This window comes from Cryptomeria japonica, chromosome 3 (assembly GCF_030272615.1).
Source record: "Cryptomeria japonica chromosome 3, Sugi_1.0, whole genome shotgun sequence".
NCBI lineage: Eukaryota > Viridiplantae > Streptophyta > Pinopsida > Cupressales > Cupressaceae > Cryptomeria > Cryptomeria japonica.
The window spans coordinates 864,875,171-865,019,349 of NC_081407.1; the positions used below are offsets into that span (position 1 = coordinate 864,875,171).

Consider the following 144,179-nt stretch of genomic DNA (forward strand, 5'->3'; position numbering starts at 1 on the left):
TCTTCTATAGATCTAGGCTCGTCCACATTAGTATTCAAAGCAAAAAGACATCTCCAATCATCACAAGTTGAATTGGAGGTTCTTCCTTCTCTTTATTAAATTCAGAGCTAGACGAGCTCTCCTCAACTTCTTGTCTGTCTAAGGGTATCAATTCAATGGTTTCGGGTGTGGAATGAAGTTGATTCACATCTTCATGTTTAGTCTATTTTGGTTGAAATGTAACAAAATCAAGTTTAGTTTCTCTAAAAATAACACTTCTACTATGTATCCACTTACGTGCAACAAGGTTCCAAAGCTTCTATCCTTTCACACCATAATTGTATTTGATAAAGATACATATTATAGCCTTGTTGTCCAAATTTATTTGCTTCTCCTTTGACATATGTGCATATGCATCGCAACCAAAAAGTCTAATATGTCTCAATGAAGGCTTATGACATGACCATGCCTCCATCTATAGGCATTTTATCAACAAGAGTTGATGTAGCAAACCTGCTAACTAGGTAGGAAGCAATGGCAATGACTTCAGCCGAAAAAATTTGTTCTAAACCAACACCACTCAACATACTCCTAGCCTTCTCCATTAGCATCCCATTCATTCTTTCTACAACTCCATTTTGTTGCAGAGAATACAGAGTTGTCTTTTGTCTATGAATCCCATAATGTTTATGGGAATCTATCAAAATCATTAGAACATGAGTCACCACCATTATCAATCCTCATACATTTTGTTTTCTTCCTAGTATACAACTCAACCATTGCATTAAATCAACTAAAAACATCAAATTTACTCTTTAGAAAATATACCCATGTCCTTTTTCTATAATTACCAATATGTGAAACATAATATGTGGATTTCGCAAGGGAAGGAACATCTACAAGACCAAACACATTAGAATGAATAAAATCCAACACACCACAAGATTTACATGAACTCTAGTAAAATTGAATGATGTTTTATTTTCCATAAATGCAATGCTCACAAAAAATCAAAATCAAGATTACTTTCATTCAAACCTTCAACAAAGTTTTTATTTTTCAATGTCCTTAGATAGTTTTATCCGATGTTACCAAGCCTTTGGTGCCATAAAATAATCTTCTCTGCATGTAACTTTGATTTAGAAGAAAATGCACCCTTAGGTACCCAAAATCCATGATCACCTACTGAATATAAAACCTTCACCTCTTCCAATGAATTATTCACAAATTTAACTTTCACGTAAGTACTTTAAATTCAATGGCATATGCATCGAGCTTATGTAGTGTGCCAAAGTTGACACCTCTAGCAATCACCATAGCACCTTTAACCATTTTGCATCTTGCATTAGAAAAGACTACTTGCACACCTGCATCTATTAGTTTGCTCATAGGCTATAGATTTTGAGCTAGTCAAAGGACATGCAACACACAACTAATCATTTTTATTCTACCATCAAGAAACCCGATTCTAGCTATACCACGACCAACAATATTTAAATGAGAATCATCAACCAAGTAGACCTTAATTTGATTAAATTCTTCGTATTAAAAAAACCAATCTCTATTGGAAGTCCTATGAAAATATGCACGTGATTCAATTAACCATGCATCATTGCCTGCATGAGTGGCTAATACAATGAATGCATCACCATCTTCCTTCTCAGACTCAAAAAATTATCTAGATTTATTATAATTCAAGAAAATGACTTTGGACTTTTCAGTAGATTTAGATCTCCCCTTAGAATTGGATTTATCATGATTCTCATTCTTTTTGCCTTTTTCCTTGGGTCTTCCCCAAATATTTAGGGCTTCCTTTGAGCTAATAGATACCTTCCTCAACATATCTTCACCAAGAAAGGCACCCACCACATTTTAGACTTCAAAATAACATAAGTACTATTGATAGCCTTACTAAGAGAGTTCAACGAATTTGGCAAAGAACAAAGCAAGATCTGACATTTCTCCTCCTCATCGATATTGATGCCAACAAATGCCAATTGAGTCACTAACATATTGAATGCTTCTAGGTGGTTTGTAATTTTTCCACCCTCTTCCATTCTCAAGGAATATAATTTCTTCCTTGAGAGAATTTGATTCAATAAATATTTGGCTTGATATATCTCACCAAGCTTATTCCATAGCTTCTTTGCAAAGGTCTCTTCATGGACATTGATTAGAATAGAATCTATCAAGCATAATTTGACTAGACCCTTAGCTTTACGTTTCATAACATCATTTTGAGAACCTACCATATGATCTATAGGTCTTGAGACATTTGCATCAACAACATCCCATAGATCTCAATCTGTTAGAAGATCCTTCACCTTCAGCTTCCACATCTCAAAATTACTTCCAGAAAAATTCTCCACATCTATTCTCCCTAATAAACTCGCCATTTGAAAATTATTGCAACAAGATAAAAAAGTATCTTTTGTACAAGCTCCCACTCAAATATGGATTAGTTCAAAAAACCCAACAACCCACAACTAAAACCAAAGGTGATAAGACTTTGATACCACTTGTAAGGAAGTTAAGGTCGAGAAACAACTTCCTACACTAATCTCGAGAGGAGGGAAATGAAAAAACTTTTCAAATCTTTGTAAAAGTGAAGCATAAATTAAACATAAATAACATAATAGCATTTATATCATAACACAATGATCTACGTGGGTAAAACCCTCTCGGGAGAAAAATCCCATACTCTAAAACCCACTCAATATACTATTCAAAAATCAATAACAAATTATAATATACTTGCTGAAAAAGTTTCTCATAGGACTATCACCGACTAGATATTTGGAGGTAACCCGATAGCTAAAAAACTCTTGCACACAACCTCCATCTCACACACCTAATATATAGGAGATACAATACATGAAACCGTTAAACGATATTATAAAACCATGGGCTAAAACCATCCAATAAAGTGGCACCCATCTTATCTCTAATCCAAGATGTCCAATGATGTGTTAAAATACACACCAACACATGTACCTCCCTTTTATAGCTCATCCATGTGTCCAACATGTTTACATTTACCATTTCAGGAGACCCAACTTTTGGAGGCCATAACTTTTGATTGGGTTTTTGATCCACGAACCATATGAAGTGCCACAAAGATCATGACATTTTATATAAATCTATAACCTAATACACCAATAATGGACACTTTTGAGTCAACTCAAAGCCTCTGATGCCTTCAAAATTGTCTTTGAAAATCTTTCACAATTTAGAAAAACGAAAACTTTAATATCTTCAAATTTAGACACAACCTTCCAACAAAAAATTACTAGGATGCTTATCTAGTCAACCTTAAGTGTTGGGAAAAAAAATTAGAGCAATTTATGCTCAAATCAAAACTTACTATAAATAGTATCATTGTGTAAAATGGGTTGCAGGATGTAGGGTTGAGGTATAGGGTTTAGGGTTGATAGTATTGGTAAAGGGTTTAGGGTATAAGATTGATAGTACAAGTATTGGGGTAAATAGGGCCGAGGATATTACTTGGGTTGATACTTCCCTCTATCTCTATCTCTCCCTCTCCATCTCCATCTCTTCTCTCTCTCTCACCTCTCTAGGTCTCTCTCTCTCCCTTTCTTCCTCTCTCCCTGTCCATCTTTTCCTCCCTCGTTACCCCCATATCTATCTCCCTCCCCAACTCTTTATTATCTATCTTCCTATTTTATTCTCTCCATTATTGAGGTCATCACCTCTCCCTCCCATCCTCTCTCTTTCCCATCTCAAGGTTTCTCCCTCCCTCTACACCTATGTACCTTTGCATTCACACGTCATTACCCACCTATCTTTGTCCCCCTCTATCTATCTCACCCCTTGCTCTCCATATAGGTCTCCCAGATCTCTTTCCCCTTTTAGGTCTTTCACCTATCTATTATTCCCCTCTATAGTTCTCTCCCTCCCATTCCACCTCTCTCTCCCTTCCCCCTTACTCCTCTTTCTTTATGAACTATCTCCTTCTCTTCTTTCTCTCCCCTCACCTCTCTATCACCTCCTTCCCTACATCTCTCACTCCATGTCTACCTCTCTATCAATCCATTCTTACTTCTCTCTCACTTTGTTCTTTTGTCTCCATCTCTTCCTCTGCCTCTCCCTCTTCTCTCTCTTACCTCTCTCTCCCCTCTTTAGGTATATCTCTATGTATATTCCTCTCTTTTTATCTCCTGCTCCCTCCTTACCCCCATCTCTCTCTCTCCCTCACCCACTCTCTCTTATCATATCTCCCTCTCTTATTCTCTCCATATATTTGTCCGTCTCCCTCTCTCTCCCCTCTCTGAGTTTCTCCCTCCCTATATTCATCTTTCCCTTTCTAATTCCCACTCCCTCCTTACCCCCATATATATCTCCCTCTTCCACTCCCTCTTATTCTCCCTCTCTCCCCGTCTCTAGGTTTTTTCCTCCCTCCCTCTCCACCTTTCTACCTCAACATATACATCTCATTACCCACTTGTATCTATCTCCCTCTATCTATCTCACCCCTATCTCACGTCATCTAGGTCTTTCACCTCTCTTTCCCCCTCCATCTCTCTTACCTATCTATTCTCTCTCTCTCTCTCTCTCTCTCTCTCTCTCTCTCTCTCTCTCCTCTCTCTCTCTCTCTCTCTCTCTCTCTCTCTCTCTCTCTCTCTCTCTCTCTCTCTCTCTCTCTCTCTCTCTCTCTCTCTCTCTCTCCAGGGTTGTTCCGTTCCCAGGAGTGACCATGCCTCGAAGCCACCGTAGCGGGGACGCCCTTTCAGTCAACCCTTGGACTACCCCCGATCTGTACTTCTCCTCCCTAAAGTTTTTAGTTGTGAGTCCCCTCTCTGTTCTCTCTCTCTCTCTCTCTCTCTCTCTCTCTCTCTCTCTCTCTCTCTCTCTCTCTCTCTCTCTCTCTCTCTCTCTCTCTCTCTCTCTCTCTCTCTCTCTCTCTCTCTCTCTCTCCTCCTTCCCCAGGTCTCTCACTACCTTTGATGGGTCTATCTAATGTCCTAGGTTTTATAGTATGATGTATCCATTTTATACCACTTTCAAGCTATAGTTAAGACTTCTTTATACTTTTAAAGAGTACAATTATTATTAATTATAATATATATACATATGGCATAATGGTATACTTATACTATGTGTTTGATGAATGCTTGGCACTAAATGATTGTGAATAATAGTTTTTGTGTGTGTTATTACTCTATGGTACTGGCGTAGCACAGGAGCATGAAATTCAATGAAGAAAGGGAAAATTTTGTTGCGCTAGTCATCCTTAGTTTAAGGGAGGAAATTCAATGCATGTGCATGTGGGACAACCAAGAGCAGAATTGAGAAAAATAGAAGAAGAAGAAGAGTCTTTATGGAATTTGCCTTCCATCCAATTATACATGTTGTTTGAATCAGCCTATCTTTATGTGCCATCACTTTCCAAAATTATGGGAAGAATTCATTTATGTTTTTTTGTAACCATTTAGTAAAGGAGTTCCTTCTATAGCAAACACTCGTAGTTATTTTTGTTCCTTCCATTGAATAAGTCACATGTCTTTAATATGAGCGACGGGTAGTTAGAAGTTAATGAAGGATAGTTAACATTTAACTTCCTCCTTAGTGTTTAAATAGAAATCTGTTGTCTTATGTAAACAGTTGGTTGATAAGTAAGAGAGAGAAGTTGTTTTGTCATATTGTAGTTTGTTTTGTACTTATTTATTACCAAATATCGAGAGAATGAATAAAATGTCTTGATCTAGATTTCCTACAACTACTTTGGTGTTACTCCACATTTGCGATATGATGAAGAATTGATGAATATTTCAAAAGTAGTATTGTAATATCGTGGGACAGCCATATTACTCAAGTAGGCCACTTGAGGTAACATGAAACTCTCCTTTTCATTTTTAGTTGTCCATTTACATGTATAAGAGGAATATTTCACATTCATTCATAGTTGTTATTACTTTAAGTTGTTGATAATGAAGTTAGTATAGTTGGTAAATTTCGTTGCAACCATCCTTAGCTGCATAGTTGTTTATTTTTAGAGGGATTCATGCACTCACAGACACTATTGTGTTGCTACAGAAGCACCTACAACCACAGCTAGTCAGTTAGTTTTTATTGCTTCAATTCTATCTTTTTGGGGGGGAATGTATTTTCTTTATGCAACACTAGGAACCAGAACCCTTCACAAAAATACAATGCCAATACCATCTTTGAGATACATCCCTGATTGATAATTTAAATGAGCCTCCATTTAAGTCAATCAGTTACCCCTTGAGCACTTCAATCGAGTTGAGTACATGGTAAAATGTTCCAACTAATTGAACATAATGAAGACCAATCATTTTTAGCATCGTTGTCCAGTATGGTGCCAAGGTTAAGGGTTTACGATTTTAGGATTATTTTGGGCATTTGTTTTATTTAAACTCCCACATTTAACATTAGGTATTAGGTCTCTGAATTTGAAATCGAACAAGTGTAGGAAAGACAACTACAAGCTTGGTATTTCCATTGCATGCACCAGTTTAGGGACGTTAGAGGAAAGTTTCTTCCCTACAATAGTCATGTAGGAAACTCGTTAGTTTTAACAGAGGAAGCAAATTTTTTTAAAGCTACAACAAAGATATTAGAATATTCATTTAGTTCTCATGCAAATTTAATATCTCCTTATACCAATCAAGAAGAGCCTACTCGTCCACAAGAAGGACCAATAATGGGTGAGGTTGATGTTGCTATAAAAAATCATGACACACCGGTTACCTTTGCATTCTCGATTTCTAACCAAGAGAGGGATACACAAATAAAGAATATACCTCCCAATGCCCTTCCCAATTTATGTGGCTTGGTCATCGAAGATCCTGATACATTTATGTTTGAGTTTGATGTGTTTTGTAGAAGCTATGATTATGTGACTAATGCTCACTGTCTAAAGCTATTTCCAGCTACAACACTGAGATGGTTCATGTGGCTATGAAGTAATATTGTCACTACTTGGGCAAGCATGAAGGATAAATTATTATAGAAGTATCAAGATTACTGTAGGCATGGAGACACAAGGAAAGAAGACATATTTAGGATGTCTCAAAGGGAGGATGGGCCCCTAGAAGATTACATAGACATATTCCAGTTCTATCTCAATAAATCTAAACAAAATAGACTCACCCTAGACTCTTTTGAAACTTATATTTATTAGGGGTGTGAATGATGAGTGCAGTGATGCTCTCAATCTCATGGGTGGAGGTGACAACACACAAGTGACTTTTGATGATATGCGCAAGATAGAAAGGAATTATTCTAGGTCAACTTTAAGGAAGGACAAAGGTTCTAGGTTGCTTCCTAAGATAGACAAAGGTGTCTCAAGGGTGGAACTAAGAAACCTACTATCCAATATGAAGGAGGATATAATAGGTCATCTTGCAACTTAGACGGACACTCTCTAGCTTAAAAGGAAGCAAGAGGAAGTGGATGTTGCACTTGTGGAATATTGTCCTCGTTATAGACGAAAACGGTCCAACTATAGATGTAAAAAGCTTGTTGCAATCTCAAAAGAGAAGATGGTATGTCCAGACTTCCATGCAGGAGAAGATGGCAATGGACAAGTATTCTACATAGCCCAAAACAAGCATGGTAGCTAAGACAAGGTATGTCGATATCTACCCATTATCCTCTAATCCTTCATTTTCTAGAATTTAGTAGAATATTGTGAATTCAAACTCTCAACCTTGGAATACAATGCAAAATCAACCATGGAAAATTAACTCATCAAATTGGATGCCTCAGTAAAATACTTGGCCACCTTAAACCCAAAATCCTGCTTTAAATTAGTGGAAAAGTCCTCAAATTACACGATCTCAACCATGGCACAAAAATCAACTCTGGCAATAGCATGCTTTACTTCCTAGTGTGTACCCATATCAACAAGCTATAATGCCTCACCAAACTCCACCTTCATCTGTTGCACCTAGACCACCCTATTTGCCTACTCAGATAGCTCCTAATCCTAACAATAAGCCTTCTCGACAAGATTATCCAATTGAGCTAGTGCAGTACCCAACTTATACATTGGAAGTGAGTGACGTGCATTTATGTTTGAGAAATACTCTTACTAGTCTTACTCTGCCACAAATCACCAAAGCATCTAATAATGTGCCAGTTTTAACTAAAGAATCTTTAAGCAAGACTCAACCACCTAAGGAAACCCTTTATAAAGATCCATCTTTTCCTGAGAGATTAGCCATTCAAAAAAGTCCATCTGCAATTGAATTTGATCTCTTATGATAGCCTAAAGATGTGTGTGTGTAAAAATGCCTCTCCTACAAGCCATCAAGGATGTCTCAATTTAAACTAAATCCATTAGGGAATTGTGTCTTAAGAAGCCTAGCAGGAAGAAACAGGACCCCAAGACAATTCAAGTTATTGGACAGTTAGCTGAAAAATATGTTAGGGAACATTGTAGTTCCAAAATATCTAGATCCAAGATGTCTTGTTGTTGACATCAATATAAAGGGAACTCTTATCAAGAATGCTTTAATAGACCTAGGAGCAGTCACCAATGTCATGATCAAGCAAACAATGGATGACTTGCAGCTAAAAACATTATACCTACCCCAACTATGCTACAATTAGTGATGGAAAAATGGAGAGCGAAAAGCAGAAGAGTGCATACGAAAGGCAGAATGGAGATGATGTGGACACGGGAATGCGAAGACCTGCAAAATGGTGAATACTAGAAGTAGATTGGGATAATTCTGAATTTCCATGCGATGAGCAGACAAAATCGGAAGGAGGCGTAGACAATAGTGGAGATAGTTTAATCCATCGTCCTCTTACAAAAAAGGAGAAGTCATCCGGTGGCATTGAAATTGACCTAACCAAAGACATTGATAATGAAAAACTGATCTTTGAACGACATGCAATCATCACAAAAATTGTGGGCCCAAAATTACCAAGGAAAACTATTCATGCCTGGATCGAGGACAACTGGGGGAAGCACATAATGATTAAATTTCTCCCCAAGGGCTTCTTCCTTGTCGTTTTTCCTTAAGAAAAAGAACGAAACCACATTTTGTGTCTCAAAACTAGTTTTTGGACAATCACCCATTGTATATACAACACTGGTCTCCAAATTTTGATCCCACATCACTGGCAGTATATGATAAACCTGTATGGATCCGACTGTACAACGTACCAATCGAATATTGGAACGAGATAAGTTTGGAAAAGATTGGAAGAACCCTTGGAACTTTATTGGAAATTGATGAAGATGTAATTGAGGGAGATCTATATACTTCTGCCAAACTCAAAATCGTAGTAGTGAAGACAATTCCCTCTTCGGTGATGTTACTCTTTGCGAATGGTGAATGGAAACAACAGATAGAAGTGGAAAATGAAATTAGGGCTTGTTCGAGATGTGGAAGTTTACTTCACAATGTCGACAAATGCAAATTATTTGTGAGAAAGGCCTTCAGCCACCCTCCCAGAAAATCAAAACAAGTATGGAAGGAAAAAGAGGAAAATCTAGAATCAGAAACCCTTCTCTTAGATGGCGCTAAATCTGCCAACATTGAATCAAAACAAGTTGCAAGCACAGAGACTCCTGCACAAGACAACCCATTGGATAATAACACTAACAAGAAAATGTTCCCAATTGAAATCCCCACTGTAGAGGTTGCACTGCAAGAATCTGAATCAAAAACATCTGAGTCGGACAATGATGGAGATGAGTTGAATCTGGTAGATCCCAGATGTATCAGTCAGTCTGCTAATACCATCCTTGGAAGAGCGAAAATCACAAGAGGAAGGAAAAGTCATAAGACAGCGAGGGAGCAGAGGGCAAATGAGAAGGGTATTGTAAGTATGTTGAAATTTTTGAATCACACCAAGGGAGGAAAGCCCTCCCTTGGGGGAAGATGAGGATCACTTCATGGAATGTCAAGGGCCTATCGGCCCCTGACAAAAAATGCTTGGTCAAGAGGACCTTGGCAAAGCTTGATTCAGAAGTATACATTCTAAAGGAAACAAAGCTAAGTAAGGATAAGGTGGTTGAGTTCATCAAGTACTGTTTTAAATGGGAAGGCATTTTTTTAGGATTCTAGAGGCGCGACAGGGGGTTTGGGAATCATGTGGAACCCCTCCAAAATTGAAGTACATCCAATAGATTCATTCGATCATTGGATGGCTTGCATCATTGTCTACAAACAATCAAATCTTTCCTATCTGTTATTTAATATTTATGGACCTACCAAAACTGAGGAAAAATTGAAAGTTTGGAATGAAATCACCAACCAAGCTAAGTTGTTGGAAATGGGCAAGGTCATAGCTGTGGGAGACTTCAACGCCCTTTTGGACATTGATGAGAAGGTGGAAGGTCTTCGGAAACCTTCGAAAGTCATGGAGGATTTTAGAGATTTTGTATCTGATTGTAAATTGATCGATATCATTCATAAGAATGGTAAATTCACATGGACTAATAGGAGGCTAAACTTTGCCAATATATCTGAAAGACTAGACCGATTTCTGGTATGCGAGTGGTGGATTAGTTGCAATTACTCATTGGAAACTGAAATTGTTCCCCAAATTGGATCAGATCACCTGCCACTATCCCTATCCATTTCTTAGGACACTCACAACATGAAGAATTACTTCAAATTCTTAAGCATGTGGTGGCAGGATGAGAAGTTTCTTGAAAATCTGAAAGAATGGTGGAAAGAAGGTAACATCTATTTTGGTTCCCCTAGCTTTCAATTTGTTAAAATAATTCAGTTCCTGAAAAATTAAAAAAAGATTGGAACAAGGTGTCCTTCAAAAATGTTTTTGTTGAGAAAAGTAGAATTAAGGATGAGCTAGAAGAAATTGGCAATCAGGTAATGCGATTCAGTATGACCAATGTAGAATTGGAATTGGAGAAAAAACTTAAAACCCAGTATATGGAAATTTTGAAGCGGGAGGAACTGTATTGGAAAGATAAGGCTAGGGAACTTTGGATTGCCGAGGGCGATCTCAATACTAAATTCATTCATGCCTCTTCCAAGGCTAGAAGGATCAACAATAAGATATGTTCGATCAAATATGAGAATGGGATTTTGAAAAACTCGGCCAATGACATCGAGCTAATTGCTCTCAAATACTACATGGATATATTGGGTTGTTCTGAGCAAGATTAGAGTTTGATACCAATGATTGAGGAAGTCATTAACCCTTAGATTTCCAGCTTTGATTGTGATATGTTACTTGCTCCTTATTCTTTGGAGGAAATAAAACTTACCACATTTTCTTTACATCTCCATAAGGCACCCGGACCTGATGACATAACGATAGAGCTTTTTCAAAAATGTTGGGATTTCATGGGCAAGGATATCTGGAATGTGGTTGAGGAATTCTGGAAAAAGCATAAATTTGTGAAAGAGATCAACCACACTATTATCACACTTATTCCCAAAAAACAAGATTGTGACTCCATGTCTGATTTCCGCCCAATATAATTATGCAACACTATCTACAAAATAATCGCCAAGGCCATGGCTGAAAGATTAAAAAAAACTGCTACCAAAACTTGTGTCTGAAAATAAGAATGGTTTTACTCTGGGCCATGAAATTGCGGAAAACATTATTCTAGTATCTAAAGTCATACACTCACTCCATAAAGAAAAACTGAAAGGTATGGTTATCAAACTCGATGTCGCCGAAGCATAGGATAAGGTGATTTGGAAATTTCTTATACAAGTCCTTGCCAGATTTGGTTTCCCTACTAAGTGGCTCGAATGTATAAAATTTTGCATTAGCACTATGAACTTTTCCATTCTTGTCAATGGCAATCTGAATGGGTTTTTTGGTGCCACGAATGGTCTACAACAAGGAGATCCATTATCCCCTTCACTCTTCATTCTTATGACAGAAGTTTTGGGGAGGTTAATTAGAAAAATACATAGTGAAGGCATTTGGCGAGGAATCAAAGTTCATGATCAATTTGAGGCTATTACGCACTCTCAATTTGTAGATGATACAATCATATTTGGAGAGGCCTCCATCTGGGAAGAAATTGGTATCAAGAACACACTGGAGGAATATACAATGACATTGGGACAAGTTATGAATAGAGAGAAGTCTCAGTTGCTCTTCTTTAAAACTAATAAGATGGTTCATATGAGAATTGCACAACACTTGAATATAAAAGTTGTTGAGCTCCCGATCAAATACTTGGGGATTCGAATTGACAAAGGATGTAGACAACCCCAAATTTGGGATGATTTTATAAACACATGCCAGGTAAAATCTGAGAATTGGAAGAATAGGTGGTTGTCCCAAGCGGGCATAATAACCATGATTAAATCAGTTTTATCTGCAATTCCAATATACAATATGTCCTGCTTCAAAATATTGTTCGCTACTGGAAAAAGTCTAAACAATCTGCTCAAGAAATTTGTTTGGGATGGTGCCAAAGACAACAGGAAAATACCACTAATCAACTGGGACACACTGTGCTTAATTAAGGAAGATGGGGGAGCCGGCTTAAGGAAAATGGAGCTTCAAATTCTGCCCTTGGTGCTAAGTGTAGACTACAAAATTCATCTTAAAAAAAGTATTCAATTAGGAGCAAAGGGAAATCACGAATCCCTATCTAATCAAACAATTCTAACAAATAGACAATGAAATAACACAATCAAGCAAAATAGGAACTATAAATGAAATCAATTAAAGACTCTCTATTCCGTGACTGCGTATAACTTCCATTGCTCTTCTCTTCTCTGTGGTATGATGGCTCTCAGATATTGCGTTGGCAACCTGCAAGTGACACAAAGATTCAAAGTTCGTGATTGTTCAGAATGGAAATTGAATGCTCAATTTATAGATTTTTGGAGAAGATTGATTGAAAGGTGGAACAGATTGATCAAGAGGTGGAACTCGGGTGAGCTCACATGCTGATTGATAGTTGAACTGCTGACTTGGAGGTGAAACAAAATAGATTGAATAGATTAATTGAGTTAACTGATTGAGAAAAAGCTAACTGAAAGAAGAAAAAGAATGATTGGAGGAAATAAAGAGGATGACAAAGAGAACTAGAAGATGAAAATAGAGACTGGAGAGATAATGATTTAATTAATTGATTGAATTAATTAATTAATTTAGCATGTGCTTGCATTTACACTTAGATTTTCAATTTAATCTTTGCATGAGATTTTAATTCAAATAATTGAATTCATTTAATTCAATTTAGGATTTGAATATATTTAGAACTTGACTTTGATTTTCAATTTGGTTTTTGAAATCATGCACATGTATTTGAATTTGGAAGAAATTAGAAGAATATGAAATTAAATGAAATTAGAATTTGGGGATTTGGAAATGGAAGAATTAATTAGTTAATTAAATAATTTAAAGAAACTATTTAATTATGCTAGAAATGGAACTTAATTAAATAATAAAGATTATTTAATTTAAATGATTAAATCATAATTAATTAAATAATTAATATTTAATTAATATTTAGAAAGGGGTTGAAGATTAGATGATTAGAGATAGAAATTAAGAATAGAATTATTTAAATAATAAAGATTATTTAAATCGGGGAATTAATCAGAATTAATTAAATAATAAATATTTAATTAACATTAGAAAATGGTAAAAATGATTAAATGATGATAGAAATAGAAAATAGAATAATTAGTAAGATGGTGAGGAAATATGAAACTAGAAGAAATAGTTAATTAAATTAATTAAATGATTAAAGAATTATTTAATCAATTAGAGGAATAATTAGTACATGATCAATGAGACATTTTTAGGTGTCTACATTTGCCCCTCTTTGAGACAATGTCGAAATGATGTTGTTTCAAAGAAAACGAAAAAATTTTTGCCCCAGTATGCCCTGGTGATACTTAGGGTGTAATGCCCCCTCGAGAGATTGTTTGTGCATTAAAGACATGAATGATCTCTCGAAAAAAGAAGAATGTGAGATGAAAGGTAGAAGAATGGTTAGTTGATTAGAGATAGCGATAAGTGATGTGAAGACGATATTGAGATAGAATATGAGAGAATGAAGCTTAGAATGAAATATAATGAAATATGAGAATTAGAAGCAATTGAAGATGATTGAAAATGAGATGATAGAAAATGATTTAGAAAGAGATGATGAGAAAAGAATCAACAAACTAGCAATAAGCAAATGAGATGAAATGAGAATGAAATTGAATGAATCACGAACCCGTGTCATTTATTTATTACGCAATGTATATTCATCACTAAGCCTTATTATTGAACAATGAAGCTTAGCACATCAGGGTATAAGGAACCAAGATGTAAAGATATCTCATTGTAGAAACAAACACGTAGCAGACAAGCAACAAACAAAGAAAAAGATAACGCCCATCATAGCTCCTCTAGTCACTTGTGGACATCCCTGAGTAGCATAGGAACATAATCTGTCGCCAAATGATAAAAGATAAAGACTGACCTAGACAAAATTCAGAAGCTATACTAACCTTGTGCCTTCATTCTCAAATGCTCAATGCAATGGTTGATAATGTCTGATCTCATAAAGTTGCGGACCCTGTTTAAGACTGACCTATCTGATTTCGAGTGTATCCTCTTCTGTTTAAGACAAGATAATGATCACTTTGATATGGATATGATACGATTGATAAGACAGTTTGATCAGTTGATTGCAGATGTCTGACTGGATAGTTGTATCCTTTATTAACTTCGTGAGAAGTGTTTGCTGGATATCTGCTAGGGTATTTGTTTCTTGGGAGACATTTTATTGCAAGTTTTTTCTGATTGATTGATTTTCGATTTTTAGTTATTTTCCAAGAGCTTTTTCGATGTTTTTGCATTATGTAGATTGATATTTGAATGTTTTTGATTGATTTTTTCAGGACATTATGCAAATGTTTTTTGATATTTTTTCAGGATCGTATTTGAATGTTTTTGGATTTTAAGTTTTTCAATATTTTAAGGATTTTTTTTAGGACTTTATCTGTTTTTAGGATTTTTTCAGGACTTTATATGATTTTTAGGATTTTTTCAATTATACCCCCAGTGTGTAGACCTGTATGACATGATGATCTGTAGAATGCATGTGGAGACAAATGAATTTTTGACATGACCTATGTTAATGCAATATGCATGATGAAGATGCATTTCCTATTCGAACAAGGTTGACTGTGTTTATTGTATCATTTGTAATACACCAATTGAAATGGAGGTACAAAACATTTCATAGATAAGCAGTCAATCGATCCCTGAGGCCCTTTGGAGCATTCAACTCAACACACTTAGTGACTAGGATTTACAAATGGAGACGCGAAAAACTTCTCCATTGGTTCTTGAAACTTTGATCTTCATTTTCCCATGTGTGTGCAGATGAGTTAATTCCTGCTCTTGTGTTTACTAAAGATCTTTAACATCCTACATGACTAGCTACCTGGATTATCCCAACTTCAAAAGCATCCCGAATAGAGCCTCGCTGAAAGCAAGCCTTGAGAGCTCCGACAAGGTTATAGACTGTAATTTCTCAAATATTGCTCCATTGCCAGTAGGCGTCCATAGCCCTGATGGAGTTACTTACATGTTCCTATAGTCAATATTTTTATCGCACTCATATGCGTGATATTTCAATTATATAGCATTGCTCTTTTGCCTTGAGATGAATATTTGACATAACATTTTTTCTTTTTATTTTCTTGCCTTGACTTGTAAGTAATGAAAGCTACTCGGGTGTGACAAATACAGTGACGCTGAAGTAGAATTTTAATTTTTTCACTAGTCATATGATCAACTAGGTGTCTAGAATGAATTAGAGATCTTCTTAATATGCTTGAGATGTAGCAATTGATAGATTTTGGGTTAACAAGTCTCAAATAGTGAAATCACTACCCAACAATAAGTAAAGCGCTGTCACAGGGTAATGTTGAAAATGAATGACCTTAGGATCTCAAAGACTTCATGTTCGAATATCTAAGAAAGGCGATGACCCTTGCTTCTCTTAAATGCAAACAGATGATAAACTTGGATAGTTGTCTTGTTTTATTGATGGTGCTATATGTAAATGCAGAAACTATATGCCATGAAATTTGTGAATGTGATATGCTTGGAAAGAAACTATATGTGATGCAGTGCTTTGAATAATATGAGATGCGATGTGGAAAGTAAAACCTAAACTAACCCAACCCTTAGATGTAATATCGTTTAAGGTGCATGTTGTTCATAGGGTCAAAGAGTTTTGTGTAGATAGTTCATTGGCCTTTGTTTGAAGAGTTGGATAAAGATGTCTTTTCCAATAGGATATAAGGACTCAGCTAAGTGCACACGTTCAACATCTCCAATGTTGATTTTATTAGTTTTTGGATTTTGTGGATCATCAGAGGGAAATCTAGCTCTAGACCCCTAAATTTAGCTATAGCCTTATCATTTTTAAAGCAATCCAACCGTGGTAGATTCTCTTGTCCCCGGTCTTTCAAGTGTGGTTGTATGAGGCAAACTGATTCTAGTTCTGAAGTTGTGACATGAGTGGGTGTTATGCTTGTTTTGGTTCCTGCATTAGCATTTGATGATGGCACACATACAATTGTTGACAAGTTGCTTTGTGTAATATGATCTGGATTGGTGATTTTGTTGATAAGGGGTTCATAAACAACTTGTGTTGAGGGATTGGGATCACTAGGAGAAATGGTAAGTTTATTTGAGAGGGAATATTGTGAAGAACATGGAGGATTATGCCATGGAAATGAAGGGATGGAGGGACCTTGATCAGGATTTGGAGAAATAATGGGATCTTGTTTAGGACATGAAGGTGAAGGTATGATTTGATCTTGGTTTGTAAAGGGATTATTAGGGAAGATGGAAGGGATGTCTTGATCTTGCTTAGGAGGTGGATGTTGAATGGGACTTGAAAGGACACTTTGTTCTTGAGATGGAAGGGTTTGATTATGAGTGGACTAGAAAAGAGCGAGGGGATCATCATAAGATTCTTGGTCGGTGGGATCTTGATCAAAAATTTGGTAAGATGGAAGTGGTTGTTCTTGATCTTTATTTGTTTTAGGGCTCATTTCTTCTGATTTTGGATCATCCTCTTGACACAGGGAAGGAGTTTGGAAATGCATCGGAGATTCTTGGAATGTTTCAACATTTTGGCCTGATGAGAAAGGATTTTGAATGAGACCCTCTGAATCATGACTTGAATTAGATTGGATTTGTACGATGGATAACCCTTGGGAGGTTGTGTTATTAGATAGATGTCATGGATTGGTCTTGTGTGATTTCAAAGGATGATGAAAAGGTGGATAGATATGGTTGATTTGGGATTTGGTTGAAAGGGTTTTGATTTTGGTTGAAAGGAGTATGATTTTGGGTGAAAGAGGTTTGATTTTGGTTGAATGAACTTTGATTTGGACTTTGGTTGAAAGGGGTTTGAGTTTGGTTGAAAGAGGTTTGAATGTTGGGTTGGTGTGAATTTTGATTTGGTTTTTGGTTGAATGAGGTTTGATTTTGGTTGAAAGAGGTTTGAATGTTGGGTTTGTGTGAATTTTGATTTGGTCTTTGGTTGAATGGGGTTTGATTTTGGTTGAAAGAGGTTTGAATGTTGGGTTGGTGTGAATTTTTATTTGGACTTTGGTTGAATAGGGTTTGATTTTGGTTGAAAGGGGTTTGAATGTTGGGTTGATGTGAATTTTGATTTGGACTTTGGTTGAATTGGGTTCGATTTTGGTTGAAAGGGGTTTGATTGTTGGGTTGGTATGATTGGTATGACTGATATAGTGTGTTGAAAGAAAAAGAAGGTTTACATGACTCTAATATTGGTTGAACAGAGGTAGGAATGATTTTATTGAAGAATGAAGGTTGGCATGTTTGAACGGTCTCACAAGAAGAAGAAGGATGGTCTGATATTGATCCCCTTGTGGTCATCACTTCTCTCATCATGTTTTCTAACCAGCCTCTATGGTTGTCAGGATTAGCCATGTCTGTCACTTGTTGTTGCAAAGTTTTGATTTGTTGAGATAATATTTCTATGGATGGCAATGGAATAGGAATGGAAGGGATGAATCCTCCACCTTCCCTACGAAATGTATAATTCCAATCCATGATGTTTGCTTGTTTGGTTTGGACCTAGGATCACAACATGTAAGATATTTTCTCCATTTCTCTGAATGTGACAATGTTTGATTGAACTTGACCAACTTGTTTGAGTTGAGGTTGAGTTTGACTGATCCTCTGATTGTGTTTTGGACATTTGGGGTATGTCTTTCTGGGATGATTATGCAAATGATGATGAACTAAGACATACGTATATGAGGATGATAATGAGGACTATATAAGGACTATGCAAGGACTTGGGATGATAATGAAGACTATGCAAGGACTTAGGATGATAATGAGGACTATAACAAGGATGTAAATGAGGACTATGCAAGGACTAAGGATGATAATAGGGACGTAAATGTGTTGGCATTGTGTGAACCGGTATGAGGACATAATGACATTGTATGTTGTCATTGATGTCAATATACTGAAGAGGTGAGAACCGACATATGAGAGAACTGACATAACACTGTGAACCGACATTTGTGCCAAAGTGAAGCGGTGTGCTTGTTCAAGGTGAATCAGCATATGGTTATGGGAACCGACACATGGAAGCATTGTATGACTACCGGTTGGTAGTCTCAACTTCAGGGTTTCTGGTTGAAGTGCTTCAAGCCTGTGTGGCTCAATCGGTGACATTGTGTGATGAGTTAGCATTGTAATGAAGAACAGATCATGTTGCCACGTCAACCTTGTGTTCGTGAAGGATCTTGCATGAAGGAGATTGTTCCTATCTACCTCAGGAATGTGCGAAGTCTGTAAAATGGTGATAACATGTGATGGGTTATCAACCGCCATGAAATCGATGAAAATGGATGATGGAGAATGTCTTGAGATTGGATCAAGACTGTTGCAATTAATGGAGTGTTCTCAACGGTCAGGATTGAACCGTTTGAATTCCTTAACCTAACAGGTTTAGGGTTTAAGGTTTATGCTACCGACCTATCTATTTTCCTATAAGGTCGATGTTGTGTCTCTTTTTGAGGTTGTTGGCAAAAGTTGTGTGTGTGTATCCAAGAGAAGGGATACGTGATTCTTGCCAGACCAAAAAAAGAGAAGTGATACCTGCAGAGTGTAAGTGCAGAAGGTGAAGAGGAGCTTAAGCAGATCTGCATTGGCATTGAGTGTTGTTACCAAATCATTGTAATACTTGTTGATCTCTAACCACCTCAATAGTTGGAAAATCTCTTAACAGGGTAGCCTTAACCGGCTTGCTGTAAATCCTTTAACAAGGTAATTCAAAGCTATTGAGTTCGAAATCCTTTAGCTATTGAGTTCTTGAAATCCTCTAACAAGGTAACCTTTAATAGGGTTTAACCCTTAACTGGGTATTGTAGCCATCCCTTAACCAGGTGATCTTTAACAGGATCGGTTCCTAGCAGAACCTATTGTAATGTCTCTAACCAGACAAGGCTCCTAACAGAGCGGACTTCTAAAGAGTTCAAAAACAGCTTGTGGGTATTCATCCCCACCATGGTTTTTCCCAGTTGGGTTTCCACGTGAAAAATATGTGTATCATGTGTGATGCTTTTATCTTGTGATGCTTTCCTATTGTCTGTCAAGCATATGATGGTTCTATGTTTTATGCCTATCAATAAAACATGTTGAACTAGCTGTTATTATGATCTGATGATAGATTACCTGTTTATGCATAAGGGTGAAATGATAGTGTAGTCTTGAATTGAGTGAAAAGCTAAGTGAGTAACCGGTTAATGCTTGTCTCTGTCATTCTTAGCTTTACCGGTTGCACTTTGTTTCAAATCAGTGTCACTGCTTGCCAGTCATTCGAAGTGTTTGTTGTCAACCGGTTTAGGACTGTATTTTTGTCTGTACTGATTCACCCCCCCCCCCCTCTCAGTACCGGGTTAGTACTATCCTTTCATCATTGAGTTATCAAAACGAGGACTATGCAAGGACTTCCTATGGTCACAAGTGTGTTAAAGCTTTGAGTTTTTACGTTTCAAAAATGGACTTTGTTTTCAGTAGTTTCGTGTGTAGGACAAGTTTTGTGTTTTTGCCAAGTTTGAGAATAATTGTTTGGAGGTAGATATAGCCGACTAACCTGGTTTTCAAACAATCTTAGAGAATTCAGAGATACGTAGGATAGGCCTGAAATAGCTCAAAGAACTGACTCAATACTGGTCTGATACAATGATACATATAAAAGCACATAATACAATCTTAGGTTGGAAAGTGGACACCATTCAATGAGGCCCCCATAGCAAAATACTGAAACAAGACAAACAGATAAAGAGTCTGGCAGCACTGGCTCCACTCCACGGCACACACTTCTCGGACATGTCAGTCTCTCTTACCCCAAAGATCTGAAGATCTTATCACCAAGGTATTTATGTCTCATAAAGTAAGGTACATGAGGGGTATCTATGGGGTACGATCCACACTCCCGAAATCACTGAATGTAGGAGTTTGGGCTACTAAATTGGTTCGTAGTATAAGGTTTCGAGGGGTCTCGATCCAACGACAGATTCTCAGAGCAAGCCACTTAAGACTTTAGTTGAGCTTATCAGTGCAGGGAAGGCCCCCACATATGTCGAATTCACTCAACACTCTAGCCGCCTGACCAGTATATTTATATAGCGGCTCGAAAAACCCGCTCGAGAGTATGCTGGGAGAGATGATATCCCCAACGCATCCCAATTTGAAGTACCTCTATGGGGTGATGAAATCCCCAATCAAAGATACCCCACTCTACATAAAATAAAATAAAATTGAGTGTCGTTGTCACCTCCTTCCTTTCTCCCAAGACCCTGAAGGCGGGTGGAAAGTTAGTTAATGCAACAATAGGTCCACCCCAAACACAATAAAATTTCTTTCCCTTAAGAAAATCAAATGTGATTTAATCTAATGCAATCTAATTCATGTTCATTTTAAAGCCCAAATTGAGGTGTTGAATACACATGTGCATGTCCATTTTAAGCACCGAATTGAAATATGAAGGTATGCATGTCCATTTTAACCATTGTTGATTTTAAGCCCAAATCAAAGTGTTATACATGCATGTCAATTTTAACCAATGTTAATTTTTAGCACCAAACTGAAGTGTTATGCATGCATGTCCTTTTTAACCATTGCTAATTTTAAGCACCAAAAGATGACGTGTTGTACATGCATGTCAATTTTAACCAATGTTAATTTTAAGCACCAAACTAAAGTGTCATGCATGCATGTCCATTTTAAACCCAAAATCCAAAAGTGACTTAACCCTAAAGGATCCTGCAATCAAATTGTCAATGGTATCCAAAATAATCTGGAATGATCAAACCTTCTCTGTAATTTCGCCACACGTTGCAAACAAACAATTACTAAGAGAAATCAAAATAACAACACTAAAAAAAAAGCTTTTATTTTATTTTTATTTTTTTAAGTTTTTAACCCCAAAATAAAATTACAAAGAAGATACCCATGATGAGAGCTTTCCAAAAATGTAAGAATTTTAGAAAAGGACATTAATTTGCACCCTGGAGAGCAGATTTATGGAAAAAAAAGAATTTTCAAAGATATAGTTTTACGTTAATTATTTGACATCAAAATAAAAAATTTAAATAAGATACCCCCTGTGAAATTTCAAGAGCTTTCCAGAAATGTAAGAATTTTAGAAAAATTCTTTGATTTGTGCCCAAAAATCAAAATTTATTAAAAACATTAAAATGATCATATCTCGGTCAAAACAAATCATACAGATCCAAAAAAATTTACTATAGACGTGTCTCGGGATCCTTAACCCGCTGTAAAAGAATCTCACAGAAATTTGTTTATTTGCGCAAAAAATCAAAGATTTATGAAAATAATTGAATCTATCACATCTCACTCAAAAATGATGGTGTAAAGCTGATTTTTTTACTATAGATCCATGAGATGATCATTAACCTGCAGTAAACAAATCATGAATATGTTCGCAATAATGTGGAAGATATGATAAAATCTTTGAACAGCCTGCAATCTTGCCTGGAACCTGATCTGCACAATGTTAATCTTGATTTTTTTTTAATAAAACACCAATTAAGATAAAAAAAACCTCTTAGAATATGAATTTAAAAGATAGGTGTAGCTTGCAAGATCCAATGCCTATACCTGCAGGCATATACAAAATTCCAAATCAGAGTGTTGTTGATTCACGTCAGGTTCACCAAAATGTAGATTGCAAAATTCATCTTTAAAAAAGTATTCAATTAGGAGCAAAGGGAAATCACGAATCCCTATCTAATCAAATAATTCAAACAAACAAACAATGAAATAACACAATCAAGCAAAATAGGAACTATAAACGAAATCAATTAAAGACTCCCTATTCTGTGACTGCGTATAACTTCCATTGCTCTTCTCTTCTCTGTGGTATGATGGCTCTCAGATATTGCGCTGGCAACCTGCAAGTGACACAGAGATTCAAAGTTCGTGATTGTTGAGAATGAAAACTGAATGCTCGATATATAGATTTTTGGAGAAGATTGATTGAAAGGTGGAATAGATTGATCAAGAGGTGGAACTCAGGTGAGCTCACATGCTGATTGATAGTTGAACTGCTGACTTGAGGTGAAACAAAATAGATTGAATAGATTAACTGAGTTAAGAGATTGAGAAAAAGCTAACTGAAAGAAGAAAAAAAAGATTGGAGGAAATGAAGAGGATGACAAAGAGAACTAGAAGATGAAAATAGAGACTGGAGAGATAATGATTTATTTAATTAATTGATTGAATTAATTAATTAATTTAGCATGTGCTTGCATTTAGACTTAGATTTTCAATTTAATCTCTGCGTGAGATTTTAATTCAAATAATTGAATTCATTTAATTCAATATAGTATTTGAATATATTTAGAACTTGACTTTGATTTTCAATTTGGTTTTTGAAATCATGCACATGTATTTGAATTTGGAAGAAATTAGAAGAATATGAAATTAAATGAAATTAGAATTTGGGGATTTGGAAATGGAAGAATTAATTAGTTAATTAAATAATTTAAAGAAACTATTTACTTATGCTAGAAATGGAACTTAATTAAACAATAGAGATTATTTAATTTAAAGGATTAAATCATAATTAATTAAATAATAAATATTTAATTAATATTTAGAAAAGGGTTAATGATTAGATGATTAAAGATATAAATTAAGAATAGAATAATTTTTTTTTATTAAGTATCATAGAATCACAAAGCTCATTTTTTGCTCATTCGAGCATCCACGTTACAAACTTATTAGAAATACTAGCTCCTTTTGAGCACCAAACTAGAAACAACAATTGGAAGACCAAGGGTCACAACTTAGAAATCCACTTTAAACAATGAGACAAATACAACCAATGGAAGACCAAGAGTCACAACTTAGAATTCTACACAAAGGTGTCCCTCATGGGAGTTGAACTTGGGTCTCCACATTGAGAACTCAATGCTTTAACCAACTAAGCTCAACCCATTGGACAAAATAGAATTATTTAAATAATAAAGATTATTTAAATTGAGGAATTAATCAGAATTAATTAAATAATAAATATTTAATTAACATTAGAAAATTGTTAAAATGATTAAATGATGATAGAAATAGAAAATAGAATATTTAGTAAGATGATGAGGAAATATGAAATTAGAAGAAATAGCTAATTAAATTAATTAAATGATTAAATAATTATTTAGTCAATTAGAGGAATAATTAGTACATTATCAATGAGATATTTTTAGGTGTCTACACTAAGCTCTCTTGGAAAATGTGTAAAGAACCTCAAAAACTTTGGGTTAGATTGTTTCGAAAGAAATATCTAGACTTCGACGACCCCAACCGAATTCTCACAGTGGCCAATTCGGGTCGGGGCTCAGCTACATGGAACTTCCTATGGGATTGCAGACACACTATCACTGAGAATATTTCATGGTAGATAGGGAATGGCAAATCCGCAATGTTTTGGAGAGATTCATGGAACAAATTTCCATCTCTCTCTGAAACATTTGAAGATAAGGAGTGGATAAATCTAGTCGAGGATTGCATTGGGCGACATGTATGCAATTATATGAAAAATCATGAGGACACAAATGGTCTCAGAGAATGGAAAAGAATCAATATTGGTAACCCAATATTGTGTGCGAAACTTTGGGAAGTTATAAAAGATAGGAAAATACCAGGCTCTTGAGAAGATGATAGCATATTTTGGTGTGCCTCCAAGTCTGGGGAGTATAGTGTCAAACTTGGATATGAAATGCAAAGACAAAGGGGTACCTGTGATGCATGGCCTCAAAAACTATGTTGGAGTAATAAAGTATTTCCAAAAGCTGGGGCATTCATGTGGATTGCACTACATGGTAGAATCCTCACTGGTGATAGACTTAAAACTATAGGCATCTCGGGTCCCAATTGATGTTTGATGTGTTGTGGAAACGAAGAGACTTCCAACCACTTACTTTTTAGTTGTCCAGTGGCGGAAATTTGTTGGAACTGGTTCCTCGCCTAGATAAATTGGACTACGGCTAAAAAAGAAATGCTCTTGGACTTCCTGCTTTCTTGACCAATCAGATAGAAGTCAAGATGGAGTGATATGTGGATGATTGGTCCATCTACGATTGTTTGGCATATTTGGAAGGACAGAAATAGAAGAATTTTCAAAGAAACATCACTATCAAATATTATGCTGATAGACAAAATAAAAGGTGCAATAGAGGAAGTGATAAATGGTAAGATACTAAATGGCGGCCCTAAAAAATACAATAAATGGGACAGCCAAATGGAAAAGCATTGGTCTCTTAAAAGATTAGATAATTATGCCCCCCCTTTGAAGTCTGTCGATAGAAACTCTGTCAGATGGAAGGCCCCTCCTAAAGATTGGAAAAAACTCAATTTTGATGGAGCTAGTAGAGGGAACCCTAGGGAATCCGGTATTGGTGCCATAATCCAAGATGAACATGGTAATAATATTAGTGGATTGTATGAAGGGATTGGATCTGCAACAAGCAATGAAGCTGAGATCTGAGCTATGGAGGCAGGTTTACGACTTTGTATTCAGCAGAAGATCACTCATGTCATCATCGAAGGAGACTCGTAGATTATTATAAATGGGGTTACCAAGTCAAATTTTCATAACTGGAAACTCAAAATGTGGTTGCCAATAATAATCAATCACCTCAAATCAATCAATAGCTATGAAATAACTCATATGTATAGAGAGGGCAATCAAGTAGCAGACTTTCTAGCAAACCTTGGGATTGAGAGGAATGATGGTCTCGTCTCTTTCAGTCATGTCTCGGCTGCCAATGATATCACAAGATAGGACTATTGTGTTTCCCCACGGTAAGGTATTGGATAACAAACCATCTTTAATCATATTCACACCCGATCTTGGGTTATAGGTGGCAGTGATATATGCCTTTGTAACATGTAGACGAGTACGAATCTGCTTAAAAGAGGCAGGGAGTCTGCGCTTTGATCTCGATATCTAAAATTGACAGCAGATTAGTACATCACATGGATATGTCTTGGCCTGTGCACTTGGGAAGTATTGGATGCGGTTTGGGACACATCTTCACTATGAGATTACTTCAGTTCAGATTTAGAATCTCATGGATTTTGGCAGAATGATGACAATTGGGATCTGGTACATGTTTCTTTCCATGAATACTTGCCAGAGGATATGTTACATAGGGTTGTCTGTGCTGTGGTAGCGAATGGCTCATTTCAGAGATGTTAGTTGTGTCAATTGTAGCAATGTGTTGGGAACACAACTAAGAAATCTATTTGTCACTGAAGACTTCGTATATGATGCTATCAGGGGATTAATTGGCATCGGTCTCAATTTTGAAAGGTATTGGTGTGATGCTACAGTTCTGGAGGCAGCTCTTATGCCCTTGATAGATGTCATAGAATCAGGGGAACGTGTGGTGGAACTTTTTGATGGCTTTGTGGAACCATTCATCGCAGACAATGTGGCTAATGACATCCTAAGCCTAGACGAGGGAACCAAAGTGAGCATATTAAAGGTGTATTTCCAGGTTGAGGATTGCCTGTCCTCAGAACTGGAGGATGCCCCTGAGGAATCTGATGAGGACAGTGGTGGTTCCATGGATAGTGATACCAGGTGGGAGTTGGCCTGGCGGGAAGTGTGGCTGGAGGAGCGCAAGCGACTGAAGGTGTTTGGGGAGGAAACATGGAAAGTGTTCTGGTGCGTGATGTTCAATGGAAACATGACGCCCTTCAAAAACTTGACTGAAGCTACGGAGTGGTGGCTTCCTGAGCGGTCCACCAACAACATCATTAGTATTGGAGAATATGCGGCTCTGATTTACCAAGCATTAAGTGGAAATATGTAATTTGGCTCGGTGGCCTGGGGAATTTTGTTTTCTTTTGTGTGGAATGTCTAGTCATATGATAGTCATGTCTAGCTGGCACAAATGGTGTTTAGCTGGATGCTCGAAAACTTTATGTAATTTTATTTTCAAGTTAATATAGGGCACTATCCCCATAATGATAGTACTTAAAAAAAACAAAAAACTATGCTACAATTAGCAAATAGGTCCACTGTCATGCCATAAGTGATTATCCAATTGACTTTGTGGTACTATAGCCTAAAGTTCGCTCGGGGGGATATCCATTGATCCTAGGAATACCATGGTTGGCCACAACTAATGCATTCATTGGTTGTAGATCTAGAAGCACGACCATATCCACTGGGGATAAAAAAAATATAGTTAATTTTGTATCCCCTAGCTCAACCTTTTGTGGACTCGAAACAAACAATTTGGCCTGGCATGGAAGAAGATGAGAAATGCCCACTTCATAATCTTGTGGTGATAGACAAAATGCCAATGATGGAAACACAGGATGAGAATGTTGTTCTTGCTAAGATTATTTAGAATTCTTATGGATTGGATCCAGGAAAAGAGGAATTATTGTCATGTTTCACTTGTCCAGTTCATAGCTTTGTACAAAATGAGGATTATTTCGAATCATCTGTGATGGCAAGTGCATTACCTAGTGATTGTAACCTAAACATTGTTGGTCTTGGCCTTGCTTCCATCTCATCTTTTGCTACAATCATGGAAATCAGTCCAAGCAAAACACTTAACATCAATAATGAGTTAACAACACATCAAAGAGATCAGTTGTTGTAGATGCTACGAAACCATAGTTTAGCATTTGCATGGGACTATCAGGATATGAAGGGCATTGACTTGGATATCTATATGTAAAAAATTTACATTAATGAAGGGTGCAAACTAGTTAGACAACCACAAAGGCACTTGAATCCAATACTCTAAGAAATAGTAAACGTTGAATTGCAAAAACTTCTGAATGCAAGATTCATTTATCATATCTCGAATAGTGAGTGGGTTTCACCTCTAGTTTTTGTGCCTAAGAAGGGTGGTAAATGGCAAGTGTGTGTTGATTGTAGGGAATTAAATGCTACTACATGCAAGGATCATTTTCCACTTCCCTTCATTGATCAAGTTCTTGATTTATTGGCTGGTAAGAGATAATTTTCTTTTCTTGATGGTTTTAGTGGGTATAATTAGATAAAAAATGCACCTAAAAATCAGGATAAGACCATGTTTACATGTCTTTGGGGAACATATGCTTATTAAGTTCTTCCATTTGTCTTGTGCAATGCAACAACCACTTTTCAAAGAGTAGTTCTAAGCATATTCCCTAATTTTGCACATAACACAATGAAAATCTACATGGATGATTTCACGACTTATGAAAATACCTATACTGAAGCATTGGGACATCTTTCCCTTAGCCATGAGAAGTGTTTCGTGATAATGGAAGAAGGAATTGTATTGGGATACTTTATCTCTGCCAATGGGATTCAAGTTGACCTAGCCAAAATCTCTATAATCTAGAGTTGCCAATTTCCCAGAATCAAAGGAGTGTCAGAAGCTTTCTTGGTCATGCTGGATACTACAAGCATTTTTTCAAAGATTTCAGCAAGATATCTTCACCACTGTATGCTCTTCTTATAAAAGAATCAAAATTAAATTGGACCCCTAGTTTTTAGATAGCATTTGATGCACTCAAGTCTTCCCTTACTCAAGCACTAGTGTTAAGAGGACCTGATTGGAATTTATCTTTCCACATTCATACTAATGCATCTAATTTAGCAATAGGTGTATTCTTGGGACATAAAGAAAGTAATATTGAATATGCCATTTATTGTGTTAGTAAAAACCTTCGAGGTGCTTCAAAGATAACTATACAATGACATAGAAAGAAATGCTTGATGTTATCTATGCAATCAATAAGTTCAGGCATTACATCATAGGCTACTCTATTTTCATCCATACTAGTCATGCAACCATTCGATATCTAATAAATAAACCAATAGTTTTTGTTAAACTTGTAAGGTGGTTGCTTTTACTTTAGTAGTTTGATGTAACTATAGTTGATAAACAAGGGAAGGCTAACATTGTCGCAGATTTTCTTCCAAGGCTACCTAATAGCACAAAAGACCATGGAGTGGTAAATGACTCATTCCCTGATGAACATATATTTACTTTATCAATATAATCACCTTGGTATGTAGATATTGCCAACTATCCAGTGGCTAGAAGAACACCCCCATATTTCTCTCATAGGGAGAAAAGACGACTAATACATCGTAGTTTTTCCTACTCCTAGATAGCTAGATACTTATTCCACACCGAGTCTGATAATGTAACGAGGAGATGCCTAAGAGAGGATGAAACGTATGAAATTCCTAGGACCTATCATGATGAGTCTTGTGGTGGACACTTTGTTGCTAAGAGCACAACTATAAAGATACTTAATTCAAGCTATTATTGACCCACTATACATAAGGATGTAGTTCAATACGTTAGACGATGCAACAATTGTCAAAGGATGGGCAGACCTACAAGGAGTGATGAGATGCCCCTACATCTACATATCTCACTAGCACCATTTGATAAATGGGACCTGGATTTTATCAGGCATATTGAGCTAGCATTAAATAGTAAGTTATATACATATTGGTTTGTACTGACTACTTAACTAAAAGGGTTGAAGTGAAAGCTCTTAGGAATGCTAGAGATGTCAAAGTAGCACATTTTTTGTATGAAGAAATATTTTGCAGATATGGGGTGCCTAGAGAATTGGTTACAGACCGAGGATCGCAATTCACCTATGATATAATTTCCAAATTAATTAAAGAATATGAAATATAGTATAGGAAGACCACTCCCTATCATCCACATGAAAATAGTCAGATGGAGGTTACTAACTAATAGGGAGTTGAAAGGAATTCTAATAAAGATAGTGCAAGTACATAGGAGAGATTGGGCAACCAAACTCTCAGAAGCAGTATAGGCATATCAGATCACTTGGAAATCAAGTATAGGGTTTACACCCTGTGAGTTGGTTTATGGTACAAAAGCACTCATTACTATTGATTTTAAATATAAAACTCTAAGAACAACTATGGAACTTGGGATGCATCTTGGTCAAGCACAACAAGATAGATTGCATCAACTCAATGCACTAGATGAGATGAGTTTAGATGCCCTACAACACACTGAATTGGTATAGAAACAATGGATAAAGTGGCATGATCAGTATATAAAAACAAAGGTATTCAATGAGGGTGATTGGGCCCTATCATATGACTCACAATACAAGGATGTCAAAGGTAAATTACAAACACATCAAGGCTTGGACCTTTTGAAATCCAAAAAGTTTACCCTAATGGTGTTGTTCAATTGATCACCATTGATCCCGTTAGGTTTAAATTGATGGTCAATGGACATAAAATATATTTATACAAGAAATCTTTAGATAAAGAAGAGTTCATGTAGGCTCTTCACCAACAATTTACAACACCCAATTCTCCCACTCAACTGGATTTTCCATCACCTACCACTCCACCATTTCCATCCGCCTCAAATCATGCATCATCTTCCACACCATCCATCCCATCAATAACAAAGGATCATTCTCAATCTACTGATGAACCATCTGGTTTACCCATAACCATTCTCTCTGCATAAAAATTTCTCCATCTCACATGCACACACAACACTCATTTCTTTAAATTCACTTTTTGCTTTTTTGTTGTTGTTACAACAAGATGATAATGATACATTATTCTATTGCAATGGGACCTAATTCTATTTTGTAGTGGGACCTAATTCATTTTTGTAGAACATGTAACCTTTGCATGAAACCCATCTTGCATGCAATCATTACAATTGTACTGGAACCATCTCACTATTTTTTCATTCAAAATTCAAAATTGTTGCCTTCTCTCACATCATTCACATGCATCATAATTACACATCCATTTGCATGTGTCTTGCAATATTATAGGTATGCACTGCATCAACCAAATATTCACTTTATTTAGTGTATCTTAAAGTGTATCATTTCACACATTCTATATTTATTTCATAATGCCATTATTGTATATTACTTATAATTCTTCACATGGAGGACACATGGGAGTTCAAGTTGGGGGGGGGGGGTGTAATATTTGATGTGATTGTCATGTCATGGCTATCCTTGTTATGTCATTTTTATTTACACTTTGTCATGTTATCATCTTGGAAGTATTGATTGCAATTATTGTTTGGTGTGGCTTGTTATAACGCAACAAGTGATATGACTAGTCACACGAGTTTAATTTCTTGAAAGAAGGTGTTATCATCCATTAAAATAGAACTAAGTATCAGTTTAGTATACACTTGCTTTTATTATAAGTCATTTAGTCATTTCTAGGAAGTTATTTGCAAATTTTCCCAAAATTTGCAGTCATTTTTAGTCTTGAAGAACAATCTTGAGAAGTGGAAGTGGACAAAATTGTTAGTAATTGATGCCAAAGGGCAAAATATTTATGATCTTCTCTACAAGTATTCATTGTAATCATTGTTTCCAGTTAAAGGAAACAATGGGAAGTGATCCAATTCGATGGGAGCCAACGAACCATAACTTGTTACTCCATTATACGGATTCTCTTATGTTCTTTGAGCAAGCAGGGTGGATTCATTATTGTTTATGCTTTCCTGAGTTTAATGAATAAATGACAAAAGAATTTTCTGCTACACTGATAAATGATGAAGCAATGGTTAAGGAGTTAAGAGTTGATGCTTCTGAAGCTGCAATTGCAAAAGAGAGCAGTTTACCAAGAACAAGGGAAAAATTTCCAATTTCCCCTGATCCTAGGTCAACAAGGGCTAGATTTGCCTTTCTAAATGAAGTTTTTTCCAACCACTTCACAAGGTATGACACATTGTCTCTTCTTAAATTATGACAAAAATTTTTGCTTCCTGTCATACAATATTTCACTCATGACCATAAACATTCTATGTTGTATACTGTACATTTTAAGTTGTTAAGCCATTTAAGGCATAATAGATTGGTGAATGTTCCCAATTATTTGCATCATATGCTTAATGTTATGTCAGTGAAATATAAGTAAAAGAGGAAAACCACCTCTTTATCACATTCTTGTTTGGTGGTGTTGTTGATAAAAAGGAGTTTGTCCTCATAATTTATGTGACATGGGAGAAATTTAGAGAATATGACAATATTCATAATAGACTGTTAAGGAATGTTCCAAAACCTACGAAAGAGGAATAACAACAAGACACTAGGGTAGAGACTAAAACCCTAGTTGGAGAACCCTTTGGGGTTGCAATTGGGATTGCGAATAATTCTTCTTTTGATGACTCTAACATTGAGCCACAAATAATTTTGGAACAAGGAAATATTGACAACAATGAACCAGACAACCCACCTCCAGCAACGCAGGAAGTGCATGCAACATCACAAGGAATAGAACCCTCACCATCAAAATAGAAAAACTCTATGAAGAAAAGGAAAGAACCTGCCTCTTCTTCCATCCTCGGGCAAAAGAAGAAACGTATTGCATGAATCAAGGAGGAACGCTTTAATGCAAGGTAAAAAGGAGTGAAGCAATCTCAGAAGACATCCTCAGAGGAGAAGGGAAAGAAGGAGAAGGAGGGTATAGAGGACTTGCAAATAAAGAAGAAAACAACAAAAGAATGCAGGCCTTAAAAAATTAAGAAACAACCTTGACCACAAAAAAAGGCTAAAGCTATTAAGGTTGAACAAAGCTCTCGAAGGCAGTCTACTCGCCTTCAAGAGAAAAAGTCCTTAGCAAAACCCCAAGCTTATCAAAATTTTGGGCCAACACACGAAATGACACAACAACAACCCACCACCCAATGATATCAACTACACCCACAATTTCAACAAGTGGAACAAGAATATGTACCTTAATATCAACAACAGATGCCACAAGTTTCTAGATTTCAACATCAAATAACTCAAGCAAGGGCACAACAACAAATACCAGTAGCATTGTTGTAAAAACTTGGGGGATAAAAACATAGTCCTTTACCAACAATACAAGTCCACCAACCATTCCAACAAACAACACAACTCCCCAATTTCACAGGTAATTATGCAAACAAGTCAACTCCTACCAAGATCACATACAATTACATAACCAACTTTGCTTATGATCGCACCACATGTAATATCCTCCTATGTACATCAAACACACCATCAAGGGTGTCTCAAACAAATGCAAGTGTAGTTATAAACACGTCACCCTTTGCACATCAACTAAACATGGTCAATGTGTCACCTATCACGCAACAAGGTCAATCAACTACTACCCTACAATATGCAAATATCAAAGTGATATCACAAATATAATCACCCAAACAATGAAAAAAATGCCAACCTACATTTCTTTACATTTTGCTTCAACAACTAGGGCGCACGCAAGAGATTATTTCAAAAGATGATCATTTGTCCATGTCTAGCAATGACTCATCTTCCCATAAAAAAATTGACACTCAAGTAGCATCCATATCTCCCACCATTTTCACATCTCCTAAAGTTTCATAAGAACAATCCACGCTATCTCCATCAAATGACACATCCAAATATGTAACTTCCCAAGGGATGCCCATTGTAGGTTTCCAAGCTAATCCAATTTATGATGCAAATCCCTTCCATGCTTCATAAATGTAAGACCAAATCACACCATATGCTCCCATTCCAAAGAGTCTCGTGCAAAGTCCATCACACTCGTGTCAAAACATTGATTCCTTTTAAGAATCCCCACGCATATTCAAAATTATACCCCATGTCAAGAGAATAATCCAAATAATAAAGAAATAAGTCCTAAAATAGATCAAGATCAAGCTTTCCCATTGCATCCAACATTTGACTAAGATCTTATTTCCTTTGATGATCCCACTATCCATGAACATCCTATCCAAGGTGATCCCCTTTTGCCTTAAGAACACATTGTCTTTCCAAGTGTTGTTGACACTCCACTTCCTAATCAAGATCATGAAGTTCCTTCCATCTTTCTTAATGATTCCATTCAAAATCAAGAGCAAGTCACCCTTAAAATGGAGTCCAATGATCCCTTTCTGAGTCAAGATCAAAGTATCTGTTAACCTTCAAATACCTATCAAGATCCTTCCATCCTTTCATCCCCATGTCTTAATCCTCCATGTCCCTCACAAGATTCCATCTCCCTTGATGAACCTATCAATCCTCCTTGTTCCCCTCATGATCCCAACACCTATGCGCAAGTTGTTCGTGAACCCCCTACATATCAAATGGGTTCTTCCACCTATATCTAATCCAATTTACTCCATGGGCTTATCATTTCTTTCATACCATATCCCCCTGAAAATAGACTTGCATCTTGTTTCAAAAATAAAGAGTACCCCATTGGTAAAAAGATTTATCAAAGCACGTGTTATCAAGGCAAAAGGTTAGGCCTACATAAACAAAACATTTTAGAACCCCTCTATATCAAAGAAAATCTTGATGGTCATGACCTTTGCTACATAGCTCACTCCCAAGATATTGACAACTCTGCTAAATCCCACATCCATCTATCTGAATTCTAAACATACACATTCCTCGTCCTCCAAATCTATTTTGGGTCCTCATATCCCAAACTAAAACCCTTCATCCCTTCCATTGATATTAGTTCCATGCAATATTCCATCCACTAGCTCACAATACATATATCTTGTCATAGATCAAGATCGTGAAAGACACAAATCTCTGAGAACCTTACCACCATCTACTTACATCAACCCATCCAAAATACCTTCATATCATTCCTATTCATTCATAAATCCCATTCCCTTTGGAATAAATTTGGATGATAAACATAAAATCCATAAGTCCAACAATCCACATTTATTTAAGGATCAACATGTTGCATCTAATCGACATGTGAAAAATAACGAAGCATGATATGATCCAAAAAGAAAAAGAAATATCCAGAACGCCACAAAGACCCATTGCAAAAAATAAGGGAAATTCAAAATCTATATGGGTTCCTAAGTCACTTGTATAAGCAATGTGTTCCAAGGAACCACAAAAGAAAGGGATATCAAAAACTATGTGGATTTCCAAGCAGATCCTGAAAGCACAGTATCCCAAAGAAAAATCAAAATTGGCATCCAAAATTGCTATCCCTCCTTCTAAATTCCTTCAATCTTTCAAATCCATTTTGCGTCCTTATGTCCCAAAATCCATATTCCCTCATCTATCCAAATCACAAAATTCAAAATTCACTTTTCCTCCATTTTCCTCTACTCATGCACAAGTTTTCCAACATGCCATCCATTATCAAACACCTCTTTTCCATTCTTCCATCCCTCTTATCCAATCCTTTGCATAAATGCCTATACCATTTCATCCAATATTCCATTCCATTATACTATCAATGTCTTTGAGCATACCTTCATAGCCATCGTCTATTGCAACACATGTTTTAAGGGTACCATCTAAACAACAAATATGCCTGATTCCTTCCTCTACGTCCTATCATCGATCCTCTATCTTCTTAAAAGGTATAGAACAAAACAAAAATTGAAAAATGATATTGAAAAAAAGTACAAAACAAATGAAAAGGGATCCTAAAAAAAATAGTAAAGATAAATAATTCATCTACTGGTGAAAACCTAGAAAACGAGCACCTTGGGCAAGTACCATGATGAAAACCTGGCAAACATGTGTCATGTGTAATCCTTCACCTTCTTGTATTCCATACTTGGGAGTAGGTTCCTTTCATTTTATCCTAGCTCATCCTATCCATCACATCCTTCATCATCCTTTGTCCTTCATGTCCTATATTCTTATTTGCATCCATATTCCCCTTTTCCATCTTTGATCTTGACAAGGCTAAGGATCTTCCTAAGCATTTCATGTCCTATCTGCTCCACCTTGTCCACATCCCTTTTGTCCATATTGGTTCCATTATCATACCCTCATCCTATTCATATCCCTTGTCCATTTTTTATTTTTCTTATCATATCCAAAGCCTCTTGTTATCCCCCTTATCCACCCTTGATCTTGATATAGAATAAGGATGAAAAGTGTAAAAAGTACATTGGTTACAAAAAAAAAACCTCTTGACACGTCCCTTCATATGGACTTCGTACCATTCAGTGCACCATGCTATCATCTTATCTTGTCATGTCCAATCCCTTATCTCAATGAGAACACATTATCCCATCATCGGATAGTCCTTGACAATCAAAGCAACTTCAATGCCATCATACGCTTCCCTTATTTTGTCTCTATCCATTACACTTTTATCAGTATATTCATCTATCCATAATATCCCTCCCTTGCTAAACAATGGGGGTAATTTTCTAAACGTGATCAATTGATGGATTCCTTCTCACCACGAGATTAGAACAATCCTTAAACATGGCAAAATGTCTTGAAAAAAAAACAAAAAAAAATAGCAAAATGTCTTGAACAATTTTTACAAAAACATAGGCAAATATTCTGAAAAAAATCCTAAAAACCGAATAATGTCGTAAAAAATACCCAAAACATCCAAATATCGATACTAATAAAATCTCCAAAAACATTCGAAAAAAAATCAAAATCCAATTTAAAATAAATAAATAAATAAAATCCAAAAACAACCATCATTCTTTCATCATTAAACTTGTCCTTTGCAACAAACATATATTTGAGTAGACATAGAAGGAAAACTCATAACACTGCGCTTATCAAATCACATATCAACAGACAAACTATCAATCAAATCAATATGTCAGACAAATCAACATCTCGCATCTATCAATCATTCAACCTATCAACTTGTCCTTTATCTGACTATCACGTGTCTTATACAGGGTGTGGTATATACTTGAAATCAGACAATGTCCCTCTTACACGAGGTACTTCATTCCTAAAAGCAGAAGTATGCAGGATTGAATAGCTGCCTTTGCAATTTCATCCTCCATTGCTGCTACATCCAATACCTCGTTGGAATGGGTAGCATGTGATAAGTATGGATGAATAAAATGACTCTTGGGAACATATCGTTAGAGACAGGGGATTCTACCTCCACAAGACATTAGAAGTGACTCAAACAATTGATTTTAGGCTCGGTGTCTTAAGCAAAAATAGTTAGGAGTTGTGTTACTCGAGGACAAGTAAATGATAAATTTGGGGGGTATGATGAGTCTATCTAATGTCCTAGGCTTTATGGTATGATGTCTTCAATTTATATCGCATTCAGGCTATAGTTAATACTTCTTTATACTTTTAAAGACTGCAATTACTGTTAATTATAATTTATATGCATATGGCATAATGGTATACATATTAAATGTGTTTAATGAATGCATGGCACCAAATGATTATGAATAATGGTTTTTGTGTGTGTTATTACTCTCTAGTACTGATGTGGCACAACAACATGAACTTGAATGAAGAAAGGGACAATTTTGTCGTGCCAGTCATAATTAGTTTAAGGAAATTCAATACACATGCACGTGGGACAACCAGGAGCAGAATCGAGCAAAGTAAAAGAAGAAGAGTCTTTATGAACTTTGTCTTCTATCCAATTACATGTGTTGTTTGAATCATTCTATCTTTATGTGTCATCTCTTCTAGACAGATGGGAAGAATTCATTTATGTTATGTTGTAACTATTTAACGAAGGAGTTCCTTCTATAGTAAATTCTCGTAGTCAATTTGGTTCCTTTTGTTAAATAAGTCACCCGAGTCTTTGATATGAGCAATAGATAGTTGGAAGTTAATTAAGGATAGTTAATATTTAACTTCCTCTTCAATGTTTATATAGAGATCTGCTATCTTATGTAAATAGTTGGTTAATAAGTAAGAGAGAGGAATTATTTAGTCAGTTTCTAGTTTATTTTGTACTTAGTTATTACCAAATATCGAGAGACTGAATAAAATATTTTGATCTAGATTTTTTGTAACTACTTTGGTGTTACTCTACATTTGCGATATGATGAATAATTGATGAATGTTTCAAAAGTGGTATTGTAATCTTGTGGGAGGACCACATTACTTAAGCGGGCCACTTGATGTGGAACTCTCCTTTTCATTTTTAGTTGTTCATTTACATGTATAAGAGGAATAATTCACATCCATTCATAGTTGTTACTACTTTAAGTTGTTGATAATGAAGTTACTATAGTTGGTTAATTTGGTTTCAACCATCCTTAGTTGCATAGTTGTTTAGTTTTAGGAGGATTCCTACACCTGCAACCACTACCGTGTTGCTACAAAAGCACCCATAGCCACTATTGGTCAGTTAGTTTCTATTGCTTCTATTTTGTCTTTTTGGGGGGGAATGTGTTTTGTTTATAAAACACTAGTGTAGACACTAAAAAATGGTCAACTCGTGTCTCCTACTTTTAACATATCGCACACATAGTCTTCATTCACCTAATTTTCCCAATTTCTCCCAATTCTTCCTATTTTGACCAAAATTGACTTAATTTGACCTAATTAAGGTCTTCGAACATCAGTTTGACTCATTTGCCCTTTTAGGTTTAATTAATTAAATCCCCATTTTCATTAATTATTCCCTAATCTTTTAATCTTTCATCATAAAACCTCTACCCTTTTCATATTAATTATTTAATTAATTTTGATTCATCCCCTTTATTAAATGATTTTAATTATTTAATTAAAGGCTCATTTCTAATGCCTTATAAATTATTTAAATTATTCAATTAGCTAATTATGTCATCGAAATTAAATAAATATCTTTATTTATTTAATTTTGCGTTATCTTCTCATATGAGGATAATATCTGCTTTTTTCAAATTTTAATTAAAAATATCCTCCTAATTTTAAAAAATGGCAATTATATCTTGGGATTTTATCTTTGATTTTCAAAAGTCCTCATTTTTGGAAATATCTCATTACATCTTAATTTTAAATTTGAAAATGAGGTTTGCATCCTCAAAAAATTTGCTTTTTGCTTTTTCTTCACTTTGTCATTCATCTCCTTCATCCTTCCTTGAATGGCAACTTCGTCATGCGTTCAATCTGGTCCATCCACCCGATCAAAAATCTTTCCAATCCTGCTTGTTTGTCGAGTCTCCAGTCCTCTGTAAATTGAGGCCTCTCCTTCAATCAATTCATCCACTTTTCGAGTAATTTCATTATGTCCAATTGTCTAAGGATCTAATTTCATAGCAATTTCAACATCCCCTCGTTATGTTTTTTAAGATAAGATGATCACAAATTTATGACATTATTTGTTAGTTACACAACAACTTCTTTGAGAATAAATTTCATAATAGGCAACATTTTGATAAATATGTTGGACCAAACTTTAGCTCTACTACTTTCTTTTCAATCAAGTCATAAATTTTTATTTTTTTATGTTTGGATCAAGAATGAGACGCGTGATTTGTTGTTAGCTTGATAGTGTTTTGATTAGCATAAAATATAATAGCTATACAATCTTGTGATTCTTGTGTTTCTTCAAATAGTATTTTAAGTCAAAAAGCTTCTTGAGGTGCTACTAATGAACCATATATTCAACTTCAAAGGATGATAGTGACACTATAATATTGCCTACATAATAAGAATCTACCAACGATAATCACGGTTCTACACAAAACTCTATTGCCCCATACCCCATTATTATCAACATGAGAATTTTACATTTCATAACCTCCGTTCTACTAACGATAATTACACGAAGACTCTTAGGCCGTGTGCTAGACTTATAGAGAATTTTAATTCTAAATAAAAAAAAAACTAATGAAATCCCTATTGTCCTTAATTTGTTTTACAATCTAAAAGGAGGGTAATAATGGCAAGTGTTACAATAATGTTCCAAGTAAAATAGACATTGTTTTCAACATACCCTCATAATGTTTATTTAGATAAGATGATAATATATTTATGACATTATTTGTTAGTTATATAGAAACTTCTTTGAGAACAAGTTTCATAACAGACAATATTTTGATAAATATGTTGGACCAAACTTCAACTCAAGTCATAAAAAAAGAAGTATTTTATGTTTGGATCAATAATGAGATGCGTGATTTGTTGTTAGCTCAACAATGTTTTAATTATCATAAAATATAATAGGTGGACAATCTTGTGATTGTTATGTTTCTTCAAATAGTATTCTAAGTCAAAATGCTTCTTGAGATGCTATTAATGAACTGTTGTATTCAGCTCCAAAGGATGATAGTGACACTGTAATATCGCCTACAAAATAAGAATATAATGACGATAATCACTGTTCTACGCAGAATTCTACTACCCCATACCCTATTATTATCAACATGAGCATTCTACATTTCATACCCTCCATTCTATTGACGATAATTATAAAAAAAATACATGAAGATTTTGAGGCTGTGTGCTAGATTTATAGAGAATTTCAATTCTAAATAAAAAAATAGTGAAATGCCTATTGTCCTTAATCTATTTTACAATCTAATAGGAGGGTAATAATGGTAAGTGTTACAAGAATATTCTAGATAAAATAAGCATTGAATTGAGCATCCCCTCATAATGTTTATTTAGATAAGATGATCATAGATTTATGACAAATTATTTGTTAGTTTTTTATTAAGGAAAAACAGGTTTTAAGGGACCCGAAACCCACTTACATATCAAAAAGAAAAGCATTAGAGAAGCAAAAAAGGACAGAACAAAGAAATAAAGGTAGCAAAAGATCAGCACAAAAGACAACAGTTAGAGAAAAGTACAGTAAAAGACCAACGAGATACTGGCACACCTAAAACAAAACTAAAACATCTAGGTGAAAATCTTTATGGTCTCCTTAGCATCCTTGACAAGCATCATCATTGCATTTGCTGCCTCTTTAAGGTCTTTGCTTTCCTACACCTGTTGATTACCTTTGGTCTTCAACTCCAACTCTTTAGCATTTTGCCTAGTTTTGCATCTGGAAGAATGTTGGACAGAGCTAGAACCCGACTCATCATAAACAATCACAGTATCTTTGTTTTGCTTATCCTTCTCCAGGCAGGCAACCAATGCATTCATATTTGGGGAAGTCACCTTCATCATGGCCAAGCTATGCTCCATGATTTTCCTCAGAGCACTCTCGGTTTTTTTAACCCTATTGTTTATCAGTTCATAATCGGACTCGCCCTTTTCTTTGAGAGTACTCACCACATCCTCCAGGTGCTTCACATCTCCCTTTATGATCTCACCCTCCGACCAGTCAGGAATTTCTTTTTCATCCCCTGCTTCACTATTATCCTCAAAGTTTTCCTCTTTTCCTTTATCATTAACATCCTTAACCACATTATCAATTTTGAGCTCTAGCTCTCTCTATTTTTTCTGAATGTTGGTAAAACTAACCAGATGTTGAAGAACAAAGAAGCTGGAATCAAAAACCAAGGTAATTATCTTGTTTTTCAAGTAGCTATTTAAAACATGCAAATTAACACAATACTTAATATGATAAGGTCTTTCACACCTATACTCATTAATGTGACGCCTGAGATAGGTCATCATCTGACAATCTGCCTCACTCCAAACTTCGTCATTGAAGTCCGAACCAAAAAGGGTAATGATGAGATTAATATGTACCATTGATCCTATCATAAAATAATTTCTCTTGAACTTTGTTCTTACATGATGACTCTCCGATATAATTAGCATCTTTCGCTAAAATGACCCCCTCACTAGCTAACAAATCAGCTACCCTATTACCTTCCCTAAAGGTATGGGTAATAACCACACTATCACAAGAATCTAACATTTTTTTTGCCTTATCAATGATATTTTAGATATTCCAAGAAGGGGAACTAATACCTTTAATAAGCTGAATTATATTAAGGGAATCCCCCTCTAGCCAATTTTTTTTTAAATTGAAACCCTGAGCAAGATGAAGACATTTTAACATTGCCAGAGCTTTTGCAACATGGCTGTTTTGAATTCCAAAGGGAGAAGGGAGAAGCAATCGCAACAACACAAAATCAATGAGAATTTTTGATAACACCTTCCCCACCAACATTACTCAGATTTCCTTTAGCTGCACCATCAAAGTTCACCTTCACCCAATCATGAGGAGGGAACCTCCAAACCACATTATCTCTTCCACTCTTCAGATCATACTTCCAAACCTTATTCAATAATTTCCATTCTGTAAGAATCCTTTTATCATTATGATTCGTATCAATATAACTACACTGCTTGTTGCTTTTGTGAATGGTGTTGATGTTTTCTTTAATAGCCCTACAAATATTTTCAAAGAACACTTAGTCTCCCTAAAAATTCTATTGTTTCTCTCCTTCCAAATATGCCAACAGGTCATAGGAAGAAGAAAGGACCAAAGGGTCTTTATGATGGGAAGGTTGGTAGGGAAAATCCAATGCCAAAGGACTTCCTTAAAACTATTCTACATAACCCAATCAACTTTCCATTGCATCCACACTTTACACCAGATTTCCTAGGTAAAAGAACAGTGAATAAACAAATGATCCACAAACTCAGCCTCTTTCTGACATAACTAACACCTATTAGGGATCATAAATCCTCTTCTGACAAGGTTATCAATAGTGAGAATCTTGTTATGAGTGGCAAGCCAGAAAAACATATTAACTTTAGGAATGAGGAATCTATTCCAAACTTTAGTCCATATAGGGCTATAAGCTTGAGTTGATATCTTTTTGTAAGCAGAAGCAATAGTAAAAGTACCCCTAGGATTACTCTTCCATCTGAGTCTTTGCTGACAGAAAAGGACAGCAAATCATGTTGGAGAGAAGAGAATCCAACATAAACAACATAAAGTCTAACCCATTTATTCTCCTCCCAATAATTACAGACCATAGAACCAAACCTCCTTTTACAATCCTCAATGATATGGTTGCAATCTTCGTTAAAAAGAGGCTCACCTTTGATCTAGACATCCTCCCAAAATATGATTTTGTTACCTTTGCCAAGGACCCAACCAACTCCAACTTTAGCAACTTTAATATATTTTATCATACTATTCCAAATAAAAGATCCAGTAGGGATATCTTCGGAATAGAGAAGGGAATAAATGGGTTGATTACAGATGTATTTGTAAAACCACACTCTACTCCAATCTCTCTTAATACCATAGGCCCTCCAAACCTGTTTGGCTAACAAAGCTCTATTGAAAGGTTTAAGGGATTTGATACCTAACCCCCACTACTTTTAGGACCACAAACTTTATCCCAAGCAACCAAAGCAATCCTTTTATTATCTTCCACACTAGACCAAATAAATCTTTTTCTGAATTCTTTCTAACGCTTCTGCAAATTTGACTGGTATACTAAACAAACTAAGAGCATAAACAAGGTAGATTCTGAAGGGTAGCTTGAAGAAGCTGGAGCTTACTAGCCTGCAAAAACATAGAGCCTTTCCATCCAGCCAATTTTTTGTTGAACTTATCCATCAAAGAATTCCAAAAAGAGTTTGGAGGAGCCAAACCAAGAGGGAGGCCCAAATAAGTAGAGGGGAGTAGCTCAACCTTACAGCCAATTATGTTAGCAATCCTCTGCTACCTCAACAAGGGAATGTTGAAGAAGTAAATAGCAGATTTCTCCTAGTTAACCTGCTGGCCAGTAGCAATGGAATAAGAGCTGAGAGCATTTTTGAAGGCAAAAGCTTCACTCACAGAAGAGTATCCCAATAATATAGTATCATCAACAAACTGTTGATGAGTGCAGAAGAAATTAGCTGAAGAGGGTTGCAATCCTTTGATGATCCTTTTCTCCTTCAACTTTTGAATCAATCTACTCAAACATTCTGCCAAAATAGTGAAAAGAATGGGCGAGATAGGATCTCCTTTCCTGAGACCCCTTGAAGACTTAAAAATTCTGGAAGGAGATCCATTAACAAGAATAGAAAAATTTGGCATACATATCAGCTCTCTAGTGATTTTGATAACCTTCTCATCAAATCCAAAGGCTTCCATGATCCTAAAAAGAACCTGCTATTCAACCCTATCATAGGCTTTTGCCAAATCCATCTTTATGAGGAATCCTTCTTTGTTTGCAACATTAAGAGAATGGATGGCAACCACCATTCTCTTTGTTTGCAGCATTAAGAGAATGGATGCACAAGAATTATAGAGTCCAAATTTTGCCTACCCGGGACAAATCCTTTTTGCCCCTCGGAGATAACAAGAGGAAGAACAACCAACAATCTAGAAGTCAAGAATTTTGAGATTATCTTATAAAAATAATTGCATAGACTTATTGGCCTAAACTTACCCATTGAATCAACTCCAACCACCTTAGGAATTAGAGTGATGAAGGTAGAGTTGATTTCTTTAAGAATTCTTCTGGAACCAAAGAATTCTTTGATAACATTGACCACATCAGCCCCAACAATGTGCCAATATTCCTGAAAGAAAAATATGGGGAAGCCATTCGGGCCCGGTGCCTTATCCCCTTGGAAGGAGAAAACAACTCTTTTAATTTCATCAACTGAGGGGATGGCAGATAAAATCTATTCTGATTAGGTCCAATAATCTTAGGAATATTTTCAACCAGACCTTGTTGCTTAACAAGGTCAAGTTCCTTGCTACCAGTCAAAAGGTTAGAGAAGAACCTTACAGCTTCATCAACTATATCATCATCTTTGACAAGAGTTTTATCATTAACAATCAATCTAGAAATTCTAATTGTCGCTTTATGCTTCATTGATGTCATATGAAATAATTTAGTATTTTTATCACCAGCCTCTAACCAAATTGCCCTGGATCTCTGCCTCCAGTAAATTTCTTCTCTTGAAATAGTGTTGTGTAATTTGGCTAGAACCTCATCTTCTTTAGTCTTGGGGACATTCTTATAACCATGTTTCTAAATAGAATTTTGAGTCTGTTCTAATTCCTCCTTGAGCTTCCTCTTAGATTTAAAAATATCCCCAAAAACCTTTTTATTCCAAACCTTCATGTTATCTTTCATGTTTCTTAACTTTTTTGCAACTTTGAACATGGCAAAACCATCCACAGTTATATTCCACCAATTGGAAATGGAAGCTTCCAAGGAAGGGTGTGAGATCCACATTTTTTCAAACCGGAAGGGAAAGCAACGTTTTTGCTTAATAGAATCAACAACAAAAGAAATAGGATAATGGTTTGATCCAATTCTGTTAATAACAGATAGAGAGCATCTATACTTAAGGACCCAGTCAGGAGTAACAAGAGATCTATCAAGCCTTACCTAAATAATTTCTCCTCCATCCCTTCGATTAGACCAAGTGTAGGAAGCTCCAGAAAGGTCAACGTCAATGAGGGCATTGGCATTGATAAAGTCCATAAGATCAATCCTGCTATCCAGTTGAGCTTGGGTCCCACCAAAATTTTCAATTTTCTGCAGAGGAGTGTTGAAATCTCCCATCAAAAACCAACTATCTTGGGTAAAAGTCCTTCTTTTTTGCTAGATTTTGTCCCAAAACTTGCTCTGAGCAGCTTTAGAGTTGGGAGCATAAATGTTGGTAACCACCCTGTCCTGTCCTTCAACAATGCATTTGACTCGCTTAAAAATGATATTACCATCTTCATCAATCAGGTCTTAGTTTTCTTATTCCAAAATATGGCAACCCCACCAGACGCTCCATTAGAACTATTGCCACACACACCCCCAAGTTTAAAAATTTTAATTTTTCTACTTTTTCCTTACTCATTTTAGTTTCCTAAACTAGGATAATGTTCGGCTTATGATCTCTGATAAAATTCTTGAGCACATCCTGCTTATGGAGACCATTTAGGCCTCTAATGTTCCAAGAGATTACCTTCATTTGGAAACTTGGGAGTAGGATACCTGAATGGTTCACTACCTTCCATCAACTATATTTTGTTTGCTCTCCTGGTCCCTGTGCCACTTCATAGTTTTGCGCCCCTGTGGAGATTTGGAAAGTCCAATATCCGCCTTAGATCTGGTTCTAGTTTTAACCCCATTAGTACACCCTATTTTCTTGTTTTTATTTTTTTCCACTTCTATTAACTCTTCATCTTCTTCATTTTTATATGCAGACTTCTTACTATTCCAAGGTTCTCCTTTTCTTTGAGATGAGGTGGGCGAATCGGTCCCAAAGTTTTGGAATAGAGAGTTAAGGTTAACCTGGGGTGATCTAAACTAGGTCTTTTCTTCAAAGATTACATATGGAGCTTCAGAGTCCTTTGAATGCACTTTATTACATTCATGTTCTGTTTCTTTTGGAATCTCATATTGTGATTCATTTGTGTCTCCAATCTCACCGTCTTCAAGAATTTATTCTATAATTACATTTTCTTCTTCTTGAATCTGTAAAGCTTCAAAGCCATTGCTTGTTTTAACTTCAAATACATTCTCTTCATCCTTTTTGATTTCCTTTCGAGGAATCTCCTTGGAAGGACTAGCTTTCCTTTCATCCCTTGTTATATCTTTTGAGTTACTAGGGAATCCAGTTCCTCCTTCCGATCTACCCTCCTCATTTTTGTTCAGCTTCTCTTTCCAGATCTGTTTAACCTAATTATTGTTCTTCTGAGCATTCTTTGGGTTACTAGGACAAGCCTTTGCCCAATGTCCAGATTTCTTACATGAAAAGCACATGAAAGGGAGGGATTCAAACTCTATGACTTGTTCCCACTTACCTAGCTTGGAATTTATTTTGATAGAGCTAGGAAGGTCTGTGTTCTGTGAGATATTAATGCATATCCTCGCATACACCAGTCTCTTTCGCGTTGTTGTCATAGAATTTATAGCCACAAGCTCCCCAAAGCATTTAGCAATGCCTGAAAACACGTCCTCCAACCAAAATTCAAGTGACAAACCAAGGAGCCATACCCAAACCGGAGCATATTCATTGAGTTCCATTTTTGGAGACCATTTTCTTAAAGATAAAGAAGACTTCCCAAGCATCCAGGGTCCTCCGCTCAGAGCCATTTCCAAGTCTTCACCACAAAAGAAGGTAAAGACAAAAAAAACCTTGACAGGGCTAAAACATCAACCTGTCCTTTCAACCTCCATTTTCTCTTCGCAAAAGACCTAACAACTTCAATATTAGGTCTGGGTCCAACAAATTTCTCCACAAAAGAAAATGCCATAAGAGAAATACTGTGATCTATGACCACGTCTGGTACAACAATAGCTAATATGCTTACCTTTCTATCAGGAATATCTTCCATAGAGGGAAAGGTAGATTTACCAGTAGGCTTGTTTGCAAAGAAACTGTTCCAGGATTTGACCACCTTGTCTCCAACCGTCTTTTCCAACTCCGTGTTCAAGATCTCGTGACCCGACTTTGTAGAATATTCAGTATTTTTAAAGTCAAGAGGAGGGTCCTGATTCTGTGGGTCCCCATCCTTTTGACCATCCTCATCATACCTCGTAGATCCCAAAGAGACAAGTTGTCCTTGAGCTACAGAGGCTGCAAAACCAGAGGAAAAACCAACCGCGCATTTCCCTCCATTCGCAAAATTCAAATTTCCCTCCATTCCTTCTCACGTACTTTTGAATTAATTATTTGTTAGTTATATAGCAACTTCTTTGAGAATAAATTTCACAATAGGCAATGTTTTGATAAATATGTTGGACCAAACTTCAGCTCTAATTTCTTTTCAATCAAGTCATAAAAAAATGATGTATTTTGTGTTTGGGTAAAAAATGAGACGCGTGATTTGTTCTTATCTTGATGGTATTTTGATTATCATAAAATATATTAGTTGGAAAATCTTGTGATTGTTGTGTTTCTTCAAATAGTGTTCTAAGTTAAAATGCTTCGTAAGATTCTATTAACGAAGCATTGTATTCAACTTCAAAGGATGATAGTGACATAATAAGAATCTATTAATGATAATCACTGAACTCTACACAAAATTCTACTACATGATACCTCTTTATTATCAACATGAGAATTCTACATTTCATACCCTCCATTCTACTAACAATAATTACAAAAAAATACATGAAGAGTTTGAGGCCGTGTGCCATATTTATAGAGAATTTCAATTCTAAATTAAAAAAACTAGTGAAATGCTTATTGTCCTTAATTTGTTTTATAATCTAAAAGGAGTGTAATAATGGTAAGTGTTACAAGAATGTTCTACATAAAATAAACATAGTTTTCAACATCCCCTCATAATGTTTATTTAGATAAGATGATCACAAATTTATGACATTATTTGTTAGTTATATAGCGACTTCTTTCAGAACAAATTTCATAATAGGCAATGTGTTGATAAATATGTTGGACCAAACTTCAAATCTACTACTTTCTTTTAAATCAAGTCATAAAAAAAAGTGATGTGTTTTATGTTTGGATCAAGAGTGAGACACGTTATTTGTTGTTAGCTTGACAGTGTTTTGATTATCATAAAATATAATAGTTGGACAATCTTGTGATTGTTGTGTTTCTTCAAATAGCATTCTAAGTCAAAATGCTTCTTGAGATGCAATTAATGAACCACTGTATTCAGCTTCAAAGGATGACAGTGACATTGTAATATCGCCTACATAATAAGAATCTACTAACAATAATCACAGTTCAACATAAATTTTTGCTACCCCATACCCCATTATTATCAACATGAACATTCTAGATTTCATACCCTCCATTCTATTGATGATAATTACAAAAAAAACAAAAAACAAATATATGAATAGTTTGAGGCCATGTGCCATATTTACAGTGAGTTTCAATTCTAAATTAAAAAACTAGTGAAATGCCTATTGTCCTTAATATGTTTTACAATCTAAAAGGAGGGTAGTAATGGTGAGTATTACAAGAATGTTATAGATAAAATAAGCATCATTTTCAACATCCCCTCGTAATGTTTATTTAGATAAGATGGTCATAGATTTATGACATTATTTGTTACTTTATATAACAACTTCTTTGAGAACAAATTTCATAATAAGCAATGTTTTGATAAATATGTTGGACCAAACTTCAACGCCACAACTTTCTTTTCAATCAAGTCATAAAAAAAAGTGATGTATTTTATGTTTGGATCAAGAATGAGATGCGTGATTTGTTGTTAGCTTGATAATATTTTGATTATCATAAAATATAATAGTTGGACAATCTTGTGATTGATGTGTTTCTTCAAATAGTATTCTAAGTCGAAATGCTTCTTGAGATCCTATTAATGAACCATTGTATTCAGCTTCAAAGGATGATAGTGACATCGTAATATCGTGTACATAATAAGAATCTACTGACGATAAACATTGTTCTACACAAAAGTCTACTACCCCATACCCTATTATTATCAACATGAGCATTCTTCATTTCATAGTCTCTATTTTACTGACAATAATTATAAAAAAAATGCATGAAGAGTTTAGGGCCTTGTGCTAGATTTACAGAGAATTTAAATTCTAAATCAAAAAACTAGTGAAATGTATATTGTCCTTAATTTCTCTTGCAATCTAAAAGGAAGGTAATAGTGGTAAGTGATACAAGAATGTTCCGGATAAAATAAACATTGTTCTCAACATCCCCTCATAATGTTTGTTTAGATAAGATGATCATAGAATTATGACATTATTTGTTAGTTATATAGCAACTTCTTTGAAAACAAATTTCATAACAGACAATGTTTTTACAAATATGTTGGACCAAACTTCAACTCTGCTACTTTCTTTTCAATCAAGTCATAAAAAAAAGTGATGTATTTTATGTTTCCAGGATCAAAAATGAGACGTGTGATTTGTTGTTAGCTTGATAGTGTTTTGATTATCATAAAATATAATAGCTGGAAAATCTTGTGATTGATGTGTTTCTTCAAATAGTATTCTAAGTCAAAATGCTTCTTGAGATGCTATTAATGAACCATTGTATTCAACTTCAAAGGATGATAGTGACACTATAATGTCACCTATATAATAATAATCTATTGATGATAATCATTGTTCTACACAAAATTCTACTACCCCATACACCATTATTATCAACATGAGCATTGTACATTTCATACCCTCAGTTCTACTAACGATAATCACAAAAAAACATACATGAAGAGTTTGAGGCCATGAGCCAGATTTATAGAGAATTTCAAGTCTAAATAAAAAACTAGTGAAATACCTATTGTCCTTAATTTGTTTTACAATGTAAAAGGAGGGTAATACTTGTAAGTGTTACAAGAATGTTCCAAATAAAATAAACATTGTTTTCAATATCCCCTCATAATGTTTATTTAGATAAGATGATCACAGATTTATGACATTATTTGTTAGTTATATAGTAACTTTTTTTAGAACACATTTCATAATAGGCAATGTTTTGATAAATATGTTGGACCAAACTTCAACTCTGCTACTTTATTTTCATTCAAGTCACCCCTCTTTAATGTAATTGGTCCCTAAGTGATGTATTCAACTTCAAAGGATGATAGTGACACTGTAATATCGCTTACATAATAAGAATCTACTAACAATAATCAATGTTCTACACAAAATTTTGCTACCCCATACCCTATTATTATCAAGATGAGCATTCTACAATTCATACCCTCCATTCTACTGATGATAATTACGAAAAAACTATATGAAGAGTTTGAGGTTGTGTGCCAGATTTATAGAGAATTTCAATCTTAAATAAAAAAACTAGTGAAATGCCTGTTGTCCTTAATTTGTTTTACAGTCTAAAAAGAGGGTAACAATGGTAAGTATTACAAGAATGTTCCAGATAAAATAAAAATTGTTTTCAACATCCCCTTGTAATGTTTATTTAGAAAAGATGATCACAAATTTATGATATTATTTGTTAGTGATATAGCAACTTCCTTGAGAACAAATTTCATAATAGGCAATGTTTTGATAGACATGTTTGACCAAACTTCAAATCTACTACTTTCTTTTCAATCAAGTCATGAAAAAAGTGATGGATTTTATTTTTGGATCAAGAATGAGATGTGTGATTTGTTGCTAGCTTGATAGTGTTTTGATTATCATAAAATATAATAGCAGGACAATCTTGTGAATCTTGTGCTTCTTCAAAGAGTATTCTAAGTCAAAATGTTTCTTGAGATGCCATTAATGAACCATCGTATTCAACTTCAAAGGATGATAATGACACTATAATATCGCCTACATAATAAAAATTTATTACCCTACTGAATAAAGGGGTTTTTATTTTGTATTTGTATTCAATTCCAAGTTGATATGTACGTTGAATGTATTTTATTATTTTTTAGTTGCTTTTTAATATTCAATGTGTGGATTTTCCATGTACTTGTATACAATGTCAGATAAATATGCAATATGCTGAATATTGATATCACATAAATGTGAGCATTGTTTCTCTATTCATGGCATGGTGTTTGGAGTTCGGTGCAAAGGAGGACACACTATGGATTATGTATGCAACAATGAAGGGAGAATTGTGTCACGACCTAGAAGCACTAATTGTTATTTCCATACCAAGGGAGGGTTAAAAAGCACTAGGTGGAGATTGGTTCCATGTGGTAGAATACACCCCTCCTCGGAGGCCTTTCCTACTATGGATTGCAGGGCGTGACAAAGAAGATCAAAGAGAAGAGGCACAACTAAGGTGGACATGTGTGAAGGAATACATCAGTGACTGGGAGAAAGAAAAAGCAGCAAGGGTGCGGTCTAAACAAACTTTGATGAGGAAGTGGCTCAAGTTTAGCAAAGGAGATTACTGGGGGGAGCAAGCAAGGAAGAATCAAAAAACAAATTAAGGACAATAGACATTTCACTAGTTTTTTTTATATATATAATTGAAATTCTCTATAAATCTAGCACACAACCTCAAATTCTTCATGTATTTTTTTGTAATTATTGTTAATATAATGGTAAAAAAAAAGTAGCAAGGGTGAGGTCTAAACAAACTCTGATGAGGAAGTGGCTCAATTTAGCAAAGGAGATTACTGGGGGGAGTAGGCAAGGAAGACTCGAAAAACAAATTAAGGACAATAGGCATTTCACTAGTTTTTTAATTTAGAATTCAAATTCTCTGTAAATCTTGCACACGGCCTCAAACTCTTCATGTACTTTTTTGTAATTATCATTAGTAGAATGGGTGTATGAAATGTAGAATGCTCATGTTGATAATAATGGGGTATGGGGTAGTAGAATTTTGCATCGAACAGTGATTATAGACATAACAGTTTACTATATATTTTTTGAATTATAAATATATAAGAAAACTCGCATTTCATCAATAATATATATATATATATATATATATATATATATATATATATATATATTTCCAAAATAGGTAGCACATGTAGTTTATGTGTGTTGTAGTAAATAAAATAATTTAAAGTAAAATAAAATAGTTCCAAATTTTTTAGATAGATGTATTTAAGATATTGATACTACTTAATGTCTACAGGTATTTACAATGGCAGAAGGTGAAGGATAATGGTGTGGTTGTATTAACAAAAAATATATTTTACCTTAAACTTGATGGCCATTTACATGTAAAAATATTAATATTAAATGATAAACATAATATTTTTATAACATGAAGTAACTTTTAAGTAAACAAAATAGTTTCAAATTGATATATCTCTATATTTTTATAATTAACATTGCTACGTGTTTTTAGATAATATATATAAAATACCTATATCGGTTATTAATTATGTGAAGAGGCATAACTATGGTGACAACAAGGGGAAGAGCGTAACAACATGAGTGTGTCAACAAAAACTACAACACAACAGACATATGTTTTAAAAAGTTAAAACTATAAAATAATTTTATGTAAATAAAATAAATAACTTTTCAAATAAAAGTGCAAAAAATAAAATAAACTAAAACAATTTTTGAAAGGTTTGAATTCTGAAACATTTATAATAAGTAAATAAAAACAATTCTTCAAATGAGGCATCGGATTTGATAACCACCCCTACTTGTTATATATGTCAATTTGATCACTTAAATATCTTTCATTTAATGTCTAAAAATAAATAAAAACTATCAAAAAACTATTTAATCCGTGAAGAATTTTATGTGAGATCTTCTATATTAAAATATTTTTATCAATTTTATTAATCATACATATTAAATATGATAAAAATAAAAAATATCATTGAAAGTAACATCAAATAATTTACTTTAAAATATATTATTGTGTGTAATTTTAATTAACTAAGTTTCTTTTATATAAATCATAATTAAGTTGACTAATAATTTATTTACTATTTTCATATTTACAAATCTCATAAATGCATGTATCAGTTTGAAATTATTTTATTCAAATATGATTTAGTTGACTTTATTTTACAAATTTATTTATTTATTGGTCGGTGTCCGCTTTTGACTAGAGCTTGGAACTAGTGGGGGTCACGTTGGGGGACCCCCTCCCCGTGGTTACAATTTTTATCTGAGATATTCACACCTCCTTAATTTGTCTCATGTTGCATCCTCTCATATATCCACCTCCGACTAAGTCTCCTATCACCACCATCAACCTTTGTACTGCCTTCAAGCGTTGTCGCCTCCACCTCCCTCCCTTGTTTACTCCACCCTCTCACCATTTTTCCACCTACCTCCATCGTCGCCTCCTCCATCCTCTGTCTTTCACCTCTTCTCTCCACCATCTCACCTCCTCCTTCAAACACCCTCCTACCTCAACGCCTGCCACCACCTATCTCCTCCATCCACTGTATGGAATCTCCTTTTATCTCTGCCGCTACCAACCTTCGTACAAACTCCTTTCTCCATGTTCTGCACACCAATCTGCCATCGATCCATCTTTGACAAAGCATCCACGTAGCTCAACAATGTCCACCATGGCATGTAGGGCCCACACTTGCAAACTTCACCATGCACAATATCTCCAAGCACCCACACAATAATCGATCCTGGGTCGTTGTATCCACACAGCTTATAGCTTGCCGATGCATTGTATAAATCTTAAATACATCTATCTAAAAACACATTTAAATACCAATTTTAACCTTTTTTTTAATTAAAAGTTATCTTGTTTGAGTTTAATTGTTTGTTTTATTTTAGAATATTTTTGCTTGTAAGGGGTAAAAATATTCTCCAAAGATAATATTTAATAATTTTTTAAAAGAATTTGTCATTGAAAAAAATAGCATTTGGAAGATCAAAATTTAGAACACATTATCAACTAATAAATTCAAAGATAAACGAGAGTCTACATTTTTTAAATAGCATACAATCATGTGATCACATCACATGAAATAATGTACATGCAATGATAAATGCAAAGTGCATGTTAGTATAGATACAATCCAACATACAAGTTTATATGAAATTTGTTAGGATATTGTATGACTTCAAATTGTATCATATGTCTTTAAAGAATATTATATGCCTTTATTTCATATATCTTTAAAACATGCCTTTGATTAAAGTGTGAAGAACAAAGAACTCTCACTTGATGCTTTATTGAATAATGCATTTACATATTTATAAATCTACTAAACTCAACGATCTTCATCGGTAAAGAGTTTGACAACACATTAAAATTGTTGACAGTGAACTATAACTAATATAGAACTAATTGGAATTGTTTGACAAGTAACTAAGAGACAACATACAACAAATTGGGGCTCTCTACTATATTTGATGACATAGATATGTATACTTTAGTTATGATATATATTATCTATCATTCCCCCTTAATGAATATCTAAAATTTGATAGACAAAAAACAACAAAAAATACATTGTGCAAAATTTATTCTTTGAAAATAGTTCTCGGACCAATAAGACTTCTTCAAATTTCTCCCTATTATAGTCATCTATCTTTAATCTAAGTTCCCAACATCATTGGATATCATTTGCATATGGAGTGTCTCATCACTGTTGTAAAGGTGTGATACCAAACTTCTAGATTTCATATCACCTTTGAACTATTAGACATTAATCCTCACATGCATATTTCATAACCCCAATGAGGCATGCCTTTTTTGTCCACAACCACCTTGGACTATTGAGAATTTATTTATTTAAGACTAACAAAGGACAGAAACTTAGAATTATAATATTTACATCAGTTTGCTTTGCAATAACTCTTCCAACGTTAACCCCCAAGACTTCGCCTTCTTGTCACTCTATTCGGCTTGTTGTATGGCGATTCCACAAACCTGTCCTCTCCTTTTGTGATGAATGAAATGAACCATATTAGAGAGCCTGTCCACAACTATGCATATATAATCATTGCCCCTTTGAGTTTGAGACAAATCCAAAACAAAATCCATGTGTACAGAATCCCACAGTCTAGATGAAACTTGTAATGGTTGATACAGACCAACATTTTGTATCCTTCCTTTTGCATGTTGACAAACTCTACATCTTTCTACACACTTCCTAACACATGTTTGCATCTTTGGCCAATAGTAATGCCCATGTTCAACTGCAAATAAATTTTATCCTGCCCACGATGTCCAGCTAGGTTGCCATAACGAGTCTTCTTCAATAAATTGTCTGTCGTGGATCATCTAGGTATGCACAGTTTGGTTCCTTTGAACAGCAAACTTTCATAGATAATAAAATCAATCCAAGGACCTCTATCACAGGTGATAGGACTACTGCACACTTCATATGCATCTTTGAAATTTGCATCATCTACATACAACTCTTTTAAACTGTCAAATCCCACACTGTTAGCTTGATTTTCATGTAACAACGAGTTCCTTCTACTTAAAGAATCAACAACCTTATTTGTTTGTCCACTCTTATGCTTCAATATAAAATTAAGCTTTGGAGATACTCTATCCATTTAGCATGCTTTTGATTCAATTTATGTTGGTTGTTTATAAATTGCAAAGCATGATTATCTATGTAAACAATGAACTCCTTAGGAAGTAAGTAATGTCTCCATTTCTTCAATGATTGAACCGATGCATAAAACTCAAGATCATAGGCTGAATATTTCTTCTTATCATCATTCAAATTTTCACTAAAATATGCCACTAATTTACCTTCTTGACTCAGAACAACCCCTATTGCCAATCCACTGCTATCACAGTCAACTTAAAAGACTATGGAAATCAAGAAATGTAAGTTTAGGTTGCTCACTCAAATTTTGTTTAAGAAATCTAAAACTTCTTTCAGCCTCTAATGTCCATTCAAATTGCTTATTAGACCCCTTAATTGTTTCAAGCATGGGTGCAACTACATGACTAGTTTTTTAAGGAACTTCCCGTAGAAACTAGCGAGACCATTAAAATTTCATACCTCGAATGCACTCTTTGGTGTTGGCCAATCAATAATGACTTGGACCTTTTCCTTGCCCATCTTCAATCAATCCTTACCCGCTATAAAGCCCAAATAGATCAGCCTAGTCTTCAACAACACACATTTCTTCATTTTAATTTGCAACTTCTCCTTATGCAAACTTGCCATCACCATCCTCAAATTTGCTCCAAATGCTCTTCCTTTGACTTACTAAACACCAAAATATCATCAAGATACATAATGACTAACTTTCCTATGAATGGTTTTAAAACCTCATTCATAAGCCCCATGAAAGTACTAGGGGCACTAGAAAGCCCAAAGGGCATAGCCATCAATTAATAGAGTCCATCATTAGTTTTAAAAGCTATTTTCCTCTCATCTCTAGGTCTGATCCTAATCTAATGATAACCACTTTTCAGATCTATCTTTGAAAAATACATTGAGCTACTCGAACAATCCATCAAATATTTATCCTTGGAATTAGAAATTTATATATAATATTTATCCTTTCTTAGGAACTAGAACTGTACGAATAACACATGGGCTAAGACTCTCCCTTATCAACCCCTTCTCGAGCAACTATTTTACTTGCTTTATAATCTCCCCATTCTCCTTGGGAGTCAATCCATATGCAACCTTGTTTGGAAGGCTAGGCCTTGGAATCAAATCCATATGATGGCTAATGCTTCTCATAGGAGACAACTCATCGGGCAACTCTTTTGTAACAATGTATTTATGCTCCTCTAAGATCTCTTGTGACTCCTTAGGTAATTCATCCAACTTTGTTGATGTAAGAACAATCTTGGGATTGGATACCAAAATATATCCCTTCTATTCATCCTTCACGGTGTGTAAAAACTCCTTCCCACTCACCGACATTATTGTATTATTGTTGCTGATATTGTTGTCCTCTTCTTGTTCTTGCATGGGCAACAAGATATGTCTGATACCATCCTTCTCAAAAGTGTAGGTGTTATCTCTTCCATTATGTACCATTTTCCTGACAAATTTCCAAGGTCTACCAAGCAAGACATGACATACATCCATGGGCATAACATCACATAACACACTATCCTTATAGATACCAATACAAAATTCAACACTTGAGCTTGTTCATCTACTAATAATTGATGTCCTTTATGTAGCCAAGAAACTCTATTAAGGAGAAGGATGTTTAGTTTTCTTAAGGCCTGACTTATCTACCATCTTTGTGGCCACAAGATTATCCATACTACCACTAATAATGATTAAATTGTAGCACTTACCTTTTTCCTTACACTGGGTTTTGAATAGAGCTCTTGTTTGAATTGGTTCTTGACTTTCCTTGGGTGCCTTCAACAATACTCGTTTGTACAACAATGACTCTCTCAATTCCAATTCTCTGTTATGATGGACAGGTGACCCCACACTCTCTTGGTCTACTTTCACAATTTGATTGCTCCTTTTGAACTTTGTATGCCCTCCTTGTGAAGATTCAAGACATTCCCAACTTTTGTGGCCAACATTTTGATTACACTTGAGACATTTACTAGTAAATCCTCTGCCCCTTCCTTGAAAACCACCTCTTCCATACGATCTTCCTTCCTTGTTTTGATAACCTCCTCTTTTAGTATTGGTTTTTTCACTGGAACTACCAATCCCCTCTTCTTGATGATGTTGTTGTCCTCTTCCTCTCTTTCTTTCTTACTGGTTCTGCTTCCTCAATAGTTTCTCTTACGCTATTCACTTATTGCTTTTGGATTCAATTGTGTGTGCAAATTTTTGTCATCGAAGTTTTGAATCATACTTCGTGATTCATTATTAGGATGAACAAGAATTCTAAGGAGATGGAAGATAATGAGATATAGATCTGAGGATTTGTAAACAAAGATGGAGGGTAGGAAAGGGCACTGAGAACAAGGAAGACAAATAATAGTTTCTCTTATGCCTCGATGGCAAATTGATAAGCCTCTTCAATAGTTTTTGAGGATACATGAATCGACTCATCTTGCAAACTATACTTCAATCCATTCAAATACCTTGCTACTTTCTCCATGACATCTTCACTATGTCCTGAGCGAATCAAGAACTTGTAAAACTCTACGGTATAATATTTTACCAACATATCCTTTTTGTTTTAGGTTTTAAAATCTTTTGAAAAGATTAGTTTGATAGTCTCCTGGAAGTAACATAACCTTCAACTTCACAACTATTTGATCCCAAGAAGCAATTTTCTCCTTATTCTTCTTTCGTCTTTCTGATTGAACTTAATTCCACCACATAGAAACATGGCCTTTGAGTCTGGTACATGCAAACTTGACCTTCCTTTCTTCTAAAACTCCTTCATATTCAAAATATTTGTTAAGGTCATTGATACAATCAATGAGTTTTTTACCATTCAAACTTCTAGAATATGTAGGGACCTCAATTTTTGGTTTGACTCCCACATTCAATACTATTCTCAACAATTTATCTTCAAACCCCTTTGGTTCAGCAAAAACATCTTCATCAACAACCTAAGGTTCCTCTTCATCTTTAACCTTACTAACATCATCGACTGTTATTCCTCTTCGTTGGGCTTGTTCCATGGCATCCATCCTTGCTGCCAGGTTTTGCAACATCTCCATAACTCCTTCTTCATGCCCTCTTCAACCTCCTCCTCTAACACCTCCTCTTCTCATTCTTCTCAGTGGCATTCTGGCCACACCTCAATCACCAATCACTTATTGCTATAATACCAATATGATGACAACCTTTATGACTAACAGAGGATAGGAACTTTGAATGACAATACTCCCATCAGACTGCTCTGCAATAACTCTTCCATCGTCGACCCCAAAGACTCCATCTTCTTCCACACTCCAATAGGCTTGTTGTATGTCAATTCCATAAACTCGTCCTTTACATTTACGATGGTCAAACCCCTCTATACTGCATTCCTCTTCTTTTTATCATCGACTCTATAACTAATCGATTATGCTTGGTCTTAGATCAATTATGATTGGTCTATAACTGCCAACCAACCAGTTTAGGAACCAATTGTTTTCCTTCCTGCTTGTGTGGAGATAAGAAGTCTATTATGTGCTCCACCAAGGTTAAAATCACACTTATTATGGAGAGTGAGTGCTCACAACCAAGAGAAACTAATTAACTTCAAACCAAAATTAAAAGCTTGCTTACATAACAAATAAAACACAATAGAAAGATAAACCATAATTAGAAAGAGCAATGCTTCCGCATCACAATTTATGCATTGATCATTTGACATTTCCCAAAGAAAAAATATTCCACAAAGTTTCAATGCATGCACAAATAAGAATTGAAACAACACACAAAACATTCACAATTTATGCATTGATCATTTGACATTTCCCAAAGAAAAAATATTCCACAAAGTTTCAATGCATGCACAAATAAGAATTGAAACAACACACAAAACATTCACTTTGTAAGTTGCAACCTCTCATCTACAACTTCTTCCTTGCTTATTCCTACAATATTAAGAGTCTCCTCAAACACATGATATAGACAAACTTTAACAAATTAAGTATCTTCATGTGGATCTACGCTTCCACTACAATCTTCTCCTCAACTAATAAAATACAGTGCTCATTGCTGCTCAAGTTCTAGTACCATGGATGAAATAGAAGATAGGGAGTAGTGTTGATCAAAGGAATACAAATATGACTTAGAACATGAATAAAATAGAGGAGCATGATTGTTCTAATACCAAATTAAAGTTTGAAGAACACGAAACTCACACTTGATGCTTTGTTAATTAACACATTTATATATTTATAGATCTAGCAAACTCAACAATCTTCCTATTGAACTAGTAAAGAATTTAACATGTTGAAACTGTTAACAAAAAACTATAATTGATATACAATTAATGGAGTTGTTTGATATACAATCAACAAAGTTGTTTGACAAGTGAGAGACAATGGACAATGAATTGGGACTCTTGGCCATATTTGATGACACTTACATTAATATAATTCACTTATGAATTATATTTATTAAAGAAAGTAACTATATGAATTATGAAGTATCTATCACATATAGTTCTTGTTCTGATTTCTCCTTACTTGACAATCACATAACGCCAACTTATAACAATCAACAAATTGATTTTTTCCTTGCTAATGCAATAGTTATGTAACTAATATGATTATCACATTCTCACTAACAAAAGATAGATGATATTTCACAAGTTTTTTATTTAAATTCTTGTTATATCAATTAAATAATGGAATATCCTTGCATGTATATATATAATTATATAAACAATTATAATTTGGAAAAAAATGATAACTATTATTACTAATAAATATAATTTTAAATTTTTTTTTTAAAGTTTTTAAATTCTTATTAAAAATATTTAAAAAATTACAAATAATTATATTTTGTCTTAATTTTTTAATTAGATATATATTTTTAAAATAAATATTATAAAATAATATATATTAATAGAAAATAATAATAAATATTAAATGCAAAAATCTTAAATTTACAATCACAATTCATTACATAAAAAATGTTATAATAATTTTATTAAAAATATTATAGAGATAAAGATAAAAATAATTATATTTAAAAAATATTCTAAATCAATACATAATTTTATAATGTAATAATATGTATGTATTTTATATTTTATAAAAATGATACATTAACAAAATTATAATTAAAAAAAATCACACAAAACATCAAATTCCAATTAACTTTAACTTTTATAAATAAATAATCTTTCAATAAATTTATTTTAATTTTTTTTTTGAATAAAGGCGTAAAAACTTTATTAAATATTACAAACAAGCATTACATAAGAAGCCTAGAGTCACCGAGATCCAACAAAGAACTACAAGCAAATAAAGTCATCAACCAACTTCAAAACTATCCATCCTATGCAAATCATGATAGTAATCCTGGGAAAGATGCCCCCAACCCTCAACTTTCCAATCATCATCATGTTCCTAAGCCCACTTAGCCAAACAATCAGCCGCTCTGTTCCATTCTCGAGGAATGTGGATGAAGACACCATCTCCATCATGACACTAATCAACAAAATCTGGTGAACAATCCCTTCTAGCTGCCAATTAATCCCAACCATCTTCAGCTCAATTAGTAGATTAACAATAATCTGCGAGTCCGATTCGCATATAGCCTTACGCCACCACAACGCATAAGCTTGCTCCAGGACATAGAGAATTGCTAATCCCTCCATATAATTATTAGCCTGTTGTCCTTTATGCACTGAAAAGAAGAAAACCACATCCCCCAAACGGTCTCTACCAACACCTCCAATCCCAACAGGACCCAGATTACCACGCGAGGAGCCATCTGTGTTGATCTTTATGAAATCATCTTGGGGTGGCAACCATCTTCCCACCCTTTCAACCTTCTTCATAGCACGTCCGCCTCTCCCGACACAAGCAGAAACATGAGACAACACCTGCAAACCCATCCTACTCACAATTTCAGCCTCTCTTCTATCTAGAGGAAAATTCACCTCACATTTAGCTTCCACCGTCTCCTGGTTCCTATTATTCTATACCACACTTGCTGAACTATCAGCGCGACTTCCCAAAAAATCCTCCGGTTCCTCTTTAGCCAGATTTGCCGAAGTATGAAAATGGGACATATGTGCCACACAATCTGGAAAAAAGAGGACAAAGTAAGAGGCTTACCCATACTGCTCAAAAAATCCACCAAAGAATCTGCACGAATACAGAGATGTTTCCACACCCCCATCAGAAATGCCAGATCTAATTTATTTTAAAATTATAAATATTATATAAAAATATACTAAACTAAATTAAAATTGTATAATACAAGCTAAAAATTTAAAAACAGTCCCGAGACCATCAAATTCGAGGTTTAAACTATAGTTATTATTATTTTTACTTATAGAAATGGGAAATGTTTTTTAAATTGACACATCACCAGATTCGCCAGGCGCCTGCCAAAATAGCGGGAAATGGGACACGAAGCTTGTAATGCACGCTCGCTTCCACGCAAACATCTACTGCAATTCAAGGATATCAAAATTCACCCCGCCAAAATTCGCCGCCAGATAAATTTCGTTGGAATTCAATTTCTGTGCCAAAATCGCCGGCCTACAAAGAAACCTGCAAATTTAAAACCCTAATTTTCATCTGTTTGGATCCGAGATCAGGCAAGTTAAGCAAACAAGAGAAGATATAGGTCAATGGAGATATTGAGCGCAGATACGTGCGTTCGTATAGAAACAGAAAACAAGGAAAGAATAATATATGTAAAGGGCAGCTGGTCACCCTCCTCTTTCATTCTCAAGATAACAGACGGTCTTCATGCTTGGATTTGCTCTGGTAACTAAACCTTTTTCTTCTTCTTCACTCAGCATTCGATTTTCTTATGCTAATTATGGCAGATCACTTGCCTATGCTTTTATAAATAAATCACCAATAATTTGTGCTCCCAGTTGCCTCGAAATCGTTATTAGCCACTTACTCTGTTAATCATGTAGAGTCCGAACAAGTTTTTCTTCAGGCTGTAAAATCCTATTTTTCTTTTCTTCTTTTAATTGGCAAACGAGGACATTATCAGTCCAATTTTATTTATTTATTTTCTTTAAATTGGTGAATGAGGGACATCACCGTGTGCCTAGGTTAATTAGGATTCTTTCTGAAAAGTTTTGGCCATTTCTAAAGATACATAAAATGACATTTGCCGAAGCTTACAAAACACCTGTAAAAATCTCATGTGATGCCTTGAATATTATCTATTAAATTGGAAAAGTCTTTGAAATGTGTTTACCAAGTCTAAAGAAACACAACAAAAATCAAATTTGCCAAGCACTTACAAAACAATTACTGTTACTTCTATGTTTTACCTTATATATTACCACATGATCATATTTATTTATTAAATTTTGACATGGGAAATGATTAACCCCCCAAAAATTTCCTTGTTCAATCTATATTTGAGTTTTGATTCGTTCGCTAACTTACAGGCATAGAATTGGAATCGCTAATGCTAACTCAATTATATGGAATGCTTATGGTTAGAAACATTAGAAAAGAAAGTCATTATATAATATCTGATGAAATTGGGGACAAAAACATTGTAGTCAGCAGATGAAATATCTGTTTCAGAATGTGGTTACTGTTGAATTTATGGTGCTCGATTAACCACAGACACTGATTTGCCCTCCCAGCCATCTCCCCTGAGCACTGCTTATTCTTAATATAGCAGATTGTGTGTTATATTTCTATCTCATTCAAGAGAGAAGATTAATCTTCCTTTAGGCCTTTTGTGGTGCTCCTTCACCAAGGGATGCCACTCTTCCAAGTGGCACCAATTATAATATTATTAATATAATATAATAATTATTATATTAATATATAATATAATAATTATACAATATAATTATATTATCACATAATAATAATATTATCACAATAAATATAATATAATTATATTATCACAATAATAATATAATAATTATATTATCAATTTTAATTACTATATTATCAATAATTATCAATATAATTATTATATCACAACCTTTATATTGTCTATGTCGGCCTAAAGGAATCCGACCATAGCATCAACATTCCCTCTAAGCTGATTAGGCCGATTAGACCACTTACATATTTGTCTTCCTCAGGCTGGAAGTGATGTCCAACGCTGCCAATCTTCAACAGTTACACATTGCACAGCTCTGCCTTGTACCTGCCAATGGCAACATGCTTCAAAGTCTATCCCGGTGCATTTAAATAACAGCAACACTATCTTTTTTTCTTTGGTGTATTCCTGTTCCTCCAATCAAACACATTTACACAACCCCAAAATGAAACTCTCTTACAGTTTTTACCTACTCTCGTCATTGTGGCATCTAGTCTCTGCAAGGGCGAACATATCTATGCCTCATATAAATGTCCATGGGAAGTAGCTTTAAGCTACAGTCTACATGACTATTTGATTTGAAATATCTCTTTTTTGGTGTTTGGAGCAGGTGCAGAGCAAATTGTGGCCGATCGTGCAAGCCAATGGGACCAGTCTGCTTCAGAGTATCTGGCAGATGCACAAAAGCATCTTACTCACCAGCAGCCAGGCTCGGTATATTCTTTTAAGTCTGCTGGAAATGGTGACATGAGGGTAAGTGATTTTTCCTTTTTCTTACTCATTTTCCCTCTCTCCTTCTAAGCTCAAGACCTTTATACTTATGTGATCACAATTATAAGCTAATGTCAAGGTTTACAGTTGGGAGCATGGATGCTGCATTTGTGGTTTATTAATCATCCTAGAAGTATTGCAAAGCAGGAAAACACATAAAATAAACATGAAAGGCAAATTTGTTTCTAGCAAATGGTCACTTGTTAAATTTTTATCTATCACAATTTCCACGAATCTTCCATCTCCTGGACTATGGATTCACAAGGAAGAATTTTAAATTCTGATTTATGATTCATCTAACATGGAATATTTTGGATTAAAACCAACTGGTTTGATGTCGAAGAAGGTAAAAGCAGTTGTAAACACATTCCTATTGTCCAAGTATAACAATTCAATCATAATCTATAATACAGGAACATGAACCCCCAAACTGAAGAGTAAGAGTTGAATTTTTTATATTGCATAATAGTGAACAAAAATGTTACAAAATAAAGCCAGAAAAGCCAAGGACAAGCTACCGAACCAACTAGTACAGACTCCAAAAAACAATTTTGGCTGGTGTCATGTTCCCTCATTTTTCTGATTATATACCAAGTATATAAAAACAAAAGCATCTTATTCACATTATTTACAAGTATTATGAAATTTAGTGTTTATTTACTAACTATCTTCTAATTAACCTAATGGGAGGGAGGTGTTTAGTAATGGGTATCCTAAGGGCCGTGACTTTTCAAGGAGTCACCGCCACTACAAACGCTTTCCAATAGATGTGACCCTCCACTACGAAGGTGGAGAGGAATAAAGGGAAAGCTCGGGCAAAATGAAAAGACACAGAAAAAAATAAAGAGTTTGAAACTGTGCTTCAGCAAACACAGTCAGCCACTTGTCTTTATTCTGGTATGGATCTCTGTACTCATACTCTCTTGCACTTATGGGTTTTCTCTGATTAATAATATTGCTTGTCTCCACAATAATACGAACTCCAGTATGAATTAACCCTGCAATAATTGTATTAGTTTTGAGAACAAGTAACCGGTTCACTCTGTAATTCGTTGCTGTAGAAATCAATCCACTAATAATGATATTAAAATCTGTATACTGATGGACATCAAATTCTCTGACTGGTAAATAATAATAAATTGGAAAATCTACAGTAAACTGAGCAATGCATCATATTTGATAGTAATGGATAACTGTATACTGGCAACTGACTGATAAATAATCAGAATATTGATTAGGACATGAATACTGAAAACAATATGTTTATTAATAATAATCTGTACAAGGGCACCCTACATGATGGGGGGAACTGCTGTATAAGGGCACCCTATATGATAGGGGGAACTGCTGTACAAAGGCATCCTATATGGATACATTGAGTAGGGGGAATTGCTGTATTAAGGCACCCTACATGGTTACATTCAGTAGGGGGAACTGTTAAAGACACCCTACCAAATCTTGCACTATAGTTCACCACCATAATTCATGATTTTTACTCTATTAATGTTACAAGAATCCCTCTTTATGTTACACATAGCTAATTCTATATATATATAGTCGCTCATATGATCATTCCTTAATGTAATTTGTAGTATCTTCTGACTTTATTTTTGTAGGTCATTTGACAACAGCAGAGGCTAAGGTACCTTCTCTCAACCCCTGTACTAAGAATTGAGATCCTTAACTAGGATATTTTAAACCAATTTACTAGGGGACATTACAAGTGGTATCAGAACATGTTCCTGCTAGCCTAAGGGAATTAGTTGATGCAATTGAGTCAGTGAACCTTAAGGGCCCTAAAAAGAGAAAGGAAAAAACCACAATAGCCATGGAACATGAGTTTAGGGTCTTCATGGAGCAAACCCCCAGGCCCTACAAAATATAACAGCAACCAAGGTAATCTCAGGCCAAACCAAAGAAATGAAAGGGAAAGATCTCCAAATCAATTAGAAAATGGTGACAGGACAACCCAAGAATCTACCCATGGAGCAAATATACCCCCTTTACTAATTAGGGAAGAACCAACCAGAGATGGTGAAGGAATTCATGTCCCTAGTATAAGGGAACTTGCTGGAGAATATGCAAGGTTAGACCCTGAGATTAAAAGTAGTATCCCCTTCTCTGAGTTTTGTGCAGCCGACTCAAGGAGAAACTATAGAAAGAGGAGGCCACAACCTAACAGGGAAGTACAAAATAAGGTGGGAAAAATGACCATTCCCAACTTCGATGGGTCTGGAAAAATCTCAGCTCATTCATGGATCCAAAAATTAGAGACCTACCTCACCCTTTGCCCTATGATAGAGAAGGATGCTATCACATTTGCCATACTGCACTTAGAAGGTACAACGCATGAATGGTGGCATCATGGCCTAGTCACCCAAGATCACAAAGACATAAAAACATATCATGGCTTCAAACAAAAACTCATTAAAAGATTTGATCAGCTGCACCCCCAAAAGTATTTTAAAGATCTTGCTAGAATTAGACAAAGAGGGACCATAAAGGAATACATATCTGAATTCCAAAGATTGGCTGTCATGTTTCCAGGGATATCTGAAGAAAGATTGGTCTACCTATTCGTAGAGGGGTTGGCTGATACAACCTGAGGGCTGGTAAGTACATTGGACCCCTCTACTCTCCAAGAAGCAATTTGCAAGGCTAATTGGTTGGAGGCTGCCCGAACCTAGGGAAGGGATCCCCCCAAAAAGGCAACAGCAAGGGATAAACATTCTTATGACAAGAATGACCACAAGAAGACCTTCAACCCACGCAATGAATGAGAAGAACTAAAAAAGAAAGGTCTGTTTTGATTGCAAGCAGAAATGGAAGAGGGAACAAATGTGAAAGCCCAAGTTATGTTATAGATGTAATGATGAATGGGGACTAGGACATGAATGCAAAAGAAAGAAGCCAAGAAAGAATAGCACATGTTTCAAATGCGGAGAGAAGTGGGAACCAGGGCATAATTGTGTAAAAAGAGGCCAAGCTCATTACATTGAAACCATACCCAATGAAGACAAAGAGCCTCCTAGTAAGAAGGCAAAATACCATAAAGAAGATGAGGAGGAAGGGACATTGGCATCCATTTCAAGGGCAACAAAACACTGCCCTTTTAGGATCCGAGGAGTAATCAAAGGGAAGAAGGTGATGGTCTTGATAGACAATGGAGCCACACACTACTTCATAGATGAGGGTTTAGCCAAGAGGTTGGGGCTGGAAACACAAGAGTTCACAGGATTTAAGGCAGGTCTAGCTGATGGATTCACAACTCCATGCACCAGGAAAATCCCTAAACTTAACATCTCCCTAGGGAAGCATGAAATTAAGGAGAAATTCTATACGGTAAAACTAGGAGACATATTTAATTTTGGGCATCCCTTGGTTGGATTCACTAGGAGATATTAACATAAACTTTTCAAAGCAAGAATTGCATTTTGAGAACAATGGGGAGAAGATGGTGTTGCGAGGACTCTCCGATGGATCTCCTAGGGTAATTTCAGCAAAGAAATTTGAGGAAGATCCTTAGTCATAATCAAGCAGAGTGGGTAGTCCAATGCCTAATCTTGGACAAAGCCACTTCCAAGGGGAAAGAAGTCCACATAGATATCCAACCATTGCTAAGAAAATACAAAAAGGTTATTGATAATACTCCCCCAGGTCTCCCCCCCAAAAGAGGGTTTGAACATTCCATTGAACTAGAGGAAGGGACAAAGCCAGTGGTTACCACATCCTACTATCATCCACACAAATATAAGGAGAAAATCGAAAAAACTATAAAAGAATTATTGGAGATGGGACACATCCAGCCAAGTTGTAGCCCATTCGCTTCATCCGCGGTAGTTTCTAAGAAAAAAAAAAGGTACGATGAGGATGTGCATTGACTACAGGGCACTGAATAAGAAGACAATAAAGAATAATTACCCCATTCCTCGAACTGATGAACTCCTCGATGAACTTCATGGAGTAGTCTACTTCTTTAAAATAGACTTAAGATCTAGATACCACCAAATCCAGCTAAGGGAGGAAGATATACCAAAAACAACTTTTAGATGCCATTATGGGCACTTTGAATTTCTTGTTTTACCATTTGGCTTGACAAATGCCCTCGCTACCTTCCAATCTTGTATGAACCACATCTTCAGGGGTCAATTGAGAAAGTTTTTGCTAGTTTTCTTTGATGACATCCCGATCTATAGTAGGACATGGGGGAATCATTTGAAGCACATAGATGAAGTTTTAGAGACACTTGAGCAAAATTCCTTATATGCAAAATTATCAAATTGTGAATTTGGTATGGAAGAAATCTTGTATCTAGGACATAAGATTAGTGCACAAGGAGTAAAGAGTAGATGAGGAAAAAATTGAGGCCATCAGGAGTTGGCCAAAACCTAGAACTCTTACTTACCTTCGAAGGTTTTTGGGGCTTTGCAGCTACTATAGGAGGTTTGTAAAAGGATTTTCAAAACTAACAATCCCACTCACCGATCTCACGAAAAAAGGAGCCTTTACATGGAATGAAGGGGCCCAAGCAGTATTTGAGAAACTCAAGGAGGTTATGAGCTCTTGCCTTGTTCTAGCCATACTAGACTGTTCTTCACCTTTTGAATTATATTGTGATGCCTTGGGGGAAGGTATTGGGGCTATGTTGATGCAAAATAAACACCCCATAGCAAACTTAAGGAATAAAAAAGGATATTTTCCATTTATGACAGAGATGCTGACAATAATGCATGCCCTAGCAAAATTCAGGCAATACTTAATTAGTGGGAGGTTCATTGTTAAAACCAATCACAACAACTTAAGATTTTTCTTAAGTCAAAGGGACTTAAATGACAGGCAACAAAAGTGGGTGAGTAAGCTGCAAGCATATGACTTTGATATTGAATATATGAAAGGCAAGAATAACATCACAGTAGATGCTCTATCTCGAAGACCCCATCATAATGCAATAACTACAATGTCAATTGATTGGAGAACATCCATACTCACTGAATATGCTAAAGATACGTTCTCAAGTGATCTAATTGAAGGAAAGATACAGGATGAAAATTATTGAATTGTGGATGACCTCATCCTCTATAAAGATTGAGTGTACATTGCACTAGGATCTAAGGTAAAGAAGTAGATCTTAAAAAACTATCATAATAATCCATTGACGTGTCATCGAGGATACTACAAAACCTACGAATAGATTAGAGAGAGGCTCTCATGGGAAGGCCTCAAGGGGGATGTGCTAACATATGTTAAGGAATGTGTGATGTGTCAGAGGAACAAAGATGAGCATACTTTTCTAGCAAGATTACTTCAGCCATTACCAATTCCCAACCAAAAATGGGAAAGCATATCCATGGACTTTATAACCGGATTGCCCAAAGTACAAGGGAAAAATTGTGTTTATGTGGTAGTTGATCGATTGACAAAATATGCACACTTCATAGCTATTTCCACATAATTCAAAGCACCCCAACTAGCTGGGATCTTCCTTAAAGAAGTCTTTAGATTACATGGATTACCGCGTAACATTGTGAGTGATCGGGACAACTGTTTCCTTAGTCTCTTTTGGCAAGAACTTTTTAGGCTAGCTGGAACAAAATTAATTCTCAGTACGAGTTACCACCCACAAACAGATGGACAAATTGAAATAGTTAACAAATGGTTGGAAGGATACCTACGGAATTATGTTATAGGACAGCAAAATGCATGGGTCAAGTGGCTTCATTTAGGAGAATACTGTTATAATAATACTCATTATATTTCTATAGGGATGAGTCCTTTCAAGGCTTTGTATGGATACACCGCAACATCATTTGGAGATTTGATTCATTCAGAGAGCCAAGTTCCAAGAGCCAGAGACTTCATACAAGAAAGCATGGATATAATGAATGAGCTTAGGGATAACCTTCTCCAAGCCCAAAATCAGCAAAAGGTATATGTGTTTAAAAAGAGAACAAAACGGACTTTTGAAGCCGGAGACATGGTCTTCCGGAGGCTACAACCTTACAAGCAGTCATCATTCAAAACCGGTGGGGCAGAAAAACTTAAGCCCCGTTTCTATGGGCCATATAAAGTAATAAGGAAAATACTTTCAACTAAATTATCAAGTACGCCCTTAAGGCCTCCCACACTCGTATTAGGTACATCTAGGTATGGGTTCGCGAGGGGGTATGCTTGGGTATGTACCCAGGCATTTGGGTACTCCTAGGGTACGTACTCGATATACTTGGACATACCCAGATGTACCCAAAGGTGTTGAGTGCCAAAAAGTAACAAAAAAAGACAGTTTTTGACTTTTTTTTTTGCATCCGAAAACCCTAAAATGCCCCTAAAAGCATCATTTCGCCCAATACAAAGATCATTTTGCTCTCTTCACTCTCTCTTTTCTCATTTTCTCTAATTTTTTTTTTGCCCCCTCTATCATTGGTTTTTTTTTCACATTTAACACTTTGTGCAACTTATTATTGCTGCCCCTCAAACCCATTAGAGTCCTCACTCAGAAATTCCCACTAGTTATTGGGTTCTCTTGTCATATAAGAAATTTGATTACAGTGAGGGGGTCTGGGAGTGGAGACGACTTGGACAACTAAAATCATCACTTTTAAAATGCCAATTGATAAAGATAAATATTAAATATTTAACCATCAATTGGCATTTAATATTTATCTTTATCACTACCATTTTGGCATTTAGCTTTTATCAATGATGAACAATGAACCACAGGGAAGCATTCCCCCCCCTCCCCTGCCCCCAAACCCTTGCGTTTCTGAGACGAGGACATCTCTGGGACAGGGGGATGGGGACCTGTTGTGACCATTTCACACATCGCCCCATTAGAATGGGGACCCCCTCTTTTGCTTTTGGTTTTTTTTTTCTTTGCTTGTTTTTCTCTCTGCTTTTAGGATTTTGAGTGGTTGGGTGGTCTGATTGAGCTGGCTGGACTAAGGCTAAACCTTGGAAACTCATTTTGGGTTTCTTTCAAGCTAAGTCTAGTCGAATTTTGGAAGATCGTTAATCGTCTGCCTGAAGATTCAAGATTGCCAGAATGAAACGTGCCTTTCAGGAGAGTCAAATTGGTTAGGTCAGGGGCAGGATGAATAGGTCTTAGGTCAGGTCTAGATTGAAGGACGGTTTTTTTGGGTAAGATCCTGTTTGTTTCTGAGTCTGAGTCAGCTAAGCATGGTCAGTGAAGAAAGGAAGTTGATTTGGTTAAGTTAAGTGAAGAATGAAATGAATCAAGGGCCTGAAAATGTCAAATTCGCTCCTGACCCTTCCAGAGGGTCCAGGGCGAAATTCTTTGTAGACTGGATTTCCTTCACAATTTTGACTAAGTTTTGACATGTTTGAGGATGGATTTATGTGTTCCTGCCTAAGGATGAATTTGACCAATTTTGGAGAGCCAGATGATGCCTGAAATATAAGTTTCGCTCCTAACCCTTCCAGAGGGTCCAGGGCGAATTTCATTCTAAACACAATTTCTTGCCTTGAGTAAACTTGCAATCCGGTTCCTGGCCTTGAAAATGATCTGACCTTGCCTTGTGAAATGGTTTGAAACTTAAAAATTGAGCAATTTGGCCTGGAATTATAAGTTTCGCTCTTGACCCTTCCAGAGGGTCCAGGGTGAAAATTTTATTTAAGCTTGTTTTGTCATTAACTTTGGCTAAATTGTGATGTGCAGGCCATCTTGGAGGAAAGATTGGACGTCACTTGATACATTTGAAGATTTGGAAGAATGCAAAATGATGAATTTTGGACAAGGAAGGCAAATTCGCTCCCGACCCTTCCAGAGGGTCCTGAGCGAAATTTTGAATATCTCTTATCTTGCAATAAAAAAGGTCAAGTTTTGGGCATGAGTGAAACAAGGACAACTCCCTTTACCCTCCCGAGAAAGTTTCAACTTGAAAAGATGAAGGATCTCGCCTAAAACCTAAATTTCGCTCCTGACCCTCCCAGAGGGCCCAGGGCGAAAATCTTAGTAGAGGACTTTTTTTGCTCAGTTTGGGCGAATTGGAGTATCAAAGGCATGGTGAAAGGTGGAGAGAACATGATGAGACCCCTAGGCACATTTGAAGATGAAAGAATGAAGGAGTTTTGCCCAGGAAAGGCAATTTCGGTCCTGACCCTTCCAGAGGGTCCAGAGCGAAATTCCATGTAGACATATTTTTTATCTTTTCTTGGACATGAAATCCTATTCATAGCACAGTACAAGATGAAATCTTACTTAGCCAGGAAGTTTCAAGGTGAAAAGTGAAAGATTTTGTTCAAAGTTGCAAAATTCGCTCTTGACCCTTCCAGGGGGTCCAGAGCGAAATTCTTAAAAACACCTTTCTCTTGCGAGATTAAAACCTTTTTTGTGATTGGAGTGGATGTGAAGAAGTATGTTTTATCCTTTGAAGATAATTTGGATCGCCAACAAGAAGCAACCAAGCCCAAAAAAGGAAATTCGCTCCTGACCCTTGCAAAGGGCCCAGGGCGAAAATCCTAAAACCTATCTTTTCTTCAAAGTTTGAGCAAAGCTAAGCCTAGAAATGGAGTTTAAACAATGTTTTAATTGCCTTGAAGTGAAGAGGGATTGTTGAGAGTGAAAGTTTTGAAGCCAATTATGAAATTCGCTCCTGACCCTTCCAGAGGGTCCAGAGCGAAATTTCCAAGTTCTCCCCTTTTCTTTCAAATTCAAGACAAAATCTTGCTATTCATAACTTAAATGGGAGAAGGACATAATATTTTGTGCCTTAGAGGTGATTTGAAGTTAAAAGAATGAAAGAATGTGCCCAAAAACTCAAAAATCGCTTCTGACCCTTCTAGAGGGCCCAAGGCAAAAATCATAAAATCAACCTATTTCTTTTGAAGTTTTGCTAAGGCAAGGATGCACTAAGGTTGAAATAACCTTTAAGACCATGATGAGTAATGGTTTGCTTCAAAAACTTGATGATTCTAGGCCAGGAAAGAAAAATCGCTCCTGACCCTTCCAGGGGGCCCAGGGTGAAAATTTGAAAACCCCTATTATATCTTGTGCAAACAAGACAAACTTGGGTGGAATGGATAAAGATGAACATTGCCTAGTGATGAGTGAAGGATTCAACGAAAGATGATGAAGGAATTAGCCTAAGGAGGAAAAATCGCTCCTGACCCTTCTAGAGGGTCCAGGGTGAAAAACTCTAAAATCACACTTTTCCTCCTAAGTTCAATAAAACTAAGTCTGGAATGCAATGAAAAGGCCTATTTGGGATACCTTGAAGAGGTCTCAAACTTTGAAAAAATGTAAATTTTGAGTCCAATTAAGAATTTTGCTCCTGACCCTTCCAGAGGGTCCAGAGCAAAATTCCCCTAAAAGCACTATTTCCTTCAAAATTTTGATGAAATAACTCAGTGATGCAAGGAAATGGACCCTGGAGATTGCATTGGGAGAGTTTTATGATCAAGCCAAGGTGGATTATGACCTAGAATGAGAAAATCGCTCCTGACCCTTCCAGAGGGCCCAAGGCGAAATCCACATTTCCACCTGAATTCCTCATGCGAAATACCAAAATTTGAAATGCAAGACTTTAATTGGATTTGAATTCACCCTCCAGGAGATTTTAGAGTCAAGGTATGAGATATCCAGGACTAAATCGAAAAATCGCTCCTGACCCTTCTAGAGGGTCCAGGGCGAAATTATTAAGCAATCTTCATTAGGCCTTGATCAAACGTTGATATTCTCCAAATCACCAAAATTGCTAAATTCGAAACATTTGGGAGGATTAAATTAAATTCGCATTAATTAAAGGCATTTTTAATTTAATAAATTAATTTTTAGGCCTTGAAATAATCAAAAATTTACCTTGGAGGCACTAAAATTAATTTTTAAAATTAAAAAATACACATGAGCGCTCAAAGACATTATTTTGCCTTTATAGGCAAGTCGGCCACCTTTTTTTTAAGGAGTTTTATTTATTTTTTCCCCCTTTTGCCAAGTCGGCCTTGGAGGAAAGAGGGTGAGTGCTCTATATAATAGGGGAGTATTGCTTCAAGTTTCAAATCATTCATTCATCCCTTCTAAAGTGCGAAATTGAGGAGCGAAATCCAGCAGATTGGAGGTGAAATTTTGCTAAGTGTGGAGGCTAAAGAGGGTGAAGCTCTTTGAAGGCTAATGGAGGCGTAATTCATCCAAGGGAGGACTATAATCTAAACCTTGTCCATCAAAATCCAGTCTTCTTTCATCATTTTCAAAGATTTTTTTAGTTGAGTGCTCAAGAGAAGGTATGGGGAATCATCTTGATGTCCTTATTCAAGACTTGTTTTCATAGCAATTTTTCGGAAAGTGTCTAAATCTTATTTTTGTTGATTAATTAATTAGGAAATGAAGAATTCTAGATCTATCACGAAATTTCTTAATTAATATCTTGAATCTTCCCTTTGAAGAGTCTCAATTTCTATACTTTAAGATATAATGCTTAAGGATTAATTTTGAAATTTTTGTTAGGCATCAAATGGCGATTCCCAAGGCCGGAGGATCTACAAGTCGTCAGGCTCTCATCAAAGAGGATCAGAAGAGTGACGAATTGGAGACCAGGATCGTGTCCAAGTGGAGTAATATCGAAGACACCAACTTGGGAAACTTCCATGTGAAGAAGTTTCGAGAGGTCCCCTACATTGGCAAGCCATCACCTATTGCAAGGAAGATAATCGAGAGTGGTATCATCAAGGTGGCAGGTTTCCCTCCCGCAATCAAGTGTCATGAGCTGATGATCGAGTGTGCCCGCCACTATGACTCACAATCAAGGACGATCGTAACCAAAGATGGGAACATCTTAGCTTACCTTTCAGAGGAAGCTATAAGTGAAGCTCTTCATCTTCCAAACCATAAGGATATGATTTACAAAAGCTTAGAAGGAGCCAGGTCGATCTATGAAGATGATCCTGAGACTTGTCTGAATCTCATCAATAAGAATTGGTTGCTCAAGAGTTGGCCTCGCCTGAACAAGATTCCCAATACACCACATAGGATCGACTTCTAGGAGGAATACAGGGATCTGATAACTTTGCTCAATCGAGTTACAGGGGCTCCTCAAGCCTTCTTCTTCGAAAAATGGATGTTCTTCTTCATTCAAATGATAGTCCAAGGAAAAGGAATGCTTCATTGGGCCAGAATTATTAGCAATTGTCTGGACGTGCAGTTGAGAAGGCTAAGACCCACCAAATCATTCCACATGAGCTCATATGTTATATATGCCTTAATCAGGAGTTTCGAGTATGCAGGGCTACCTCACAGAGGAGTGATCGGAAGAGGACTCGGAGAAATGAGGGTTTGTGATTCTTATGTTCATCTGCATCATCCGCTTAGAAGTGACTACAAGTTAGTCAATGACACCTTCACGATGAACATTACCAGGATATCGCAAGGTGGGATTCACAATCGTCTGTCTCTGGATGCACAGGACCTTGTGAAGAAGTATGGCGCTTGGTTCATCCAGTTTCAAAAGTTCACATACATCAGAGCTCACGGGTGTCCTTCTCCACCTTACATGTTGCCAAGATACCCAACAGACAGGATAGTATTATTTGAGGTGACTAGACAGTTGGCAGCTTATGCGAAGGCATCCAGACACAAGCATGGAAATGGAATTCCCATGCCCATCATACTCGGGAATTCAGTTGAAGTGTGTCCTAACACTCAAGCCTCGGAAGATGCAGAGAAGGAATTATCTTTATACTCATTCTCATTCTTTGCCTCGCGGGAGAATTTTGATTCTCATGGTTATATGGAGGAGACAGTCGGCAGGAAGTACAAGCATGAGTTTCAGGTAGAGGACTTTTTGATGAATCTCCCAGGTGATTTGGAGGTTAAGAGAAAGATGCATTCCCGGCTACCCTTAGATCTCATCAGGAAATGCAAAGTTTATAGAGTAGGCAATCAAGCCCAAGATAATGGTAGATACCTCCAGTCATCTTATGAGAAAGAGGACAAGGAAGTGAAAATAGATTGGAATGAGCCCGAGGTTTTAGACCTAAGAGCTTTGATGGCTCCCGTTTTATCATGCACTCGCAGATGGGTGGATGTACAACATCAGAAGTTGAAAGAGTAGAATGTATCAATGACTTTCACTTTGGAGGCAAGACCAGAGGAAGGAGAAGCAAGCGTGAGTGAGAATACTTCTCATTCCAAAGGCTCAAAGAGGAAAGAAAGACCTGAGAAAAGGGAATCCACCAGGAAGAAGCAGAAAATAAACCCTGATCACCCACCAAGCACATCTTCTCGACATGAAAAGAAGGCAAATCAAGGAGAAGATCAGGGGAAGATGGTATATGAAATTGATGAATCTATGGAATCCATGGTACAAAATGACAAGCAAGAAAAGGGACAGACACCTCAGCAGTCGACGAGTCAATCTCCCCAAGTTGATGCTAATGAGCTACATGAAGAGAAGAATGATGATGAAGGGACATCTCCTTTTTGAGAGGATAGACCACTGCTTAAAGAAATACAAGGGAAACAAGATCCGCCATTCCGGATTGGTTAAAAGAGAGACTGACAAGGGTAGTTGTGATTGAAGAGGAAGAAGATGTATTTGATTTGGAAAGCCTTATAGGAAACTCTCAAGAGGTAATGGAAAAGAAGAAGGCCACAAGGATGTCCAAGATAATTAGAGATGAGACAGGATCCAGGAAATTGCAAGTAGCTACACCAGTGGTGGACAAATATGAGGGTGAGATTCTTGCAGATGAGTATGACTTAGAAACATTTGAGCTTGGTCCACTTACCTCCAAACAAGCAATGGAAGAAGCAAGCAACCGATTCATTTGAAGCACTTAAAGACAAACTTAAAGAAGAAATGGAAAAAAATAAGAAGCTTGAGAGAGAGGTCAGTGCTTGGAGAAGCTATTTTAGTCATCTCAATCAGCCCTTGAGATGTCAGGATCCAGCAGTATCCCCTTTACAGGCACTCCCTCTTGAATCAGTAGGCGAGGCAGAAAGGGTAAAGAGTTTGGTTCAGCTTATGAGCTCTTGGATTGATAAATCCCACACGGTAGCTATTGAATTTGCAACAAGAATGATGAAGACAGTTCATCGAGCTATCCAGGTCCTTGAGATTATCCATAATCTAATGATAACTGTAGCTGCATTCACTTGTAATGTCCCCTTCTCAGTGATGTGCATTCAGTGGTCCATTGGCCTATTCCGAAGACTCGTAGGCTATTTGGAAAGGAGAATTAGGGTTTCCTATTTTCTAGGAGGATTCTTTGGTGTTTTCAGGGCGTTTATGCGGGAGTTTGACAGTTTGGATTCTGGATTCCTTCTGGGTTTTCAGAGAGCTTCAAGATGGTTCGACATGCATCTGCATCGGGTGACTTTTTCCTAACTTACTATTTTTAGTAAGTGCGACGACTGCTCAAAATGTGGTTAAAATCACTTTGGAAACACTTACTATTTTTAGCAGTATGCTATTTTTAGTAAGTACTATTTTTAGCAGTTCTATTTTTAGCAAGATGTCAGCTGGCCTGTTCAGATGGCTATTTCTGGCAGGTCAGTTTGAGCAGTTGGTCTTCCAGCATTTTTTGGTGCTATTCTTGGCAAGGATTCTGCAGCTCAGCTCAGATGACTATTTTTGGTAGTTCAGTTCAGAGCCCCAACTCAGTTCAGTTTTGGTGATTTCCAGCACTTCAGTCTTCTGCTCAATTTGGCAATAATCAATATTTGAGGAGAAGGTATTTTAATATATTAATACCTTAGGCATGAGGTATTAATATTTGATTATTTTATGGATGGACGACTTAGGAAGGGAGAAAATATTAATTTTATCCTAAGTCTATTTGGGCGAAATTTGCATAGGACTTCAAGGGGGTCGTCATGGTGTTAATAAGTAAATTATAACTCAAGGCAAATGGGCGATTTTCTAAGTATATTGCCTTGGTAATATTTTTTATTTGGAAGTCATAGTTGGGCGCCCACTTTACACTTTATTTTATGACACTTATATTTATTTAAAAAGGGCGAACTTGTGCAAGGAAATGAAATGAAATGCAATGCTAAATGTAGATGAAATGGAATGGCATTTGGTTTGGGCGTATTTGGAGTGCATTTGAATTTGAATTTGGTTGGCAAAAAGTTATAAATAAGTGACTTGGGCTCCCATTTGCACTATCTTGAAAATCTGTAATGTTATGTTGCTGGATTGGCGACAGAACTTGAGGCTTCAGAGTGCGTCTCCCTAGTGCTACCCGGTTTCGTACTTGAAATACAGTACCTAGCTGTGCCTTGTATTCTTCTACATTCTCAGAGTTTTGCCATAGACATCTTGGTGTTGAAGTGATCCTGGAACTTGCTGGTTTTGCCTGTGGCTGAAGCACATTTTTGCTCACACCTCTCTGCTGGAGCGATTGACAGTTATGGGTATCATTCCTATCTTCCTTCCCAGCACTGGCAATAAACTTTGTAAGTTTATAGCATGTTTGTTTGAGTTTTAAATTTATTATGCTAAATCGAAATCTCTAGGCTAGGCGTGGGTTTTCTGCCTTGCATTGGGATGCGTGCAAATTAAATAAGGGTCTTTTTGGGGTGTTGTTTTGATTGGTTACCATTGCATATGATGTACGGTGGGTTTGGGACTGGTTTGAGCTGATTTGGATGTAAAATGAGGGAGTTATGAATATTTTGGCATTTCTCTAGGCTGCTGGTCTGTGTTTCCAGCCTGCAGATTGGTTGTAACAGAAATTTATATCTTTATTGTAGAAATCTGCATTACTCTCCTTCTATCATTTCTATTATTGTAAGGTTAGGTAGTAGTACTACTAACCAATTCTATCTTTGTAATTCTCATCCCGCTGAATAAGTGGAAGAGGTTGGCTTGCCGCTTGATATGCAACAAATTTGTAATTTTTAGTCCTCCCGCTGAATAAGTGGTCGAGTGATAAGTTCAATGCTTTGGTCCTCTCACTGAAATATGCGGTAGAGTGATTGTTTAATACAATGTCCTCTCGCTGAAATACGCGGTAGAGTGATTGAACTTCAATTTCTTGTAATTTTCCCTTGGTCGGTTTACCGCCAAGATGTTCAGTTTCTATCCTGCTGGATAAGCAGAAGGGGCTGGCTTGCCGCCCATGCATTGTAATTTTCAGTTTGTTTATTGATGCTGACGATCCCCCGAACACCGTATGCTCTCACCCTCCCAGTCTGGGCTCTTGGTGAACAAAAGGTGGAAGGGTTCCCTTTCAGTTGTTTTGCTTATTCCTCTAACCTTAACGGGTTATTTGTTGTGGGTGAATTGTTATTGGCCTGAAAATCAAAAAAAAAGTTAGTGGGATATTACATCACTCACACTAGAGATGTTATCATTCCTGTGTTACAAGTGATAAGACAAACACCAAGACGGATTCTGGCACAAGAAAAGATAATGGATGGAGGAACCCATAATCTCCTACAGTGGTCAGCTCTGCTCCAGATGAAAGAGGTCCTTTTTGAAGACATCAACACCAGATGCAGTCAAGTTGAAGGTATCATTCATCCAATTCAAGACAAGGTGTTTGAAGTGTTATGTACCATTCTTGGCAGGCGGATCGAGATTGAGATAGATGTGGACATCCAAGAGTTGGAGGAGAGAGTCAAGGTTATCTTTTGCAAAGAGGAGAACATCATCACAGATAAGCAACGAGATCAGATGTACACTACTATGTTCTTGATTGAGAAGACCAAAGAACTTGAACTGGGATGGGAGACAACTCTTCTCATTGCTTTTGATCAAGTCCTTCACTTGGAAGAACGAATGAAGAATCTTTCTGAGATTCCCATTGTTGAGATCGAGAGAGCTGTGTCCAGATTCGTTGAATATGCTAAGAAAGAGCATAGGAAAGGGAACAAAATTCTAGATGAAAAAGTTGTTATAGGATGATGTGGCGGCTTAATTCCTATTGGTCTATGTTTCCTCGATATTTGTGCCAATTAATTATTGGCTATGCATTTAATGATGTTTATCTAAATGGGGACCTTTTTGTAACAAACCCTAATTAGGGTTTAGGTGTCAAAATCTCAGCTGTTGATCTTCTTTCGATTTGGGCCATTCATTGTATTTGAGGATGCTATATATACCCTCACTCATTTTCATTTAGGGAGTTAGAAGTTAGAAAAAAGGAGAGAGAGCTTAGAGAGAAAAAGTAATTGTGTAGCAAGCTTGAGTAGTGAAGAAAGAATTTTGAACAATTGTTGTCTATTTGGCTTTGAGATCAATAAAATATTGAAGTTATGGTGTTTTATTGCAATACTTGTAGCTATCTTTATGATTGTTTATTTTCTTGAATCACTCTCAGTTGAAGTAGTATTTAAGTTTAAGTTTGAAGGACTAAGTGTTGTGCTTGATCTTTGGTGAGATTCACGTTCCAAACCACTAGCTTCTTACTGATTGTAAGGACGCCTTGTGTGGTCAACTGGAAATATTGAGATTGCTTAAAAAATTCAATCATTTTTGGAAGTATTGATATGTATCTCTATGATAGTATCCATATCCTTAATGATTTGAAAGTTACTGAATCACCTTAGAAGATCGCATCAATTCCAGTAGAGTTGTAATTTCTTGGCGATACTGAAATTGGTAGAATCTTACCAAGTTTAGCCTTCATTGAGTCATTCTTAGGATTAGATTGGCATTCCTTCCTTGAAACCCTTATCCTTTTGACATTTTTTTTGAAAATCTGTTAGTGTTAGGAAAATCCTGTTCCTGTAGTCGAAAAAGAGTAACACGGACAAGCTTTCTCTGAAAGTACGTAAGGCCCCTTGAAGAAACAGCATATACAACGACCACTGGTGCTTATCCATATGTAGAGATCCTGCAACGAAGAACCTTGGAGTTGCCTCGACTGATCCTTCGGCGAGATCTTCAGCAGTCGGGAAACTTTGTTCAAGAGAGGATAAGGTACCTTTAGGTATTTTATTCTGTGTTTGGTCGTGTACAAAAGACACATCAACAGGACCAAGCGTTCCTCGCTGCCCCACCATCGCCATTGAGATGTCTGGAGACCCCAGGGACGTCTTGGGACTCCTATGAGTCTCTTGGCTGTTTTTGGGATACCTAGGAGTCTCCCATAGCCCCCAATTAGAAATTCGAACCCTAAGCAAAAATGGTGGAAAACTTGTTAAAATGGCATCCTTGTCTTCAAGCCAGTCTCATTCTCTTCATCAGATATATATATGAAATATAACATTTAAGTATAAAATGTGACTTATACTTTAAGTTATATTTCATGTATATATTGGCAAGATGTTTGAGAGTGGTTTCAGATCTCTAGGAGTTATACTACAAATTCTAGGTTTTAGAAGATTTAAAAATTTAGTTAAATTTCAGTAATCAGCAATCTCCTATCAACATTCTTTCACTCTCTCTATCTCACCCTCTTTGTCTCCCTTGAACTCTAGGCCTATGTCTCTACCTATCACTCTTCCTCTATACCCTCTCTCTACCTCTCTATCTCACTCTATTCTCTTTGCCCCAAGATCTAGACCTATCTCTACATCTCTCTCTCTTACCCATACCTTTGCTAGGGGTGCTACCCTAAACCTCTTTTTGGTGTTGCCCCCAAACCCCCATCAAGCTATAATTCTAAGCAAGTAATAAGCCAATGATGAATCATGATCATAAATCATATTTTTCGATATAATAGAAATCTCCAATTGGACAATTTCATTTGTCAAATTTTATTTAGTATCTAAGAAATCTTAGTATTTAGTATCTGTAATTTTGCTATTTTACTAATTTGCCAAAGTTTCATTTGAAATATAATTCTTATACAACTTTTCATAACTAGTTTTTCAAGTACTATATGTATATCAGCACCGCCCCCCCTGCCACCCCCTACCGCTGTCCCCAAATTTAGGCCCTTTGTCTTCCTGTCCCCAAAACCAATTTCCATGTCCCCACGTCCCCTTGTCCCTAATGGCCATGGAACACTGATGATGAGGTATCATACTATCAATTGTATCTAGTTTTACAATTCTGTATATTTTTTAATTTTTTTTGTGTATATATATATATACACACACGTACCCAATGGCAAAAAAATTGCCTGTGCCGGCATACCTGGTTCTCATACTCTTACTGGCAACTTAGTGGAAATCATACAGGAAAAAGCAAACTCACGGATACATTTTTAGATGTTGAAGACATAGAAACAGATATGCATTCTTAGAATGTTACATATATTTATTACAGAAAAAATAGAATAAAAAGGCAAACAAGCATACAGGTGTGTATGAAAGCACAATTTTTTCATAATTGAAATTGGAGAAAAGAACACACTAATATAGAGAGATACATAACTAGAAACGAACATATTATTTACCCTGGAAATTGAGAGAGAAAAAGGAACCCACACATATTTAGAGTTTGCAAAATCAGATAAACCTAATGTAGCAAACACTGAATATAGGTAGTGCATACAGATTCACAGCACTAAGTTTCTACCAGTGTTGAGAAAGTGGGAAAACTGCAGGCACTTATGCATGGAATTAGAAAAATGCATATTTATTAATGAATCTTCTGGAGCAGCTGCTCTAATAAGAACTCTGAGTTTCTTGCCTATATTTTGGGTTGAGTGCTATTGAGAAATCTGCTGCATTCTATAAAATTACATATTTTTCTCTTAAAAGCTTACATGGAAAAATAATAAAATATTAATTCCTTTTTGGTTCCTTCTCCACCTTCCAATCAAAGAGGTTAGATGCCTTAGGATAATGATGACTTTAGAAATGGATTATGTAACATTTGTTAACAACCTTAGTGCACTGATTAGCCGTTAGGCTATTTTATGGGAGGAACTCCCATCAGAAATGTCTGATGTCTCACACCAGAATTTATCCTGGCACCGGATTTCGATGACAATTAATATTTCTGTTTTTTGTAGTTGTATTTTTGCTACGGTCGCTGTCAAACCAAAACGAAAACAGTAAAGGGAGTTGATTTCACGCAACTCTGAAAAGGTGCCAGCGCATTAAGGGATAGATAAGCAGAACCCAATATTATGGCATGGGCGGCATCAAAAGCAATACCACTGATAATTAAATTGCTGTATGCTAAATCTCCCGATCAGCAAATTTCATGAGGGCAAGAAAAATCCGCATTAATGTGCGATAGATGTTTTGCCAACCCAAACTCTGTTTGGTGGATGCTAGCGTACCCAGCTCATGTGGCATTAATTTTAATCTCATCTGCTATGCAAGGTAGCAAAGACATTCAGACTGGGTTCCATGCCTTCCATACATTCTCATTTTTACACAGGTTGAGAGAATGCTTGCAAAAGTCCGGGGGGAGACACCATTCTCATGACTCTCTCTCTAGGCATGAAAACTGTTGTGGTTGTTTCATCCTCTGAAATGGCAAAGGAGATCTTCAAAACCCGCGACCAATACTTTGCAAGACAGACTCCGATAGAAGCTGCAAAGGTTCTTTCTCATCACGAATCTTCAATAGTGTTTGCTCAGTATGGATATTACTGGCAGAAAGTGAGGCGAATTGTCTCCACAAAGCTCTTCACTCCCACCAGACTCCAAGCGCGGCAATATCTGAGTAAAGTGAGGCGAATTGTCTCCACAAACCTCTTCACTCCCACTAGATTCCAAGCGCGGCAATATCTGAGTAGAGATCAAGTCTCTCACACAATGTGGACGGTTTTCAAGCAAAGGGGAAAAAGTTTGAATATTGCACATTTGGTGTTATACGAGGGTCTCAATCTCATGAGCAACACCATCTTTAGCAAGAACTTGTTCGATCCCAACAATCCAGAGCCTGCATAATTGAGGGACTCTTGCTGAATTGGTGAAGTTGGGTAGAAAACTTAACTTAGCCGACTTTTATCCATTTCTAACATTGGTGGATCCTCAGGGTATTGTTGTGACGTTTTCACACATCGCCCCATTGCAAATGGGGACCCATGTTTTTTGCTCGTTTTCGCTTTGCTTTTTAGGGTTTTGGTTTGAATCCAGTCGGTTTTGGGAGCTTTTTGAATTTCCTTTTCTAGAATGCAAATTTTGAATGAAATGAATTCGCCAGAATGGTCTATTTTCAATTGGAATTTTGAATGCAGAGCTTAAATTTGTCTAAGTGTTGAAGATGAAATGTGATTTTTTGTCCAATTGAATATTTTTGACCAAATTTTGACTTTTTTGAATTTTGATCCTAGGCATTTCAAATGATTTGTTTTCGCCTTGTGAAGTGATAAAATGTGTAAAATCATGATATTTTGGCCTGTAGGAGCAAAATCGCTCCTGTCCCTCAGTGAAGGACGGGAGCTCGTTTTCAAATATCTTACTATTCCTGCAGGGTCAAGATGAATTACGAATTGGAAGTGATGGAGAAAGGCGAGATCTTTCCATTGAATATAAATTGAAGATTTTCATGAGCACAGAAATGCCTCCAGGAGCAAAATCGCTCCTGTCCTTCAGTGAAGGACCGGAGCTTAAAATCAAATATTGCTTTGTCCTTGCAGGATTTTAACGTCTTGACGATGTGAAAAGGTCTAAAGAGGTACATTTTATCAAATGAATATAACTTGAAGTGCTGTCGGGGAGATCACATGGATAACCAAGTCCGGCTTGAGTGAGGTCCTGATCCTGAAATTTGGCTAAGTCTGGAATGTCCTGACCTTGAAATTTGACTAAGTCTGGAAACTGAAAAAACCTCCAAAAACTAGATTTTACAATATAACTCCTGGAGGCCTGAAACCACTCTCAAACATCCTGAAAGTATATATGGAATATAACTTAAAGTATAAGTGACATTTCCTTCTATGTTTCTTCTTTCTTATACTTAAATGTTATATTCCATTAAAATTATCCTGATAAAGAGTGCGAAAAGTCAAATTTCGCTCGTGTCCTTCTCCAAGGGTCCAGAGCGAAAAGCGCTCCTGTCCCTCTCCAAGGGACCAAGGCGAATCGCTCGTGTCCCTCACCAAGGGACCAGAGCGAAAATGCTTAGTTGAGCCATTCCTGACCTTGTTGGGACGAATCGAGACATCAAAGGCATGGTGAAGGACGAAATGAGCATGATAGAGCATCCAGACTTGATCAAAAACAATGAAATAATGAAGTTTTTGCCTAGAGGGTCAAATTCGCTCCTGTCCCTCACTGAAGGACCAGAGCGATATCTACAGAATGGCATAAATTTCAAAGGACAAACAAGTTTCGAGCAACCAAGAGGGTCGAAAGGACATCATTTCACGTAATGAAGATGATTGCAAGTTGGTAAAAACAAGAACAAGCACATAATGATGAACTTCGCTCCTGTCCCTCAGGAAGGGACCAGAGCGATATTAGGTATATTGATCAACTCATGCAAGAATCACGTAAGGTCAAGATTTTGCAAGGTCTTAGAGGGTCCATGGAGTCTTTTGAAGGTGATACACGAAGATTTCAAACGTAAAATGATCATCAAGTTGAACATAGAGACCATATCGCTCCTGTCCCTCTCCAAGGGACAAGGGCGATGATCCCTTTAAACGTCCAAACACCTCATGCAAACAAATGGAACAAGCGCAAAAGGAACGAACAAGGATGTTACTCACTTTACAATGAAAGAATGAGGTCGAAGATGCATAGTGAACGTGAAAATATGAAGATCGCTCCGGTCCTTTGGACAAGGACCAGGGCGATGAACACTCAAAGGCACTTAAGCACACATGCAAAGCAATCAAATTCGAAGAGCCTAACAAAATGATCAATTTTTGAACGTGGAGATGAAGGAGTTGAACGTTGAAGTTGCAAGAATTATGGCAAAATCATGGATCGCTCCTGTCCCTCTCCAAGGGACCAGGGCGATGAGGTACGTCCACTTCATTTTCATATTTTTGGTGCCAAATAAACATTTCAAATTTTCCTTAAATGCCAAAATCGATAAATTTTGAAAATCCTATTAAATTAGCATTTAATATAGCATTGATCATTTATTAATTATTTTGCCTTTATTAAAAATCGAAATTTTACAAATTAAAAAACATTGGCAAATAATTAATTAAGTTTTTTAATAAAAATTGAGTAGAGCGCTTGATATTTATTTGTTTATTTTACCAAAAGTCGGCCTTTTACTTTATTTTAAATTCGCTTTTAATTACAAAGTCGGCCTAGTAGTAATTAAGGTGTGAGCGCTATAAAGGGAGGGTGAAAGATTTCATTTTTACATCACCTTTTTATCATTCAAATGCGATCAAAGGGAGAAGTGCGAAGTTGTATTCAAAGGGGCGAATTTTATTTCAAAGCAAGGTGGTGCGAACTTGAAGTTTCCATTTGAGCGAAGTTGCCTAGGACGTCAAAGACATATCAAAGATGGCGAAATTGCTAACTTGAAGAGGAGATCACGTCCAAGACTTGAAGGGTGGCGAAGTTGATAAGAGGAACGTTCTTTTGAAGATCACATCAAGACCATCTTATTTCAAATTTTGCCTAGGCAATTTTATTTATTTTGCATTTTAGAGTTAAGCTCTCAAAGAGGTATGGTGATATGGATTTATTGTTTTGATTTTGAACGTTGATCGTCATTGCCTTAATTTTGAAATTTTGTTTTTCCTTAGCTCAATCGTTTTTTTTAGGAAATGATTAATAAAGGACTTATCATTAAGTTTCCTAAAAAAAATTGCTCTCTAATTTATGTTATGTATTGCAAAATCATGGTACTAATTTTGAAATGTTGTGTAGGCATCAAATGGAGGTCTCATCAAGGAAAATCAAGCCGGATCCAGGACGGTCTTCGCCAGGACGGTCTTCGCCGGGACGGTCTTAGCCAGGACATGGGCGACCTCTTTCAATCCAGCGTTCCAAGGCGAGGTACATCATCTTCCTGCACATCAAGGACGCAAGGAGTTAGAACAAGGGCTCGTTGAAGAAGCAAAATAGATCCAGAGGAATTAATTAAAGCAAGTTTCTCAACAACATCAAGATGAATATCTACCAAGTTACAAGTGTTAGATGAGGTGGCGTCCTAGTCATCATTTCTCCAGTCAGTGTGTTCCACCTCAGCATGACCAGATTCAATGTACTTAACTCATGGAAGGTGGCACAAACTCCGATGTACCTACCCCGGCTATCCATTGGTCGATTTTTCTAAAAGGGACATGTGTCCAAGCAATACAATTTTATCATTGGTCAAACATTAAATGTTATGTAATGGTTGTAACAAACCCTAATTAGGGTTTTCATTGTTGAATCTTGGCCATTGATCTTGAATTGATCTAAGCCATCAAATTGTATTGTGGGCACTATATAAGCCCAAACATTTCATTTGTAAAAGATAATTTAGAATTAGAGAGAGATAGTATAGAAATAGTTGAAAGTAGTTAGTGGATAGAGAGTAGAATAGGAGGACAAGGCAAGAAATTGTTGCCATTGATTGTAAACAAACTCCATTTTCATTGAAGTAATGGTGAAATATGTCGTTTTCTTGCAATTTGCATAGTTTCTTGTTGAGTCTTCAATCTTAGATGGTAGATAATTAGATGAATGGAGGAAATGTGCTTGATTGATGGTGAAATTCGTATATCCATACTACTAGCAGTTTGTTGATTGCAGACTTGCCTTGCGTAGTCAACTGGAATCGTTCAGCCTAAGCTCAATTTCGATTTGTCGCCTCTTCATTGATATGCATCAACTTGGATGGTATCTATGCCTGCGGTGATGATTTGAACATCATAAAGCTTCCCATAGAAGATCGCACTAGTCTTGTGTAGATGTTCCATTGATGTCAAAACAAGACCTAGTTAGAGTTTCATCAAAAATCAATCATTGCTCCTACATTCTTAGTATTAGGATTAGATCCTCTCTTCGCCCTTATCCTTTTTCCATTTTTTTAATCTAAGTTAGTAAGAGCCTGTGTCTAGCAAAGCAGATCGGAAGTTCAATGTAAGTCCCCTTGTGATTCCAGCAAATCACATCATACCACTGGAGCTTGTCCACACGTAGAGACCCTACATCAAAGAACCTTGGAGTCTACCTAACTGATCCTTTACGCGAATCTTCAGCAGTTAGAGACTATTTTCTCAAGAGAGGATAAGATGCCTATTGGTATTTTATTCTGTGTATGATTGTGTACAAAATACACGTCAACAGAATTGGCGCTAGAGGGAGGGGTGAGCATTTGAAAGTCCGATCTTGTCAAGAACCTTTTGCTCCTCCTCCACGCTCGACAGAATTGAATTAGGAGTGCCTGACAGCGAACACGAACTCTTGAATCCAAGGAAGATCAGTGGAAAGCTTTTTCTCAAACACTCGAAGGAAGGTGATCATTGGATCGTCAGTTGGACTTGCGCAAGAAGAAATCAAGCTGGAACCAGTTGAACGTTCAAGTTGAATCTGAGATATTCAAGATCTCTCTTATTCCAAAAAATCCAAAAAAAAAAGTGAAAAAACCAGAAAATCCAAAAAAAGTGGAAAATAGAAAATCCAAAAAAAATCAAAAAATCAAAAAATCAAAAAAGAAAAGATTTCTCAATGGAGTGGCAACAGTTTCACGAGGAGCAACAAGTTGATTTTCCTGAACTTTGGTGGAGATTAGATACACAACTTTATCCACGCAGATTGTCCGAGTTTGCAAGACCAGGGCAGTGTCGAGTTCACGAGACAAAGGAACATGATGAAATGCATTGCTTGAAGTACTTATCAAGGATGGAATCGGCAGCACAGGGAAAAATCTTCTTTTGGGATGTCCCTAGGCCAGAAACAGAAGAAGGCAACTTCAGTGTCCCAGAGAGCAAAGATCCTCTTCTAAGCTTCATGTGGATGATCGAGAGTCAGCTCATTGTGGATGGTGAAATGCGTCTTGAAAACATATTGCTACCATTGTGGTGTAGAATTCACAACTCTCCTCACTCCGAATTTACTTGCTCAGTATGTGAAATGGCTATCAATCAAGTCAGAAACCAGTTTGGAATGCCAACTTTGTCCAAGGAAGAATGCATCATGAATCGATCTTGGGGTGCACATCTCGCAGCCGAATTTAGGAGAACCTATGAACAGGACATTGCTCCAGCATCTGGATGTGAGAAGGATCAAGTGTACATTGATGATACTAGTGCACTTGAGGAACAATGTATTACAATGGAAAGCCCGCCATGCCTTGCACCTGAGAAGGAATACCATGAAACAAAAGTTGAAGAATTAGTTGAGAGTACTCAAGCAATGATAAAGGAAGATCCAGGAGTTGAACAAGCAATTAAAGGAGAAGATGACTCATTCCTTGAAGAGTTCTCACTTATGCTACAAAAGGAGATCCTTGGGATTGAATTGCAGGAGTTTTCAAATGGTCTCATTGAAGAAGACAATCAAGTTGAGATGTTGAACAAAGAAATACAAATCATCACAAGTGAACCCAGATATGAAGAACAATTCAAAGGGGCGCTTGAGGATTTCATCACTCTCATAATATTTGAGGAAGCATTGAAAGAACTTGTAGAGGAAACGCAAATGGAATCACTGCCAAATTTTTTTCTAGATAAGCAAGTTACTGTGAGTAATGTGATCCATCATCAGCTCCGACCTCCCGAGGCTATTCTTGAAGAAGAAAGGCCACCTGAGATTATCTTTGATCCACTAGGGGAGATGTTTGAAGCTCAATCCATCAAGGAGACTCTCATTTTTGAAGATATGCTAACAAAATTTCATGAAGATGCCTATTGGTATTTTATTCTGTGTATGATTGTGTACAAAATACACGTCAACAGGTATGAGCCTTGAAATCGTAGTCCATCAGATGCGATTACATAACTGCTTAGATGTATTCATACAAGATTGATTGGTGGCGAGGAGGGAAGGTGTAGGTCTTCCCAAGGAAAAGGACTTTCTCGACATTCTGCTCGATTCAACTCAGCCATTACAAAAGTTATCATTTGGCACAGGTAGTGAGGATGTAGGTCGGGTGGACAATGGCAAAAATTTGGCTCTACATCAGTTGCATTTGCTCGAAGTCCTTTTTTATAAAGCTTGTTTCTTCAAATCCATTTTGTCGATTCTTGCAAAAATTGCTTAGGTATTTCTTTGAGCGTATTCTTTGACTAGTTCAGGTCATTTTATTGTCTAAAATAAAAGATGCCAAGAGACCACATTTTGCATATATATTTACAAGTAATTTTCAACTATAATATCTGATAAAAAATTGCTCTTTGAACATTTCGTGGGATATCCCTAACATATCCCAAAAGTCAATGACTCCAAGTCGCATGTGGTGAGAAAAGAGGCATTTTTTCCTTACACCAGCCAATTGCATTACTTAATGTCTTACAGTATTTTTAACCAATCCATTTTTGTGTATAGAGATGACTTATCATTGCATGTAACAAAATTAAATTGTTTTTGAGGGATTCTGTCTAACAGTATACATGCCAAGTGTGCGCTGCTGCGTTGTGCATGCATGTCTACCAAAGCATATTTGAAACAAAAAAGTCATTCCTTCATTATGCTTTAATACTTTTCATACCTTCTATACAAATCTCCCAGTCTCACAAATACATAATGTGCATATCCTGCAATCTTGGCATACCTTTCAACCATATTGCTTCAAAGAGCTGTCGTTTCAAAATCACTCAATGCTTATATGTTTAGTGATCAAATTTTATTACAAAAGTAGACCCTCGTTCAATCATAAGTGAAATTCCCACAAGAGAACATTAACTTCCTTTTGCTTTGAATTAAATCAAACTTGAAACCCTTTGTGCTTTGTTTACAGCTAAACAATATTAAGCAATTTTGCTCTGATATTTGTTGGAAATGGATGAATTTGATGTTACTATTTGTAACTATTAATTGGAGATTACTTTTCATTAAAAACAGATTACAAAATAACCTCTGGGAGAACAATATTCATTTGGTTGTGTAAACAAGCCCACTTAGGTTGTGCTTTACAATATTCTTCAGTGCACACTTTTTATTGGAAGATGAGAAGACCACTTTTCCAGACCGCTATTTTACTTCGATTTATTTTTAGTCAACTCCTCTATCTCATCCATGAAAGCTACATTAATATTGTTATCGCTTTAGTAAATCTAGGTATTTCTTGCAATAAGTGCCTTGTCTTACCACTAGAATAAAATCTTTTGCATACATATGGTATAATAGCATAACTTATAATAGAACTAAATGTGCATGTGGCTTTTGTATATTGAACCATCAGTTAAGCAAAGGGGTTTTAGTTTTTTCTAACTTTGTTCTTAGAAGATGATTTAAGAGCTAAAACAATTTGCAGCTTAGGAATTTGACTATAGTGTTGCTGATTGTAATTACTTCTCCATATCCTACTTTGTATGGAAAATACATTAATATAGAGAGTAGTACACTTTGTAAGGACTAGGATTAGTAGTGCTAGGCATAATAGTGAAGATTGCCTTCGAGAACGAATTGTCAAACCAAAAAAAGAACAAATGGTTTGAATTATGTGATTAGGTGTATTGGAGTTGGGACTTAATCATATGTTATATTACTTATCCTAATGATTTGTAATATTAAGGGTAGGTGTAGTATTCGTGTCAACAATATCATTGTTAATTTGGGTTGTTAATCATATGATGTTAGTACTTATGATACTGAGATAATTAAATATCTGTTAAGAGATTAAACGAGACTATCAATAATAATATTATTGCTAATGTAGACCAATAACAAAATTGATGATAAGGTTATCATTCAAGTCAATATTAATGTGATTTTTACTATGTGCGACAGGAGTTGAAGATTAATAATTAGTGATCTTTAAGTATACTAGAATTGGAAGATCACTAATACCAACTAATTGGAAGATCACTAATACCAACTCTAGCAATGTTTGTTTCTCCCAACTCTTGTCTGCCTTCCAATATATTACCCATAACATATCTTGCTATTGGCGTAACCATTGCACCTTGTTGGGGTGCAAGTGCTAGTTTAGTTTAAATTAGAAACATGTCTAATTTGTGTTATGGTATCTGTGGTGGTCTTACAGGAAATAATTAATTATGTGATTGTCTCTAATGTATTTGAGTAAAGCATATTTTCTCGTGATATTAAATTAATCAGACGAGAGAATTGAAAACTAAAATGTGAACTGCAGTTGTCATGGACATTAGAGAAGGAAGGCACCAAGCTGGAATGGCGATGGAAATGTGAAAAAGCACCAAATGATCAGCAAGTGACATCTGAGATATTGGACTTCTTGCTTGATGCAAATACAAGATTGAGTGTAAGACACTGTCATTTATTTAATTGTTTGCTAGTTATGCACTTTCATTTTTTGTTTATTGTTCCTTGCATGTACATCACTAGAAGTTTACTGTTGGTTTGTCATATCTTTAAGTTGGCATGGCATGTGTGTAATAAGGGGCCCTTTGAGCAATCAACTAACCCTCATAGTGCTAGGCTGAAAATCCGTTCTGCCCTTTTTTGTCTGTTTTTTAAATCAAAGGATAGGACAATCTAAAGAAGCAATTTTGTTGTTTGAACTCCCAATCTACTGGTACATGCATGAAAAGAGTGATATAGTAAAAGGTTAGTAAGCTGCCACAAAGAACTGCTGTCACACACAAACTAAACACTGCTCTGGTTACTTTAGGAGACAACAAATCTTGCTACACATGTAAACAAATAACAAAATTAAAATAACCTTGCTAACTCATGTATGAGCAGTTGAGCACCATTTCAATGTTTCAAATTTGTCATGTCTGCCAATATATGCAACCAAAAACCATGTTTTTGCTGCTGACATGCATGAAAATAGGGTAATGATAAAAGGGCATAATCTGCCATCATACACATTGTGATGAGATGCTGTCAGAGGCAATCTGAAATATCGTTTTTGCTGTCTTAATGTTTGGAAATCCTGCTGAACATCTTCTAGTCACCTATTTCTTACTTCTTGACACACAATACCTGATCTGACCCTCGAAGCACACTACTTGATGGTCTAGCTGCTTGAAGGTCTCCCAGGCACCCTTTTTTGATCACCTCTGTCACTTAGACATAACCATCACGATCCAAGCACACTTTTTAGCATTCTCTGTTGGCCTAAAGTCGGTTAGGCATGCACTTGGAGAGTCTTACCTATGTTTTTTACATGGGTGGAGTTTACATCACTTACTGCCATCTTTTTTTGCTTTGGGCAGAGTTTTGCAATGATGTTGCCAGGTGTAACTTCAAGCTAAGTTTGCCACTTTTTTTAAAACTCAGGTGCAACTTTGAACTGACCTAGCAACTTTTAAGATGTGGGAATCTGCCATGGTAGAGATTTTCATTGTTAAAGCTGTGCCTAATATGTCCCAGGCAGAGCCTTATAATGACTTAACTGAGTCAAACTATTTAACGACTTAGCCAAATGGAAAACTCAATTGACTTCAACACTTTGGATGTTTGGCAGGATTCTCAACTGACTTAGTCAATTTGCAAGTGCAAGGAAAAAATCTGAAGTGATGTTACCACTTTTTGAATGCAAGGCAGAAATTAGAAGAGAGTTTGCCAAGCAGACCTTAGAAATGATGCTGCTCAGTATTTTTTAACCCAAAGCATAAAATTTTAATGGCAAGGCCACTTTTGGTGTACACCCATGAGATCATTGCTCATATACATGCTCCTCAAATGCTACTCTGCTGTTCTTGAATGAGAATGAGGAAAGAATGACCAATTTTTCTGTTGCTTATATACAAAATGGCACTATATTCAGTTCAGGTTGGCCCAGAAATCAGAATTATACATCTTATATTTCAAGTTTGTTGCACGGTAACAACATGCTCTCTATTTGTGCGAGTAAATGTAATTGTTTATGATCCTAGCTCTATTATTTAGTGATATGATGGATTATGAAGGGAATGTGTGCTCTCGCAAAATTGTTGTAGATTCAGGCCACTTGATTGTTGTGTGTCTCCTTTTCCTTAACAACATATAACTTGCATAAAATTAGACACACAGATGCAAATATTAAATTTGCTAAATTTTATTATCTCTATGCAAGGGCCTGCAAAATTGTTTACAGCATTGGAGATGAAAGAAATTGAAAGATCTAAATGGGATCTAACCAATTAACTAAGCAGTCAAAAGTGTTTTGTATTGTCAAGGGGTTTGTCGATGCACACTTGTTTGTCCTTGATTTATTACTAATACAGACATTGTGTATTCATCAATTTGCATTCTTCCTTGTTGTAAGCGTCGACGTGTCATATAAAAAAGAAATGACTTAAATACAGATTTTCTTGGAAAGCAATAAACAATCTAGATTTTCTTTCAATTATTATGTTTTTAATTGAATAAGACTAGTAAAGCTATATTTTATTTTGCCATGTAATAGACTTCATTTGCCTAATGTTCAGTTTTTGTCCACTCAGAGCAGTTGGATGGTGGCTTTAGGATTTATTTTTCATTTTTTTATTTTCTAGGTCTTATATTTAAAGCAGAAAATATTCAAGGTAACTCAACTATTGTAATTCTTTGTGATATTTACTTTTGACGTTTGTTGGGTTATGTAATAGTTTTAAAGCTTATTTCATTGTTGCTATTACAGGAAGAAGTTGTTCGGAAGACACGCTCATTTGACAGAATGAAAGTGGAGGCCGAAAAATGCCTAGCACAGAGTGAGAAATTCAAGAATGAGAAGATTGAGTTTGAATCTGCTATCTATGTGAAGGTTAGTTGACTTGCAATAATTTTTAGCATTGCTAATCAAAAAATGTACCTTTATCAAGACAGGAGATAAAATTCCATGTAGAACTTCACATACAGATCTTTTTAATTGGTATTTATCTATTTTGCTAGTCTACCCTTTCTATCTTCATTGTTTAATATAACTAAATGCTATTTTCTGTCCTTGTTGGAATTTAGGAACTTACGATAGTTGCATAAGTATAAACCCTTCATTATTTGAATTTTTGAACTTAACATACATATAGATGGCTGGGATATATGCTTGCCTATGCATCCACACTCATGTGCACCTATTGTAATTTTATTGGGGCCCTCCCTTTTATTTTTCAAATAGAAGTTCAGCATGATTATATCTTATTTACTGGGAAATAACAGTCCTCAACCAAATCTCAAGATTACAGATTATTGGAGTCAAAATTCTTCAACAGTTCACTAAAAATGACAGGAGTGGAGGAGAAGAGTGTCATAATGGCTGATCAAATGATATTTCCTCTATGGCTTTTTCGCTTCAAGTAAAATAATGAATACTATTTGAATTTTCTAGGCATCGAGACGACATGCAAGTGTGCATTCAAGTTTGTGAGTGCAACTTAGCATAGGAAATTGTTAAGGGAAATTTTTTATTTTCTTTCTTCAAAATGTAATGGAAAATGATATTAAGCAGTATATTTTCACTTGATAAATTTTTTAGTTATAGAAACAAGGAAATGCAATCAAGTTTTAAGTACATTAACTATATTTTAACATCCAATATTAAAATGCATGCAAGTTCAATTAGAAAATGGAGTTAGTATATGCTTCTTACTCCTTTCCAAAAATACATGTCCGCCTATCAGATATGCATATGCATATGATACCCCTAGATACATCCTAGATAATGCATCTGGACATACTTGAATATGAGCCCATATTTGGGCTGTATATAATATGTCCATATATGATGCTTGGCCTATGGGGCCATATGCAGTTTATAGTTATTAAAAGAAAATTCAAAAACTTAAAAAATCAAACATTACAAAAACGATGTAAATTAATATATATTTAAATTACAAAAAAAAAGCAATAAAAAATAAGTGTTGTAAAATAGAATATAAAAAAACAACAAGTATATATATATATAATGTTATGCTCCATGCCTTTTGATGTATACATGTTGTTGTGACGTATTCACACATCGCCCCATTGCAAATGGGGACCCCTGCCTTTTGCTTTCTAGGGTTAGTTTTCTTGGTCTTCTAGGTTCTTGTCTATTGACCTTTTGCATTTGGAGGGTCGCCAGGGGGCTCATTAGGATAGCAGGCTCTGCTTGAGTCAGGTGGATCTACTCAAGAGGTCAGGTCAATTCAATGATTAGGGGTTATTTAGATCATTCCTAGGGTGTTTTTTGTGTACTATCTGGTCGCACTTCAAGTTGCTAAATCAAACCTTGGTTGAATGCATAATGCCCTCCTAGGTCCCATCCTTTACATCAAAGGCAGAGCGAATTCGCCTTGAGAAGTCTGGAATGTCATCCTGATCCTCAAATGTCTTCAAATTTGGCTCTGTCTGGAATGTAATCCTGATCCTGATCTTGAAATTTGACAAAGTCTGGAAAATTGAAGAATCCTCAAAAAACTAGATTTTGTATTATAACTCCTGGAGGTCCGAAACCACTCTCAAACATCCTGACAGTATATATGGAATATAACCTTATATCTTTCTTCTTTCTTATACTTAAATGTTATATTCCATAAATGAATCTTGACAGAGAGGCTAAAATGTCAAATTTCGCTCCTGACCCTTCCAAAGGGTCCAGAGCGAAATTTCACAAAGGACCTAAATTCTTTACCTAAATCATTGAATGGTCAAGCAAATTTGCAAGGATATAGAAGGAAATGGATCTAGGATCAAGTCTAAGACAAAGTCAAGTCAGTTTGAAGGTGAATTGCGCCTAGAATAGGAATTTCGCTCTTGACCCTTCCAAAGGGTCTAGAGCGAATTCCTCTATAAGACACTCTACATTGCCCAAAGTCATGCACTAGCTCATTCCCAGGCTTGAGTGAAGGCAAAACACCTATTTGGAATAAAGAAATGTGAAAGATGAAGTCAGGATTATAGCCTAAGGTGAATTTCGCTCCTGACCCTTCCAAAGGGTCCAAAGCGAAATTCATGTAAGACCCTATTTTTCACAAAATCTTGAGCTAGATGTCAACTTGAAGAGAAAATTCGCATGATCATGAGGGAAGGAAGCCTAACAAAGTATGTCCAAGGCATGAAAAGGAGAAAGGAAGTGAAAAATTAGCTCAAAATGAGAATTTCGCTCTTGACCCTTCCAAAGGGTCCAGAGCGAAATCCTCATTTGACCCTCTATCTTGCCTAGGACATTGCAAAAACCTTGTTTTGAACTAAGTAGGTGGCAAATTCACTTGAATGTGGCGAGAGGAAGGTGAGTTTGATCAAGTTTAAAGATGGATTGGATGAAAGAGGTGTGAAATCAACCAAGAATGTGAATTTCGCTCCTGACCCTTCCAAAGGGTCTAGAGCGAAATTCTTAGAAGACACCTTTTTCTTCCTTGTTTGCACTGAAAGCCTTGTTCCTTGGACATGGTGGGGGTAGATTGATATGTTCTTGCCTTGGGAAGTGATTGAAAGCATTGAAAAGTGAGGATCTTGTCCAAGATTGTGAATTTTGCTCCTGACCCTTCCAAAGGGTCCAAAGCGAAATTCTTCATAAGCCTCATTTGCTTCCTTGCTTAGACTACAAACCTTGTTCCTTGGGCGTTTTTGGAAGAGAAATGATGTGTCTTTGCCTTTTGAGGTGGATTAGAGTTGAAGGAATGAAGAGTCAAGCCTAGAACATGAATTTCGCTCCTGACCCTTCCAAAGGGTCCAGAGCGAAATTCCCAAAATCCCTCTTTTCCTTCCATTTTTGTGTCAAGCCAAGTGTGCATCAGGGTGGATTGAGCTTGGAAAGACCCCTAGGCGTGCCTTTGAATGGATTGTGGCCACCAATGATGAAGGTTTTGAGCTAAAACTAGAATTTCGCTTCTGACCCTTCCAAAGGGTCCAGAGCGAAATCCTAAATAGGTCTTGTCCCTGGCCATGATTTTTAGCGAAATTTCTCCTTTCAGGCCTTCTTAGGGGTCAAACAAGTGTTGTCTTCGTGAGAGGGGGATCCAAAAGGGAGAGTCAAAGGAAAGTGAGGTATGAAGAATAGATCTAGGTGAAAGAAAACAAGCAAATCAAGAATTTCGCTCCTGACCCTTCCAAAGGGTCCAGAGCGAAATTCCCCAAATCACCTAGTTTGCCCATGATTGAGATTATGAGATGGATTCCTAGGACTTGGTGGAGAGAAGGCTAGCATGTGCTTGTCTTAGGAGGTATTCTGGAGTAGAAAAATGATAGAATTTGAGCCTAATCAAGAGTTTCGCTCCTCACCCTTCCAAAGGGTCCAGAGCGAAATCCTTAAAAACTCTATTTTGCTCCAATTTTGCATCAAACCTAGTGTTGATTGAGATTAAGGGCATCCTTAGACATGCATTTGAGCAAGTTGTGATCACAAAATGTGAAGAGTTTGAGCCAAGAATGCAAATTTCGCTCCTGACCCTTCCAAAGGGTCCAGAGCGAAATTCCTTATAGGTCCTATCCTTGGCCAAGGTCCAGAGCGAAATCCTTAAAACCTCTTTTTTGCTCCAATTATGCACCAAGCTTAGTATTGATTGAGATTAGAAACATCCTTAGGCATGCATTTGAGCAAGTTGTGGTCACAAAATGTGAAGAGTTTGAGCCAAGAATGCAAATTTTGCTCCTGACCCTTCCAAAGGGTCCAAAGCGAAATTCTCTATAGGACCTGTCCTTGGCCTAGGTCCAAAGTGAAGTCCTTTTTTTTGGTCTTTTTGGGGGTCAAATCAATGATGTCTTCAGGAGAAAGCTATTCAAAGATCAAGAGAAGTTCAAGGCTAAAGGAATGTGAATTAAGCCTATAATGCAAAATTTCGCTCTTGACCCTTCCAAAGGGTCCTGAGTGAATTTTATTATAGGGCTATTCCCTGGAGAGGATCTTAAGCAAATGTCATTCTAATGCCTTGTTGTTGATGATTTAAGGTAGGAAATGCTATGTTAGAATGAATTTATTATGTGTCCTTAATCACCTTTTGGTTTGTTTTGTAGATGGAAGAAAATTAGGCCAGGAGAAGGACGACCTATTCCAAGCCCATCATCAGCAAGGACATTCCAAATGCATAAAGGAGGACTCAAGGTGTTTTGAAGCGTTGGAAGACTACAAGTGTTCAAGGAGTTGCAAGCTATCTCCAAAACCTTCACTTGGCCACACAAAGAAACCACATGATGGCAGAGAAGAATGACCTTACAAGGCGAGGTATGCTACCAGAGAAAGAAGAACTTGACAGTAAGGAAGCCTCATCAAGCACATAGAGAATCAAGGAGTGCATCATTCATCACATCAAGGATAGAGGAGGATCAACCAAGATACAAACGTCAGACAAGGTGGCATCCTAGTCACTTTTCCTCCAGTCGGATTGGTCCACCTCAGCACGTCCAGATTCAATGTACCTAATTTATCAGGGATGGCACAAACTTTGGTGTACCTACCCCTACTTCCTATTGGTCCACACTCATTGAATGTAATTTTCTCATTGGCTAAGGAAGTTTTTTATAACAAACCCTAATTAGGGTTTCTATCTTGTAATCCTAGCCATTGATTCTAAGTCAATCAAAGCCATCAATTTGTAAAGGGTTCTCTATATAAAGCCCTGGCTCTTCATTTGTAAAGGTTAATAGTCGGTGAATAGTTAGAGATAGTCAATAGTCAGTAATGGTAGTTCAAGAGCAATTAGTTTTTAGAGTAGAGTAGAAAGAGAAGGCAAAGATTGTTGCCAAGAGATTGTTGCAAAAGACATGTAAACTTCATTGAAGGAATGGTGAATTCTATGTGTCGATTTTACAATTTGCATGGTCTCTATACTTCTCAAATTTAATTTCATGTTATTAGATGAATGGAAGAAATTTGTATGATCAATGGTGACAAATATCCATACTACTAGCGGTTTGTTGATTGCAAACTTGCCTTGCGTAGTCAACTGGAATCATTCAACTTAAGCTTAACTTCAATTATCGCTTCTTCATTGATATGCATCAACCTAACGGTGTCTATGCTTGTAGTGGTGATCTAAACATCATAAAGCTATCCTTAGAAGATCACACTAACCTTGTGGAGATGATCATAGCATGTCAAAGCAAGACTTAGTTAGAGTTTCATCAAAGGTCATCCATTGCTCCTACATTCTTAGTGTTAGAATTAGATTCCTCTCCAACCCTTATCCTTTTTTCCTTTTAAAAAAAATCAAGGATCAGTAAAGACCCACGTTCAAGTGATATGCAAAGTAAATCAGACGCTCAGGTCATCAAATGTAAGTCCCCTTGTGATTCTAGCAAAATCACGTCATATTGCAAGAGCTTATCCACACGTAGAGACCCTACATATCAGAACCTTGGAGTTGCTCCGTTTGATCCTTCGGGGAGATCTTCAGCAGTCGGGGAAACTTTGTTCAAGAGAGGATAAGATACCTTGGTATTTTATTCTGTGTTTGGTCGTGTACAAAAGACACATCAACAAAATTGGCGCTAGAAGGAGGGGGATCGCGATGAACACTTGAGTAACTGAAATCCAGATGTTATCAAGTCATATTTAGAGGAGCTATCCAAAACTTTTACCCTCTTCACGCTCAACAAAATTGAAGCAGAAGAAAGGTGAGCGAATGCGAACTCTTGAATCCAAGGAAGAGCAGTGGAAAGCCATCTTCAACGCTCGACGGAAGTGATACAAAGAAGGAAGGTGATTGCTGGGTCATCAGTTGGACTTGTGAAAAGAAGGAAGCACTTTGCACAGCTGGAACCAATTGAGCTTTCGAAATCAAATTTGAGATATTCAAGATCTCTCTTATTCCAAAAATCCCCAAAAAGTAAAAAAGCGAAAAAATCCCCAAAAAGTGAAAAATAGAAAAAATCCAAAAAAATAAAAAAATCAAAAAAGAAAGATTTCTCAATGGAGCGACAATAGTTTCACGATGAGCAACAAGTTGATTTTCCTCAACTTTGGTGGAGATTGGATACACAACTTTATCCACGCAGATTGTCCGAGTTCGCAAGGCTAGGGCAGTGTCGAGTCCATAAGACAGAGAAACATGATGAAATGCATTGCTTGAAATACTTATCAAGGATAGAATCGACAACGCAAGGAAAGATCTTCTTTTGGGATGTTCCTAGACCAGAGGCAAAAGAAAGCAGTTTCAGCGTCCCAAAAAGCAAAGATCCTCTTTCAAGCTTCTTATGGATGATTGAGAGTCAGCTTATTTTGAATGGTGAAATGCGTTTAGAAGGTATATTGCTATCATTGTGGTGTAGGATTCACAATACACCTCACTTTGAATTTACTTGCTCAGTATGTGAAATGGCCATCAACCAAGTCAGATATCAGTTTGGAATGCCAGTCTTATCCGAAGAAGAGTGCATCGTGAACAGATCTTGGGGTGCACATCTCGCAGGTGAATTCAAGAGAGCTTATGAACAAGGCATTGCTCCAACACTTGATTGTGAGAAGAGCTAGTTGCAAGTTGAGGATGCAAGCTCCCTTCATGATCAATGTGAAGCAGTGAATGATAGCTCTCTACACCTTGTACCAAAAGAAGAAAACAATTCAACAACCCTTCAAGAAGATGAATCATTCCTCGAGGAATTTTCATTTATGCTACAAAAGGAGATCCTTGAGAGTGAATTACAAGAGGTTTCAAATAGCATTCTTAAAGAGGACAATCAAGTTGAGATGTTGAATGAGGAAATACAAACCATCATAGGTGAGCTTAGATATGAAGAACAATTCGAGGGGGCGCTCAGAGACACCATTATCATCATGATATTTGAGGGAGCACTGAAGGATCTTATAGAGGAAGCACAAATGAAATCATTGCCAAAATGTTTTCAAGATAAACAAGTTATGGTGAGTGATGCAATCCATCATCAACTTTGGCCTCTCGAGACAACACTTGAGGGAGAAATGCCACCAGAGATTATATTTGATCAACTAGAGGAGATGTTCGAAGTTCAATCCATCAAGGAGACTCATTTTTGAAGATATGCTCACAAAATTTCATTAAGATGCCTGGTTTATGCAAGATGTCTCAATGAAAACAAAGAATGTTGAGCTATTCGAAGGGGCGCTAAGCTTGTTTCAAGAGGAGCTTCCAAATCAAGATCAACATATTGCAAATGCTCGTGGAATGGTTCATCATCAATGGCGACCTCCGGAGGCAGCCGGTGATCTCGCTTTCAACAATACAGCTCCATCTGAGCACAAACAATGCCAGGTTGTCTCTTTCCTTAATCCTAGCCTTGAAAGTTATTAGGCCGAACCATGGTGGAGGATATGATAGTGACCGCACTGAAAAGCCTTCCCAGATCTTACGAGCATTTCATTGATACTCCCAATATCTCATCTACTAGTGTTGATCTCTGCAACAAGCTTCTACAACAGGATCGATGGAAGCAGTAGTTTGGAAGCAGTGCCTAGTTCATCCATTGAACAGGCCTTCACAGTTGAAGTTTTGGATAAGAACAAGGGTAAAGGTCAGTCCTTCTAGCAGAAGCGGCAAGGTCAATATCCGCAATCTTCGAAGAAGAAAAGTGTACAGTGTAACTACAGTCACTAGTTTGGCCATATGAAGAAAGATTGTAGGAAATTGTTGATATCCGTGCAATCTAGGCTGCGAGGGTCTCACGAACAGGAGCAGGCTCATGTTGCAGAGCATTCTGGAGAGGAGTCAGCCTTCTATGCTTTGTGATAAGCAAATTTCTTGTTTGGTTGGTTTTCACATTTTTTTTTCCTCAAAAATTGTTCGCAGGGTTTAGAATTTTTTCCTTAAAAATTATCATCTGTAATCTGCAAAGCTTGCGTGGGATTTCTAGGTTTTCACGATTTTTTCTTCAAAAATTGTTTGCTGGTTTTATGATTTTTTCCTCAAAAATCATCTGTAATACGTGAAGTTCGCGTGGGATTTGTGATTCGCGAAGTTCTCTGGTTTTGATCGATTTTCCTCCTCAAAAATCGTGCTTTGTTGCAGTCAGTTTTGGGTCGCACTGTTAGGGCGAACATCTGCAACCATGGTATCTTGTAGTCTGTTTAGGAGTTGCTGAAGCAAACAGTGCTCAGTACTCTTCTGCAAAAGAGTTTGCTGATTTTTTCCTCAAAATCATGGTTTCGGGCTTCATTAATTCACGTGTGCCAGACCTCTAATTCATATGTGAGAGCTACATTACCTGGGATGGCTTTTGGTACTCTTGGTCATTTACATTCTGCAGATCCTGGGAGGGTCTCCGTAGCAGCAAAGTGTTCTTTGCATTTGTGATAACACTTGCAGTGTCTTCTGTAGGGTATTGAGTACGATGACCATTAGGGAGGGTGTTAAAATAATATTAATATCTATTCTATAATGATCATCTTCTGTTTTTAGCAGTCATCTTAGTTGTCGACTTATTTAGCTTGTTTAGTTAGCTTTTTATTATTTAGCTTTTTAAAGCTTTTTAGCTTATTTGATTTCACTTTAACGACTAGTTCTCATTTTAGAACGTCATCTTGTTATCTCTATATATACGCTTGTATATCGTTGAATAGATTATCCAATTATTTTGAGCAATCAATTTTTCATATTTGTCTAAGATATGGTGATACGAAATGAGGGTTCACTGGTTTTTTGGGACCTTGGTTTTGGTACAGGTTGTGTACACCATATAAAAATACTAGAATATATAAAATAAAAATATTAACAAACAAACAAACTTAACTATAATATCAATGTTGGTTTGAGTTTAGTTAGTCTTTTTGATCAAGTAAATTATAGAAGGGGCCTCCAGCCCCTCATAATAATCATGAACAGACCATTTACTCAAGGATCAAAATGATTCTAGGTCATATGCCATGTGCAGGTCCTTCATTAAAGCAGAAATTAATGAAGAACATGCGTACCACGTTACACATCTTTCATAGATATTCATTTTATACGATCAATTTAGTTTGATAAAAATAGTCATCACAAGCTGTTTACTATATCATCCAGACCATCCAGTGAGCATCTCATGTAGTTTCTTATGTGCTACTAGTCTTCTACCTCATAATGCCTAAAACTAGATGTAACATTAGTGAGAGTTCATATAGGTCATACACAGCAGGATATAAGGCTTCTAATCTCTTCAGGTTGCTTATACCCAAACATTTTTCAAATCTGTGAATCCGGTGGTAGTATGCACAAAAAGACCAGACATCCATCACTAGTGTACCGAATTTGTTGCAGCCTGTGATAGAGTGATCCCATTTAACATTGTCACTGGCTGGATTTAAATGGTAATATTAGGGGATCTTAAGAGCCAAAATATGCCCTTGAATCTTATCATTCTTGCTTCCCAAGGCATGTGAGTGCATGCAAATTATTAGATACATAATTACTGTACTTGGCAAAGTAAAAATCTTTTTGAAGAAGCATATTTGTGAGCCCAAAAGGTGACAGTAAGTAGATAGTCCTTTAAGCTGGGTACCCCTTGCCTCACAAATGGAGAAAATGATTGGTAAGTCCTACTCATCAAATTTTAACTCAACCTGAACATCTACCATCATAAATCAGATCATAGGTCTTCAGATCATTCTTCATCTTCTCACATAAAGTGTTTAGCTTCCTACCTTGTATGCCTATCTCCTCTGTTTCAGCTTTTTGAATCTTTCTGATCTTGTCCAAAGATTTTATAATGGTAAACTTGAGAGCTTCTCACATCTTCATGGATGGCTAAAGTATTACTAGCACCAAACAAAACAATTTGGACCTCTATAATACGAACTCTTTCATGGTATCCAATCAAGAAATGGATTATTCAAGGTCCTACATGGCTTGGATGACACAATCAAACACTTAGTGTTTCCCCAATTTGGCAGAGAGCCAAGCCTCAGACAAATCCATGGTAGCTCACTTCAACAATTCCTTATCTTTGATGCAATGAGAGATGTTTTTGATAAATCCATAGCTTGTTCTGCAGTCATTTTAGTGCTGTCATCAAAGAGAATGCAGCCATCTAAAAATTGTTTTAGAGTTTCAGATCATCAAGAAGGCCCACATAGGAGTTAATATCCTTCAAGGAATTTAATCAGTCATCTTCTCTACCGATTTTCAGAATGGGGCAAGGTTGGAACCCCAAAGGAAATATCACTAGATAATAGCATTGCTAAGGATGATAAGGGTATAGGGGTATGAGTTGGGGCTCATAGTTTCATTAAGGCCCACAACTAGATTAGCAAGGTGGTTAGCTTCCCTCCTAACATGATTGGTTGCCTTACCTTCAATCTCCTCCACCAACTACTTGCATCTTGTTATGATTTTCCGCAATTGCATTTCTTTTTAGTGTTGATTATGAGTTTTGAGTTTCCTTCCGCTTTAATTCTAGCACAACCTTTTTCTTTGCAATTAGCATACCTATCCAAAATTCTTTTGATTTGATGAAGTTGTTAGAAGTGTCTCTCAATGCTTTATGGAAGATTGTAATGTCCCCATTTTAGCAGACATGGATTTTGGATGATTAGCCTATTATTCTGACCCTCGTAGGCTAATGAGGATGGTTAGAGGGTCTTTAGAGGCTTGTATCATCTCTAGTGTTCAGTGGTTAGCAGTTTTGGCTTTCGTTTGAGGTCTCCAGGACTCCGTATGCATTACTTACTATTTATAGTAAGTCAGAGTTACATAGAGGGGGACCCTTTCTATTTTTGGTAAGGCTGTTGCACGTACATAGGATAAAATGGTTAACTTTCGGGTGCAGACAAAATTGAGAAATAATGATTATTTGGGTAGTTATAATTATTTAATTATTAATAAAGTGAACACTTTATTAATAATTAAATAATTATTTTTTAGATAAGTGCTATCGAGTATGGGGATAGCGCCCTATATTGATAATAAAAAGTATTACATGTGCACCGGACCCCCAAAAAGGATATGGCCCATACCAGAAAAACAAAAAACAGTCATCAACCAATCAAGGCCAAAGACACTACAGAAGCCTCAGAATAGTCGCAATACAAGCACCCAAAGTCGCCACCTTTTCAATGTTGTTGTTTGACAGCCAACCCAGATCTTCATTCATCATCCTTCGAAATGGACCCATTTCGCCAGTGGAGACCCTGCACGAAAAACATCCCATGCATTGCCCATAAAATTCTCCTTCTTTGTCCGCAACTCTATCACAACAACCTGGTTCTCATCTTCAGAATCTGAAACATCCACATTCGAGAGGAAGCACTCAGGATTGAAGAAAGGACCCAAGATGCTCACCCCTTCCTCTTCCAGCTCCATGACGACATTGCCTACTGCATTGGTGTCCACATCCCTGACAAACCTGTCCATTTTCTCAATGCATGCCTCCTTGGAAGGAAGAATGTCCACTAGCAGGCAAAGAATGATCTCGTAAATGAAACCATCGCACCAGTTTCTTTCTTCGTTGAGCGCATCCTCAATAATCGCAACAATCACTGCCTTCCCTTCGACATCAATGTCGAACAGTCGGTCACATTGCTCTGCCAGAGACTCATCACGACACATACAACTCAGCCCAAAGTGATGAATCATGATTTTGAAACAATTGTGAAGAAAGCCTCCTCAAAAACAAAACCGGTCATTGCAAGAAGTTACTAAACCGAAAACTGCTCTGCGAATCCTCCAAACATCCTAAAATAGCCGGTCGGGAAACAATTTCGAGGTTTTTGCCCGAACAAAATCCAAGCAAATCTGCCTTTGTTGTCAAAGAAAAGAAAGGAGAGTGCCATATAATGTGTGTGTCATCACACACACCACATGATGAGGCCCTCGAACTCAACTTATCTCTCGATCACGCAAAGACAAGGAAATTGGATCTACCCAATCCTTGACCTAGGGATTGATGATTCTTCCTGGATCAAGATTTGCAGTAGAGCGTCCGGAATCTCATCCGCTGAAGACAACTGTCTGGAACATGAACTGGATATTCCCATTTTGGCCAAGCAATCCGTTGCTAAGTTGCCTTCTCGGTATGAGTGTGTGAAAGTACATTCAGAGATGAGCCCTATAAGGTGTTGAATCCTAGGGATCCAACAATCTAGCTTCCAGTCCGTGAATCGGTGATTGGATATGCCATTGAGGATAACCTGCGAATCACCTTCAATCATAACCTTGTGAACCCCATTCTCCACACACCATTCAAGACCTGCCTCGAGTGCTGTTACTTCGACAATGTTGTTGGTCGATACACCCATCGGGCCATATTTAGCCCCCACCATATTGCCAGACTCATCACGGATAATTGCCCCATAACCAGACTCACCCGGATTCCCTCTACAAGCCCCATTGAAATTCATTTTCAAACACTTAGAGGGAGGAGAAGTCTACTCAATATTTTTTCTACAAGATTTCGAGTCAGAGAATTTGTAGTCGCTGTTCTTCGACAATAGCCAAATGTTTTCCATAGCCATATCCCATTTTTTGTATGATTTATAAGTTCTACCAAGAGTCTTAACATTAACCACTTCTTCGATGGCATGTTTGATCTTTGGAATGAGGACATCAACTTCCATAGCCTCGTCATTAAAAATACGGCGGTTTCTCTCCTTCCAAAGGTGCCATGTCAGCATAGATGGACTCACAACCCAAAGAATACCCCATTTGGAAGACTTCGCCTTATTTGGCCAAGAGCAGAGAAAGTCTTTTAGCGATTGATTCTTGACCAAATGACACTGCAAGCAATCAAGAAGCCAATCCCAACATCGCTTTGTGTAGGGGCACCAAAAAAGTAAATGCTCGACCGTCTCTCTATCCTTCTTACATAATGTGCACACCCTGGGTCCCGAGATGCCAATCAATTTTAGTCTCTCCCCTGTAAGAATACGTCCATGCAACGCGATCCACAAAAAAACACCCACCTTAGGTAGAATGCTTTTATGCCAACACAATGCCCCGGGCCAATCAATATCTCTCTCTGTGTCTTTGTAATTTGTATCCCAGTTGCACTTTATACATTCCTGATTTGGCCACACACCACAACAAACTGTCATCTTCACAATTGTAGTGGATCTTTTTCTTACTGCATAGCAATTCATCCAGTTTCTTCCAATTTTCCTGGTTCCATTCGCCCACCACTTTTCAGACTATCAGGGCAGTAGAGTAGGAACGTGTTGCATATAGTCTGCAACAAAGGGGCCGACTGTAGCTTCCACCTGATTGACCCAATCTTGGTCCTCGAAAGCCTTAGCCAAGGGAGTGTCTCCATTCCACGAGTCTCTCCAAAACCTTGCCTTTTTGTTGTTGCCAATTTTCCAAGTCAAATGCTTCGTAATGATTCTCCTACTTTCCCAAATAAATCGCCAGACAGGGGATCCTCCATCTGAGTTTGCCAATGTGAAGATTCTTTCCGGATCTGGAGAGTCAAGATATTTTCTGGATAAAATTTTGCACCAAGTTTTCTGTGGGTGCATGTACATTTTCCATGCCAGCTTGGCACCAAGTGCCAAATTGTGCAAATTCATTTTCCTCAGACCAGCCCCTCCCTCATCTTTGATTAAGCAAGTCGTATCCCAGTTAATCAAAGGGAGTTTCTTCTTGTCTTTGGACCCTTCCCACAAGAATTTTTTAAGTAATCCATCAAGATCATTTGCTGCTTTGGAGGATAATCTGAAACATGACATATAATAAATAGGTACAGCCAACAATACCGACTTGATCATTTGTATCCTTCCAGCTTGTGTAAGCCATTTGTTTTTCCACATTGCTGCTTTGGTGTGACATTTGTTGATCACCTCCTCCCAAAGCTTGTTTTGGAATCTTCTTGCAGACAATTGCACTCCAAGATATTTGATGGGGAATTCACCAATCTGAAAACCCAAAATGTTTGCAATCTTCAATTGGGCTCTCTTGCTAGTATTGATGAAGTAGACCACAAACTTAGTTTTGTTCATGCTTTGCCCTGAGCCAACCTCATATTCCTCCAAGATGGCTTTGATTCTCTTTGCTTCCCTCTTCGTGGCTTCTCCAAAAAGAATAGTGTCATCAGCGAATTGTGAATGAGATATAGGATTTAGATCTTCATGAATTGAAATGCCTCTCCAGCTACCTAGAACCACTAACTTTTTAGTATTTCTACCAAGAGCTTTTGCCATCAAAACAAACAGGAAGGGTGATGGGGGATCTCCTTGTCTTAACCCGTTAGTGGCATGAAAAAAACCGCACACCGAGCCATTAACAATGATCGAATAGCATAAGGAAGAAACACAATGTTTGATACAATTTAGCCAACCTCTCTCAAAACCAAATTGCTCTAGAATAGAAAATAGAAAGGTCCAAATTACCCGGTCATAAGCTTTGCTAACATCTAGCTTCACAATCATTCAATGCTTCGTGTCTCTACTCATGGTATGAATGGTCTCTGTCGCAGTGATAATACTGTCTGCGATCTCCCTCCTCGGTGTGAAGCCATGTTGTTCAAGTGAGATCAATTTGTCCAGAATAATCTTCAATCTATTGACCATAGCCTTGGATGTGATTTTGTACATAGAATTGCACAATGAGATTGGTCTGTAATCGGCCATGGTCTCGCAAGTCTGCTTTTTGGGAATTAATGTGATCATGGTGTTGTTGATTTCTTTGACAAACTTACCTTTCTTGCAGAATTCTTCAACAACCTTCCAGATGTCTTCTCCCATGAAGCACCAGCACTTTTGGAAAAATTCCATAGTCACCCCGTTCGGGCCTGGTGCCTTGTGGGGATGGAGTGCAAAAGTGGCGTCCTTGGTTTCTTTGATTGTGAAAGGGCGCATCAGATATTTGTTGTCCTCCGGAGTTACTTCTCTATCAATAACCTCCAACAGATTTGAGAAACCACCATGTGTCTGCCCATCCACCGATCTCAGAATCTGTTTGAAATATTCGACTGCAATTTCCTCAATCTCCTCTATCTTTGAGAATTGCATCCCTTCCGAAATCTTGATGGAATCAATTCTGTTTTTTCCTCGTTTGGCCTTTACCAATGCATGAAAAAACTTGGTGTTCACATCTCTCGCACTAATCCACAATTCCCTTGATTTTTCACGCCAATAGATTTCCTCTCGAAGCAGAATTTCAGGCGGTCAAGCTCCTCTATTCTGATTTTCTCAGCAAATATGTTTTTGAAAGAGGCCACATTCCAAAGTTTTATTTTATCTTTGATAAACTTCATCCTCTGAGAGAAACAAAAGCTGGGTGCGCCAACAAAAATATTGCTCTCTAGCCACCACATCTCCAGATTTTTGTGAAAATTAGGATCCCTCCACCACATACTTAAGAACTTGAAATTCCCCTTGACCTTTGCTTGAGAAGCGTTGAAGCAAGTCTGAACCGGGAAGTGATTTGAGAGGGAAATAGGCAAGATACTTGATTCCAAGTTAAAAGAAGATTCGATCCAGAACGGTCCTACAAAAAGTCTATCAAACCTCTCCGAAATGCTTGCAAACTTTGCTCTTCTATTGGTCCAAGTAAAACATCCGTTTTTCGGTACCACATCAAAAAGATGATTGTTGGAAACAAAGTCCCTGAAGTCTTGCATAACTCGATTGGACATTCTTAAACCTCCCTTCTTTTCATCAATATCAAGCAATGCATTGAAATTCCCCGCTACCATCGCTTTCTCCCAATCTGTAGTTTTGATTTGCTTCGTAATTTCAGTCCATACTTTGAGTTTGTCCTCTGTTTTGGTAGGCTCATACACATTAAACAATGGAAACTCGAGGTCTTCTTTTAAAAATTTGACCCAACAATAAATCCAATTCTCATATTTTTGAATCAATTTAATTAAAACTTTATCAGGGTCCCATAAGGTTGCCAATCCACTCGCAAAACCATTGGCTTCTTGAAAAAAACCATCCCAATTTTTGCATGAAAAAAGAAAACTTGATGCTTTGTCCATATTTAGCTTGGTCTCCTGCAGCAGAATAAGTTCACTTGATATTCTAGCCAAAGCGCGTTTGACCAAGCGACTTTTGTCAGGGGCTGAAAGTCCCCTGACATTCCAAGTAGTTATCTTCATTTCGCACCAAGGGAGAATCCATCTCCCTTGGCTTTTTTCATGAATTCCAACACGCTAATAATCCCTTTCTCTTTGGCCTTGTCTTCTCTCTTCTGGCGGTTGCTTTTCCTACCTTTGACACCTTTAGCCTTACCCAACAAAATGTTTGCGGATTGACTAATGCTTTTGGGATTGATGTTGTCCAATTCGTTATCCAAATGAAACTCATCTTCCGAATCCAAATCATAGTTGGTTTCATTATCTGAAAGACCTTTGTGATTGATAGGATCCGGTCTCGATGGGTACAATCTAACATCATCCTCGTTTGCATTTTCCGAGCTTGCACCAGAGCAATTTTGCTTAGGGGATGGCGGTTTAGATGTCAGAATTGGAGTTTTGTCAACGACATCACCTTTGTTTGCATTTGTATAATAAGGCATTTAATGTTATATTGTAAAGTTATTAATATTTCATAAAGAAGGGGTCTTTGCATCATTAAAAAGGGGCCAATTGATTATTTAAGTGATGTGCCTAGGCCAAGGGGGTGAAATTAAGTTATTATGCCAACATTAAAAATGTTTAATGAGTTAAAATTGTGCTTTTTAGAAGAAATTTGAGCCCCTTCATGGAGAATATATAAAAGCCTTTGGAAATCGAACCAAGGCATCATTATTGCATTTTGTCTTCATGAATTTCTCTCTGCAAGTGAAAGCCAGGGCTTTCAACGTGCAAGCAGCCATTGGAGAATGGATAATCTTCAGTGTGTGACCATTTGAGGGAGTGAAATATCTTCTGAATTTGGTCTACAGGAGGGCTTCACATCAGGAGTCCAAATTGTGCTTAAACTGCAATGTATTTCTCCAAGTTTTCATCATTTGAAGGAGGGAAAAAGTATTGAATTGATTGCAGATTCAAAATAGGAAGATTCGTCATTATTTACAGCTGCTACAGGTCATTTAAATCTTTCTCAGCCCAGCTGTACTTCTTACCCAGCCGTACCATCTAGGGCTTGGGCGATTTTGCTTGAGGAGATAATTAAAAATTCTGGAATAATTTCAGAGGCAGCGGCATCCATAGAGAAATCAAACACAGCCATTAGAAGTGCAATCAATTTGACGCAGCAGTTTGAATCAGAACAACAGGTTCCAATCATTCCAGTATAATTGCTTTTTTGATATTTAGATTTAATAAGGTTGAAAATCCAAAGTTATAATGCTATATCTTGTAGCCTTGGCAAGTTGAATGGATTGCAATTGATTTTTCAGTTATATAGAGCATTTGTTTATATATCTTTCATATGTTATGTCAAAACCCTCATAAAACACAAAAAAATCAGAATACAAACAAAACAAAAACTATAACCTGCATTCAAAAAATCTGAAAACTATCAGCACAGAGGACAAAGGGTCTTCACAAAGATCAAGATAATCTTGCCTTTGCAATATTTGAGAATACATCTAGAACTTGACAAGCTAGGATTGCCTTTCAATGAATAAGTGATCTTTTTTCTTTTTGATATGTAGGAGTTGGTACTAGTTAGGATCCTATCTGTGAGGTCCTAATAATGTGCCCCCTATAATTTTTGGCCATGCAAGTTGCCCTTACTCATGTAGTAGTTGAAGTCAGGAATTTAAACCTGTGACCATTATCTATATCTTTTAACAACTTAATCATCTGGTCTACACCCCACTACACCCCATGAGCAAGGAATATCCCATCTCGACCTTCCACCTTATTAGTAATTTTCTCCAGCCTTTTCTCAAGGACATTACTTGGAATTTATTTTTTATTTTTTGGACACCATGACTCATTAGGTTCTGATTTCACATTTAGGATGCCAAGTGAGAATCCTTTCTTTGACACTTAGGAAAGAAAATTTTCTCCAAGAATTTTTCGTAGAAGATTGAAAGGTTGTTTTCTTTTTTTCTAGTCATATAGTGTAGTGGATTATGGCTAGAAGGGTATCCACATGTCCTTGGGCGTTAGCTTGGTCATGTCTAAAGCTTAAGGGCATCTTTGATCTTAGCTTACATGACCAGGTTGGCAACATGTCCTCAAGCTTTAGCCACCCAAACCATGCCAAATCTGCCTCTTATGTTGTTCCATAAGTTTGTATGCAAAGGGGCAACAAATTAGCAAGTGTTTATGTTGGAGTAATTTTAGGACAATTAGCTAATTATTTATTAATTAGGTCCTTTAATTTTTTTTTTCACTTAAGCTAAACTTAGGTGCTTTGTTTTATCTAGGTGTTTTGCGTGTTTAGTTTGAGTTCACTTAGAGGCACTTCTAGTTAGCTTTTTTGGCTTGTAGTTGAGCTTAATTTAGCTCCTTTGCATTGTTCTAGTTCTTCTAATTTTAGGATTAGGGCATCTCTTTCTTTCTATAAAGCAAGTCATTCATTCATTGTAATTGTACCTCCAATATTGTGTACCTTCAATATTGAATCATCTATTATTTTGTGCAATAATACAAAATTCTTTGGTGGTTATAGAGCATACAATCTTTGCTTGATCTCTTTTGTGTGATGGGTATTTTTCTTGTAGATGATTCTTGGCTCCTGTGGTTGATCATCAACTTCTACATTGTATCAGAGCTTCAGATCTGTCAAGTTCCTATCCGCATGCGTGAGGGATCCAACTTGAGGTGAATTTTTTGTGCACATTGGGTTCAAACAAAGGTCACCATTGCGTCCATAGTGTCGTAAAACCCCAAGATCGATTGTTGTTTCATCAAAATTTGAGCAGTTGAAAAATTGGGTCAATTTGGTTGAGGGCACACAAATCGAGGCAAAATCTAGGGGTTGCTGAAAAATCTGGTCACTTTGGCACAAAACAGAGGTCATCATCGTGCTCAGAAAGCCCAAAAACCCCTAAATCGTCTGTCAAATCGTCCAAATTGAAGGTCGGAATTTTTTTTGGTGATTTTTTAATTGGCATGGTTTACGAAGCACAAAAATACGTACAGCTGTACTGCCTGCACGTGCGTTAGTACTTCCGTTAGAATTTTTTTCCCAAAAATCAACGGGCTGGTTAAAAAATTGATTGCTAGGTTTGTAATTTTTCAAAAAGAAATCACATGGGTGCATGTTGCTATGAAAAGGTTATTTTTTGATTAAAAAAGAAGTCAAACCTTCTCTAGCAAAAGTACCTTCTTACACAGTGCTGACGTCATCAGTCAGTCCCACTAAATTTTGCGGACCTACTAAAAATAGTGCCCAGCTAAATTAGCGAACCTTCTCTATTTTTAGACCTCCATGCCTAAAAAAGCAGCAGTTGGTATTTTGCCTATAACTTCTTCATATGGAGTCGAAATTGGGCAAACAAGATATCGTTGGAAAGTTGGTTCCGTCACCCATCTTATTCTGTTGTGGTTTGATCAGATTCTTTACCAATTTTTTGTACCAAGCCTCCAAATTCAATCTTCAATTTCGTGCTTCCGGGGCCATATCTTGCACATCCAGACTCCGTTTTTTGACTTCCATACATTGTCGGAAAGCTCTCAAAGTCCACTATCCATATATTAGGTTTATTTTTCCAGACTGTGCTCCAGGTACATTTTATTGAGATTTTTGTGTTTTCACTATATGCTCAATTGGATATTTTGGCAGTTTGGATGGATCTGTTTGCTGGAAAGGGTTGTATTTGATGTGCTTTACATGTGTTGAGATTATTGGGATCTAATTATTTCATTTGAAGAGGTATCATGGGTTTTTTTGTTCATCCTTTAGTTGTCTGATTGGCTAAGGGCAATTATGAGTCTTGGCAACATGGCATCGTGACACATCTTAGGTGGCTAGATATGTTGTCTTATTTGTATGGGCTCATACTTGAACCATCAACTTCAGGAGGTAAATCAGCTTGGGGTCATCTCACAGACCATGTTGTGTGATTTGTTCTAGTGTTGATTATGGCACTATATGTGCTATATTGGACCTTGAGTGTCCTTGTGCAGTTTGGACTCGCCTTTGGGAGATCTTTGGAGACCCTTATATCTCTTCGTTTCCAGAGGATCCTGCAGCAGATTGTCTTCTTCCCCTTGCACATGCAGATTTCATGGACTATGATGATGATACTATAGAGGAGCTTGAGTATATCAGAGGTCTTGCATGTTCCGATGGATCAGAGGCCTATCTTCATGTTCCTACTCACATTGAGATCCCATCTCAATCATCTTCATCTTCATCTTCTGTCGTTCCTAATTAGATTGGCAAAGGCTCATGCATAGCCCCCATTGATACAGTGCAGTAGGATATTGTTCTTCTAGACACAACTATTTGGGATTTGTATCTAGCAGACATATCATCATTGTTTGTGGAGTCGAATATTTCAGATCTGGAGGACTATATTGAGGACATTCATCTCCTCTTTGTTGATAGCCACATCAGTGTTATCAGCTCATTTTATCGCCTATGGATCTTGTTCTTCATCAGCTTTTGTAGAGTCTTGATTGGTCACCTCCTACATTTATTAGGCATGTAGCTGATTTGGTTGTGGCATCTTCATCTATCATGGACATAGCAGCATTTGAGCAATTTCCAGAGGCACATACAGTTTAGATTTGGATTCCTTCATCTTCAAATTTATGGGAGTGATTTCACCTATCTCCAAAGGATTGGTTTCTTCCGAAGGGGAGACATATTGTTTGCAGGCAGTGGATCATTCTCTCTCTTATGGGGGGATATTCATTGTACTTATGTGACTGATTTTGTACTTGGGGGGCCACTTGGAGTCCTTCATTTTAGTCACATGTAGTACCTTTTCATTGCATCTCTCGCTTTTGGAGAGGGGTTTTTTCCCATGTGGTTTTTCTCCTTTTCTTTGTTTAGAGAGACCCCATTGTTGTAAGTTGCATTTCTTTGCATTGGCTTGTACATGAGTACCTAATCAGGCCTTTGTTGTCGGGACTCATTCATGCATGCATTTTGCATTCATCACTAGCTCTTTAGCTTATCCCTAAGTTAATCTTAAGGGGGGGTGTTGGAGTAATTTTAGGACAATTAGCTAATTAATTATTTATTAGGTCCTTTAGTTATTTTTTTCACTTAAGCTAAACTTTGGTGCTTTATTTTATCTAAGTGTTTTGCTTTTTTAATCTGAGTTCACTTAGAGGCACTTCTAGTTAGTTTTTTTAGCTTGTAGTTGAGCTTAATTTAGCTCCTTTGCATTGCTTTAGTTCTTCTAATTTTAGGATTAGGGCATCGCTTGCTTTCTATAAAGCAAGTCATTCATTCATTGTAATTATACCTCCAATATTGTGTACCTTCAATATTGAATCTTCTATTATTTTGTGCAATAATACAGAATTGTTTGGTTGTTATAGAGCATACAATCTTTGCTTGATCTCTTCTATGTGATAGGTATTTTTCTTGTAGATGATTTTTGGCTTCCATGGATGATCATTAACTTCTACAGTTTAGTGTCTTCATCACTGTTTCTACGTGTCACATGCCATGAAGGGCTTTGGTAGCCCTTTCTAGAAAGGTTGGAATGAGTGCGAATTTCATCCAGAACAAGCTAGAGGAAGGCATTTGCTTTTAGAAGGCAACATTTTAGAAAAACCTGAACCATATCTTGCTCTACTAGGCTTTACATCTTATGCCCATCAAAGATACAGTACTGGCTATTTATTAATACCACCCACACCATTCAATCCTGAGCATTTGAGAAGTGTAAACGGAACAGCCTTTTCTCAAGCATTACTGTTGAGTCTCTGAATTTTTGTAAGAAATAGACTTTTCAATTCTTTCAACTTGATTTATGCTCCTTTATACAACCGTTTATGGTATTCTGCATCATGATTGTAATTCCTTGAATTCATACAGGAAAGAAAAGGGAGAATAGCTTACCCAAGTTTCTACCCAGAATTATAGTTTAATATCCATTTCGGTGACCCATCTTAGCAATGGCCTTAGGATCACTACAAATTTCAGAAATTTTTGAGCAGATTCTTAATTATTTGTAAACACGGGTATGATTGTGATTTTGCACTCCTATCAGTACAATCATGTGAAAGTTCAAATTGCACTTTGTTTTTGAGAATTGTCATAGGCTTTATTCTGCTGAAGATTATTTGTGATCACTGTGTAGTAAGTGTAGCTAATAGCTGCAACTGTCATATAATAATTGAATTGACAATAGGCAAATATCATGTATTACATTTCTCTGCAATCTGAATATTGTATCTTGAAAGGTTTCTTGTTTCTGAGTAAGATATTCCAGTGAATTCTGGAAAGTTTTGTTTTGTGTTTGCTTCATGAGTGACAGAGATCTGAGGTATCAAGAGAGAGAAAAGGAGTTTGCTATGGGTGACAGAGAGGAAGCAAATCCTCAAGAATTCATTGTGGAGACCAAAGAGTTCCAGATTAGCATGAGGGATACCATGATTGAAATGGTCCAATTACTAAGTGGATTGAACCAGCAGTTAAGCACTGGAAGAATTATACAGACTGGAGCAGAAGGGAGTTATGGTGGTGAGAAGGCCTCAGCAAATACAAAAACTTTTAGGGCTGAATTTCTGGAAAAAGGAGCGGCAAGCACAGAGGAAGAGCAACATGATCAGGAAGGTGAGATGAGAAGGCTTCATGATGAATACAATGCTTTAAGTGTCGCCATACGCAGGGACATGAGCTTCACATAATTTATGAGATGAAGACAAGGAATGGGCGTACGAGTAGAATGTATTAAGAGAGGAAAGATATTCAACGTTTGGGAAAAATCACCACTCCTACTTTTGATGGATCTGGCAGCTCCTCAACAAGGGCTTGGTTTTAGAAATTCCACATATTTTTCCTTTGAATCCAATGTTTGAAGAAGAGGCTATCAAATTTGCCACCTTGCATCTTGAAGGAGTAGCTCACGAATGGTGGTATATGGCATGGTCACCCAAGGGCATGACTCAATCATTACCTTGGAAGACTTTAGCCAACAATTGACAGAGAGGTTTGATAGAAGGGACCTTGAAACTCATTTTAGAGAGTCAGCACAACTGAAGCAAGAGGGTAAGGTGGAAGACTATGTAGCAGAATTTCAGAGGTTTGCAGTGATGATTTCCGATGTGATAGAGAGAAGGCTCATAGTCTTCTTCATGGAAGGCCTAGCCAAATCCTTTAGAGGTCTAGTAAGGGCATTTGATCTGAGCTCATTGCAAGAAGCCATCAAAAGAGCTGTAAATTTTGAAGATTCAATGGCTAAGGACAGGTTTTATTCTAGATAAACATCTCCCATTCTATCAAAGAAACCTTTTTAGCAGAGCATGCTACCTCCCAGGCCAAACCAAGTAGAGATATCTAAGAGTGAACTTTGAAGGAAAAAGGCTATGTTTCACATGCAAAGAATTGTGGCAACTAGGGCATAGGTATTTGGGAAAAGGATAAATACACTATATAGATGTCGTCTTTGATGAGGATTTAGATGATGCAATGTGGGAAGGTGTGGAAATCACTGGGCATTCAAATCTGAAGTTACTTGAGGACAAGCAACATCTTGGACGGGAGGATTGTGATGTCCCCCATTAGAAGTTAGGTTGGCTCTTTTATTTAACAATTTTTTAAACTAAATAAATAAATAATAAATAAAATTATTAATAATGAAAGTATTAAATAATTTGTTCTCTGGGTTGACATTGTAACATGTTGGGCTGTGGTTGTCTTAGGCCGACCTGAGAGGTGAATAGCACTAAATTAATGGACATTATTAAATAAGTTTGTCCTCATCTAGGCTTGGGCCGACTTCTACTTTTGGCCAACCTGTTTTCTTCTCGTGTGCTCGAGTTAGTATTAATATGTGAGTCTGGATTGAAAATGGTATGTTGAGCACAGTGTTGTCATCAACATCAAAGGTGCAGTCAATGTTGTCATTGATGTCAAAGCATTCAAAAGATTGCAATTATTGTCATGTTATATCAGAGCATATGGGTTTCAGAAAGACAGAGTCAAGTATGGTTAATAGCTCTCTTAATGTTATCATTATGCTTCAGTTTTAGTAGTTCCTGATTGTCTATCACATGTGCTATTGTCTTGAAGTATTTGTGGTATGTTTTTGAGGTTTGTTGCTCAAAAACAATGTGTGCTCTCAGTTGCCTTGTCATAGTGTTTGGCTCTATATTCTGCCCAGTTTGGAAGAAAAGTAAAGCTACATATGAAGTATCATATTCCACTTTCCAGAGTTTTAGCATATAATGGTTCACCCCACCACCCCCCTCTCAGTATATCTGTGTGCTTAACACGACATGCTTTTTATGTCAACGATTTGCAGTAGCAAAGCTGGGAACTCCTGAGATAGAAACCTCAGAGGTCCTAGGCAGGTGGGACGATTCCCCTACCATGTTTAATGCCATTCATACGATCTGGGATATATACTCCATCTAAAGCAGCATGCTTGTGCCTGAAAGGAAGTGCAGAAGGAAGGCAATAAAAGCAAACCCAATCTGTGCACAGCTAAGTTTGGAATTTGGATCATTTCACCTGTTGAACGGAGTCAAGAGTCTGAAGGTGTACATGACTGGTCGAATCAGAAATCTGAGGAGCTTCTGAGTTATTTGTAAACATGGGTGCTCTTGTGATTTTGCACTCCTATCAGTATAATCATATGAAAGTTCAAGTTGCACTTTGTTTCTGAGAATTGTCATAGGCCTTATTCTGCTAAAGATTTTTTGTGATCACTGTGTTGCAAGTGTGGCTAATATCTGCAACTGTTATATAATAATTGAATTGACAATGGGTGAACATCATGTATTACATTTCTCTGTAATCTAAATATTGTAAGTTGAAAGGTTTCTTGTTTATGAGTAAGATATTCTAGTGAATTCTGGAAAGCTTTTCGTGTGGATATTCTGGAAAGTTTTTGTTTTGTTCTGTGTGGGTTATTTCAATATACTATGGTTAAGCATGTTTTTAGTATTGTTTTCCTAGATGCTATCTATGTTATCTGTACGTTTTTTCTCCTATGCAGTTTGTTGCTGTGCTTAATTCAAAGAAAGCAAAACTCCGAGAACTACGACAGAGATGCTTGCATTTTGAACAAGCAACTGAGAAGGTTCAAGACGATGAGCAGGAGTTCTCTGATGAAGAAACAGACAAGGAGAGTGACCAAAGTAATGATGAAGGAAGCAGTGCGGTTCCTACACATGATGATTCAAAGAACATTGCAGATGCAGATTTTAAAAAGAAACCTACGAGGAATGTGAGTGAAGAAATTCCACCAGCATCTACACAAGTCAGAGATGGAGAAAATAAAAACTCTGAAAATGAAAAACAAAATTCAATGAATGAAACAACAGACCTAGATGATTTAAAAAAGAAACCTGTGAAGAATGCCTATAAAAAAGGTCCAACAGCATCTAAACAAGTCACAGATAGAGAAAATCAAAACTTAGAAAATGAAAAGCAAAATTTAAAAAATGAAACAACTGATCTAGATGCAACACAAGTTTTAGATGAAGCAGATGTTTCTAAGTTTTTTAGTCAGGGGGAGCCTTTATCATCTGCTGCAGCTCTGCTTGCTGTTCCTGAATACACAAGTGCACCTAAGAGAAGGCGTCGAGTATGATATGCACGACTTCATGTTTTCATTTCATTTTATAAGCACAGAACTTTGCTACCATTGCCTTGTATTTTTACAGTGTACTGATAACATGATAAATAATTCCAAGAATTTGTGCATAATGTGGATCTTTTTATGCTCTTTGCTAAAGGATCAATTCCTGGACTTCGTGTAATTTGTGGGATATATCAGAGTTTCTAAATTGATATGTGGTGCGTTCTCATTTCTTCACTTAAGAAAGCAGCAATAAGGACATCCAACTTAGGCTCCACAGCAACATCACTAAGTTCAACAATTAGATAAGAGCAAGGTAAAATAATATATTTATCTTCTTCGTCCAACCTAACACCGATCGGACTTCACTCAAAATCAAATTGAAGGCATTTAGATGCTCAGCAATCGAGGCTTCTTCCTTATATTTAATGCACAAAGCTTGGTTTTTAAACACATCTTATTAAGAAGACTCTTAGTTTGATAAATTTCATCTATTATTTTTTCACAAATTAAATGTGGTAGTTTCTTCATAAACATTCCAGCATGGGATAATCTTTTAGTGTTACAACTCTCCGCTACTCTCTTTTTTCCAAGTTTTTTTTTAAGCTTCAAATTCCAAAATTGAAGCCGTTGAAATTCTCAATGATCATTCGGAAAGTGTTTGCCATGATTTTAATCACATGGATCTGATTTCCACTAGATCACCAAATGCTAAATCATAAAATGTTTCCAGAAGCCGTTGAAATTCTCAATGATCATTCGGAAAGTGTTTGCCATGATTTTAATCACATGGATCTGATTTCCACTAGATCACCAAATGCTAAATCATAAAATGTTTCCACTACGAATTCAGAACTTACAATGCAAATAAAGGCACGTCGAATTTGAAGCCGTTGAAATTCTCAATGATCATTCGGAAAGTGTTTGCCATGATTTTAATCACATGGATCTGATTTCCACTAGATCACCAAATGCTAAATCATAAAATGTTTCCAGAAGCCGTTGAAATTCTCAATGATCATTCGGAAAGTGTTTGCCATGATTTTAATCACATGGATCTGATTTCCACTAGATCACCAAATGCTAAATCATAAAATGTTTCCACTACGAATTCAGAACTTACAATGCAAATAAAGGCACGTCTCTCTTCCAATCAATCTAACAAGGCTTTGATACATATTGAGAAATTGGGTAAAATAAAGGCGCGTCTCTCTTCCAACCAATCTAACAACACAATAGATTGATCATATTGAGACTTGGGTAAACAACACAATAGATTGATCAATTCTTATTAATAACACTGATAAATCAGAAAATAGAATAACGAGAGTACCAATAAAAATATACAAACCACGAACTTTTTTTGGACATGATTGGTAGAGTTTTACGGGTTGGTCCTGTGAGTTGCCTTCCGAATGGAGATGCGGTCTAATATATGGGGAAAATCCTTTCAGGAAAATACTTTCAGATTGTCAAACTACACCATTAAAAAGCACAAATATATATTAATATGAAAGATTAGAGTATATCAACAAATCTCCCTTCGATTTTACAAATATTTTGATTAATAACTCGCATCAACTGGCAGTAACATATCTCTTATCTTGTATCTCCAATAAATAGGAAATAAAAAATAGAAACCTAAATTGGTTTCACAAAAAGGTGGTGAAAGCCATAGGCCCAAAGCTAGGTGCTCAAGTCTACACCCCATAACCATGAATGCAACATCCCAAGGTAGAAATATGCTTGGACAGAGCATATTTGATCAAAATGCAGTGTAATAGATAAAAATAACTCCCAAGTACTCCTTACAACTAGAGAATGGGAAAAGTGAACCATTGCAAAAGGTGGTTAAACTCTTGAGGACTCACTAATCTTCCTCTCCACTTGGAGCAAACCATCAAAGTCCTCAAATCTCTAAGTCAACTCACTTGGATTAACACAAAGCACTAAGCTATCTAATGCTATCTAGCTAATAATATTTTAATCACAAGACTCGAAAGCACAAGTCACAAAGATCGTTTGTGACCTTTGCGAGTTATTTGTCCATGATGCACACGTGGGTTGTGGATGATGGCGTGGTGCGCTAGCATCTTGTAGGAATGAGATGCAAAAGCCGTACCAAAAAGTACAAAAGTGACAAGATGCTTATGTTTATATGTTTTAACACTATGGAAAGTATATAATGACATCAAACAAAATAAACAACGCTAACAAGGATAAAAAGAGGATTAAAAGAGAAGCTCACAAAAGTCCAGAAAATGAAGCTTCTAGCTAGTGCAACTCCTCAACGAATTTGCACACAAAACACACATAAATGAGACTTGGGGCTGTGATTAAGAGGCGTGCCACAATTAGACCCTTGCTTTGGTGTTTCCACCTCCATGGATAGCCAAGATAGGTAAAAGGTAAATGATAAAAGATATGCAATGAAAGAAGGAAGATAAGTGATATGCTAAAAAATATATGATAATGAAAGATATAACAAACAAGAGAGAAGAAACCCCCTTTCAACATTAGGAAAGTGGAAGCCTGTTGGAGTGAAGATGAGAACAAGACCCTCAAAAACACAAACTTGCATCAATGGTGGATGAAAGAGATAAACGAGTGCAACAATGGTGAGTGGAAGTGTAACCAAAACTAGTGCAAAAGAGCTTGCAGATTCCAATAGATAACACAAATGATCAAGAGAGTCGAGGAGAGTTCCCAAGAGTGATGAGAGCCAAAATGAAGTGATAAGGGCAAGTTAAACAACCTGGAAAGGAATCTTGATGTTGGTGGATGTAGAAGGTGTTACATTATTGAAAAAAGCAGGTGCGACGCTTCAACAACCACCTTTAGACTGCATTTCCATGGGATGTTAGCGTGGTGTGTGGACGTCTCCGCGGCATGTTGGTGTTCTTGATTCAAACTGTTGACATAGTCGGGAAAGAGGACAAACATGATGGTAAGGCAAGCCAAGTGAGCAAGTTGATGAGGTGGAAGCCAAGGGAATATCTCCAATTCAACTTAAAGTGGAGGCGTTATGTGACATGGAATTGCATGGGGTGCAATTTATGACGTTATATTTTGCCCCCACTTTAGTGAGCATATCATTTAGAAGATGCAAGCTAATGTAGAGAGGAAAAAAAAGTTTAGGAAATTATATCGAGATACGAAGGGGAATCAAAATTCTCTATTCTTGTGGAGTTGCCCCCAGGGATGAGACCTGAACCTTTGTGAGATGTTGCCAAGTTGTATCATCACAAACATGTATGCTGCAAACAAACATGTTAGATGAAAAGTGAAAATTGCGATACAAAAACGATTACGATCAGATACAGATTGCAAGATAGTGGTCACTGAGAGAAAAAATTGTCAGACATCGCCAATATGGGTAGTATTGTGTTATGTTAGATAGTGACGATTGGGCAACATGTGACTACTATAGATGTTGTAAGACGACCACGTAAAAATTATAGATTAATTTAGATAGCTGATTGACCCTCACAAAGGCAATAGATAAAAGAGACGATAAACAATTATGATAAATATGATACTGAGATAAATATTATATAAATGCAGATATGCATGAATGTAGATATGATAGTCTCTCCTTAGAATGATATATGTGACACAGAGGGGACACAAGCCATTCTAAGGAGAAGAGATGTGTCATGTCAAGATGTTTCCATAAAATGCTACCTTGCAACATATGACACATGATACCCACAACATCAACAAAAACAAGAAACAGGGTGATCCGATTATTCAACATAAGAACACACGATAGTGGAAGTAGATAATACATAAATTTGCATATGAGTTATTCACCATGGTTTTGAAGTTTATTTGGATCTAAAGAAAGGCACATGAAGACAAAGATAAAATAAAAACTTGGGTCAACATGGAAGAAGGCCTAAATTCTCCCAACACTTTGCATCATCCTTGGATGTCAAAAGTCAAGATATGACAGATAGAAGAAAGATGACTAACAAATAGAGAAAGGGCACGACAGATAATCCCTTGTTTCCATGCACCTATAGAGTAGCTTGGGTCCTCTAGGAGAGCACAAACATATAAAAATAGATATCACCTCTTGTATCCAAGCACTTACGAAATAACTTGTGTCCTCCAGGAGAGCACAAACATATAAAGACAAGCATGGGGAAACACAAATAGACACACTCTAATCTACAAGATAAGAAGAGTGTCATCCTAGTAATCCCCCCCCATCAAATGATCATGGGAGGGAGGAGAAACCCAAAGAGGGACAATTGCCAGGGCGACCCTAGGTATCTCACCAATAGCAAGAGTCAAGGATAATGCAACTTCAACATTCTCATCCAAGAGCTCTTGAGAGGCAAGAGTCGATGACCGTGTGAAGATCATCTAGTTTATCTTGCTCTTTAGTGAGTTATATAACAAAATCATTTAGAGAAGGCATTTTGTAGTTGGAACCTAGGGCACATTTTATGGCATAGAATGTCAAAGTAAAATATGAATATTTAAGAGCAAGCTTAGAAGGAATACTTAAACTTAGTTTCTTATCATCTTTTTTAATTCCACATTGTTCCAATTGCAATCTAGTGGTTTTCATTTTAATGAAGATGTCTTGTATAATGTCAAAATCAGTAGGATTTAACCTATCAATTCATTTTCCAATTGATGACTCCTAACTCATCCTGCTTACCAAAGAGATTTTCCAATGTGGTCCACACTCCATTTGCTTTAGTGGTCTAAACTTAATGTGAAAAAATAAGCTTGGAGATAGACATGCATTGAGTACCAAACGCATCATCACATTTGTTAGCGCATTTTATCTTTTATGCATCATTGTTAGGTTTTGTTTCAAGTCCCATTGTAACCACGTGACATCCATATCTTTTGAGATGGATTATCATATGTGATTTGCATTCAAAATAGTTATATAGTGTTAAAACAAAGATTGCTGATGCATCCACAAGTGCCAAAAAGTAGTTTTTTGTGTAGAAAAAATAAGAAAGCACATGAGACACATCCCCTTTACACTAGTTTTAAAAATGATCCCCCATAAACTACAATGTGGGTATTTTGTAGTTAGTGCATTTTACAATACAAAAATTAGATCTTTTAGATTCTTATATGACCTAAAATGGTGAAAACATTGAAACTATAAATCAAGTACACTATGATATTAAATTGAGATCACTAGTGTAGAGCACACAAAAAAATATAGAATCTAGAAAAAATGACACCCAAAAAGGAGTCTATATGCATAATTTATGGCTCTTGGAAGGTCTCAAAATGAGAAATGCATAGCAAATTTTGAAAAAATCCTTAAACAAATAATGTATTGAAGTGAAAATAACTTCACCACTATGTAGTGTTGTTTTGTAACTAGTTTGGAAAATAGTTATAGTGGATTCGAATTGCCAAAGGCAACATTCGAATCCATTAGGATTAAATAGGGTTGGGCCCTATCTCAATGATAACATGTAAATAATAAAGGAGATAGCGTGTCGGGCCAACCCTATAATGAGCACGCCACACTTGCACTATAATGCCACACTACAAATTGGCGCCAAAACAATTTAATATAGCCGACCTAAATGAGCCTACACACCATATAAATAAAGGACGTTTGGCATGGTTAAATTCATTCAGTTTCGCTTATGCTCTCAGTCTATGTGAAATAACTCCAGCAAGGTGTGAATTTAGTCTATGTGAAATACTTTTGTCAAGGTGCAAATTCAGTCTAATCTAAGTGCGACCTTGATACCTAGAAGTGCGAATATTATTGTTCAATGTTGAAGACTCTGCTGATAACACAAGATTCAACCTTGTGCGAAGATCTCTATGCCCTAATTGCATATAGAAAGTGTAGATTCAGTTGCCAAGAAAGTGCAGACTTGGTGCATGTGAATGTCCAGATTCAGTTGTTAAAAGGAGCAGACCTGGTGCATGTCAAGGTGCAGATCTGGTTGATGTTAAAGTGCAGACCTGGTGTCTAAAAAGGGGCAGATCTGATTCATGCAAGTGTGCAGTTTGAAGATCTCACTTTTGAGCTAAGTATTGTATTATTACAATTCAAAATTGAATACTTAATCTGACCTGTGGGTCTTTAGTGTTGGGTTTTTCCTCCTTGGAGGTTTTCCCGGGGTAATTGAGTTGGTCTCTTGTGCACTCATTTCTTTCTTTCATTTACTAGTTTTATTCACCTAATCCTAATCTGAAATTACATATTGAAAGTCTGATTGCTGGTCTAAGACTCAAAATCTAACATGGTATCAGAGCCAAGTTTCGTATAGAGGTTGTGATCAGATTTGTGCTTATATCTAACCTGTTGTTGAAAGGTTTAGTCCTCATGGCTTCTTATATCAGGGCTGAAGATAGGTTGGAAGGTCTCACAAATTACTCTTCTTGGAAAGTCAGGATAATGATGGCATTGAATGATCTTGCTGAATATGTTAGCAAGAATGCTAAAGAACCTGAGGATGAAAGTGAGAAAGTAGATTGGAAGAAGGACTTCCAAGCTCAAAGGATAATAATAGACTTCGTCAAAAATCACTTGGTGCCATCCATCTCCATGAAGAAGACCGCTAGGGAGATGTTCACCACATTGGAAAAGATGTACGAAGTCAACAATACCAGCTTCATACTTGCTTTAAGGAATCAACTCTCTTACATCAAATTAGAGAAAGAAGAACCCGTAGCTGCTTACTTCATGAGAATCTCTGAGCTAAGAGATCAGCTTGCTACCGTTGGGAAGAGCGTTGAAGATAGTGACTTATCTATGATTGCCCTAAATGGTCTTCCTCCCTCTTGGGAACCGTTTGTTCAAGGAATCAGTGCCAGAGTTGAGCTTCCTAAGTTTGATCAATTAATGGGAGATTGCATTCAAGAAGAGTCTCGGTTGGCTGCAAAAGGAAAAATTAAGAACCCTTATGATGAGCAACATGTTCTCTTGGCTAAGAAGGAAGGCAGCCATTGGAAGAAGAATGATCTTAAGAGAAATAGAGATTTTAGCTCTTCTACCCCTCATTCAAGGAAGAGACCAAGAGACTTATCTCACATCCGATGCTTTCGATGCAACAAGCTTGGCCACTTTGCAAGGGACTGTCAAACTCATGATGAACAAGAAGATGCAAACATAAATGAAGTATCAAATCCCCACAATCGTGAAGATTTCCTCTTTTGATCTATTGGTTTGTAATCCATCCCTAAGTTAAAACTTTTGATCTTGTTGTTTTATTTCAGTAATGATGTATTGGAAACTAACCCTTACAGCTGTTCTAGAAGGAAAATTTTCAGGTCCTCAAGCATGATCTAAGAAGGCCCACTTCAGTTTATGCCATCGGATCTAGATTTGAAAGTCTACTCAAACTTTCAAACCTTCTCTTTATTAAGGATACAAATTGATAAATTCTATTTTAGATTGATTCCAACTTTAAGTTAGGAAATTTGTTGTGGATTTATCATCTAGATAGGGTTTTAGAGGGAGTCTCATGATACTGTCAAAATACCTAATTTCAGTAAATCTTATTGCGGGTTTTCTAAACTTTGTGTTTCAGCTCTAATGATGGATTTAATAAGAATATGTCTAATGTATGATCTCTACTTGATTATAGCGAAGTTATTTCCTTTTGGAATTGATGATATATATCTAATATTCCTTGTCTATTGCAAATGTTTTTTTTTTTATGATACTAACCATGATACACTGGGTGTATCATCCACCCTCTGCGGAGTGCAAGGTGGGACCACCATTTGTGGAGTGCAAGGTGGCAGTGCTCGCTCACCCTCTGCAGAGTGCAAGGTGAGTCCACCTTCTGCGGAGTGCAAGGTGGCAGTTCTCTCTCACCCTCTATGGAGTGCAAGGTGAGTCCACCCTTTGCGGAGTGCAAGCTGGCGGTTATTTCTCACCCTCTGCGGAGTGCAAGGTGAATTCACCCTCTGCGGTGTGCAAGGTGACAAGTCCTTCTCTGTGAAGAAGCTTATGTATCCTCTGCAGTTGTGCATGATTTATGTTATATGGTTATATATATCTTTGAGTATTAATTATTGCAGGTGTGCATATGGAAAAGCCTCTGTCATCCTCTGCGGATGTGCATGATGAAAGATCATGGCGTTACATGCAGGTCCCCAGGAAAGTGTAAAGTTATTAAGCGCTGGCTTCATCCTCTGCAAGCATTGCAAGAGAAGATCATGTAAAGGTTCATTGTAATTGCATATTGATTGTACTATTAGGGCTAGGCCCTAATCTTAAACATTGTAATTATTCATGTCATGGTAATGTCCATGAAAATCAGATTATGTAATTATTTTCCTCCCTAGTTAAGAGGGAGTGTTGTTTTGTAACTAGTTTGGAAAATATTTATAGTGGATTCGAATTGCCAAAGGTAACATTCGAATCCATTAGGATTAAATAGGGTTGGGCCCTATCTCAATGATAACATGTAAATAATAAAGGAGATAGCGTGTAGGGCCAACCCTATAATGAGCACGCCACACTTGCACTATAATGCCATGCTACAAATTGGCGCCAAAACAATTTAATATAGCCGACCTAAATGAGCCTACACACCATATAAATAAAGGACGTTTGGCATGGTTAAATTCATTCAGTTTCGCTTATGCTCTCAGTCTATGCGAAATAACTCCAGCAAGGTGCGAATTCAGTCTATGTGAAATGCTTTTGTCAAGGTGCAAATTTAGTCTAATCTAAGTGCGACCTTGATACCTAGAAGTGCGAATATTATTGTGCAAAGTTGAAGACTCTGCTGATAACACAAGGTTCAACCTTGTGTGAAGATCTCTATGCCCTAATTGCAAACAAAAAGTGTAGATTCAGTTGCCAAGAAAGTGCAGACTTGGTGCATGTGAATGTCCAGATTCATCTGTTAAAAGGAGCAGACCTGGTGCATGTCAAGGTGCAGATCTGGTTGATGTTAAAGTGCAGACCTGGTGTCTAAAAAGGGGCAGATCTGATTCATGCAAGTGTGCAGTTTGAAGATCTCACTTTTGAGCTAAGTATTGTATTATTACAATTCAAAATTGAATACATAATCTGACTTGTGGGTCTTTAGTGCTGGGTTTTTCCTCCTTGGAGGTTTTCCCAGGGTAATTGAGTTGGTCTCTTGTGCACTCATTTCTTTCTTTCATTTACTAGTTTTATTCACTTAATCCTAATCTGAAATTACATATTGAAAGTTTGATTGCTGGTCTAAGACTCAAAATCTAACATGTAGAACACAAAATGTTACCCCAAAATCAAAAAAATTACATTGAAAAAGAAATTAGAATGTTCAAGTTATGGCCATTCAAAGTTGGATTGAAAAATTATAACTTGCAATGGTGAAGGGGGATAAATTTTAAACTCCTCATGTCCACATGATTTCATGATGATTTTAGAAATCAAATATTTTAAGATTCCATTAAAATATTCTCCCTAATCAATGTCATTAGATTTCCACAATCCTTTAGTTTATCTGAATATGCTTCTGGATTTGATTGTGTGAGTTTTTTTGCATCAATGTTCGGATTTGATTTTCTCCTTGTGCTCTCTACTATCATCCTGATGATGGATCACAAAGTGTGACCGAAACGTTGATGCAAAAAAATTTACACAATCAAATCCAGAACCATATTCAGATATTCTCCCTAGTTAGAATATTCCCAAACCACTATTGTTTGCCTCCAAACCACTTCCTTATTGCAAAATCAATGGTTTTACCAAAAAACCACCTTATGAAACCACCTTTATGAAATCACTGATTGAAGGGTACATTCACTAGATATTTGAGTAGAATGTTTTTTAGGTATATTCAAAGAATATTTTAAAAGTGGTGGGGATAAGCGTTGTTGATGGTGCTTGCTATGAGCAATGATGCTAGTGATGTCATTGAGTGGCAAAACTGCTACAACAATATGTCTATGTAAGCCCATGCATAAAAAAAAGAAAATATTACACACATTTGCATATGATACGGATGTTGTATGACTCCTGGGGCAAATATTTTTGCCTTAAAGGAAAACTAATTCATTTTTTATGATTTGGTAGTCGATCTTTATGCTTTTGGGCCTTTTGAGTGTAATTGCAAGGCTTATTTAGTTTGAAATAGCTCTAAAATTTTAGCTAGCTTCTAGAACCACGTTGAAACCCCTATTTTGTAGTTGGGTCCTTCGATTTCTAATTTAGGTGAAATGAATGTCAATCTTGACTTTCTCAAGCCTTCTAGCCATTATGGAAAGGTTAAAAACGCTTCTAAGATTATGAAAAAGCTACAGTCACTTAGATCTCGCAAGAACACAAATACGCAAATCATAGTATACATATGCTTATTTTTCCTTTAAACTATTTTGATTATGTAGAATCCAAGGATGCAAGAGAAGAGTATTGAATTTTTGAGGAAAACACTTGCATCATATTTAGTCTCAATTTTTTTTAAAAATAGAAAACAAAATAAACTATACTAGACAAACCTAGTCAGACACCATTTTAGATTCTACGAGAAGTGAGAAGTGAGCCAAGATTTGATTTTAGTCATAGATCACACACAACTTTAATCGACCAATGATCAAAGATCAAAATAGCGGAATGGAGAGAAAATCCTAAAAGAGAGAAAATAGAAACAACTACAAGAGAATTTGGAGAATACTCATGTTAGTCTCATTGAAGCAGCTGAGGTAAGACTAGAGTGCTATTTATAGAACAAAAAATGGGCAAATACATCTAAGAGGTGCATTAACTCTAACTACCCATAATAGGTGGAATATTTTACGTACTTAGTAAATACCAAAACATTTTACATAACCTACTCAAATATAGATAGACTAGTGGTTTTGAAAGTTAGCATAAAAATACAAAAGAGGGTGCATAACTTAACTACTCATGTGTGGGAGAGAGTGACACATGGAATTGTTGGATTATGCCATGTGGTCTCATATTAAGTGAGTCTAAATAACCTAAGCAAGCTTACAGAATATGAGTAGAACAAAAAATATCCTCTTAACATATGAAAAATAAAAAAGCCTACTCTAACAGTTTTCATTTCTCTTGTTATACCTTTGACTTCAATATTTACATGTGAGGCAGTTGTTTAACAACTACCATCTCATGTTATAATTTTTTCTATTTGTGTTACACCCATGGATAGGTTCTTTATGAGGATGCCCCCTTCCCTTCTCCTTGTTTTGACCACTTATAAAATAACATTTCTTGAACAATTGCTCAAAGGAAGAAGAAAGGTCTTCCCCAAATACGTATCCCAAGTGCACATCATAGTTAAGAGTGTGAGTTGGATATGGAAATATCTAGCATTGTTTAGGCCAAGATCCTTTGGTATTATTTGTGTTTGGCAACTAAGTTGTACTTGTGTTTGTTATTGCTTGGCAACTTGGTTGTAGTTATATTTTTTATATCCCATTTAAAAACTTGTCGTCTTGGATTTGAGTTGTTCTATCTAGTGTATTGGGTTTATTGTCCCATTAAAACCAACATACCTTAAACAAAACACCGTCATGTAAAACAAAGTACAAGCAAATGCAATGCCATTGCCAACATCCAATATAATATCAATTAGTAGCAATTATTTCAACATTTAATAACAACATGAGCTTTTTCATTTAAATCTTTATTGGGAATGGTTATTCATATCATTTACTAAGTTATGAAAAAACTAAATATATCATACAACCTTTAACAAAGTTGTTGCTTATAGCATTCCATTCCTCTTAGAAAATATTTGAGTAAGGTTCAATGAAGAATAAAGATACTTTTTCTATGCTTACACATATAAGAAAATTAAAATATGAGCTAAATTTTTTTAAAAAAAATTTACACTTTACATTAAACAAAAAAATAGATTATCTTAACTTTGCATGGTTAAATGGTTGAAACCATTGTACAATTTGTACTAATATATAAGAAACTTTTTTTTTTTAAAGTTGGGAAATAATTACGTATATATACTCTTATGGACATCCTTTTTAATATGGCGATCTAAATAGAGAAAAAATATTAGTGATAACATAGTTGTAATGTAGTGTAACAAAATTAGTGAAGTACAAACAAAACTTCTAAAACGGGCCTTTCAACCATTTGATATGAATGGTGCTTGTGAAAAATCTATCTATTTCTCTTTGTAAATAGAGCAATACAAACATTTTGGCTACAAAATTTTGTGTGTGAGAGGTGATTGAGACAATATATCTATGTTTGATTTTCATGATGGTAACTTTTAAGTGCGGGATATAAATGTCTTGTCAAGTTATATGCAACCAATTTTATATATCATTTTTTTTTCTGTAAAAGATAAAAAATATTTATGTGCAGACGTATTCAACAATGGTAGTAGGAGTCTCGTATCATGACTAAACACATAATTTTTAAAAAATTTGATACTCTTTTAGATGTCAAATAATTAATATTTAATAATAACTATAATACTAATTTTAATAAGAAATATAGATATCTTAAATACATCTATCAAAAAAATGTTAAGAAACACGAGTTTTAAGATATTTTATTTATTTCAATTTAGAACTATTTTACTTATCACATAAGTATGGATATATAAAATTTAATATTGAATTAAGAATTGTTTTATTTTAACTATATATAAAAAAATCTTTATTTTATTGAAGAACTATTTTAGTTTTCAATAGATTATAAAAACCAGTGTCCAAATTTTCAAAAATTAAACCAAAACAAAGTGTTTACTTTTTTTTTTTTGATTGGTAATCGCCAAGATCACCTATACGTCCTCCAAGATCAACCACCATCAATTTTTCCTATCAAGGTGGGATCAAACCGATATATAAACATATCGCTTTGGTCCAGACGGGGATTTGAACCTTGTTTGCACCATAAACAATGCAACCATTTCACCGTTACACTAACGGGTGATCCCCAACAAAGTGTTTACTTTTACTTATACTTCAAGGGCAATTTTATTTTTCTTACAAATATCATTTTTGATATATATTTAAAGTACTTATAGATTTATGAGCACATAAATAGGTAATTAGATAGATAAGTAAAGACATACACTATTTTTTTAACATTTTGTCAAGAACTAAAATTGTACAATTACTTTGGTAAACTAGAGCCCTCATGGTGTATAATATGTATGGAGGAAGAAACAAACAATCACCTTTTTTAAGCATTACAAATTTGTATCATAACTAGGTACCCTTAAATAATGTTTGTAGTCACTTGGAAGGATAGTTTTTAAAAATTAATAGCAAGGGACTCGGGTTCATGTCGGTCTATATGTGTTTCTTGATAATATGGAATTTATGGATTGAGAATCTTCAAAGAAGCATAAGATCCAATTGAAAGTGATGATTTTGCATCTGTGATAAAGTAATTCAAGGAAAAATTTGAGAAAATATTATAGGGAATACAAGTAAGAGGAAAAGGAGTGGGTGAATGCATGGCCAAAATTATAGTGCCTTAATTTGTAGCAGTTGTATGTCACTTGAAAAGACAAGCTTCAATATGGCATACGATGGATCAAACTTAATTTTAATGAGGTTGCAATAGGGAATCTTGGAGCAGCAAGAAGATGATGTATTATTAGGGATGTGAAGGGTAAACCAATTTGTATTCAAGTTTATGACTTTGGAAATGGATCAAATAACTTGGAAAAAGCCAAAGCTATGTTAAGGAGATTGGAAATAGCTAAAGAAAAAGGCTTGGATAGGCTCTAAGTTACAATATATCATTGGATTTTCATTGGCCTTATGTAAGGGGAAAGTGTAATAATAAGATATGCGATACCATAATTATAGAAGAAAAATTGGTGGCAAAATTGTTTGTTGAGATAGTCTTCAATGATATAAGAAGAGAAGGAAATATTGTGGCAAACTAGCTAGTGAATAAGTGTCAAGTTAAGAGAGAAGGATGGAAGGATTTAATAAAAGTGGTATGGTAATTAAGTGTTACAAATATTAAGGGTCATTGACTCAATAATGAGGTGTCATTGAATGGTGATTTTTGGAAATTATATATTTCCCATGAGAGGAACTATCACAAGCACAAGATGGTAGTTGGTGGTGTTATTAAATGAGTATTTGGGTTAGTAAATGGTTACATCTTCTTAACAAGGTAGAGCTTCATGCTGCTCCCACTCGCTTGAATTTGAATGCTTCTCTTGCTTTGCAGGCCTCGTCCACCATTTCTCTTGTGGAAATGCCTTTTGCGCTGGGTGGACCGGGTCCCCCTCCCCCTCGTATGGGTGCCACTATGGTCGCCAGTGGTGCTTCTGCTCCGACTGTGGGTGGTTTGTGCCCTCCCCCCTCGTGGATGCCCTTCCTAGGGGTGTTGTTGTTGTGGAAGCTCTGGCTAATGGGGTTGCTCCTCTATCTGGTGATGTTGCCACTGATGGCGACCCTGTTGTGGGTGCTAAGGTCTCGCCTAGACCTTCTTCTTTCATTGGTAAGTGCAACTTTGCTCGTGTGGCCAGATCTGCTGCCCAACACTCCAAGGGGGTTCATCCTCTTCCCTGTGCCAAGTCCTCCATTGTGGTAGTCAATGAATAGGATGTTGTGGATAACACTGGGTTTTACTAACGCTCTGCTTTGGTGTGCAGATTCTCTGGGCTTTGGCCTTCACTACTGGACCTTCATCGCTGGGTGAGTGACTCCTAGAAGCCTTTGGTTGCTCATAGTATTGAGATTTTCCCTTGTGCTAAAGACTTTTTCATTGCTTCCTTTGCTTCTTCATTTGATCGTGACTTGATATTGGGCAAGTTGTGAGCTTGGGGAGTTCACTCTCTCTTTGTTAAGCCTTAGACAACCTCTTTTAACACTCTTACTGAATCACTTAATGTGTGTCCGGTTTGGTTTCCCCTTCCGAATCTTCCCCTTCATTTCTAGGAGCATTCTTGCTACGAGGTCATCGATAACTCCATTGCCCGTTTCTTGAAGGTTGATGATGCTATGTCTTCCATGGGCCTGTTGGTTCCCAAATCAACAATCGCCGAGTCCTAGAGGAATTGCCACTAACTCATTGACAGACTCAGGGAAGGATTTGGCCTACGAACGAGATTCAGTCACAAGATTGAGATCTCCTACTCTTTTGGCTCTGCGAGATCAAGGTGGGTGAACCTATGCAATGTCCTATAACTTTTAGCTTCAAAATACTCTTGACATTACATGTTACAACAAATCATCTCAATGAAAGATACTAAGGAAGATGGATAAACTCCTGGTTATGGCTTTAACCTTAGTTTGTAAGCATCTAAGCACTCATTGAGGGAGGGGGTTTTCTACACTAATCCTACTCCTAATGCTGAAAGGAAATGCATAAATAAAAAAAATTTGATTATGAAAAGATTCTGAGAACTAAAAACAACAACCATGACCAGTGCCTTGCATGGGTAACAAAGTCTATACTCACTTTGCAACCATACACTTTAGTAGCTTGAACTGTAACCACATAAATATTAGCATCAATGCTTGACATCAACACCCATTAACTTGGTTATTCCTGCAACCATACTTAAAGATCCTACATACAAGGGACATTATCCATCATCCTATTCAAGCATTTTAATCTCTTTCTTAAAGAGAAGCAGAAAATAGAATAAACACCAAGCTTGCTGGGACAAAACACACAATCCTTGATTGTTTATTTCATGAATAACACTATTACATGTGGGAGATAGCAACAAGAGAAACCAATATTTTGTTTTTACATATGTGATTACAACTACTAAAAATACAAAGCATATACAAACTGAAAATATCACTGATTGTCATTAGAAACTTGCACCCTACACATGGAAGCCTTGCTTCTCAGAATCCCTCTAACTGAGAAGAGAAGAGAAAGATATACACTCAAAAAGAAGACCTAAAGGAATCTTTGAAAAAGACTTGTCTTCAATCTTGAAATCTGCAATTTTGAATCAGCTCCTCTTCCTTTAAAAATTGACAAAATCGGACACCTACACACCTTACTAGAAAATTTGAAAAATCTAAATTTTTTCCCCTTTGGAGCACTCATCAATTCGAAATTCTACACCTTTGCAAATGTTTCTATATGTAGCCACTGTCCACTTCTGATTGAAAAACTCATCTTTCCTTCTCTGCCTTCAAATCTGAAAAAATTGATATTTTGGTGAAATTTAAAATTTGACTTTTGCCGCACTTTTCTATCTACCCAGAAGTGGTAAAAAAGGCCCCTTTGCTGAAAAGATGCTCTGTGATTTTTATTTTCTGCACACTTTGCCCTTGGATGAAAATATACTTAAAATGTAATGAGGAAAAACAACTTACAGCTGCATATTGCTTCGTAAGTGGAATATCCCTAAACTTCCTTTTATTCTGCCCTGTTTGATATTCCACTTCATCATACCCCTGTTGCAACCTGTGCCCAAATAAAGAATGTGCTTCTATCTGCCTTATAATCCCTAACAAAATGAGTCCCCAATTTGTAAAATCATTTATCATGTTGCACACTTTTTCCTCTGGATGTGAGGCACCTCATCCGTCAACAAAATCTTTCTCATTATTGCATCACTCCCCGTATTTTATTTGGCCATTGGAGAAATCACAAAGGAATTCACTATCTATTAGAAACGTCTCCATTTAGCACTCATAGTTGCGAATGCCAAGGGAACACATCCACGCCTTATACTACCAGTACACTCTATCTTCCCCAATGTAAACTGCAAGCAAACCCAAAATATATACTCCGCTCGCTTGGAAATGCGCTCTCCATCTGCATATCCAACATGCGAGCCAACCTTCCCAAAGCATGATTTGATATGGCACGTTACCAGATAGTCTATGTGCCTTGCCTATGCTTCCGCATTTGCACAAGTCTTCTCTCCCAGTCACTGCCATGTTTCTACATCCATATTTTGCATGGAATATTACCTCGGTGGCCACACACTTTGCACTTGCAATTCAAAATCTTTGCTTTCAAAAAAAAAACCTCCGGTTGTTATGTTTCCTTTTTATAGTTCTGCAGACCATTACGCCTCATGGGATTCATCACTTCAAAGCATGATGAGCAACAAACCCACCCGATTTTTACTTCAATTTCTTGCACATTTACCCCTGGTTATGTGATTCCCTCTGAGTCGTGGCATTCATCCATGTTCAAAAACTATCCACAAAACTCTTACTATTGCGGGTGTTCATGCATGACACTTCAAAAAAATCATTCGATGAACATGTTCTGTGCAAAAGCTTAACTTTACCCAGGCGGAGGGGACATCAGCAAAAGTTGTGGATTTTAGAACTACACCTGCCAATTCTCACCTCTTGGCTCATCCCTCATGCCGTGAATCTTCCCTTTGGTTAATGCACAATCACCTGTGAATGTCGAGCATCCATCGCCGCTTACCATAATCCTGTGTCTTGTGCAAATAAAAAATGTCCATCGCAAGAAACTTAGGTTTTCCCTTGTGCATGCATGCTCATTTGTAATGGTGCCCTATTTTCTTCCCTTTCTCACCCACCATTCGTCTTTCGTTGCCCTAATCTTCTTTTGTTTGGGCTTCGATCTCATCCCGCGAACTTTATTTGACCCCTGTTGGAGCCTTTGGGATAACACATTTTTGCTTTTGACCCAGCTCCACTTCTTATCCCGCACGCAAATATCACTTGGCCAAACAGCATACGGGATTAGAATATGTTCTCCCACCAACATGCATTCTTATCCCGCACTGAATTTCCTTGTCAGAGCTTGGGTCGCGGGATAACAGAGAAGAGCTATTCCTCTCTCCCACGCTTCTCCCGCAGGCTGGAGCCCTGCCCCAGAAAGCCTACGGGGTAACTTTGAATAGAAAATACTACTCCTGCTCGCTTAGCCCACCTAGCCATACAAGATTTTCAAAGTATTATGTGGGGTAAGGAGCCAATAAAGTTTATTTTCTCCTTTTTTATAACATGTGGGCCCAGCTTTGACAGAAAAGATTAAATAACTTATTTAATCTCTTCTTGCGTTAAAAACTTGGAACAATTATGTTTGTTGCCCTTTAAATCACATTTGATTTTCCTTTTCACCTGTCCACCACGCACCTTATGTCTCCTTCAAAATAATTAAAATTAAAATTTAGCCCCCAAGAAATCATAGTAACACTAATGACCTTATCCATCCGACTAAATCATTTAAATGATTTAAATGATTAATCCCCTTTCTAAAGATTTAACCATAATTCCCCTCATCCACTTATCAATTTCAATTATACAATTATTTAAATGACATTGATTTAAATAACATTTACATTCTATGTAACGGGTGCGAGTTGGTCATATTGGGCTTCAACCTTAGTCGGGTCCCAAAGCAGGCCTGACTATTTTTTTTCCATTTTTGTGCAAATTAACTTGGGGAAAATGATCTGATATGTCCACTGGGGGTGCTCGGAATTTGAGAAGCTGAACGAGCAACTACTAAATTTGATGTTTTTGCAACTTTGGAATCTGGCCCAAAACACCTGAGTAGCCTCTAGAACTGGCTTTAAAAACTGACTAGAATACCTGATCAAACCTTGGGAGCTGGCACATAGATAGACTATAAAAATGAGAATCCAAGGCATCTGACAGATCGTCAATACGACATCCGAAGAAAAAGTTATTCATTGTCAAAGTTGCCTACTTAGGATTTTCTGAATCTGAACTTGTTGAATCAACCTGAGTAGCCTTCAAACCCCGATTTGAAAAAATATCAAATCATCGCTTCGGGAACCGCCACTTGGTACACTGGTAGATGAATATATCCTGAATGAGTGTGCAAGAGGGTTTGACCTGATTAGGTCACATGTGAAAAGTATTCACCCTCAAAGTTGGCTTCTTTGAAAATCGGAACATACTGATGCTGAAACCCTGAAATATTGCATTTGGAATAGGTCTCAAAAACTGATTATATGACGAGCTGGGGGGCCACAAATTGGGGACTTGGCAAATAATTTTACTGAGAATCATGGGGTACAATTTATTTAAAATTCAGGTCAACTGGATGCAAGATATGAATTTTCAAAGTGGCCCTCAAACTGCTGTTTGACATTGTTCAGTTTCAGAACTAAACTTTTTGCAAATGGATTTGACTCTGAAAACTTGGCAAACAGACTGATGGGAGTTAGCCACTTGGCATGGGGGTTCAAAAAATATTAGGGAATCATGGACAACTCTCCGTTTAGCTTGATGATCAACTAGTGCAAAGATACAGGGCCTCAAACTGGGCTACTCAGAAAAGTGGAATAACTGCAAATCAACAACCCTAACTTTAGGACCTCCGAAGGAGAATTCACAAACACATCAAAGGAAGCTCCAAACAGGCATATGGTATCTCTATAAGGTGTATAACCATCCTTCAAAGGGATTTCTCTTAACAATTCTCCAGTGCAAAAATATGAGCTCACCAAATGAGCCACTCAAGCTTGCTATGAAAGGCAATTCTGAATGCAATCTACAAAATTTTGAGCCCGGGTCTTCAAAATTGGACAATTTTTTTGAAGTCCCAACATGGCCACTCCACCTTTGCTCGCATCTCAATCGATATTGACATCTCTTTGCCTCTCCCTAGGGATGTGGTTCTTATGGTTGGGGATAGTCATTGGACTCAACCATTGGGTTTTGAGGGCCTCCCCTTTTGTTGTCGGAAATCCTTCTCTACAGGTCATTTAGCTTCAGATTGCTCTCTTCTACGTCACAAAGGTGTTGCCACTTGGTGGAAGGATGCTACAACTGATCAGCTGATTGTCCATGCTTTTGATGTTGATTATATTGACTCCTCTCAGGAGGATGAGATCTCCTCTTGGAATGAGGTTGTGCCTCATACTGTTGCTGAAGTTGTTGCCAATGCTGTTGTTGTGGCTTCTTCTGTCCCTAAGGATTCAACTCTTGTTGCTCCTATTTTGCAGCTCCATCCTACTCCTCCTGAACCTATTCTTGCAACACTCTGCTAGTGCTAATGATTGTAACCATATGGGTTCTTCCCCTCTTGGTCTATCTTTTGATGGTCATAATGATAGTATCACCTAGACTCTAGTTTTTCGCAAGTGGAAGGGGAAGTCTTCTCCCCTCCCCCAAACCCCTCCTTGTCAAGGCTTAGGTGTCTCTCCCCTTCCTTGAGTTGGGTTTTGGGTTTTTGTTGGTTCGACAGGGTTTTCTTTTGGCTTGTCTAACCTTATTTTTGCGGGGCTTGCTCCCCTGTTTTGTTGTCTCTCTTACTGCCTACGAGTTGTCGTATTAAGGGCCAACACCCTTGTTTTTTGTTGCTTTCTTAATAAAAAACAAGGTAGATCTTCATGATGTTATCTACGAAGAGAATGGGAAAATAAAGGGAAGGGAGAATGAAGGAGAAATGGACAAAAGAAGAAGGGAAATGATGATAGAGGAAGATAAGTGTTTGGATAGGTTTTTGTAGGTATTTTAGGACAATTGTTGAGAAGGAAATCAAGAATTTAACTCTTAGATAAATTGTAAAAATTGGCAAGTTAGCTCAATAAATGAATGGTGCTCCATGTGTTGGTATGAGGGCTTCCATGTTAAACCTTTTACTTGACCCTCATCATACCAAGGGAAGAAGGAACACTTTTTAGGCCACTCAAACTTTAAGCAATGATTCAATGTTGTCAAATGTATACAGAGCCTACCTATTGTATGATAAAATTTCAAATATTGAGCATCAAGTTGAGGTATAATTCAATTCTCTTAGAGCACATGCATAGTAGAAAGAAGCAACAAGAATTAGCCCCAAAGAGAAATTCAAGAGATACTAAACATGCTTTAACCTCTCATATTGTTGGGATGACAATGAGGATCTCATTGATAATATAGAGGTAACCCAAATTGATAAAATTAAGGATGGAACATGTGTAAGGCTCATATTGTTGGGGTGTTGAGGGTTCTGTAATTTTCCTCAACCCCATGTTAGATGCTAATTTCTCTCTATTAAGGTCTTGTTATGGTAATGACGGTCTCACTACTAGTGGGTCAAGGTCTTGTAGCTTGCCTTGACCCACTTGAAACAATATTCTTTCTTTAGTTTGGCTTTTGATAAGTTTAGGTAGGAGTGTGGGTGTTCTCTCTTTTTATCCAAACTGACGACTAAACTTTTTTCTTTTGTTATGAAGGAATGGATAAAGTGATATAATGTTTGTATATATCTTTGACAAATATCAACAACTACTTTAGAACTACTAATGTTTTGTTGATCGATGGTTAAGAAGGCTTGTTTCTATTAGTTTCTGAAAGATTTTGGAACTAGTTACCATATTAGTAATAATATCCCCTAAGGTTTTGCAACTGGTGTGTTTTTATTGTCCCTTGCAAGGACTTCCCCTTCAAAACCCATTCAAGCATCTCCTACATATATTCCCATTGACTATTAATTGGACCATGAAGGGGCTCTTATTCATAATCAATCAAAGAATTATGTGCTACTTATGATATCTTCAAGTAGACTTCTTCCACATTATGTGAGATGACTCCAATAGAGGCACTGGTTGAGGATTCCCTCCACTCTCTATGATTTAAGGAGTTAGATAAAGACGTGTTTTTTACACTTGTTCATAGAAGGAAGATAGGTCTTTATAAATATGTTTTGATATCCTATCCCTAGGTTAAGGGTGAGGATACCATGGAAGGGATCAAGAATTAGGTAGGTTGGATGGGTTGTTTCCAATTGCTAGCTTGACTACAACTATATTGGTGTACGATTATTTCGGTAGTCATGTTGCAATGTAAGTGATTATGTTGATATTTTTTTTGTGTGCATGGTAAAATGTTGTAACTTCTCATGTACGAGGTTTATGACCCCTTCAAAACCAACTTATCTTAATCAAAACAATATCTCGACATGGTTGCCCTTTTTTCACGATTCTTAGGCCATTTTAGGTATATTATTAAAAAACTACACAACTACTAATATATCCAACATAATTTAAAATACATACAAGTATATAATATTTACTTGCACTTTTCAAAGTAAAAATGAAACAAAAGGATTACCAAAATAGTAAATGATAACGTTTTTGAAGTAAATTAAAAGTTACATACAAAAATAAAACAAACGTATTAATGAAAGAATAAAGTAAATAATGTAAATACTATAAAATGTAATCATATATGTAGTAAATAAAATAGTTTTAGAGTAAAATAACTATTAAATAAATAAAATAGCTTCAAATTAATATTTCTTTACAATTCTTAGATAGATGTATTTGAGATATCTATTCTAGTTGTACCATATATCAAAAAAATTAAGATTTGAATTGTACAAATCATTATAATAATTCTCTATTTATTTTTTAAATGTACTTTGAATATAAACTTCTAAAATAAAATATTACAATTGAATTTCTACATTAAATATTTTAAAAATCTATTTTTATATATTATAGTTGTAATAAAAAAATTGGAGATAAAATGTTTTTCATACTCTCTTAATTAAAAGGAATGTTTATATAATAATTTATATATCAAGATAGTGCGAGGTATATTATTAGTACTTGCCATAGGCAATACTATTGCATTCACCGAAGCTGCTTTATTCAATTAGTATGCACCAATCAAAAGTGATTATTATTTTTTCTTCAACACTTGGTTTTTGCAAAGTTAAGATTTATATTTTTAAATTTAAGATATTGTAATTTTTTTTTTTTTTTTGATCGATAAAAGGCCGAGGCCAAAGAATTTTATTAATTTATAGTGTAAAAATTATTTATCTACACTATGATTGGTTAAATTTTTTTGGTGTTATAGGAGCAAATTTTAAGGGATGACAGATCTTTTAGGTTTTTTTGGATTTATTTGTATTTTAAAAACTGAAATGTCTATTTTAAATATTTTTTAAATTTTTTAAATTTGACTTAGTTAATATACATGCATTTAATAAAAAGTTCCCATGATGCGAATGAAAGCGAATGACAAAATTTTCTCTGCAAACCCTCTGAAACACCCCCGTGGGCAGGGGAGGTTTCACGGGTTATGGCATACTGGTTTTTCTCCTCAGAGGGCCCATAATAATGCCACAAGCACCTCAAACAGGTTCGATGCCTTGAACTCGTCTTGTTCATGTGCTACAGGGGCAAATTCAACGATTTTGAAGCTTAATGAGATCAACAAATTGGCAGTGAAGGCTCCAAAGGGCCTACTTCATGACCTAGGGCAAACAAATAATCCCTCCTCTCAAACGACAAAGTCGGTCCGGAGACAGACTCAACGGTTCGTGAAGATACTCTATAATAATCAAGCAAATTCTTCTCCACAAAAGAAGAGGGTTTTCCATAATAATACACAGGTTTTACCGAAAAAATGGCTCCCTAACAGAGGATGGTTTTCCAGGTTTCCTCTCTCCCATGCAGAGACTTTCTCTCAAGATCATGGCAATGTAGCCTCTGGGGCAAACATAACAAAACTTGGGGTAAGAAAACCCTTATCAATTTGTTCAAATTCTCCCACTCGAAGAAGGGAGGGTTTCTTCCCTAAGCATAGCCCTACAATCAGGCAAAAGTCGTCATGCTTCAACATAGACAACATAATGATAATAAGCGACAAACATACAGATGAATTGTGGGAATGTTACAATGATCGAGGGCTCTTTGGTAAATGGTTTGGTTTTGGAGCCTCTACCTCTGAGGTCCTCCAGTGGCTGATATAGGATTTGAGAAATACAACCCCACAGTAGCCTGAAGATCTTCTGCAAGCCGAATAACCTTTTACAAGGAGAAACAATGAAGCAAAATCTGAAGAACAAACAAAACACAGGAAAAATATTCTCCGAAAAAGAGAGCTCCAATTCACCAGAAATGTATTATGAAAAGATAATACAATGAAAAGAAAAAGTAACCTCTAATAGGTCAAGAAACCCTAAAAAGGGAAAACCCTAGGCTTGCACATAATAATTAATTAAAATAATTAATTATATGCACCTAATGTTAGCTTAAGTGTAAAAAGATAATTGGAAACTTAAAGAATTAAACAAATAATGTTTAATTAATCAAGTAATGACCCAATTACTCTAACACCCCCCCTTAAGCTAGACTTAGGGAGAAACTAAAAACTAGAACAACTACTGAAAGCATGAAAGATGGGTCCCGGCAACAAGGCCTGATCAGGTACCCAAATACAATGAAATCTCTATGAAACGGAGACAAAGGAGAAAACCCAGTGGGAAAAAACTCCTCTCCAAAAAGAGATAAAAGAACATGCTGAAAGAAGAAGAAGGAAGGAAGGCCTCATAAAGACCCCCCAAGGACAACTTCCTTCACCCCAAGCATAGAGCGCAACTGAAGATAGCGCGGCGATGCAAAAGGTTTCGTGAAGATGTCTGCAACCTGCTCAGAAGTGGGAATATACTCCAGAATGAGAACACCATCCTAAATCAACTGATAGATGAAATGCATGTGAAGCTCAATGTGCTTCGTCCGCTGATGCTCTACTGGGTTGCGGGAAATATGAATAGCAC

The 144,179-nt window shown here is 36.6% G+C and overlaps 2 protein-coding genes across 2 annotated transcripts; both read left to right on the top strand.

The window, feature by feature from the left end:
* Positions 1-10,254: 10,254 nt before the first annotated feature.
* On the top strand, positions 10,255-11,114 carry LOC131029339 (uncharacterized). Its single transcript, XM_059217772.1, has 3 exons — positions 10,255-10,470; positions 10,621-10,663; positions 10,714-11,114. Exons 1-3 carry the CDS (start codon positions 10,255-10,257, stop codon positions 11,112-11,114), a joined length of 660 nt encoding a protein of 219 aa, XP_059073755.1.
* A 50,231-nt stretch (positions 11,115-61,345) lies between these two features.
* LOC131029236 (DNA repair protein XRCC4) lies at positions 61,346-120,031 on the top strand. The gene is made up of 5 exons (XM_057959659.2): positions 61,346-61,767; positions 63,417-63,559; positions 91,594-91,722; positions 94,030-94,152; positions 119,210-120,031. Exons 1-5 carry the CDS (start codon positions 61,629-61,631, stop codon positions 119,804-119,806), a joined length of 1,131 nt encoding a protein of 376 aa, XP_057815642.2. The 5' UTR covers positions 61,346-61,628; the 3' UTR covers positions 119,807-120,031.
* The last annotated feature ends 24,148 nt before the right edge of the window (positions 120,032-144,179 follow it).

Excerpts from the sequence above, each read along its gene's own strand:
- LOC131029339 (XM_059217772.1), top strand. The coding sequence starts at position 10,255 with ATGGGCAAGGTCATAGCTGTGGGAGACTTCAACGCCCTTTTGGACATT. Across the intron at positions 10,471-10,620 it reads AAAGACTAGACCGATTTCTG|GATGAGAAGTTTCTTGAAAA; the intron begins GTATGCGAGTGG and ends ATGTGGTGGCAG. Across the intron at positions 10,664-10,713 it reads GAAAGAATGGTGGAAAGAAG|TTCCTGAAAAATTAAAAAAA; the intron begins GTAACATCTATT and ends AAAATAATTCAG.
- LOC131029236 (XM_057959659.2), top strand. The coding sequence starts at position 61,629 with ATGGAGATATTGAGCGCAGATACGTGCGTTCGTATAGAAACAGAAAAC. Across the intron at positions 63,560-91,593 it reads CTGGAAATGGTGACATGAGG|TTGTCATGGACATTAGAGAA; the intron begins GTAAGTGATTTT and ends TGTGAACTGCAG. Across the intron at positions 91,723-94,029 it reads ATGCAAATACAAGATTGAGT|GAAGAAGTTGTTCGGAAGAC; the intron begins GTAAGACACTGT and ends TTGCTATTACAG.